General features: G+C 49.2%; 28 protein-coding genes across 28 annotated transcripts; 12 read left to right on the forward strand and 16 right to left on the reverse strand.

Moving 5' to 3' along the window:
- Positions 1–1382: 1382 nt before the first annotated feature.
- Positions 1383–2885, reverse strand: FSUBG_8582 (transcriptional coactivator HFI1 ADA1; the record flags this gene model as incomplete). The annotated part of the gene is made up of 3 exons (XM_036687004.1): positions 1383–2107; positions 2161–2598; positions 2654–2885. The coding sequence occupies 3 exons, from the start codon at positions 2883–2885 to the stop codon at positions 1383–1385; spliced, it is 1395 nt and encodes a 464-aa protein (XP_036535894.1).
- Positions 2886–3453: 568 nt separating this feature from the next.
- Positions 3454–6156, forward strand: FSUBG_8583 (spindle pole body component alp6; the record flags this gene model as incomplete). Its single annotated transcript, XM_036687005.1, has 2 exons — positions 3454–3590; positions 3654–6156. The coding sequence occupies 2 exons, from the start codon at positions 3454–3456 to the stop codon at positions 6154–6156; spliced, it is 2640 nt and encodes an 879-aa protein (XP_036535895.1).
- A 6349-nt stretch (positions 6157–12505) lies between these two features.
- Positions 12506–13939, forward strand: FSUBG_8584 (uncharacterized protein; the record flags this gene model as incomplete). The annotated part of the gene is made up of 1 exon (XM_036687006.1): positions 12506–13939. The coding sequence occupies one exon, from the start codon at positions 12506–12508 to the stop codon at positions 13937–13939; it is 1434 nt and encodes a 477-aa protein (XP_036535896.1).
- Positions 13940–14274: 335 nt separating this feature from the next.
- Positions 14275–16874, forward strand: FSUBG_8585 (dityrosine transporter; the record flags this gene model as incomplete). The annotated part of the gene is made up of 5 exons (XM_036687007.1): positions 14275–14369; positions 14517–14601; positions 14882–15298; positions 15393–15535; positions 15785–16874. 5 exons carry the CDS (start codon positions 14275–14277, stop codon positions 16872–16874), a joined length of 1830 nt encoding a protein of 609 aa, XP_036535897.1.
- Positions 16875–22361: 5487 nt separating this feature from the next.
- Positions 22362–24682, forward strand: FSUBG_8586 (uncharacterized protein; the record flags this gene model as incomplete). Its single annotated transcript, XM_036687008.1, has 2 exons — positions 22362–22789; positions 22837–24682. 2 exons carry the CDS (start codon positions 22362–22364, stop codon positions 24680–24682), a joined length of 2274 nt encoding a protein of 757 aa, XP_036535898.1.
- Positions 24683–26475: 1793 nt separating this feature from the next.
- On the reverse strand, positions 26476–27839 carry FSUBG_8587 (uncharacterized protein; the record flags this gene model as incomplete). Its single annotated transcript, XM_036687009.1, has 3 exons — positions 26476–27196; positions 27338–27553; positions 27754–27839. 3 exons carry the CDS (start codon positions 27837–27839, stop codon positions 26476–26478), a joined length of 1023 nt encoding a protein of 340 aa, XP_036535899.1.
- A 4244-nt stretch (positions 27840–32083) lies between these two features.
- FSUBG_8588 (phospholipase D) lies at positions 32084–37564 on the forward strand (the record flags this gene model as incomplete). Its single annotated transcript, XM_036687010.1, has 1 exon — positions 32084–37564. The coding sequence occupies one exon, from the start codon at positions 32084–32086 to the stop codon at positions 37562–37564; it is 5481 nt and encodes a 1826-aa protein (XP_036535900.1).
- Positions 37565–37790: 226 nt separating this feature from the next.
- On the reverse strand, positions 37791–38623 carry FSUBG_8589 (ubiquinone biosynthesis monooxygenase Coq7; the record flags this gene model as incomplete). Its single annotated transcript, XM_036687011.1, has 3 exons — positions 37791–37826; positions 37878–38393; positions 38444–38623. The coding sequence occupies 3 exons, from the start codon at positions 38621–38623 to the stop codon at positions 37791–37793; spliced, it is 732 nt and encodes a 243-aa protein (XP_036535901.1).
- A 428-nt stretch (positions 38624–39051) lies between these two features.
- Positions 39052–41080, forward strand: FSUBG_8590 (Pol II transcription elongation factor; the record flags this gene model as incomplete). The annotated part of the gene is made up of 4 exons (XM_036687013.1): positions 39052–39233; positions 39371–40092; positions 40142–40278; positions 40331–41080. The coding sequence occupies 4 exons, from the start codon at positions 39052–39054 to the stop codon at positions 41078–41080; spliced, it is 1791 nt and encodes a 596-aa protein (XP_036535902.1).
- A 443-nt stretch (positions 41081–41523) lies between these two features.
- Positions 41524–42912, reverse strand: FSUBG_8591 (glycerophosphoryl diester phosphodiesterase; the record flags this gene model as incomplete). The annotated part of the gene is made up of 5 exons (XM_036687014.1): positions 41524–42091; positions 42137–42181; positions 42355–42485; positions 42598–42791; positions 42852–42912. The coding sequence occupies 5 exons, from the start codon at positions 42910–42912 to the stop codon at positions 41524–41526; spliced, it is 999 nt and encodes a 332-aa protein (XP_036535903.1).
- Positions 42913–44041: 1129 nt separating this feature from the next.
- Positions 44042–46766, reverse strand: FSUBG_8592 (transcriptional activator acu-15; the record flags this gene model as incomplete). Its single annotated transcript, XM_036687015.1, has 2 exons — positions 44042–46233; positions 46286–46766. The coding sequence occupies 2 exons, from the start codon at positions 46764–46766 to the stop codon at positions 44042–44044; spliced, it is 2673 nt and encodes an 890-aa protein (XP_036535904.1).
- Positions 46767–51857: 5091 nt separating this feature from the next.
- Positions 51858–54073, reverse strand: FSUBG_8593 (SET domain protein; the record flags this gene model as incomplete). The annotated part of the gene is made up of 4 exons (XM_036687016.1): positions 51858–51968; positions 52406–53287; positions 53407–53643; positions 53696–54073. 4 exons carry the CDS (start codon positions 54071–54073, stop codon positions 51858–51860), a joined length of 1608 nt encoding a protein of 535 aa, XP_036535905.1.
- Positions 54074–54588: 515 nt separating this feature from the next.
- FSUBG_8594 (GTPase) lies at positions 54589–56050 on the forward strand (the record flags this gene model as incomplete). Its single annotated transcript, XM_036687017.1, has 3 exons — positions 54589–54634; positions 54950–55968; positions 56021–56050. 3 exons carry the CDS (start codon positions 54589–54591, stop codon positions 56048–56050), a joined length of 1095 nt encoding a protein of 364 aa, XP_036535906.1.
- A 374-nt stretch (positions 56051–56424) lies between these two features.
- FSUBG_8595 (f-box TPR repeat pof3) lies at positions 56425–58637 on the reverse strand (the record flags this gene model as incomplete). Its single annotated transcript, XM_036687018.1, has 5 exons — positions 56425–57270; positions 57322–57966; positions 58024–58146; positions 58216–58488; positions 58545–58637. The coding sequence occupies 5 exons, from the start codon at positions 58635–58637 to the stop codon at positions 56425–56427; spliced, it is 1980 nt and encodes a 659-aa protein (XP_036535907.1).
- Positions 58638–59993: 1356 nt separating this feature from the next.
- FSUBG_8596 (aminodeoxychorismate lyase) lies at positions 59994–60869 on the reverse strand (the record flags this gene model as incomplete). Its single annotated transcript, XM_036687019.1, has 2 exons — positions 59994–60105; positions 60163–60869. 2 exons carry the CDS (start codon positions 60867–60869, stop codon positions 59994–59996), a joined length of 819 nt encoding a protein of 272 aa, XP_036535908.1.
- Positions 60870–62079: 1210 nt separating this feature from the next.
- Positions 62080–64124, forward strand: FSUBG_8597 (mitochondrial import receptor subunit tom-70; the record flags this gene model as incomplete). The annotated part of the gene is made up of 3 exons (XM_036687020.1): positions 62080–62262; positions 62393–63821; positions 63874–64124. The coding sequence occupies 3 exons, from the start codon at positions 62080–62082 to the stop codon at positions 64122–64124; spliced, it is 1863 nt and encodes a 620-aa protein (XP_036535909.1).
- A 973-nt stretch (positions 64125–65097) lies between these two features.
- FSUBG_8598 (uncharacterized protein) lies at positions 65098–66194 on the reverse strand (the record flags this gene model as incomplete). Its single annotated transcript, XM_036687021.1, has 3 exons — positions 65098–65442; positions 65507–66043; positions 66120–66194. The coding sequence occupies 3 exons, from the start codon at positions 66192–66194 to the stop codon at positions 65098–65100; spliced, it is 957 nt and encodes a 318-aa protein (XP_036535910.1).
- Positions 66195–67697: 1503 nt separating this feature from the next.
- Positions 67698–68652, reverse strand: FSUBG_8599 (u3 small nucleolar ribonucleoprotein imp4; the record flags this gene model as incomplete). The annotated part of the gene is made up of 2 exons (XM_036687022.1): positions 67698–68588; positions 68647–68652. 2 exons carry the CDS (start codon positions 68650–68652, stop codon positions 67698–67700), a joined length of 897 nt encoding a protein of 298 aa, XP_036535911.1.
- Positions 68653–69297: 645 nt separating this feature from the next.
- Positions 69298–72600, forward strand: FSUBG_8600 (regulator-nonsense transcripts 1; the record flags this gene model as incomplete). Its single annotated transcript, XM_036687025.1, has 2 exons — positions 69298–69584; positions 69702–72600. The coding sequence occupies 2 exons, from the start codon at positions 69298–69300 to the stop codon at positions 72598–72600; spliced, it is 3186 nt and encodes a 1061-aa protein (XP_036535912.1).
- Positions 72601–74431: 1831 nt separating this feature from the next.
- FSUBG_8601 (alpha-mannosidase IC (MNSIC)) lies at positions 74432–77780 on the forward strand (the record flags this gene model as incomplete). Its single annotated transcript, XM_036687026.1, has 3 exons — positions 74432–76018; positions 76068–76222; positions 77072–77780. 3 exons carry the CDS (start codon positions 74432–74434, stop codon positions 77778–77780), a joined length of 2451 nt encoding a protein of 816 aa, XP_036535913.1.
- Positions 77781–78108: 328 nt separating this feature from the next.
- Positions 78109–79679, reverse strand: FSUBG_8602 (outer mitochondrial membrane porin; the record flags this gene model as incomplete). The annotated part of the gene is made up of 4 exons (XM_036687027.1): positions 78109–78258; positions 78322–79062; positions 79272–79394; positions 79635–79679. The coding sequence occupies 4 exons, from the start codon at positions 79677–79679 to the stop codon at positions 78109–78111; spliced, it is 1059 nt and encodes a 352-aa protein (XP_036535914.1).
- A 1369-nt stretch (positions 79680–81048) lies between these two features.
- FSUBG_8603 (asparagine synthetase) lies at positions 81049–83425 on the reverse strand (the record flags this gene model as incomplete). The annotated part of the gene is made up of 9 exons (XM_036687028.1): positions 81049–81097; positions 81169–81273; positions 81323–81606; positions 81661–82653; positions 82718–82866; positions 82923–82958; positions 83107–83132; positions 83191–83241; positions 83400–83425. 9 exons carry the CDS (start codon positions 83423–83425, stop codon positions 81049–81051), a joined length of 1719 nt encoding a protein of 572 aa, XP_036535915.1.
- Positions 83426–84858: 1433 nt separating this feature from the next.
- On the reverse strand, positions 84859–85491 carry FSUBG_8604 (SUMO-conjugating enzyme ubc9; the record flags this gene model as incomplete). The annotated part of the gene is made up of 3 exons (XM_036687029.1): positions 84859–85190; positions 85248–85408; positions 85457–85491. 3 exons carry the CDS (start codon positions 85489–85491, stop codon positions 84859–84861), a joined length of 528 nt encoding a protein of 175 aa, XP_036535916.1.
- An 833-nt stretch (positions 85492–86324) lies between these two features.
- On the forward strand, positions 86325–87831 carry FSUBG_8605 (peroxisomal biogenesis factor 19; the record flags this gene model as incomplete). The annotated part of the gene is made up of 4 exons (XM_036687030.1): positions 86325–86820; positions 86871–87070; positions 87129–87671; positions 87733–87831. The coding sequence occupies 4 exons, from the start codon at positions 86325–86327 to the stop codon at positions 87829–87831; spliced, it is 1338 nt and encodes a 445-aa protein (XP_036535917.1).
- A 210-nt stretch (positions 87832–88041) lies between these two features.
- On the reverse strand, positions 88042–88766 carry FSUBG_8606 (uncharacterized protein; the record flags this gene model as incomplete). The annotated part of the gene is made up of 2 exons (XM_036687031.1): positions 88042–88398; positions 88449–88766. The coding sequence occupies 2 exons, from the start codon at positions 88764–88766 to the stop codon at positions 88042–88044; spliced, it is 675 nt and encodes a 224-aa protein (XP_036535918.1).
- Positions 88767–89245: 479 nt separating this feature from the next.
- On the forward strand, positions 89246–91148 carry FSUBG_8607 (aarF domain protein; the record flags this gene model as incomplete). The annotated part of the gene is made up of 3 exons (XM_036687032.1): positions 89246–89559; positions 89615–89765; positions 89820–91148. The coding sequence occupies 3 exons, from the start codon at positions 89246–89248 to the stop codon at positions 91146–91148; spliced, it is 1794 nt and encodes a 597-aa protein (XP_036535919.1).
- Positions 91149–92664: 1516 nt separating this feature from the next.
- Positions 92665–96593, reverse strand: FSUBG_8608 (mediator of replication checkpoint 1; the record flags this gene model as incomplete). Its single annotated transcript, XM_036687033.1, has 2 exons — positions 92665–93649; positions 93697–96593. The coding sequence occupies 2 exons, from the start codon at positions 96591–96593 to the stop codon at positions 92665–92667; spliced, it is 3882 nt and encodes a 1293-aa protein (XP_036535920.1).
- Positions 96594–97175: 582 nt separating this feature from the next.
- FSUBG_8609 (myo-inositol-1-phosphate synthase) lies at positions 97176–98855 on the reverse strand (the record flags this gene model as incomplete). The annotated part of the gene is made up of 2 exons (XM_036687034.1): positions 97176–97485; positions 97540–98855. The coding sequence occupies 2 exons, from the start codon at positions 98853–98855 to the stop codon at positions 97176–97178; spliced, it is 1626 nt and encodes a 541-aa protein (XP_036535921.1).
- Positions 98856–104513: the final 5658 nt, after the last annotated feature.

Here is a 104513-nt window from a genome sequence, read left to right on the forward strand (position 1 = left end):
TTTCTTTTTTACTTTAAAAGCTTTATTTAAAGGCTTATATAATAAAATAAAATAATTAATTAAAATTCTAATTTTTCTATAAAGCTTATAATATATAGAAACAGTTTTTATAGATTTTTAACTATTTTATTCTTTATTTTATAATTATATTTCTATTTATTATCTCTTATCTTTCTATCCCACCTTTTGTACATGTCTCAGGGTTTTATGCCCAACTAAGCTTGCTTAGTTAGCCCCCCCCCCGGCTCGAGCCAACGGGTAGTCTAAGATTCTATAAATCTATATGACATTACACTAAGCTTACTTAATTTTACCTGAAGCCTTTTATTACCTACCTACCTAGAATAGAGGCCCTAGGTTTTATTATATCCCCTTAGGTGGGCAAGAGAGAATTGCATAGCAGGGATAACTACATGCTCAGAAGTTTCGTCGGGGAACGCTACACTTATTTGTTTGGTCCTTTGCAAACATCATGGGGCCAATTTATTAGTCAAAGAAGTTGGCTCTGCCAGTTCATTAGGGTGCATTTCCCGACAAAGCTCTCTCATTCCAATGAGCTCGGTAGCAAGGATTCCAACTAACATGTTACGACACTTATCTTTTTCGCCCTACGATTACTCACTGACATCATTCGATTTCAATCCCTTTGGCCAACCATAGGAAGGCCTCCAGCTACTATCCTAACCCAACACGACAAAACCAGTGGCCTTTACCATCATTGGTAGGTACTTAGCGGTTTATTCTTTACTCTCATCGAGCTACCTGGGTATCGTTTCTGTAAGGATAAAAGTACAAAAATCCCACCGCCTCCCCTACGTCCCCATTACTCCAATCCACGGCAAGTTTTCGTTGCCTCTTGATAGCATGCTGTATAGGGGTGACCTTCAGCACTACAGAGCAATAGAAATACATACAATATGAGCACCATGAATACGAGTCTCCCTCGACCGCAACCCAAATGAAGAAGCAAAAATGAGATCAGCCAAAAACCCCTGCGCCAAAAATAAAGCCGTCCGGTTATATGCATTCGTCTGAACCTTGATTCCGGCCTGTTGTACTGAATCACGACTCTCTCTTCGTCAAACGCCGGCTCCTTGCACGCCTTATTTGCCTTGCCCGTACTTTCTTATTATCATATTCCTTTCGCTCTTGGTTGTAACGCCAGCCTGCGCTTTTCACAGCCGCACGATGAGGCTTCGCTTTTATATATGCGAAACCGGCTAGATGAGTTGAATCCCTTTTGCTTCTGGTATCGATTTTGTTCACCCTGTTGCATGCAGATGAGCTGGACTCAACATGGATGTGACGTTTTGCGTTGTCCACTGTCCACCGTCCACCTCCACGTTAGTTAATTCGAGATTTTCAACTTCACGAAACAAGTCTCAGGACCCTGCTGCAAGGCACGAGTCCAATATGCCATCCAGCATATCAGCGTCCTGACTTTCCGCACCTTCCCACCATGCTTCCGTGTCTATATCCATGGCGTCAGGGTAACCATTCGCAAGCTCAAAAACATGTCCTCCGTTTGCCTCTGAATCATGTTTCGCGCCTGTGTAGGCTTCAGGTGGCTGATCATACACCCAGGTATAGTCATCCCAATTCTCCAGCTCCCCTTCCCGGTATCCATACATAACCTGTGTCATTAACACAGGGAACTGTGCCATGCCTGTGTCCGCCATCTCTAAGGAAAGGCGAAGATCAGACATCCCCAAGGGGCCTCTTTCGCTCGCAGCCCTAGATTCAATCGGCAAAAGCCCGCTCTTGTCTCTGGAGATTTCGCCTCGCATCGCAGCTTCTTCTTCGTATTCCAGCTGTCGCTTGTACTTGTGCGTTTGAATCCATGTCGTCCCGACACCAAACCCAGCACTACCTGATTCACCAGGTCCATTACTCCGCGTGCGGCTGAAGACCTGTGTAAGGACCTCCTTGATAAAAGTTTCCACAGCTACAGAGAGAAATTGGGGAGCATCCACTGTGTGCCCATTGACCAGTCCTGCCTCATAGCAAGAGGGTAGCATTCGGCCGGAGATCATATTAATATCAGGAAACTCGCCTGATTCGACCGCCAAAGGCTGAGCATACCGTTTTCGAATTTCTAAATCGAAATCTTGCACTTTGTTAAAGCTTGGCCACAAAAAAGCGTTTCGATAGAATACATACTCATGTTGTTTATGCCTCCTACCGTCGGGGTGGCATCTGTTACTGTAGAAAGTTTGCGACGTGTGTCTGCAAAGACGTTGGATATGCTCTCGTGAGGATCCCACTTGTTACTGGTCAGCAGTTGGATAGGAGGCAGCATGGAGACACTGACATCGTTCTGGACCAAATCTTTGATGCGCCTGCGATCTCGGGTTGGCAGTTGCATTACGTCTCCCTTCAATCTCCGCTCCGTGGCATCCCCGGACACTGGCTTGGTCCCTGTCGTCGCCGCAGGCTTATCGTTGGCGCTGACCCAGGGGGCCAGCCCTTGATCGGGCATCTCTCGAGTAACATTTCCGTATATGGCGGCAATGAGATTATTGTGTAGGTGTTCCTTGTCCCCTGGGCCTGCGAGAATAGGGTCTATTCGTTCAGAATATTCGGTCTGATTCAAGCGTCCTGAAGATGTGTGAGTAATTGCGCATGTGTATTTGATAGATGTCGTAGTATCTACCTATCAGGAACTCGGTCGTTGATTCTTTATATATTGCCCATTTTTCGTTGCCAATGGCAGCTTTGAGAACAGTATATAGCGGTTCGAGATCAATTCGGGCGGGAATGATCTGACTTGACTTTGCTATCTTTGGCGCACCAGAAATAGACCCAGCAAGTGTCTTGTTGGATAAAATCGGCGTCGAGAGGCTGACGGATGGACGGCTCAAAGCCGCGGGGTCGATGTCTGGCATCTTGATAGGAGTTGAATAAGCGACAGCGTCGCGTGCGACAAAATAGCGCGGCGCGGCGCGATAAAAAGACACATGAGTTGGATGAAACGAACGGGGGCTTTGATGCGATCACTATATGGCATTAAGCTGATGAAAAAGGCATGTTGCGTCGTGTAAGTTGATGAGCGACTCGTCTGCTGTTGACGTGAGGTTAAAGGTGAATGGATGGTTTCGAGTGTAGTTGGTTTTTTGCCGCGAGCACACCCAGCCCAGGGATACATCAGTGCATCGTTAAGGTTTTTTGTACTTGAATCGTCGCCTAATAGTCGAGGGTGTTCAGGTCCCCGCTACATTCAACCTCTAAAAGACACTAAGCAACTCGCCCTGTATCCCGCACTACCAACTTTGTCTGTCGCGCCTGTCGCGTCTGAGCTTCATGATCCCAATCACGCTGATATTGGACAAGTTACCCAGAATTTTCGCCCACGCAGAAGCTTCTTGATTGAATTCCTCCTAACCAAAGATTTTTTGCAATTGTATTGTTCACCAGCCACATACCTGCACTTGAGTGGCCCGCGACGATGCCGTCATGGCTCCCGATCGCATCACCAACGCTATCGACAGCCTGATAACCCACATCGTACCTAGTGATCCCAATGATCCTGAAGATGTTGCGCAAGAACGTCACGATACTTGCTTCGAAATTGTCAAATCTATATTAGACAGGTAAGTACCTTTTCTGAAAGGTACCCGAAAAAAATATGCCAAAACTCACTATTCGCGGTCTAGCCCAGTTTCCCCCGCCATTTCTTCTGATGTCAACCACGCCTCCGACCTTATAAAACGAAAGCTCATACAGAGCAATCCCTCCCAAGCTCTGCGCTTCTCGAATTTATATACCCGGTTGCTTTCACTTCCTGTGCTGGAACATAAATGGGCAATACTCTACCTCCTTTATCAGCTCGCTGATTCCCCAGACCCTAGCGAACCGCTTCCACTGAGCCCGGTGAAGCCTTCGGCGCCCAATTACCGTGACGCCATCAGTCGCGATGCTATCAAACGGCAAGGTCGGGAACGCACCAGTAGGGCCTCTCGATTTGAGGAGGAGCAATTCAAGGAGGCGTTTCAGTCAGAAGGACTCAAGAAAGTTACACAACAAGAGAGCAAGCCATCCAGCAAAGAGGGGGATCCACGTCCTGAGCCAGCAAAAAGAGATGTTTCACTGAAATCAACCTTGCTGGCAAATAATTATTCGGAAATAGAGCCTCCGGAGTCGGTCATCCTTAGAGATCTTCCCTTTACTCTCCAGGGACTATCATCAACCAATCTACCTTTCGCAAAATCAGATCTTATCAAATTACCGGCGACACTTCCTTTGCCAATCGTTTCCCTACTTCACACTTTGGCTGAGCCTTCGCTGCTGTATCGCGGCCTCGACGGGTTTTGCAAGACTCCTGCAAAAGGGCTTCTAGGCCAAAGCCTGAGAGCTGCTATCCACGGTGAGCTTAAGTCATACCTAAGTTTGATAGCAACTCTTGAGACTCAGATACGGAGAGCGCTTGCATCTCTTGACGAGGAGGCTCCAAGAGAAGGTATTGGAAGAACAGGTGTCACACTCAAAAGATGTGTAGTATGGACACGCGAAGCAACAATGGGTCTCAGGTTAATGAGCCTCATTGCTGAGGAATCTGAGAAGAACAGAGGGGGTCAGCTTGTTTCCCTAATTCATAGTTTCTCTTCTTCCCATGGAGATCCTGTGGTGGCCGCATTCGCAGAGAGACTATTAAGGAGTTTCACGCGACCATTTTACGACGTTTTACGGCACTGGATTTATGACGGTGAACTGTCCGATCCTTTCCAGGAATTTTTCGTTAGAGAGCAGGCTCCTGACAAAGACCAAGCGAAGGCTAAGGGCGCAGGCAATGTCTGGGAGGACAAGTTCGAGATCGCTACAGACATGATCCCCAGCATCATCACTCAGGACTTTGCCCACAAGGTCTTTCTAATCGGCAAGTCACTAAACTTCATTCGACATAGCTGCGGTGATGCCATGTGGGTTGAGAATTACTCTAAAGCTGCTTCCAAAGAGTTAAGGTATGGCGACACAGCTACCTTGGAAGCTTGGATCGATGAAGCTTACAAGACCACCATGAAGCGTCTCATTGACTTGATGGCCAACAAGTTTCACTTATTTAAACATCTTCAGGCGCTGAAGAACTACATCCTCCTAGGGCAGGGAGATTTTATTGCACTCCTGATGGAATCTCTGGCTGCCAACCTTGACCGTCCAGCTGGTGCACAGTACAGACATACTTTAACGGCGCAATTGGAACACGCTATTCGAGGATCAAATGCCCAGTATGATTCTCCCGAGGTTCTACGACGCCTGGATGCCCGCATGCTGCAACTATCTCATGGTGATATCGGATGGGATTGCTTTACCCTTGAATATAAGATCGATGCACCTGTCGATGTTGTCGTGACAGAGTGGGGGAATAGACAATACCTGAAAGTCTTCAATTTTCTCTGGCGTATCAAGCGAGTAGAATTTGCAGTACTCTCGACCTGGCGGAAGTGTATGACAGGTGCTCGTGGAGTTCTTCAGAACTCCGACCCTGCCGTCTCCCAAACGTGGAAGTCAACACGCGGTGTTCTGGCCGAGATGATTCACTTTGTGGGCCAGCTTCAATACTACATCTTGTTTGAGGTCATCGAATCCTCGTGGGGCGAACTACAAAAACGGATCCAGAAGGAGGACTGCACTTTGGATGACCTGATCAAGGCGCATACACGGTACCTCAACGACATCACTCATAAAGGTCTTCTCGGGGCAAAACGACGTGCGCACAGCTCTGACGAAGATGACCGCACGACATATATGATGCAGCTCGGCGAGATCTTGCGGTTCATGCTCAGCTACAGAGACTCCGTTGACGGACTTTACAGCTGGAGCGTGTCAGACTTTACGCAGCGTCAGGAAGCCGATGTCAGAAGTACCACACGACACAACGATGATCACGATGGCCTTGACACACCGATGACAGGTTCTGGTGGCGTGGCCTCCGAGTTTCCCGTTCTACAAGAGCGTCTTCGACATTTGGGTGCATCGTTCCGAACTCGTGTGCAGATCCTCCTTGGTGATCTTGCGTATCAGCCAGATGTGGATATGAGATTCCTTGGTGTTGCCATGAACTTCAACGACGTTTATCAGCCGACACGACGGAAGGCTAAGGTAGCTCCTGGAACTGCAACGACGGCGCGAAGTGCTTCTACAAACAGAGGCGAGAAGTGAAGGGGGCCAGTGTTGTCTGAGGATGGATCATGGAAATTGCAATGATCGTCATGCATGATGATATGGAAAGAATAATATATGTAGGTAGGAAAAGGGTTCAAAAGCGCGTTGTCTTGATGCACCTGTAGGACGACTCTTGTTCCCATATTCTTACTTCTCTTGTGAAACATGATCCGGCCGTGGTGACACTGACATTATTGCTCCTTACGTGGTCTATCATGACTTCCTCTATTTTATTACCCAGAGAAAGGACGTAGAGCCCAAATCAAAGACTGTACCTGTCCATTTTTGTCAAGTGTGATTGGAGTGATTCTCGGCCTGTACCTCATTACTTCTGAACTGATATAGCATGAATTGTCTTTTATGGAACCACTAACGTAAATGGCAGTGAATTCGTGATATCGCTTTGCCAAATATACCATCAACGGCTACCTAGATATTGATATATAACTCCGCCTTCACATTTCAGCGCTATACTGTTTGTCTGCTTTAGGCCATCTCATTTCATAAGGGAGTCGGATGCTTGTCCTTTCTTACAGTTACCGAACCATAAGCAGCCCTTACTTACCTACCTACCCTTTATCTAAAGCTGTTCTAGACGTGGCTTGTAAGCACATAACGATAAATAGACCTAGCAAATATGATAGGACGTTGTATAGAACAACTGGAAGGACAAAAGGTCTTCATGGCATCGGCAGAGCATTCGGGGTTACTGATCCTATGAGATAGCAGAATGGAGTTGCAAGGCCTTTGATGAGTGGTCAAAACGCTTCACTCTGAGGAACCCCAGAATCTATCACGACTTGGGGGCGCTTGTCAATGAGTAACGGGGATGGTCTCATCTCTTCTGCTCAAGTTGAAGTTCGCACATCTTCATCGTTTGTCTCATCATATATCATAGCTTCGACGGCCACCCAATAGCAAGGCATCAATTTATTGCAAGCCACGTTCGGGGAACAAGCCAATATTGCAAAGACTGGCAGGGCCATTAATAGGTATTTTGCCGACAGTCTAGGTGCCCAAGTTACGGTATGCAAGGGTTATCCGATACCTTAGTACTTACCTAAGTACCTTAGTAGACTCAAGGAGGACAGGTATATGCTGCTTCGATACCTAGGTAAGATCTCATGGCCAATGTTTATTCGACACGATTGGTAGGCGTCAACATCCAGACTGGCTTAATGTTGCAGCCTTCTCGACTATTTACAAGTCTCTATAATTAGTTACTTGTCCTTGCCCAAACGGCAACATGCATTGTGCGTACTTCACATTGCGAAATCGCTTTTCAAAATCCACTGGTCCTCCTCGCCATAAATTTCCACTAATCATACCTAGGTAGACGTATCGACATCTATGTTTCCCTCCCTGGCTGATCTCGCCCTGATCCGAAGGTAAATGGACTTCAGCCGGAAACCCAGGTACGTAGACTGCCGTCAACTATCACATCTAGGAAATCTTGGAAGATCCCGGTTACAGTTCACTTGTATACTACATACTCTGTACCACTTCTCACTTACACACGTTCCCTAACCCCAGCTTCCCCACCATGATATATCTTCCGGTGCCCCACCAACCTTTCCAGCCCAGTCTCAGCCAAGTACCTAGGAGTCAGTAAACATAACTACAGGCTGCAGGCATTACAAATGTACTAAATCGGGTCCGTACAGTATAAAGGCTGCTACTGATAATATAAGAGGCTAATTAGAGATTATACCTATCTTTTAAGATATTCTAATTTATTATAGGGGATCTTTAATCAGGTATTTTCTAATATACTATACTTGCTACTAGACTATAGATCCCTCCTATCAGAGGTACCGGTTCGTAGTGATCTACAATACGCGATATATTTGTAATGCCTGCAGCCTGTACTACCTGCTGACAAAAGATATGACAGGTACTAGTCATGGGTGGATATAGGTAAGGTACTAAGTATTACAACTCACCAATGCAGTTATCGGGTGCGTCGGAGCGCTGATGGATGGTTTCCTGTCGGGGCCATGTCACGTCCCTTTGACGCTGACATCCATTCTGGCCATAGAGGAGCCGACTCTATTTTACTCTGTATGTAGCAGTGAGGGAATCAGATATACATACATAAGAATAAAAGTTAAATTTCTCCCCAGTCACTTATACACACAAAACGGCGGGCTTTCACTCGCCTGGAGCCCGGGTATGGTTCAATGCCGACTCTGTCCATTACCCAGGGCCATGAACCTCTTGCTCTTGAGGTATTCTGGTATGTTGGCGATCCGCTGAGCCTTCCGTGTTCATCTTGGGTAAAGTCTAGGTACCTATAGCTTTCCTTAAGCTAAACCAGCTTTTCGGAAGGATAGGCCGGAGCAACAGACAGCTCACATTGCCTCGTCTCCCTCAACAAATTCTCCCACGGCTAAGCTGCCTGACATTGTGTTGAGCGCATATGCACATGTATGCGGCTTTTAGCCATCTACTTATCTGGGCACATAATTTGGAGTCGGTTGATTAATCAAAACAGTCGTGATTCCTGTGACCCCTTTTGACTCAAGGTGTGGTTATCTCCCTGGTTTGGCAGGTAGATTGACGCGTTGTTTGTTGCACGGACATTCCTCAATGCCCGTTATGTCATGAGACATCCAATGCTATCCTGGAATCCTGGATGTCAGAGACACTCAAGTGCTGTGATTGCAGGCAACTCAGGTTGTGGCACGTATCGTTACGCCTAGGCAACACCGTTCATTGAGCACATGTATTCGACGTGGCCAGGTCGGGTGTGTCTTGATACAGCGCCAGGGATGTGATTAAATGAACCAGTGTCAAGTTCTTATCAATGCGGCTTGACTGGATTCCGGGCCATTGACTCGAAGGCATCATTTCAAAAAAGTGTCATTTTGATTGTGGTCCATCCAGGGCACGGAGACCAAAGATTGGTTTGCTGTCAGTGCTGGATACTCTAAGAATCACAAATAACAACCAGGGGCAAAACCGCACGGTGCTAGCAATAAAATTCTCGCCTACCCCTTTGCTTGGGACGAGGCCGGCCTTATGGAATTATTGTACTGCCTAAGAAGCCGGGGCTGCCAGTCTGTTCGGGAACAGGCCTATGGCCCCCACAATCGATTCAGAATTGCACCAGAAGGAAAAAAGCTTCCATGGCATGCATTTTCCTCGCCTACGTTTCGCTATCTGTGGTCCAGAAACTTGGTGCTGGCGCTGGCTGGCTCATAATTAATCGTGGGATCATGAACATACCTATCTGGTACTTGTCTTCTCCTTCTGTGCAGGTTCTGAGATACAGATCGAGGCTTTGTTCATCAACTGACGACGACAACCTTTGGCGTTCTTTACACGTTGGCCTTCCGCCTTGTCTTTCCCCCTTTAGTACTTTATTAGGCGCATTTGTTGTTTTCTTTCTGTGCTAGGTGGCAGCATCACAGAACTGGGATACCTTTGTTCGGAGCGATCCTGGTAACAACACACTTGTTCAGTGGTTGAAGTCCTTCCAATGATATCGGCATGATGCAGGGCAGTCACTGGCGGAGCAGTCATTGGCTGTAAACCCGCAGAATCAGAGTCACAACTCCAATGCCTTTCCTTCTTTCATTCTTTCAGGTGGACTTAACTGGGTTGCTGGTCAGTGCTTGTATGTAGGTATCTATACCTCCCCCCCTTCGATAATGTGGCTCTTGAAGAAGGGGAGAGACCGTGCATGTTGCACCATCTCGCTACCTATGGTGCTTGTCACATCGAGACATTTTCGACGATACACACCAAGATTTCTGATGGGCGGAAGTGGTCTCCTCCCTAGGAGCCTACATAAGTAGGTTGATTTTGTTCGTCACGAGCAAACGCCAAAACAATGCAAGCCTTGAACGAAATGGGCCACGGGGGTTTCGGGGGTGAGGTAAGGTAACCGTTGGAGCCCAGTATACGGGTATCCAGGTCAGGGATGTTATTATACAGGTACATACATGGTGTGTGTCCTCTTCTCCGTTGGTGCCGTGCATGGATACCTGGTCAGGTAGAAACATGTACCTGCTTCCTTAGCACCAAAGCCAAGACATGGCACCCGTCCTGTTGGCTGTTCCCCAGGTTTTGTCGCTTTTGCCCTTGTTAAGGTGTTGACTTGTTATGTCGTCGTCTCACAGGCCGGCTCGCCCTGTCAATGCCGTTCGCTGATAACGTATTGACGGCCTCGGTATCGTGCAATGACAGTGACGCCCTTGTCTGCCCCGGCTTTGGTTGGGACCTGGTTTGGTATTCATTCAAATCAGGCTCAGGTTGGGTTGTGAGATGAGGTACCCGGACTGCGTTGATAATACGGTACGGTACCTCACTTATCTCATCTCATCTCATCCCATCCCATCCCATCCCGTGTCCCTATCGTTTTTCTCCGTTCCTAGCAATAACCCTCCCCTTTATAAACTGGCCGTCCGCCCTCTTCCCCGGATTGTTCTTTTCCTATCTAACCTACCTTAATCTCACCCGGGTAACCATTTGAAAAGCTTAACCAATCTTTCATTGCGTCACCTTTGACCGTGGCCGCTTTACCTACGCGCAAGATCTTTCAGTTGTTTTTCACTTGGGCCTAGAAAGTCCTGGTCTCATCCTACCTCACAACGACAACCATTAGCCGATATCCCAGCTCCTGAGATACTCCTTCCGAGGCGACCTCGAAACCTCAGGTCGGCGCTGAAAATTTGAGGAAGAACGAAGATAAAGAACATTGCTATCAGTGTACGCTCGAGCCTCAGGATACGATATCCGGACCTGACGTGTATCACAAAGTCATACTGGGGCTAGCTCCATCACATATCCACAGTTTACGCAAGCTGCTTTTTTCTATTCTTGTATGTACTGTATTCACCCACATCAATGGATCTTCTTCTAACAGCGCATTCACTCAGAAACCCGACTCTGTTTCTTGTCTTCTAAACCCAAAAAGAAAGATGCCTGGTCAACACTCGTCCTCAATCCAGGGTGCACCTCGCAACATGAGAGTCGTCACTTCGCAAGACCTCCTCTATACCAGTATCACTGCTACTCTTTCAACCAAAACCAACCGCCCGTCAACTCCAGTCCGTCATATCCAAGAGGATGACTATACCGTACCTGCTCCTCCCCCGCCTAGCCCTGTTAGCTTTAGGCCTGAACATTGGACCACGCCTGGCCGCCATTGAGCTACAAGTCTTCTAGCTGCCAGGGGAGACTTAAATGGCTCTGTCGAAGCCTCGCTACCGTGTACCCCGTTCATACTTAGAAATGGGCCAGGAAACTCTTTTTTTTTTTTTTTTTTTTTGCTTACGCTTCGGAGAATATTTCATTGCTTTGCTATTTGTTCTGCTGGCGTTATCGCGATATCATATTAGTGCGCTCCGGAGTCTTGGTACAAATCGAATAATCGGAGTACGAAGTGTTGTTTTTTATGCAAACCATGATGAGGACTGTGAATTCTGGACAGTGGCGCATTTGCTTGATCCAAGGAGGAAGTAACGCTTTATAGCTAGGTGCCGTTCTTCATGTCTCATTGAGAAGATTAATCATGTATAGCTCTCACTTGGTTCTTGTGAAGGATATTGTTAATGAGGCTGGAGAGCTAATGATTACTTCCGCTCTTGTACTATATGAACAAAGACGTTTATTTTGCCCTTGTACTCGGAGTACAGACACACTTCAATATTTATACCGTCTTTCGAGGCCATGGAGACATACGGGCGAAGGTTTAGGACGTTTCATTCCTATAGAAATGTCATCACGACTGTAGCAGCACCTCATAACTAGATCAGTGGTGCCTGAGGCGCTGATTCGTATCGACACCTCGGACAGGGCAAGATTTGACCAAGTTTAGGCAACGGGAGCTGAGATGTGAGCCTGTATACAACAGCACCGGCCTAGGTAGTACTAAGGTAGTACATAGGTACTCCATAGGGTTTAGTACCTTGAATAAATTAGTACACGTAGCAGCTAGAGGTCAATATCTCACATGCGGATACTACTATAGGCATCAGATGTCTATATGTAGTTTACCAAGAGAGGTCCGTGCACCACTTAACTTTATTCGCGGGTTTGTGGAACAGCTTTACGCGTGTGAGACGCGGCGAGCACGCCAGAACGCGTCTATATCTTCGCGTTCCCCTTGACGACGGAGCACATTCCATCTTTTTGTGGATGTGACTTCCACTTTCCAAGACACCACTTTTACTTTCCCAATCTTCGCAATTTTCTTCACTGCAACTTCCGTGATTGGGTATTCTCACTTGACGACCACGACTTCCTTTCTTGCAAAGCTCGTTGATATTTCGATTTTCTCATCTGCTCCTTCACTCAAAATCGCTTCCTCACGTGTTTCGACTCTCACAGAAACTTGAGGATGCCCCGACCGGCGAGGCGCAACCAAGCTGCACCTTCTGCTAGCCATTCCATCACCAACTTCACCCGTGTCTCGAAAACTTGTACCACAAACGATGCTGCCAAGAAAATTGTTGGCCAACCTGCATCTGCGGTAAACACTAGGAAACGAAAAGCGGCCACAGATGGAGAAGATACCCATCCGAGAACCAAGGCTCGGACTGCCTCGTTCGCACCCAGCAGTGACGATGAACTTGCCACGCCCATAAAGCCCGGATCAAGAAACCAGGAACTGGCTGCGAACCGGGTTGAGAAGAATGCAGCAAAAGGGAAACGAACTGCAAAGGCAACTCCCTCAAGGGCGAGAGCTGCCCACAAGCCCATAGGGACCACACCTCTTTCTGAGAGCAAGAGGCAAGGAAAGACAGTGCAAACCAAGCTCGACAACGTATTCAAAACGCTGCGCAAGCAGACAGTCGACAAGGATGCACTCCCTCTCCATCTTGCTGAGCTCGTTGACATACACCGGTCGTTTGTCAAGACAATTATGATCCAGTTTGCTCATAACGGGAACAATTCACCTATCGACATACGCACACTTGCGCCACACATTTCTCAGTCGTGGGGTAAACGCCAGGTCACTATCGAGGATATCCGACGATGCATCGCTATACAAACTTCGACAAAAACCAACACTCATTCACCATTCATGATTGCCGACTATGGCCGGGGAAAGATTTGCGTTGAGCGCTCTTCTATCGACATGGTACCGATCAATGAAGAGCGTTTGCTGAAGCAATTTGAGATCAATTTGAGAGCATTAGGCACCGAACGCTACGCCGATGAAATGGACATTGACCTTCCGTTGGGTAATCTCTCACTGAACGAGCTTCCCCAAGTGGAGATAAAGAACATGGACAACAGAACAACAGCGAACCCAATTCTCAATAAAGGACAGCGTGCGCTGTCAGAGCTTAAGAGTGGCATTGTGACGAAGCAGCATGAGAAGGCAGCAAGGCAAAACGCGGCATCCAACAGCCCCATCCTCAACCCAGATGGCACAAAGATGAGCCTGCTTGATCGGTTACGATTAAAACAATTAGCCAAAGCCAACGAACCCCTCCCCCCTTCCGGGCCCGAGCTTCAGCGACGTGCGGCCCTCAACCGCGTAGGTGATGTTGCCGCAACCATTTCAATGCTGAGCCTAGCCAATCCAATGTCTTTACCACGACAGGCATTTACGATGGCAGTTATACTCGAAAAGCTCAAAGACTCTCTCCGGGTTCCGGTATCCAAGGAGGAGGGGGCAGCTTGCGTGCGTTTGATTGCCAGCGAGGTCGCCCCGGAGTGGCTTCGTGTCGTTACAATCGGAGGCAGAGAAAACGTGGTTGTGCAGCGTAGCAGCCAACCCGTCGATAGAGTACTACAGAGTCGGGTACAGAAGTTGTTGGCCTAGGAAGAATGACGGAGGAACTGTGGGGCGCATGGTTGGATATGAGAATACCCCGGGAAGGCATGGCTTCCGGTGAGACTACTGGATAAGCATATACACAAGCATTGGGAGGAGTTGGCGTTCTAACATCTAATTCTAACAGAACTTGTATTACAACTTGATGTTTGCTTGTAGGCGCTGTAATAAGAAACAAGATCAAACAGAGATTTTACCCGCTGAGCCCATTGACCAGATTTTGTATCTACCTACTCCGTACCTATGTTGGAATTGTTTATTATTAGGCAATCTTCTCATACCGGAATGCCTGAACGGTACCCCCGATCAAAAACTGGACCACAATGACCCGTATCGGAAGCACCATTCCGACCCGGCAGACCGCACCCGAAGACCATGCCGATGTCCGGGTTATTCCCAAAACAACCCAAGATTCAGCGTAAGAAATTGCGCCGGAATGCATTCCGAATTCTTAAGCAGTCACTTACAAACGTCTACAGTCCTGGGGACTGTTCGTCCGTTTGGTCATGGATGACGATGTTCGGTAATGGGGCTGATCGTGAATAGATGCGATTTGATATTACAGACACATCAGCGACTATGTATGCATTAATGTGGTCGATCACTTGGAGTTCAAGAGTGATGAAGAAGCGGAGAGGGGATGGTCCCATGTATGGTACTGCTTTTGCTAGGATGTAATAATCGAGGACTCTTAGGGACGAAGTCTGCATGTTCCTCGTGTGGAGCTTTCGTGTGTTAATATGCCTTGTAGCTGCTGATCTTTTCATCTCCTTTGCTTTATTGCTTTGACTTTCTATACTCCTAGAAAATATTGAGTTGTTAGATCGTTTTTGTTTGAAGCGGGAATGTGAATCCACATTCTTTCCGGAAACCCAAATCAACATTTAGAGCCCACAGATTGCCATGCCGAAGACATTACATGATTCACAGGATGAAATCTCGTCATCTGCCACGAGCGAGGAACAATCTTCTCCACAGACTGCAGTCCGAGACCCAACCCAAGACACTATCAACCGCACAATATCACACGTATCTGGCCACGATGCGTTCGAACCGGCTGCCGCCATCACTGCGTCAGATGGCAATGTGCCTTACCGCGAGGCTGATGATGAGATCTTTGACAAAGTTTCCTCAAGACGCAAGGTTGCTATCGTGACCGTCCTGTCATTTGGGGCGTTCCTATCGCCAATATCGAGCACTTCAGTGTTAGCGGCGACACCAGAGGTCGCCAAGACTTTCAACAGCACGGGAAGCATTATAAATCTTAGTAATGCAGCGTATATGATTGTTATGGCGTTATCACCTTTATTTTGGGGGCCCATGAGCCAGGTTTATGGAAGGCGGAGTGTAAGTGCTTGCGGTGCTCTGCTTGGACCCAGTTCGTTTCCCAAGTTTTGATGGAGTGGCCTTAAGAGCAGGAAAAACACTGACATTTCCACAGGCAGCCCTGTCCTCTTCAACTATTTTCTTCTTACTCAGTCTGGCCACTGCATTGGCTCCTGACCTCACCTCGTTCATTGTCTTTCGGGCGGCTTCGGCATTTGGGGGAACAGCTTTCATTCTCATCGGCCCAGCATGTATTGGGTAAGTCGCCAGGTTTCTCGTTCTTCCACTTATAAACTGTCTCATGTCCTTGAAAGGACCCTGGGTCAAAGTTCATAGAGTGAACCATCCTATTGGTGACCGCGACAATAACCTAGACTTGCTCAGCATTCATACGCTGAGCAATCAACCTTTGGAGTCTGGTCGTTCACTCGAATGTCCAGCTCAAACTTCACGGAGCTTCGATAGCAGCGAGTACTCTTAAGAATCATTGACGCTGATCTGAAATAGTGACATATACCGTCCAATAAAGCGTGGTGCAGCGATGGGATGGTTTCTTACCGGCACACTTGTTGGCCCTGCATTTGGGCCATTTCTGGGTGGCATCGTTGTAGCGTATTCGTCGTGGAGGAATATATTTTGGCTTCAGACAGGACTGGCTGCTACCGGGGCACTCGGCGTGTACTTTGTTGTATGCGAAACAGCTCATCACCTCAAGATTAACGATCTGAAAAGCCTCTCAGGCAAGAAGAGGACACTGAAGGTTCTCGGCATGATCAGCCCGATGCGAGTCTTGCGACTATTTCGATTCTTCAATATTGCATTGGTGGCTTGTGGTAGTGCATCCTTAACCTGGAACATGTACAGCCTCCTAACACCGGTCCGTTACATTTTGAATCCCCGCTTCAAGCTCGACTCGCCGTTGCTGTCGGGTCTGTTTTACCTGGCACCCGGCTTCGGTTACCTGGTAGGGACTTTCGGAGGGGGGCACTGGGCGGACATGATGGCCAAACGATGGATTCAGAAACGTGGAGGTGTCCGTATACCGGAGGATCGACTTCGATCCACCCTGCCTTTCATGGGCGTAATCATGCCGGGAAGCATGCTGGTATATGGCTGGACTGTCGACAGGGAGGTTGGAGGTATTCCGGTGCCTGTTGTCGCCATGTTCGTACAGGGCGTGGCGCAATTGTTTTGCTTTCCCTCGTACAACACTTACTGTCTCGATGTCATGCCTGGCCATGGGGCAGAGGTGGCTGCAACCAACTTTTTCGCAAGATATCTGGTTGGATGCATCGCTTCAGCTGTGGTTCTACCAGCAGTCGAAGCTGTCGGCATTGGATGGTTTTCGACCATCTCAGCAGCGTATTTGATAGGCTCAGCTCTGGCGACCATGGCTACAGTTCGATGGGGGAAAGGCTGGCGAGAGAGAACTCAAGCAAGGCTAGAGGGTGCTAAGGAATATGAGAGCGAGGCCAAAGCCGACCATGATATGAATACAGATCGATCCAAAGGCGCTCAAATATTGGGGCCAGGCTTTGCGTTTGACAAGAGCGGTCCAGTACAGCAGAGCCGAAACATAGTAGGCCGTGAGACCTGATTCTTGCAAAGGAATGGGACTAGATAGGGACAACTTGCGGCGACATTATTGGTCAGATATAGGCGCAAGCTGTACTCAGAATAATGAGATTGAACGACCGGCATTTGGTAGAACTGAGAATTTAATAAGGGCATAGAAGTGAAGTAGTGAGGCTGTTTGGCATTTCCGTGAGCCTTTATTTTCCTACAAATAGGGCTGTCGCTTCAAATGAACTAATAGAAAATAAAGGACGATGAACATGCTGCACGCATCAATCACCAATTCCATGTCATAGATACAATCAATATATTATGATGTAATGTATCATGGGAGAAAGGTCAAAGTTTGTCGTTCACCCCAACCTTATTCAGATGGGAACCGAAGAACCTGGGGGCTGGCTAATAATACCCAGGCCAGCCTTACAATATTTTCCCCGTTGCTACTGTTACACTGCAGGGCCTTGATATTACCACTAACCATTACCCATTTGCTAAAGCATGTAACCAACCGATAACTGTATCAAGGCAAGCCATGTTGTTTGGTGGCATCCTCAAAGTGGGAAGGGTGCGGTGCACAGAAATGTATGTACATAATTACGGAGTGTAGCAGAAAGATAACGCAACCTTGACATTAGGCTTAGTGTTAGGCTTACCATAGGCTCATCATGTATCCGTATGTGCTCGTTGTTTTCTTTGACCTCAAGGTTACACGGTACTACCTTGGCCTCAACGTCTTGGCCTGTTAGCCCATAAGATATGATACGATACGATATGATACAATAGGGTTGAGGGGATGATACATCAACACCTTGCAAAACGCAAGAATACCTTTATTTCTTCATGTCGAGTTCCTACGTGCAACGCAACGCAGCATCGATCAGCTAGCTACCTTATACTACTCCGTACCTAGTATTGGCCTCTGTTGGGTGAGATTTTGAGGGATTCCGGCCCGCAAGTCAATCTCAACCCCAGTTGAGTTAAGCGGTTGAGATGAGAAATTCCTAGCTCAAGACGCCGAAATAAGATGATAACGATGCAGGGCTGGTCAATTGCCGCGTGGTGACTGGTCAACACCAGCCTTTCCGACTTGGCCTTACCGCGAGACCCGCCCCATTTGAAATGACCTTGCATAGCTTTGGAGATTGGATTCTCACAACAACTGCCTCTAGTATCAATTGGGGTTGGGGACTTTAGGAAATGACCACGACCCAAGTCAATCATCCTCAGGTAGCGATAAACTTGCTAGTGTAGTTAACTGCCAAGGAACAAATTGATCAGAAAATGGCGGGTCCTCTTTGATGTAAGTCAAACGCTCGCTTAAGAATACGAAGGCATCGGATCTCATAACAAGCATATTCATCAAGTTAATAAAGAATAATAAAGAAACATAGTGGATACGATAATGCATTATACCTACCCTTGCAACGACATCGGCACAACCTCAGGCGGGTCGCAGATTAATACGCACACCAAAGCTCTCTCACCATAGTAAGACGGAGCTGCTGACATAAATAAGCAGGTCACACTTAGCCGCCGACTCCACAACATATTTCTGTCAGCCTCTTTATGTGTGCGTATTATTTTACGACGCACCTGAACCTCAAGTAGGTGTACCTAGGTACTAGGTACCTAAGGTACCTTAGACTCCCCCCCCTCCCCACACCGTGATCAGTGGTACATAAGGTACTGTACAATCCCCAGTCAGCAAGCCCGCCCTGTGGCAGCATAATCGCCAGCAAGACGTTACGCGGACGAAACACGAGAACGGGGATATGATGTGAAGGGTCTCCGTCGTGGAGCATAAACCACAGTAATAATTACCACGTTGCGTAGTGCATCTCTAACAATAGAACATGCTGAGTCACGGGCGTTTCCGATGGTTCTGTTTATAAGGTACTAACTTATTCACAGTAAAAGGTAGGCATGTACACACAATAATGACAGACAAAAGAATACATCGTAGTGAACGATGAGCTAATTAGCAAGTCAGCGATTTGCAAAGTCTTGTTGTTACTCGGTAAGCAGAAAGAACCTGACTACCTACCTTACCTAGGCAAGGCGATGCATGCATCTGCAGAACTGGTCGCTCGCCCCTTGCACGCACTAAAACGCCCAGTTGGTGGCTTCGTGTCAGCAAGTGAGCAGCCCTTGGCAATCTATTGCTGCTGGCCTTGGTCCATCTGAGATAACATGTGCTGTTTATTATTGTCAACTTTCCTCGCCAGCCCCCTGTCGCTAAACTCCATTTGGAGGTGGCACCTGTGGCGTTGGTGACTTCTCGCGATGCAACCATGGCTAAAAGCTTGGCCAAGAAGACAGTTCAAACTTCAACGGTCATGGATCCTCTCCTCTACTGAATCGCAGAGCAGGTTGGTTGAGAACGAGTGAACTCGCCCGTTGCTCTACTGTAATTAGTTAGAATCAACTAGATATGCAAATTATTAGACCACGACAGACCAGATGGCTAATCGTGATATTCTGTAAAATCAAATTGGTACGATGGCTGACCCTGAAAAAGACCGCTGACAGTGGGGGTCAGGTTGCTATTCTCAGATTGTTGTTGACGTTGACATTGTCTTGGATGGGATCGGCATACAAGGCTTCGCAACCAACGTTACAGATTGAAGCAGTATGTATCAACCTCCAACAGTTTTACTTGATACAATTCTCCGTCATGAATGTCCACAGTCATAATAAACCATTTGACACCCGGGGAAAAGAAATAATTGGAGTAGACCCTAACGACGCGTGGCGGGAGGACCCTCGCCCATCATGTGTCCCTGTCCTGCGACTGGATGGAAGGGCGTGGCTGGGAGAGAGTCGGGGTTTGCGTAGATAAGATTCACCGACTCCTGTCTTCAGTCTGATTGTTCAGCAAGAGATTCTTAACCGACGACATCGATCTAACTATATCGCAAGAGAAGGATTGTTTCGACGGCTTGTTGTCAATTCAGAGCTAATTTACTACCGTATAATTGGAGTGTCGACTTTTTCGGAAAGGGTCGAAATGAGATGCCAACAAGCATAAAAGAGGAGGGTCGCTCTCGGCACTCATTTGCCAGTGAGACATGCCTCGAGCCTATTGACTTCCAGCCTGGTCTCCAGCTGGAGATCTCAGCAGAGGTAGGTACACACTGCTGACATCGCAGTGTGATAGGGACAGTTCCGAGTTCCATGCTAGCATGCTTGATGCATCTTCTAGGACACAAAGCAAGAGCCGCACCCGCGATGGGTTTGTCGTGATTGAAAGGCGCTTGAGTCCATAGTCTCGAATCAGACGCCGATCAGGAGTTGCAGGACGCGCAACCACCGCCAGAGGCAAGCATGGCAATGTTTGAGCTCAGAAGGTTCATGATTGACAAAGTGCGCCATAATCAGCCACGAGAGCCTCTCCCTTCTCTAACAATAGGGGCGGACTGGCCCTCGCTCGGAGACCCACGGGCCCATGTTCCATGGAGCCCCCAGTGCGCGTTCTAATCTTTCTGATTGGGATGGAAGCGACAAAACGTTGCTGGGATATGGCGCAATGACAGGGGATGCAAGGCTTGGGCCAAGCAAGGACTCAAGGCTTAGCTAGAAGCGATTGCCATTGCCATTGATTGTCCTCTCGTCGGTAGAGAATACAGAACGACTAGTGAAGCATCAGAAGCCCGTCTCTAGGACAGCGGCAGCGATGGCATTGTCGTGCCCACAACAGTAACGGCCCTGTTGATTGTTTACAACGTGGAGCTGCAACGGATTGGTTCCCAAAGCCATCGATAGTATCTCTATGTCAGATCAGCGGAGACTTGCCAAAATCCAAATTGCTCAGCCAATTGAGTATCAGATATGCCCCGAAGGCGTTTGATTTCGATCGTTGGTTGGATATTTGAAGGATATAGTGTTTCTCATTGGACATCGGTCTCCGCCCCCGGCAACACCGTCTGATAGAGCGTCAAGGGAAAAGGCATTGTCAAGGTCTTGATTCGGCAAAATCTAGGTACTCTTCGGTGCTGAAAGCGAGCTGAAGAAAGTTGCCAGTGAACCACTTATTGCCGTATCTGGAGCTTTTGGTATCCAGTCTCTAAAGCTTGAACGGAGTCATGTTCCAGTCTAAATTCTTCGATGTTCTTCAAATGCCTGACGTTGACCCAAGTTCCCTGGGCCCCTTGTCAGTAGCGAGACTTGGCTTTTTTTGGAAGTACGAGCTTCCCTGCAGGCCTGGTCTCGAAACTGAGGTGAAGATGAAGACACCTTACATGTATGTACTGTCCGCCATTCACTGTGCAACGTAAGTACCGTTTGTCCATCCCCGAATTTCCAACCTAGGGTCTCTGATATCAGTGGGTTAACCATTCTTCCTCTCTCTTTTGAGCACCGAGTCTCTCCCAGTGGCCTCTCCTTAGCTCTCAACACAGCCACTGAGAAACATCTATGTATTTGCGATCCGCCGAACGCTGCTTTGGATGGGTGCTCTTCACATCAGCTATAAACATCCTGTCTGCAGTCGTGCGTCCCGGATTCTCCGGCGCATAGGTGAGGTTCTTGACTGCCTAGGCGACGACAGCCACCACCAGATGCAAGTCTAAATTAGAGAGGCCTTCAGTCAAGAAGATGGGTGCGAAAAACACAGTACAGTACAGAATGCATCTACAGTTCGTATGAGATAGAAAGTGAATGTCACCTCCAGAAGACTGTTCCTGCTCCCTAAATGAGGTTCCATAGGTACTAAGCCATACCCCTTCCACTGTTCATCCTTCCCGGTCCCTTTAGCGGAGCCCCGTACCTAGCGGGCCCCATCCGTAGGTACATCCGAGCTGTACTGTGCAGTAGGTAGAGACCTGCCCTGAGTGCTTTCCTCCCTCGTCCCCCTATCGCCCTTTGCAAGGTCCTGGATAGCAACCCCTTGTCCCGTGTCCATAATCCCCTGCTCTCGCCTCTCCTCTCCTGGCCTGGTCTGGCTTCGCTTTTTTTTTTTCTCCCTCCTATCTCTTCTTGGTCAACGTCTTTTCTCTTATTCCCCCCTCCTTTCTTTTCCCCCTCGTCAACGCCTACGCTCATCGCTCGGCCTGTTCGTCACTCTCCTCGACGCCCTCTTCTTCTAATCGCAAATTCGACAAGCACCGATCCCGTGTTGCTTCAATCGTTTGCGTTGCGCCGTGCGATTGTGCTGTTCAGCCTCACCTCCTTTGATCTCACTGCCGTCGTCTCATGACGAGGTAGTCTTTTCGCCTGCTCATCCTCCGCCCTTTATCGGATAACATCTTTCGTCGACTTACCTTACAGGATATCTCGACGACTGCCAGTCGTTACTTTCACCTGCAACCTGTTGAAATAAACTCTTCGATGTCGGCCGGCTCCACTACAACTTTCGCTCCGCATACAAGTTAATTTTCGGCCTTGCCTGTCTCAAACCAGTAAATCTTACCATCACACGCATCCGCTGTACAAACTCTTGCGAATCGACAACCCCTCGGCCTAAGCGTGCCAGACTGTTCAGCCTAGTATGCAGCGGCGCCATTCAGTCACCATGGCCGCCCGCAACAACAATAATTCGCGAGGCCCATCGGGCAGGAAGATCGATCCTCTTCTCCCCTATTCCATCATTTCAGAAAAAACAAAGAAGCCCAGACTTCGTATGCGATCACTTCTGGGACCCTGCCATGCCAGAAGGGTGTTGACATGGCTTTTCGGCGTGGCTGTGCTCATCACCCTGATTTTTGTAAAATCCAGAAATTCTGGCTACAGCGTTGGAAAGATGAGCGGCACAAAGTCTCAGCAGCCCATTGCGACCGCCACCGTCTTGAACACACACGGCGAAACTGTTGTAATGCTCACCGGTGATATGGATGGTGATGGAAAGCTCGAAACCGTTCCTGAAAACGAATATGTCACTGCTGATGAAAAGAAAGAAGTTGCTGCGCAACTTGAGAAGATGCCTTGGTTGAGATTCCCTCAGTACGTCGAACAGTCTAGTTTAATGCTTTTACTAACTATCTATTCAGCCTCGACGGGTACTTCCACGGTCTTCGGACTATCGTCAGCAAAGCCAACCTCGTTCCCGAATATCCCAATATTACTGATAAGGCTCCGATGCCCTCTCCCACTATGAGCGATCATGTGCCTAAGCCTCAGAAGTACATTCCTTACGACCATGGCAGTGATGTCAAGACCTGCTATCTCGATTCCAAGAAAACGGTACCAGCTCCTGATCTGTATGCTTACAATGGTGTTCCTCAGCACATGCCGGATCCCGCCATCGGTTCGTACAAGCTCCTCGGACTCAGAGACGATATCTGTTTCGATCGTTTCAGTCGGTATGGACCTTACGGCCTGGGTTATAGCAGAGCCCAGGGCGGTCTAGATACTGGCTTAGACACCGAGGCGTCTGGTAACGAGCATGTCTGGGCAGCGACTGGGAAAATCAACTATATCGATGTCAACTGGGCAGATGCACAGGAAGACTGCTACAAGGCCAATAAGCATAGATTCAAGCAGGTCAACCCTGACACTCAGGAACTCTCGGAGACAAGCGACAAGAAGGGACGCATTGCTGTCGTCGTTCGAACATACACCGGCTTCAAGTGGACTGAACTAGCTGTGCTGAACTTCCGGGCGCTTATCAGTGAGCTTTCCCTGCGATCGGGCGGTGAATACCAGGTTCACTTCCTGATGCAGGTGCGAAATATTGATGAGCCCATCTGGTCTGATAAGTGGACTGTACAGCGTATCATCAATGACAACGTCCCTGCTGAGTTCCGAGGCCTAGTATCGCTCTGGAGTGAGCCTCAAATGAGACTCATGTACCCCGGACGATTTGGCGAGACGATCGAGAACCCCAGTGGTGCCGATATTCACGGCATCTACCGTAGCGCCCACTTCCCTCTCCAAGTTTTCGCAATGCAACACCCCGAGTATGAACACTACTGGAACTGGGAGATGGATATGCGATATCTGGGCAGCTACTACGAATTCTTTGACCGCCTAGGCAAGTGGGCTAAGGAGCAGCCTCGAACCCTTCTCTGGGAACGCAGCGCTCGCTACTATATTCCTCCCTACCATGGCACTTGGGAGAACTTTTCTCAAACTGTGCAACAAGACACTCTGGCCTCAGGTCGCGCTCCCATCTTCGGCCCGGTATCCTTTGAGGGCAAGGAACAGCTACGGCATGATGAGTGGGGTCAGTCGATGATGCCCCCTTCGTGCAGCTCTGATGCTCCCGATCGATCCAAATGTGGCGTTGGTGAAGAGGCTGATATTATCACTCTCAATCCACTGTTCGACACCGAGCAATCTGGCTGGGTCTTCTCGGATGATGCTACAGGCTACAAGGCTCCTCCTCCGCGACGATGCGCCATCATTACTGCATCGCGTCTCAGCCGTCGTCTGCTAATGTCCATGCATGAAGAGGTTTGGCGATACCATCATACCATGTTCTCCGAGATGTTCCCTCCAACCGTTGCGCTGCATCATGGTATGAAGGGAGTGTACGCCCCACACCCAATTTTCCTCGACCGAGCTTGGTACCCTTTTAGTGAAATTGATGCAGCCTTCAACGCTGGTCGTGATCATTCGACATCTGGTCCTGGCAGTCCTTTTGACCAACTCAACGAGCATAATCACAAGGGCACCAGTTGGTACTTTAACAGCGAGTTCGCTGGTCTGATGTGGCGCCGATGGTTGGGTTATGCCCAACTAGATGGCCGTGGCAAGCATGGAGGTCGTGCCAATGAGGGACGGGAGAGGGGTGGCAAGACAGAAGAGATGAACGAGAACAGCAGCGGCCGGTTATGTCTGCGTGGTATGCTGGTGCATCCCATCAAGTTTGAGCATCCTTCAGAGAAACCTTGAACCTAGGTACGCGAAACCAGGACCCTCTTCAACCTTGTCGCCGTCATGAGCAAGGCGACGCTACATGTCCTCACTCTACCAGCGCACACGACAGACATCACCACGCACATATGCATTTGCAGGAGCATCTGTACAAATATACCCACGACTACTGAATGGCAAGACATCCGATTCCTAGTAACACCATGACGATGAGGGACATGACGCGATTTCCATGCATCCATTTTATCCAGTTCCTTCCTTCGTCCGGCTTGCATTCCGTTTACGGACCCAGCGAACTTGTCCTAGAACTACCTAGACACTTTATTATTTGAACCTTATCATACCTTACTTATTTCTTCACTTCCAACGTTTGGGTATTCTATCGGCCAAGGGTTTCCAGAACGTCGTCCTAATTCATCCCCCCTCTCATCTTGGCTGGGAATCATTCGAGGTTGTCTGCATATTTCAAACCCAAAATTCACTGTTTTGAACTTGTCTGTTAATTCTCTGTTCTTTTTATTTATTTTACTTGCCACTCAATCAGTGTGGCATGTCGTTTCTGGGTACGAGGCATCCAGGACCAACTGCGGAAGGGTTCTCCGCGCATGCTAAGGGGCGTTCTGGACCGGGGGATTTTGGGAAGACAAATGTGAACATGGTGCGACTTGTATAGATTCAATCTAGTATTAGAGGTGGCAGTTTGGTGTGAAATTTCTAACTGTGTTTGAAACCAGCCTTTTGGTTTGATTGTTGATACTCGTAATATTGGCCAAACGTTGCTCAACGGGCGACATCCGAAGTAAACTTAGTTTATTCCAGTTTGGCTGGCAGTCGGTTCAGCGATAAAGCCGCATGTCTTACCATGGTTCAAGACTTTTTGAAAAAAAAACGAATTTGGGGTGCCTCATTTGCTGGTGCCCTCAAGTCAGCTTCGAGTAAATGTTACATGAATAGACTCGCTACAAATGCAGGGAAAATGTTCAAGATCAGGCGCCGAACCTTACTTATGAATTGTTTCGACATCATAAGGAAGACTGATGTGTGGCCAGTGAGTATTAGTGGTGAAAGGGAGGCTTCTCTTGTCCGAGTCCATTCGTGGTCATGATCTTGTTATTCAAGAATTGGTGATGGGATGTTTTCACGAATCATTCTAACACATAGATTCATCTCGAGGAACAGTATTCTCTTGGAATAAAGGAAGTGGAGAAGAAGAGTTATTCAGGGCATATTGTCTGTTCATAATTCGAAAGTCCCTACTATAAGCTAAGCCCTCATCCATTCAATTGAAGGCGCCTTCTTCCAACTAACCAGTCCCCATGTCCCAACTCAGAGTGACACCAAAATATCAATCTAAAAGAACTAAATGCCAGGTTCAGGCTGGCCGTCAATATAGTATAGAGCAATATGCGCTCGCCATTTCCTGCGTTTCTGGGGAATCACTTGCCCCGTCACTCACATTCCACTTCGTTCAACGACGAAGGGCTGATGAACGCTTCAGACCGCAGGCAAAGGCACATCACAACGGCTTGCTTAACCCAAAAGTACCATCTTTAAGAGGCAAAGACAAGAGAACACAGTTATCCTCGAGGTATCAAAATCCCCTGACGCCTTCAACACTCAAGACCCCTCCAACGCCATGACGCCCAAATGCAAGTTTCCGAGTTACGGAAAGACTGAATAAGTCAAGCGAGTGTCGCTGAGTATACGAGCGACATGGGTTGCTCGTCATCTCTGCTGCTGTCTCCCAAATCGTATACGAGGTTGTTGAGAATCAATAACCCTGTATAACACTGGGCTCTCCTCAAAATATCTTACTTCCTCAGAACGGCGTCATAAATGCTGACCACGGCGGTGACAGCAGTGCCAGTCAGGATACCCTTATAGCCGCCATAAATGGCGTTCTCGAGGCGCATTATAGACAGATCGTTCAGAAGACCGCCAAAATTAACGCCTTGCCCGTAAACAACGAATGAAACCAAGGCTTTGACGATGCTGAAAGTCAAGGGATCGACAACATAGTCCGCGTGGCTTGGGCGAGGGCGTCCGCGCGAAGGTGGGGGGCTTGTCGCGCTCAGGTTGAAGAAGTAACCAGCAAAAGAGGGGATGATGACGCTGGTCAGTATCCAAGTCAAGGCTGGAGACCAGAAGCTGGATGTCAAAAGAAGGAACATATCGGGAACATAGACAGGGTAGTCCGATGTACCGAGTGTGCTGATGGCGGGAATTGTGAACGCGTAAACATTGCTCAGAATTTCGCGGCGAACGTTCCAAAGCTCCCAGCCCGCGACACAGAATAGGATGCTGGTGACGGTACTGAGAGTGTCGCGAGTCGCATGACTGACCTCGGTGATTCCACTCTCCTCGTAAAGGGACGAGACGCGCTGGCGCACAATACTAGTGGAGCGATCAACAGCGAGAGCAACATCAGCGGGAGTGGCTGGAAGCGCAATGCGCGATGCGACCTCGGACAGAGCGCGACCAGGAGTCTCGATGAGTGCTGTCGATGGAGCTTGGGGGGAAGAGGCATCGTCGCTTCTATGGTTCAGAAAACATGATATTAGCTTAGTTACTGCAATCGCGACGCGCGACGCCTTATTTGCATCGTCGCGCGCGGCCAATTCAGAAGAAGCGCAAAACGCGCCTGAGGCTCTTGGATGACTGGAGGTCACTCACTCGGGGGTCACTTCTTCCACGGCCTTGGAAGGTCGTCTTCGGACTACCTTCAGGGCATCTTCACGGAACACTTCTTTCTTGATTGGAGATCCTTGGGCCTTAGAGCGACTGTTGAAGTAGCCAGCGAGCTCGGGGTTGGCGAGAAAGCGCGTCGAGTTCTCAGTGAGGAAGTTATCAAGAGCCACACCAAGGTCATCTTTCTTATAGCCGTCGATACTGCATATTCGTGTCAGCACAAGAGTGTTTCCTTGATCGCATGGAGGGGTCGTGATGGCAGAGTGGGCGCGTCGCGAAAGCGCTTGGACATGCTTGGGCGCAAAATAAGAACAAGGAAAGGTGATGCGGGCAATGTTGGAGAGCGGGTGGTGCGCGCGTAAATGTCACGTATATCGGTAGATCGGGAGAAGTCAACATACTCTGACAGGCCAACAGACTCGGCAAGATTCTCGAGTTCGCCCTTCTTCTTGGTCTTCAGCCAAGAGTTGTATCTATGGTTGGACATGTTGGTGGATAGGTTGAAAGCGAATGCGCATAAAGCGAATTTCAGCAATTGACAATGCCTTCGTTGCAAGTGGCAGTATAATATGTATACGGAGTGGGAGACTGGGCCACAGCCAGAAGAAGAAAATGAAGCTGGTGATGGTGATGAAGAACAGAGGTACAAGCTCGAATGTGTTGTTTGGGGGGGGTCCACGTTGGATGGGGGACGGCTGATGACTGATGGCTGATGGACTGGTGAAGAACGGAAGGGCCCGTGTCAACAATGAGCAGCGGGTCCGGTCCCTTGTTTATGTTTGTTTTTTTTTACTCCCATGTCTTCTCCTTCGATCTGATGGGCATGCCCCGCAGGAAAGGTGTGGATGGCTTTGCTGTGAGAGAAGCGCCCAATAAAAGGGCGGGAATCCGGAGCTTCCAGCTGGGAAACCTAACCAAAGCTAGCCAAAGGTATCAGTGCTATTGACGGTCCACTTTCTAATAACTAAAGTGTAACTCGGGCCGGGGCTCTCTTGCGCCAAAAATGACCTCATTATTCATCCCAGCCAAATATTCTGAAGCTTCGAGTAGGGAGCTCTCTATTCAGTCCAATCCGATGACAACATCTGCCACAATCGATATTATCAGCCATGTCAAATTTGGTTTTTTGGCAGATACCATTATAAAATACGTAGGTAGTCATGTAGGTATTAAACATAAGGTACTGGGTAGTTAGGTAGGTAGTAGTAGTCGACTACTGACAGCCAAGACACACTTATTCGTAGATCCATATATGCCCGGTAGTAGTAGTATGTAAATCCCTCCGCGCCCTAACAAAGAGCTTGGCTACCTAGGTAATAAATGCCAATGCCAGGACTGTTGAACGAAGTGGTGTAGTCCAATCAACACAACTCGGAACCGCATCTCAGCTCCAATCATGAGTTTAGCATAAACACTATAGGAACACTTCCATTGGGCATCATTTAGCTCACAGGTTTTTCTTGTCCTGTCTTAAACAGCCTGACCGGCACATGTCATCACTGATTTGAGTGTCAGCACTGAAGTTGCACCCCGTATCTTCTTTCTACTGCTCGATTGGACTTTAGCGTAGACTTTACCCCGTGTCGCTCGATCAGTTTGCTTATTACTCGCCTGACTATATGTAACCAATTCTAGGATGTGGCCCTTGAATAAAACCGCAAGTGTAGTAATGATTCTTCCTAAGAAATCAGTTGGCTAAGGCGTGATCTTGGCTTATTGCTAAAATGAGATGAATGAGTCAACCTCTGGCTGCAAAGGTATGACGATACGGCACCTGACGATATGAATGTCTTGCTAGGGATAAATAACTCTTATCGTTGATAGTGATGGCCTGACCCTTCTTTGAAGGCACTTTCATAGGAATTTCGAAAACTGCTGGTGTTATTCTTGGAGTTTCGTTAAACCGAATGCCTAACATGCTGGCCACGCTGGGGTTGATTATGTTTTTATAGCCGCATAATGATGGATCGCTATCGCCACATATCTCGTTAATGGCACCGTGAGGACCTTTTTTCGGTATTGAGTTGTTTGCCAGCTCTAATAAGATAGACCGAAGATACCTGCCGAAGTCTTATTTCCTGCAGCTGGCATAACAAAGGTGTTTCTACGGACATTATCCTGCGGTATTATCACTTTGTGCAGTTCTGTGCCTTGCGGATGAGGACCGACATCAGTCCTATAGCTGGATCTTTCCAGTCAGCCCATGAGGTCCATACCATCTATACGCTCACTCTGGCGGACTTCGATAATCTTTTCGTCGATCAGCGGCAAGGACATTATCGCTGGATTGACGTAATTTCTCATGTTTCGACGCACACTTGGGGATATGCTCGCGTCGAGAACATATTTTCTGACTAGCCTCGGAATTGTAGACCATCATGGGCCAAATCACTGGTGACTCTACGAGAAAACGTCTCCTCTGCTGGTGAAACCTTCATGCCCTTCACGATAAGGGAACCCAGTTGTCAAGACTCCGGGAAGTTATCGTGTTAACAGTAGCCCAACCACTGCAGGACCTACCTAATCGAGCTAGGATTCCTACCAGGCTTCGGATAATACTTAGATGACTGTAATCGAAAGTTTAACGTTTAGCAGACAGAGCAAGAAAACTAGTGAGCAAACTGCGGAACTTGTGTGAGCTATGGGACGCACCAGAGCAAGATAAAATAGAACGAACGAGCAATACTAAAAGACTCACCACGTTCATTTCAGAGCACAGTAGCTCCCCGGAGACTACTTATAAATGTATATATACGATACAGGATAGTTGTCCAAATTGGCAATATAAATAGTACCTAGACAATTGGGTCATTGCAAGTGGGGCATAACATATAGTGTAGGGTAACCTGAATGATATTGACGGAACGTGGAATGCTTCCAGTACAGGCCTGATGAGATGTCTGCAATATTGCTATTGAGGGCAGCAGGCAGGCAATGAGAGAAAGCGAAATGATTGGGGTTTTGACTTCGCGAAAAGAACCATGTGTTTTTCTTTTGTTCCTCTTGTGCGTTGGTTAAGGCGTTGGTCACTGCACCTCACACCTCGACTTACAGTATGAACGGCTATATTGATGATATTTGTCCAACATCTAAAGCCAGGACCGTAGCGTCATCCGTATCCGTAGACCTACATCAGTTAAAACAAGTGCGATTTGTTTTGTTGGCCAACTCTGGTTGCTCATGTTTCATGTAAGCAAAGACAGAAGACATTGTCTGTATCAATATTTACTATATGGCTAGTAGACTAAGATTACTGAGCCTGCATTGTTCAAATCATAGGTCCAACAGAGAACTTGGGATGGTATTGATCACAACGGGTAACAGTACCAGGGTAGCAGTTGTTATAACGATGATTTGACTGCGCAACAAGAGACCATAATGACTGGAGGATATGAATCCGGTTAAAGAGTACGAGGTATGATAGCCCCTATAAAAGTAATTAATGGAGAAGCACCGTGACAATCAACCACTAAGGTATGCTTAGTATTTCACGAGTCAATACATTGGTCTGTTTCCATGCGCATCTTCCTAGAGCGACGGGGACAAGAAGAACATGGCTCCCTCCTATACATACATTAATGGTTATGTCAACTTCCAGAGGTAATTCGATTAATTTCAATATTAATTTCCTCTGACCTAGGTCCAGTATGGGGCACCCAAAAGTCCGAAGAAGCGGCCCTCGGAACCATCACGATCAAGACATTGTTAAATGATTTATAGTGAGGCCATTAAATAATGACAAATCCCTTTCAAGTTGTACCTAGTTACAGAAAATTTATGTATGTATCAATCCAATGTTGATCGCCATTTCACCCTGAAACCCATCCATAGGTACTTAGGTACCTGTTTATACGAGGATCTTGTCGAGATGGCTAGATGGGGTACTAACATGAGCGGCCATGGATGGAAGCTACCTGCCAGACTAATAAGATCCTGAAACCAACCCGTCTAAACCCCGTCTAAACGCCCGCAGCGCCTCCTACCTTGACAACTTAGGACTAAGGTAGTATAAGTAGGCCTGGCAGGTAACTTGGGGGATTATCCAGGTGGGCTTCATCGCCCTTTCCGCACAGCAGGTGTAAATAAGGATGCTCTAATTGAAGCCTATACCGTTTCTAGTTTAAAGCTTACCGGCTAGACTCGAAATTCAGTGGAGCTCGATTCTTTCCTGCCCATCTCCAACGCGCAGAGCGAAACCTGGACAGATCTTCCATCCGCGACTGACTTGACAAGGGTTAGGTTGCTTGTCTCCCGAAATTTTGGTACGGAGTACATGTACCATAATTAATAAAAGACGTCAACTCCCTTTGATCCCCGATATTCGTTGTCCGACACAAGTCTCGTGACGGCGTCGATAACGCTGTACAGCAAGCCCTTTTCGACTACAGTACTAAAATCATCTCGCCTGTTCCACCATTCATCCATCTTCATCGACCGCTTGTTTAGTTCGTCACCACCCTTCGCCGCGCGACCAACAAACGTGCGTGCGACGCTTGAAGGCCCCCCTTTACGAACCACACACTTTGTGCTTGCTTGCGACCAGCAAACTACCGCATATAGATCGCTATTTCCAAGTTTGATTATTTTCTGTTCCTTCCAGCATGTTTTACGTGGCTGCAACAGTTGAACACATAATACCTTTATTCAGCTTGCTCGTTGTCCTTGCCAATTAGGTATTGTAGGATAGGTAGGACTAACACCAAACCTTCGAATCGAGAGCGACAACTCGTCATGACGCAACATCGACCAGACGGGGATGTCTCGCCCATGGACGTCAGTCCTCGTTCAGTTTCCCCAGAGAACCCGAATCTCCAACCAGCCCCCCCACCTGTTTCCAAATCAACAACCTCCGATACTCTCCTAGCTCCTGTCGGCCTCAAGATTACAACCTTGCCAAACCCTCCTGGGTCGACCAAAGAAACGAAGCCAGCTTCAAACGAATTGGCTTCCGGCCACGGCAAGGCGCCTTTATCGGCCATACCGAGATCCACCCCAGCTTCAACCAAGTCGCTCAAGGACCATGGGATCAGCGACCGAGACTTTGGCCTGGCCGTTGACGGTGATGGGCAAGACAATACTCAGGCGCCTTCGAGGCCGAGCATACAATTCACCCGCCCAGATGGCGTCGATACGCCTCCAACATTTATGCGAGGCAATTCATGGGAAGAGCCAGAAACCCCAGGCAAGTCTCGTGGTGCCTCGTTGATGTCCAAACTCAAGGCTCTCACCAACAATGGTGGCGTGTCGACACCAAAGCCATCTACTGTGGCTGGACCTTCAAGTCAAGGCAATCAATCAAACATCAACTCTCCGACGCGACCGAGCCGTGGAGTCCCTGGCACTTTGACAGAGGAGGACACTGACGCGGACGCCGATGCCGAGGAAACAGCCGATGAGGGCAGCCCTGGAGATGGCAAATCGAAGAAAAAGAAACAGAAGAGAAGGATGCGCCGCACAAAGAAGGCAACCACTTCTACACCCGGAACGCCTCGGCGCTTTGTGAGCGACATTGATGTGTTGGATAGCTTCGACCAGTTGGTTAAGCGCCGCGCAAGCATGCCCGATACAACTGTCCCCGATTATGGTGTCTCTGAAGGCGAAGGTCGAGACCGCTTGGGCATGGCTTTCCGTAGAGGAAACTCATGGATGACTTCTGCTGTACGACACCATGGCGAGGAAACTGATGAAGTCGAAAGCCCTGGAGCGGTCGGACGACGAACAGGTCACGTCCGCCGAATCACCGTTTTTGGTGGTGGAGGAGTTTCGGATGGTGATGCTATGACACCTCGACGTCCCTTCTTCACTTCTGAACGTGCGTCCACTTTTGGCGCTCAGAAGTGGAAGCAAGTCAAGAACACACTCAAACTCCTTCGACAGAAGAAAGAAGACCGTTTTGACTATTTTAAATCGGCTGAGCTGATGGCCGAATTAAGGGCTGGTGCTCCCGCCGTTCTTATGCTTGCCAGCATGATACAAAGAGATGAACACGGGAATAAGAGGATCCCGGTTCTTCTTGAGCAGCTCAAGCTTCGCATTACCGATAGCTCTCCCATGGAGGATGACGACAAGGACCGACACTGGCTATTCACTATAGAACTGGAATACGGAAGTGGACCGAGCAGAATGAGTTGGACCGTAACTCGGACGCTTAGAGATATCTACAATCTACATTTGCGTTACAAGTTTGCTATCAACAACGATAAGTACATGCCCGGACGCATGGACTTGGGTGGCCGGCCGAAGCAACCCAAATTTCCATACTCGGCCTTCCCTTATCTTCGCGGTGCTCGCAAGAAGGGAGAAGAAAGCGATGAAGACGATCAAGCCAGTATTCGCGGAGAAGAAGAGACAGCTGGTGAAGGTACAGCAACTGAAGCAGCAGGAGACGGCATTTTCAGTGACCCTGAGAATCCTGGTGGCCTCCCACGAAGGAAGTCTCGCAATTTCCTGGGTATGGGCCCGAGGCGCAGATCCACAGGCATTACCGATCCTGGGGATATGTCCAACCCAGAGGGTCCAGGAATGCCTGCTATGGACATGGCAACGCGGAGACAACGTTATGTTGAGAAGCAACGGCGTATTCTCGAAAAGTACCTGTCTGAGATGATCAGATGGCTCATGTTCAGAGCTGACAGCAACCGACTCTGCCGCTTTCTCGAACTCTCGGCCCTTGGCGTTCGCCTCGCCGCCGAAGGTAGTTACCACGGAAAGGAGTGTTACCTTCATATCCAACCATCGAAGGGTCTAGACTTTCGCCGTGCTCTGACACCAGCGAAGGTTATCTCTCGACACAGTCGGAAATGGTTCCTCGTACGACAGAGCTATATCGTCTGCGTAGAGTCCCCCGAAAACATGAACATTTTTGATGTGTATCTAGTGGATTCGAAATTCAGTATTTCCTCAAAGCGAAGTAAGGTCAAGGCTATTGGCTCCGCTGAGAAGAAGGCCGAGATCGATTTGACTGTCGAGGCACCCCCTGACAAACATCACACTATGACCCTTCGCTCATCAGAACGTAAGGTCCGCCTCTTCTCCCGCAACCAATCCGTGATGAAGCAGTTTGAGGACTCCATCAATCAGATGCTCAAGCAAACTCCTTGGTATCAGAACAAACGATTTGACAGCTTCGCTCCTGTGCGAAACCATGTATTTGCCCAATGGCTCGTCGACGGCCGCGACTATATGTGGAACGTTTCTCGAGCTATTAATATGGCTCGCGATGTCATTTACATTCACGATTGGTGGCTTAGCCCCGAGCTGTACATGCGTAGACCAGCAGCTATCAGCCAGAAATGGCGACTGGATAGACTGCTGCAGAAGAAAGCCAGAGAAGGTGTTAAAGTCTTTGTCATCGTATACCGAAACGTCGAAGCAGCCGTTCCGATAGATTCGGAGTATACTAAGTTTTCATTGTTGAACCTCCACCCTAACATCTTTGTACAACGATCCCCCAACCAATTCAAGAAGAACCAGTTCTTCTTCGCTCACCACGAGAAGATTTGCATCGTGGATCACGATGTAGCCTTTGTTGGAGGAATTGATCTGTGCTTTGGACGATGGGATTGTCCTCAGCATCCTATCGTCGACGACAAACCAACTGGATTTGAGATGTCCGAGACACCCAAGGATGCAGAGCATTGTCAGTTATTCCCCGGAAAGGACTATTCAAATCCTCGAGTGCAGGACTTCTTCAGACTCAACGAGCCGTATGAGGAGATGTACGATCGAAGCAAAGTACCTCGCATGCCTTGGCATGACGTTGCCATGCAAGTTGTGGGCCAGCCTGCAAGAGACTTGACGCGCCACTTCGTCCAACGTTGGAACTATCTTCGCCGAGGACGGAAGCCTACACGCCCGTTACCCTTCCTGCTTCCCCCGCCGGACGCTAACGTAGATGAGTTGAAGGAGCTTGGTCTAACAGGCACTTGCGAAGTCCAAATTCTTCGATCTGCCGCCGCTTGGTCTTTGGGGATTGAGCAGACTGAGCACAGTATTCAGAATGCATACATCAAAATGATCGAGGAGTCAGATCATTTTGTCTACATGGAAAACCAGTTTTTCATTACGAGCACCGAGGCTTATAACACCAGAATTGTGAATCGTATCGGCGACGCTCTTGTTGAACGAATCATACGGGCTCACGAGAATGACGAAGACTGGCGTTGCGTTATTGTTATTCCCCTCATGCCTGGATTTCAAAATACAGTCGATGAACAGGAGGGTACAAGTGTTCGCCTGATCTTGATGTGTCAGTACGCTAGTATTTGTAGAGGCGAACAGTCCATCTTTGGCAGGCTTCGAGCCGCTGGCATTGAGCCGGAAGACTACATCGCCTTCTACTCGCTTCGTCAGTGGGGAGTCATGAGTAACGATGTCCTTGTCACCGAGCAACTCTACATCCATGCTAAGACAATTATCGTTGACGACCGCGTGGCTCTTATCGGCTCCGCTAACATCAATGAGCGCTCAATGCTTGGTCTCCGTGACTCGGAGTGTGCTGCAATCGTTCGAGATACTGACATGATCAACTCGACAATGGCTGGAAGACCGTACCAAGTTGGCCGTTTTGCTCACACACTCCGACTTCGACTGATGCGGGAACATCTCGGCCTCGACGTTGACGAAATACTTGAGCAAGAGCGCCAGGCAGAGCTTGACCGTCAAGATTTCGAGAAAGAGATGGAGGATATTTATAATGAAGAGAATGGTGGTCCTGCCGATTCCTCAAAGCTTTCACCGAAACGCCCCGATCACCTACGCGTTCCAAGTATTAACCATGATCTAGATGCTGCTGTTGAGGTTGAAGACGACAGCAGCAGCAGTAGCAGCAGCGGCAGTGACAGTAACGCAGAAGTGGATAGTACTGTCATCAATCAAGCAGAGGATAAGGTGAAGCATGAGCTGGACGTGACCGGCTATGGGCCTGACCGTTGGAAGAGTGCCGAGAAATCTGGCCTTGATGCTGGCCGCGATTCTGTTATCATCAACGGTCGCGAAGTCCTTGTTAGCAATATCAGCAATGAAGGCAAGGGGACACTGCAATCACCCAAAGAAACACAACCACACAGTCCCCAACCCGATAATCGATATCTGGACCCAGGAACCCACAACGACAGCTTACCCCCTGTACCAGCTCTGAATCGTCGCACTACAGATCAACTTGGTCTGCCCCGTCCCGCACAGCTACCGTCTTTGCCGATAAGCGACGATACTGACATTGGCGGCCCTCCACTACATATCGATCCTGAAACGGGAAAACCGGTCAATGGTGTTTTCCATCCGATGGCCGCAGATATTCATCTAGCACACATTGATAAAGACTGTATGGTAGATCCAGTCAACCCCAACTTTATTGACGACATTTGGAACCGGGCTGCTCAAAACAACACGAAGCTCTATCGCCGAGTGTTCCGTTGTATGCCTGATTCCGAAGTGAGCACTTGGGCAGAATATCGAGAGTACACGACCTACGGCGAGAGGTTCCGGGCAAGCATGGAAGGTGGCCGATCAAGAGGTGAAGACTCGGAGTTTCCTCCATCCTCGAGACATCGTGGATCCACAGCGGGTGGTGCTGGTGTCAGTGCACCAGGACCAGAGGTGATGGCTAAGGCCGTTGAAACTGAAGCGGAGAAGACTATCGGAAGAATGGCCGAGAAGCTCCCTCTTGGCCACCATGAGGAGGATAGAATCAAAATCGTCATTCCCGACGAGAGTCAGCGTGATACTGATGAAAAACAAGCAATGAAAGACGGCGAGGCTATATCATCACGACCCACCACTGGGCTGGAGAATGAGAATGGGCCCGATGCACATCAACATACAGAGGCACCATCCCCAGTCTACTCGCCCGGAGACACCCCATTCCCTGCCTTCGATGGAGGCAGTAGTGGAAGATACCTTGACCCACAGACAGGTACCAAGGACAGAGAGAGGCGCACTACATTTTCGACGCTCGAGAAACCGTCCTCAAGAGATACCAATGCCCCTCCACCGGGGCAGTTTGGCTCAGTGAAACGCAGACGCCGTGCAACTACTAAGAATAGCCGACGCGGTTTTAGTATCGACGACATGCCATCACGGGGGCAGGCTGAAGAGCTTTTAAATATGGTCCAGGGCAATATCGTGCAGTTCCCTTATGATTGGCTCCTTACGGAAGAGCAGAACGGGAACTGGGGTTACCAAGTCGACGGCGTTGCCCCATTGGCAATTTAGTAAGTCCAGCTCTTCGAATGAACGGCAGAATACTAACAAAATGAAGCAACTAAACGTGCTCTTGATCCTGCTCTCTTCGGGATGGGTGTATTCTGACTCTTAACTCTGCAAAAGGCATGGCAAGGAATTTGATCAGGGGGGTTGCGCTTTATTCATATGAAGCATTCGACAAGCGCGCCCATCCTCTCTCACACGCGCATGCTTCTTTCTATCTCGTAGTTCTTATTCATACACGTTTGTCCATGGAGCCTCGTGTAGGCCTCTATTACAATTATAATACATCTGATTTGAGACTTCAAACTTTTTCGCTTACCCAGATAGCACCTCGGCAGCCTGCGCGGATGACGCCAGTGAGAAGCCAATGGGGTTCTGCCTTTTGTGCATCATGCGCTACAGCATGATCGAGATGCTCCAGTTCTTCGTCTCGTATCACTCTGAGGGTCTTGACAAGATCTGATAACTCCTCGCCGACTTCGTAGCCCTCGGCTTCCCATTGCGTAACCATTTCCAACAATGTCCGAATTTGTTCGTTGTAGTGGCCACCAATCTCTGTCTCGACAGCTTCTGTGCAAGCCATCGCAGCTTCGTAGCCGAGCATAGCAGTAGACCAGCCTAGGCCAGTAGCCATGACAGACCACAAAGGGTACAGAGCAGTAGGGCGAATGCGATGCTTGTGAATGAGGCCATTAAAGGTCTTAAAGTGGCCGTCTTCTTGATCATACATGTGCGCCATCAGCTTGCGCAGATGAGGCTTTGATCGGAGAAGGATGGGTGACTGGGCAGCATAAATGAGAACTGCAGCAAGTTCACCAGCTTGATTGACACGAAGCTACCAGTATATCAGTCACCAATCAAATAAACCCGTCTCGGAAGTCATACAGCTGAGTCGAGAAAATCACGTTGCTCCTGGGTGAGTGCTTTGAGTTTCTTGGGAGACCCAGACGTTGAGACTGAGGCTGGAGCCGTGGCGATGGTGCGAACACATGGCTTGTAAAGACGTGGTGTTGATCGCACTAGAAGAGAGCGCAGAGGCTTGGCAAGAGTTCTGGATATAGACATAATTGTTACACGGAGCTCTGGCCTACTTCTCAACCATCAATTGATGGCGGCGGACCCGAAAATCGAATGATGAGCCTGGACATTCTCGGTGAGCAGGCCGCTCACCGAGAGCGGACTAAAGCTTCCCCGGCATGACATAACTTTGACCAATGAGGTGTTGGGTGGAAACCACGAATTCAGAACAAGTGCTGAAGGAGAAGCTATTGTGCACTTCTGCTTTACGCACAATCCTCTTCTCTTCCATCCACTTTCGCCTCTTCCATCGCCCAACTCCCGCGCGCACGATTACGCATCTCGAGCCCTTTCCGTCGCCAAATTCTCACCCAATACACCTAAAACGCGTAGAACGCGGTTGCGCCTGGGCATACAATTGTTGTCTTTTCAAGCCATTGTGTTCTGTGTGATTACTGGCTCACCACAAGGTCGCCATGTCTGACGTTGACGACGAGCTTCTTGCTCTCGCAGGCGGGGATTCTGATGATGAAGCCTCTGGCAACGAGAGCAGGGGCGGATCGCCATCGCCGCCTCCAGCGAAACGAAGTGGTTCCAAGAAAGGGGCAGGAAAGAAGTCGCGACGAGGAAACGATGACTCCGAGGAGGAGGGCGAGGCGTGAGTGGTATTCCTTAAAGTGGTAGCATGATGATCTGGAGCTTGAATACTGTCCTGGCCCCCTAATCCGCATCCTGTTTACAGCTCCTCCAGATCACTGCGATATACTTACAGTATGCTGACCCATCGTGATTTAGGTCAGCGCCAGGGACGCCAAACTCTCTTGAGTCCGCTCCTATGGATGAATCTGACTCCGATGACGAACCATCCCGAGGTCGAGCAGCGGCTGCGGAGGACGACGATGATGCCTACCCAATTGATGGTCGATACAAGAGTCAGAAGGAAAAGGCAGAGATCATGGCCTTGCCAGAACTCGAACGCGAGCAGCTTATTGCTGAGCGTATGACGGACATAGAGCGTCAGCGACAGAACCGCCTGCTCCGTCAGATGGTGAGCAACATGGAGAATGAGGAGCGCAAGCAGGTCAAAAAGAAGCGCAGTGCTGGAACTGCGGAGCTGGAAGATGGCGATCGAAAGGCATCACGGCCGCGTACAGAGAGTAAGAGGGAGACCGCGATGGACTCTTTGCGCCAAGCCAAGGCAGAGAAAGCACGCCGACGGGAGGATCTCGAGAGACGAAAGGATAATTACTCTCCACGTAGACGCAACTCTGGGGCAGAGGATAGTGACGATGACTATAATCGCGGACGCTCCCCAACTCCCGATGCCGACGAAAATCGTGATCAACCGCCAGCTGAGTTACGCGATTATGAACGTGTTCGATTGGGGCGAAACGAGTTTGCTCAGGTCTGCTTCACTCCTGGATTCGAGCAGGCTATCACTGGATGTTATATACGTATTGCTCTTGGACCGCATCCTGAAAGTGGCATTGAGCAGTATCGCATGGCCGCCATCAAAGGTATGTAACCATTAGTACAGTACAACATGTGGACTAACATCTTTCATAGGCTTCACGACCAGTCGTCCATATGCTCTTCAGGGACCCAATGGCGCGTTCGTCACAGATCAGTATGTCAAGGCGGCGCATGGTAAGGCAATCAAGGAGTTTCCTTTCATCGCTGCCTCAAGCGGAAAGTTCACAGAGGTATGTTGAACTAGAACTACTTTCTTGGATTGATACTGAACTGGGGCCACAGAACGAGCTCAATCGATACAAGGTCACATGCCATAATGAGGGCGTGACACTCCCAAGCAAGGCTTACCTGATGGACAAAATTGATGAGATCAACGGCTTGATTAATCATTCATGGACCACAGAGGAAATCAAGGCTCGACTTGCTCGGATAAAAGAGCTGAAAAGGCGATTTGACCCCGCCGAGCGAGAACGCATGGCCCACTTACTTGAGGAAGCAAGACAACGTGGCGAGCACGACAAGGCCGAAGAGTTACAGGAGGAGCTCGACAATCTTGGTTCACAACGCTTAGCATTCAGGACGAGTCTGGGCGCCTCGAAGCACAACGAAGTACCCAAGGCCCAAACTGAGCAAGATCGACTGGCTGAGCGTAACAAAGAGAACCGGCGACTGAACGCGGAAGCTGTACGAAAGGCTCAGTTGAAGGAGAGAGCGAAGTCAAAGGAGATAGAGGCAGCCCTCAAACGTGGTGAAACCTACCAGGGTGATATGTCGAGACGACTTAGGACCAAAGCCAAGTTCGTTTATGACGCTAACGAGAAAGTGGAACAAAAGCCAGCGGCCAACGGCAGCGGGACCAACACTCCTGGGACTAGCACACCGAAGGCGGACGGCAAATGTCAACTACTACCTCATCTTGCAAAGCTGCAGGAGGAGAAACACAAGGAGAAGGGTATCCCTACTATACATAAGCCGTTGATGGACGACGATGTAATTGGGTCACTAGACCTGGATATTGACGTTGAAATTTGATGGGGAACATAAAGACAGGGGCGGAGCATCATGAGCAGCGTTTTGGTTGTCATTTTACACAGTGCGTTACGTCTAGAACCAAGAGACAGGGCAGGGCGGATTACATCCATATCTTAACACAAAGTTTACTTGAGCCCAAAGGGTCTGTGACCATGTAGACCTTGGTGGACAGTCGCCGTAGTTCTGGCGATTCAACGGTTGCTGTGTCATGGTTATTACGTCGGCATGTGGTGATGCTAGACCCCCAAGGGTAGTTCTGGTATGAATAACCGCATATATTGATTGTGAACACCCTAGGCCATCAAGGGGGGTGGGCAAATGTAAGCCTAGCGTAGCCCACAAAGCCAGCAAGTTGTCCAAGCTTTGTTGTTGTCTTCAAAGACAACCGTTACCTAGGCCACCAGTGGCATGATTTTCTGTTATCACTCGTCATATTTCGTCTACTATTTATCCAAGCTCTGGCGGTCTCGAAGGAAATCAAACTTGCCCTGCATCCTTCTGAGAACATGGTAGGCCATCATCAAGGTCTCCGTCAGGATAACGACGGCTACCATCTCTGCCTTTTTCCTTATCCTTTCAGTGAGAGCTAGCTTAGGTCTGGCGAGCTTGCCATCCATCTCGTTCTCGAACTTTTCGCAGATCTCGAGGTACAGACGAGGATTGTCAGTGATGACACCATCTATCAAGGCAGGCCTCTCGGTCTTTTCATTGCGGCGCCGTGGATGACACAGATTCTGACGGATACACCATTCCATATGGCGAGGTTCGTTGACTGTCCACGTCATAAGAAGCTTGTCAGTCTTTCGAAGTTCGCGTAAGAAGAGTCTTCCTGATGGACCGATGAGAGTCTTGTGGTTGAGATTGAAGCCGAGGTTGGGTACACGCAGAAAGTGGTGTGAATATAAGAGGGAGATGCTGATATGGGCCAATGGATAGGTTGGAAGTTGACTACGCGCAGCCTGTAGGAATGATGCCTGTTCAAGCATGTCAGCTGCGACATCATCAAGGCGTCTATGTGAAAGGAGTGTAGGAACTGTGCTAAGGGTGTCAGCTTACATTCCAGCATCCCAGAATAATACGTTGATTCCATGGCACAGGTGCCTGGACGCCGTCTAGATCCCTTGCAATTGCAGCCATCAACTCTGCCGGGTCATCATCCAGCTGGGGGGCCTGCATTAGCTTCCGTCTCATGACACATGCTTGAGCTTGAGCTGATGCAGCGGACCTTGATATCTAAAACCACCCAAATGTCTTGCATTTCCGGCTGAGCCAACCACTGAAGAAAGTCCTTGAGCCGCGGCATGGGTTCATGGGGCTCGGCTACTGTTCGTAGAGTGCTGAGATACTCCCACGAGCACTCTCCAATGCGAGCTTCGATGCCAAAGCAGCGTTTGAGGGATGCATCCTGCTCAAGTGTAAGCTGAGCCGAGCCGAGCCTAGTCGCGCCAAGTTGTGATGTAGATACTTAGCATGCAATGAATGTCATGGAGGAGAGCGAAGCTACTGCTCTAACTTACATGTGATATCACAGCAACACCATCGGCCGAGATATGAATATCGGTCTCTATCGCATGAGCACCAGCTTTGACTGCACCTCGGAAGGCGGCCATGGTGTTTTCGGGCCAATCAAGCTTCGCGCCGCGATGAGCAATTGCTTGTGGGAGTCGCCGAGAAGGATCTCGTGGTGACGGTCTGGCGGCAGCCCATGGCGCTGGTACGAGGTGAATTTAGCGGTGTTGCAACGGCTTCTATTCTCGTTGGCGTGTCTGACCTTGAGGAACTGGCCCTGGCTGGGCGCTGTTCTTGATTAAAGACTGTCGTTCCGCCTCCATTGTCGACGTTTGTGGAAACCGATAAAGCCAAGTTGAGGAGGATTTAGCAGCGCAATAGAGTCCCTGCCAATGGAATGGCTGAAATGACCAAACAGATCGACGAATACACAATTTCTTGTTTAGAAAAGTCAAGGTCATGGAATCGATTATGGAGACAACTCAACTCAAGACCAGGGCCCCCATGTGCTTTCGTTGGCCATGATCAATAGAGAATGGGGTGTCGTGACAGGCCGATTCACCTGGAGACGTCATCCCGCCCCTGAATTAGTAGGTACCTAAATAGCTACCTTACCTAGGTACCAAGGGACCTACTATTGTGCACGGCCACACTTGGCTTCGCTACCTAGCCTCACTTCCAATGTGATTCTTGATGTGATCTGAGGTGATCCAGGGAGGTCTGGAAGTCGAGATTGAGCCTGATAATAGACAAAGACTGAGAGCAGGGTCGACTATCTGAGTGCCTGGGCCATGCCATAGTACTTAGCACGAGATTATAGGACGCACGTCCGGGTCATGTCCCGAGGCACACCGACTACAGCCAATCCTGTGCCCATCCGGTTCAGATACCGGCAGCGCATGTCAGATCCGGTCCAATGCTCCCTTGTTGAGGCTTGAGCAGGCGCCGATTCTCTTTCCTGCAAGACCGGGCAGCCGGTAAAGCCAGATACGTGTGATGGGCAGCTGCCAGAAAAGCTCCCTTGCCGTTCAAAGCCAACGAATAAATCAACTGCCTATTCATATCACGTTTCTGAACTGCTGGACGAATGGGCTGGTTTGTCTGCGTTCTTTTCATTCATTTGCAAGTTACGAACTAACAACTAGATGATCTAGCATGCCGTATTGCGAGGCCAGTCCTTGAACTGCCCATCATCCTTGTTCCACGTCTCTAGTTCCTTTGTAGAGGATAAGAGACTTCAGAATACCAAGTGTCTGACAAATTTCTCCTCCCAGGTATAATAGTTAGCCAATAAAAGTAGATCGCTCAGTAGAAAAAACACTCAGTGACAGTTAATTCCCAGCCTGACTATTCATCACATCATTAAAATTCATGTCCCCAGTATTAACTCCGTTGTCAGACCCATGTTGAATCCAGAGATTTTCTCCTGTGGTATCTTTCTGTCCACCACCCTTATAAGATAGGAAACGTCTCCATATGGTCGGGCATCATATATCCTTCATGACCATGTTGTTGAGCCACCATGTGGTTGCGATAGTCAACGCTCTCCACGCTCAGTCCAAGTTCCGAGGGGCCGACCTCTTCACCCGAGCTAAGGCTCTCGTCACTCATGCTGAGAACGCTCTGAGGAGGCTGTGGGTTGTTACCAAACTCGGCGATGCTGAAACCGCCGAGGTCCCAATTGTCCGGGGGCCAATCACCACAATTGCTGACAGCAATTGCGCTCTCGTTCACAAGTCCCTGTCCACCATAGATAGCATCGTATACATTATTCATTCCACCATCCAATGACCCAAGTAATGTCTCCCACTCAGTCGTTGAAACCCCGTTCACCTTAGCGGCAGCAACCGAAGAGCTCTCCATCATGTGGTGGACCTGGTTTGTAGGGCCAGAATGGGAGTGTGCACGTGTCTGCTGCGGCGACGTTGGTTGTGGTGACTGTGATGAGTGGGCAAAGGGCATGAAGTCGAGATTGCGGGACAGGGGGGGAGTCTTGCGCTCTGGGTTGGGGGACATCGACATGCGATGTCCTCGCTGGAGCACGGGAACCTCGGCCTGAAGATTGTCAAATGATTGACGGCCCCGAGCACGGTAAAACTCAGGTCGCTGTTCGGCAACGCAGGGCATCGTCATGCGACGCATCCTCTCCTGGTGATCAATTAAGTTGCTCTCGCTGGCTGCAGCGGCTGGGAGCTGACCGAGGGGGTAGGCTGCCCTGCCTTTCTTCTTGGATTTGGTAACCATGCCTCTTGGTGGCGACCCTCGGCTGGAGACGGGCGCGGGTGGCATCGACACCTCACGTGAAGTGTGCATTGGCGAGACAGCGGATTCGTCAACTTTGACCAGCATGCTAGCCACACGCTTAAAGCCCAGCGAACCAGAGCCCTCAGTCTTATCCAGGATATGAATCACGGCATTTACCAATCGTTCGTCATCGCGCATGAGCTTGCTGTCTTGCTTGAGATCAATTGAGTGGTAGAGCAGCGCCATACCACAAACAACCAGCAGATCCGTCTTGTTCAAGCAAAATGAGAAGGTCATCCCGCGTTCTTCAAGCAGCTGAACAATCTGAACGATGTGCTTGCTCGACGCTCCGATTGACATTAGGGCCGAGGCTGCCTTAGAACCCAAACTGGAGCCTACTGCCGGACGATAGATAAGTGTTCGAATGTAGTAGTAGGCCAGTGCCAGCAATGGTGAGCGGCTACCAGTCACATCTGTGGATGGCTTATCTTGGACGAAGTTCAGTCGCAGATGGGTAGGCAGCTGGTCATACCAAGCATCAAGCTCACTCTCAAGAGCAGCCATCTGTTGAAGCGAAATCTCGTAGGAGCTTGAGGCGGGGTAGTTCTTCTCTAGCACCTTGGCGAGGATGCGAGTTGCACGGAACAAGGCTAGTGCACTCGAAAGGCGAGTATATTCACCAGGAAGTGTAGGCTGGAAGCCCTTTTCAGTAACATACTCATCATCAGTATCGCATGGATACTCGGTCTGGATGTCCTCTTCTTTGAGAAGCTTGGGAAGGCCAAGAGTAGCCGCAGAAAAGCAATCGAGGGTGTAAATGGTCCAGAAGACCTTCTTTCGTGTCTCAATGGTGAGAGCACCGAAGGAGAATCTCTTCTGACTCTGGTGCAGGCCCAGGCGATGAGAGAGGCCAACAGCGATGCCCTTATAGTGCTGTAATCGCTTGTAGTCTGCACGCATGGTGCAGTAAAGAAGGGCGAGAGACAGGCACTGCAAGGTGTTCATAGTATCCTCCATGAGAACAGCATCCAGGGAGGTTTGCCATTGCTGCTCACATGCAGCAAGCTGGGGAAGGTCAGGGTTCTCTGATGACAGACCCGCGATGCTGAAGACGAGGTAGAGTTGCGCGAGCTTGTAGTTGCCTTTGATCTTCTCGGGATCGGCGACGAACTCCTCGTAGATATGGAGGAATGTGGGCTTGTGGAGGATGGGGAACAGAGGAGCCCACTCTTGGAAGTAAACATTGACACAGCGGTCAGAGAAGAGACGAGGAGGAAGGGTAAAAGATTGCTCCGGTGATCTGGGACCAAGGGGCTTGCAGCCTTGGATATGCAAGAACGCCTCTGGGTTGAAGTCGGTGCTAGGTTTGCCTGTTTCTTGAATTTTTCGCTTGAAAGACTCTGCCGAGGGTGTCAGTTGCGTTGACTCATAGGAAAGGATGGAGACAAGTACCAATAAATGTTCTGCCGCTAGACGCGCCCATAAAATAAGAGTCGGAATTCTCGACTCCAAGTAATAGAGGTGCAGCTTGTACGCGGAAAGTATCTTCTTTTGTGGCCAGGGCTTCATTTCGAGACTCTGGTGCAGCCGGGCTGCTCGCCGGCTTTGAAGGACTGGATCGGTTGCCATGGATTTTCGAGAGCATATCTATCTTCTCGTCCTTCTCATCTAACAAGTCCTTAAGCTCTCGAACTTCGCTTTCTAATTGTCGCACGCGCTCCTCCAAAGATTCGGTGTAGCCACGAGGGAATGCGCGGCGGCTAAGCTTGTCGCTTGTCCGGCATTCAAAGCCGACGTTGGCACATTGAGAACATGTTGGCCTTATTCCATCACATCGAATTTTTTTGCTCCTGCAACGATCACAGGCCTGTGCAATCCGACTCTGAGAGCTGGTGCCCACCTTGATCACCTTCATGGGAAGAATTCCGGGCATCTTGGCGGTAGTTGTTCTGTGTAGGTAGGTGAAGGGTTTGGGTCGTGTTAAGTTGATGGCACCTTGGTGGAACAAGCGGCTAAATTGCCGAAGTGAGGAGACTGGTCAGTGATGTGGGTGCCAGGGTTGCTCGTCTATTGCAGTGTTCCTTATATACGATATGTCTTGTGTCCTTGAAACGGTCAAATTCCGAAATGTCGAATGGTGATAGCCGAGGTCTTGTCGAGTGATTTTAGCACCGGGACTAGGTAGGTGAGTACAGGCGTATTGTGATTTAGTGACTTGGTTGGTGGGGTTTAAAGACGCGGTAATGTGAAGTAGGCGGGTATAGTAGGTAAGGTAGGTAGGCTTTTGCTATTGGGTATCTTGAAGAAGAACGATGAGGTAGGACTGATATGAATATATATACGAGTCCAGGTGACCGGAATGGAGATAGAAAATAATGGTAAAGATGCAAACGTGAAAGTGGGAAAGATGAGAGGATTCAGATTCTTCAGGGTGGGAAAGAGCAAGATTTAGTAGAAAACGAGGAAACGGGAATGGGCCCGGTCGTTGACTCTTTGAGGTGTGGAGAAAGAAGTGGAAATCCTGGGGGAGGCCCAGGGACAGTGGAGAGGCCAGTCAGTGCCATGCTTGTTCTCGATTGACCTGGTCGACCTTCACGCAACCTAGGCAATGAACGAACTTGAGAATGTACCATGAGAAATCTGGGGATGGGGGCGTGCTCTTGGCATCCTTGATCCCAATGTCAACGCCGATGCCAGGCCCGGTCCATGGGCCTGGGCAGGCGAGGATCATGGCGATGGATACAGTGCACGACTTTATGATACCACTTCACTTTTCAGGGACAGGGAGGGAATGGTTGCCATCGAGTCTGCCGTGCTGCAAAGGTGTATATGCCCGAGAATCAGATGGTAAGGTGATATCCTCTGCACAGCAAATCCAAATGAAGCCCTACCTGTTACAGTGCGAGAGCATGAGCGGTTCCCACTGGGGAAAATACGTTGACTCGATTCAACTCGCTCACCTCACCACTCTGGCAAAGCTCCTTCACACCCTTCCAAAAACGACATTCAAGAGGTACCGAGATATGCTATGCGCTAACGAGTTAAGCTGAGAGGTACATGGAGTACATACAGCCGCAGCGTCCATTTAGCACCATTTGTGTGTGAGTGAGATGCTGGGCTTGGGGGTGTGCATGATGACATCCAATCCGTTTTAGTAAGGGCGTGTAGAAGAAAACGTGGGCTTGTGCATTGATACTACAAATGAAGAAATATCGATACAACTCAACTCGACTCAGCTCGATTCATTAGCAAGATTGCCCCTTCCCACATACCAGAAGACTTGAGAGTCAAAAGTGTTAAGAGATCAAGAGACTTTTCCTTTGCTAGAGTTGGTTGTTAATGGTTATAAAAACTTAGAACACAAGGACAAGCAATAGAGGCGATATGAAGAAGAATCGGAAAGGCAAACAGATTAATGCCAGACTCCTCATCTAAGACTAAAACTTACTATGTGTGATTCACTAGTACTCAAATATTGAGTTGCAATATGTTGCATTTATTTTGTTCTGCAAGTGTCGGCGGTAATCTGAGTCTGATATATGCATTCTCACACGAGCTCCCAACACAGAAGCTGCCAGGGCTTTACGTACCTTGCCAAGAAGAAGAAAAAAGCTTCTTCCATAAGGGCATCTTCCTCTGACTACGTCTCGTGCTTTATATATGGTCCCGTTTACCACTTATGCCCTGTTCAGTGACTATTAACATGCCGACGACCCTAGCTCTTATCAACTGCCAAGGGGTATACAATCTTTGACCTTGAGTTCCTCAGCACGAGGAGACGAGTATTTTAAAAGTGTAAAGATCAATAAACCTCCACGAAGAAAGGTACCTACCTGTGACCTAGATATGAAATTGAACACTGGATACAGATGTCGTTTTCAGCTCCAGGTATTCTTCGCTCAGCCACTGGTGACCCTTGGCTTGGGGTAAGAAAATGGCACCACTCGCAAAACTCTAGAACACTCCGACATGTTCATAACAGCCCATGGCATCACACCCACCCGGCACTGGCCGCTTCTTATCCAATTACCGAGTTGTAGTTGCTATGGTCTGGGTCCTTTACCCCAGATTAATCGGTATTTTGTTGAATCTCTGTCTGTGATGAATATAGTGAGAGCACTTTGTAGCACCACCTGTATCTTCAGTTTCAGTAACCATATTCTATCCATCTCTTCTGACACCTTTGGCCTACAGACTGTGGCTCCGACGGAACATGATCAACTCCCCCAAGTCACTTCCTGGAGTATCGACATCCCTTTCGATCACCGAGTTTTTCTTCACCTCCTCGCAACCTCCTTTGGTAACAAAGCCTGTAGTAGTTCTCTGATACGCGTGGCTTACAGGCCAACGCTTCCCCTTTGTGATGCCGCCGAGCCACGAGGTTGATATTAGTGCTGGCACATAGCGCTCACTAGCTTGGTTGAGTTGACAATCTTTGAAAATAGGTCCAAGCCAACTGGCTGCTGGCATACGGAGCCGCAGAAGCAGAGCGGCTCCCGTTTCGACTAGTAAGCAGGCACTTAGCCACCCCATGCACCCGTATCACGTCTCCGGTCTCTAGACATCCCACGAGACAGATCGTGGACAAGGTGATACCATAACGGCATATGTTTACCATGATCGTGGATGGACCCTTCAGTTCACCCAAGATCCACGATAACCCCAGATTTGATCGTGAGATGGACTGATCATGATGCTGTATGTGCTGGCAGGATAATATGCCCGGGCATCCCAGCATTAATTCCTCCCGGGAACTCTGGGGTAACTGATGTGAACCGGGCGAGAGATGTGGCTGGCCATTAGCCACTTTAGCTCACACGTTTTCTCAACGCTCCTGACTCAGCATAGAGACACGCACACGCAGATCCAGCCATTCTGGCCCATAACTGTAGATATTAGAACCATACAACAGCGGCACAGGTAAGAGAACACAAAGTAAGGTTGGGAGGCTAAGAAATTGAAAGCTCCGCAAAGCTGGGGCTATCACACCAAGAAATTACGGTATACGGCACACTCACCGCGGTGGAAGCCTCTGGTGTAACTCTGCGTTAGGTGAAGAGGAGATCATCGGTTGGCTTGCGGGTTGCTCACACGAGCTAGGTCGAACCTCATTAACGAACGTCTTTGCCCACCCCCGACCCGCCCTATTGCCATGCGCCCCGAGCTTCCAGTTGATCTCGAAGCACAACCATCAGCAGGCCACGTCTTTGGTTTACATGTCAAACACTGTCAGCCCTGAGATCGCTTCTCTATCAGGCTTAGCTTCAAGCCTCATGCCCTGGGGGAACCGCAAAAGACCCACTTCGGAGCCGCAGTCGTTGACCAGGGACTTGGGTTGTCGCAGATCACTCAGTGAGTGACACTCACTGATCCGCAGCTAAACTGTAGCGTAGTCTACCCTGCTACTAGTCATAGCCAAAACGGACCTGTTGAACTCGGGGTATGAAACCAACAACGAACTTGTTGGAAGGCAAGCTTCATTTCTCAACAGCGCCTAACTATCTCGAGCTATAATTAAATACAATTATGGACGGGGACTTCTAGATGAAATGTTCTTTTTGGAGATCCTTGATAGGGGCCGATGCCATTCATCTCGAAACCCAAGCACGAATAGACGCCCGGCCGAATTGTCTATGGTTTCGTGGTGCAGGCATCGCGAATCCTACCACTACAGATATGTTAGCAGGGGGATTTTTCATTAGAAACTCAAACATTTCTTACCTACCGAGACGATGCTCACAACTTGCCATCACCACTTCTATCTTCAACCCAACTGGTCACATGGATGATTGCTCGGTACGGCCGGCTCAGTAATCTTGTACAGCATACTACGTAACTAGATAGACAAAGAATTTCGAACTACCTACTCGACCAAAGGTTCGCACCGCAACACGTGTATGCTTATGATTATCCTCAGCTCGCCGATTTTGTGGTTTCTTCGATTCAGCCCACATCTATCTGGGGAACTATGAGCTTGCTGACGGGATGAAGACGTTCCCGAGTCCCATTTTCATTCGTTATGCAGTCAGAAAATAAGGGGCTTGTATAGTAATTTGTGCAACTTGTCGGGGGAGTATACTGCATACTCTGTACCTACCTATGCGATGATTTTGTATAGAATTTCGGTCACATGGCGTGTCTTTAGTGTAGACAGAGGTGTCTGATTAATACACGACTCTGTCGTGGCATCATTTTCTCCGCGTTTCTCCACGAGAACCGCCCGGGAGGTAGATCATGTTCAACGGGGATCTGAACCTGGCGAACATCTGGGGGAACCGAAAGGATGTGCATTTCTCTGTTAGGATAAACAATCTCGATAAGCCTTGTTCTTGACCTGCACAATAAAGCAGAGGGACGCATTTTTCCTTCAGCAATCTCGGCGGCGCATGAATTGAACGGCTTCTATGTTGCGTTAAAGTCTCCAGAACGTTTATGGCCCGTCTGTTTCTACGAAGCAGTGCAATGAAAGAGGGCTCTGGTTGATCTGGCATCACTGGCTATTCAGGGGTTTATTGTCCTCTCAAAGTATGGCACAACTGTTTCTCTGTTACTACGCAGGGCAGACCCCCTGAACAAAAGCATTACAGATGCTTTCGCGAATCCTAGAGATAGTGGGCTAGGGAAGTAGCAGGAGGAAACCATTCTCAGTACTGTTCCAATTGATTCAACCCGCAATGGACTTTTGCAAACGGAATTTGCCCGAATCTCAGTTGATGCCATCTCGAGGTTTTGTTAGTCCAAAAGTTGAAAGAGGCTGCATGGCATTCTACGGAGGTGCATGCATACTAGTTATCAGAGACTTGCCCGCTGCCTAATCTACAGGACTCTTGTAAGAGATAGAGCAATACGATAGATAGGTGAACAGAAAGCCGAGAGTTCTCTCAAGTGACGCGAATGCTAATGTGATGATTTCGCAATAGCTTCGTCACGCCGGGTGCCATTCATGCTAAGGTACAGAGAGAGAAAAGCAAGGTGGTGAAGCAATGCTATTGCTGGCTACCCCACAACCCCAGAAGGTCAATGCTCAACAATAGCCGATGTAAGGTGTGCTTCGGTCAACTGAAATCCTCTTCTTCATTGGTCGCTGGTTGAAACGCTTGCCTGTCTTGGGAAACTTCCATCGATCCGAGATATGCTACCACGTGGTCGTCCGCAAAAAGTTGGGTCCTCTGTACCGTCCCGATGACGCAACTCGTTAGTCAAACGTTTACTCATTTTGGATCGTACAAGCAGACGTATCGAAGAAGTGTAAAGAAAGCTCGGTGTGTGACCGAGCACCTCCTGCTAGGTTTCGGGACATACAGGCTAGTACATAAGCCAAGAATGCGGAGAACGTTGCCTGACATTCCAGGACCTGGGGGAGTTTCCGGGGAATCTGGGGAAGTGTTTGCTTCAAGTGCTGCTTGGCCAGGACCGCAAACATGAAACATGGGAATTCGAAAAATAACATAACTATGTATATGGAAAGCTGTGGCAAGTCATAGTCTCCTGAACCACTCGGCTGTCGACTCAACAGCATCATCGGTCATGGATGGATGTGCTGAAATGAAAAAGAAATACGGTAGTACATACCTGTTCATCCAAAGCTATGGCAGCGCTTTCAAGGACACTGGCTTCGATTTCTCTGAGCTTTTGAGCCAGTTGGAGGCGGCCATCTCTGATCTGTCCGGCCCGGCGCAATGGCTCAAGTTCATCATGGGAAATCTCGGAAGAGAGCTGCATGACATGGTCGGTTACGACTTCGTGCAAGACCGAAACAGCTCGAAGCCTAAAGATCTGACAGAGGGGGTGGTCCTTGATGAGATCTTCAAAATCATTCGCTCGAGCCGTGGCATCTTCTTCCTGCCAGAAAAGCCTTAGCTCCCGGTCTCCGTTTGTTCCTTGGAGGACCCTGAACTCAAGACCATCCTCCTCATTCAGACACATCAAGTAGGCGAAGGGACATTGCCAGCTTATTTCCCCATCTGATCGAGATAGCTTAAGAGTTGGCGATCCTCGAAAAATGTGGAGTTTCGCTTTTGCTAATGGATCATCGGCCAAAGACTCCAAAGGTAGACTCAGTTCCTCTACATTGGACTCGGGATCAATAAACCCATAGCTGAAAATCATTTCTGCAGGCGACTTTTCTCCGTAGGATATATTCACTTCGTCTCCAATAGATATTTCCATACCAGGCCGATAGAGTAAGACAATGTTGTCTTCATCGTCTTCGTCATAGTAGGCAGTTTGGGAGTGCGAATGATTGGCCATGTCAAGGACAGGAACCATCGCGTGCCCAGACTTCGGTAGTTCCAGACACCGAGATCTGTACCACGCGTCAACTAATACCCAATCGCTAATAGTCACCGCTTCTGCCCCCCAAAAGAACGAGTTCCAAAACGGAAGAGCTGATGATCTTTCGATGAGTTCATCAAACTCCTTGTTCAGAGCTGATAGCTTAGCGTCCAGTGCAGCCTACAGTGCAGTTAGAATCCTTTTGTGCCGTTGCGGGGAAATCGCTCTTCCAGCAAAGAAGCCTGCGGCTCCGCAGCCCTCGGGTCTGGTTATGCTCGCGTGTTTGTGGGAACACATACCTCTAGCGAAGTGCCCTGGAGCAGAGCTCGCTCAAGTTCCGACCACATTGTTGGGACTGGGATATCACGAGGCAGAAACTTCAGGTACTCGGTCCATGGCGTTGGCACAATGTCTCTCGGGCTCGAATTATCTCGGCTGGAGAGAACTAGATGTGCCAAGAGATACATCATAATATCTGCTCGGGTCGACTTTGATGAGGAACAGTCAGCGGTTGTTAGTGCACGCTCCCAGCGGGCCTAGGGCTATTGCTATATCGGAGAACAGATGTCTTCTGGTCTAGCGACATACCTGATGTCCTGCAGATTCCAGCAGTTGACGAAAGTTTTGGTCGACCTTGGCATACTCTTCGATGGAAGCGGTTGAAAGGATCAAATCATGAGGAACCTGTAGTATCTTTTTTAGGCGGTTGTTGGCATGACCATGAGTCTCTACCCTAGCTCTCTCGCCCTTTTCTCCATCTGAATTGCAAACTTGGCCCTCTTTCTCTGGTCTGTCCTCTGCTCCTTCACGTCCCCAAGTTTCTGCACTTGCTGTCAAGTTGTTGGTGGCCACTAAGCCAATTCCCTTTCCATCCGTCTCTTGCAATCTGGCGTTGGTAAATTCCACATCATTCAAGCGTGCCCAGGTTGGGAAAATGTCGATTGGTAGGGTTGATTTTGAAACCATGGTCCGAAAAAGTGAGCCCGGGATAAGTTTAGGTGAGAAAAGGCAAAGGCTCTCAGGCTTTTTGAACAAGAGAATGTTGGTTGAGTTACTACGCTTGCCACAACCTAAGCCTGAGACAAATGGAAAAGGTTCATACAGACATTCAATACCCGGGCTATTACCACCGACCACAGAAACTAGACCCACTTCAGCCTCTTTTGGCCGAGAACTAATTTTGCGCCGAGAAGACTTCATACGATGAAACTGGAGTCACGTACACTCATTTCCTTCGTATTATATCTACGGTAGAGTACTTTCCGCCCTTTTGGTAACATACCTAAACAAGGATCAACCGGCACATCAGTGTTCTGCCGTTATTTGGTCAGAGACAAGTTCCACATCCGTAGATATTGTCTTGAACTCCAACCACGAAAGCAAACCCCGGTCTTTTTGTTTGTATCAGCGTTGAATCTGGCGACTTGACCCTCAGTCAAGCCTCTCTCAAGTCCTTGGACTGGGCAAAACTCTTCTTCGCTATGCCTCGCGATCCACTCATCGGCCTCGTGGGAAAGCCCTCGGCTGGTAAGAGCTCTACGCTCAACAGCTTAACTGATGCTACGTCTAAAGTTGGTTGGTAGAAAGACCCTGGCCAAAGCTGTTAGAACTTGGCGCTGATCGGAAATGAAACAGGCAATTTCCCGTATGCTTCACCCTTGTCTTATACTTTCTGTCGCTCTCCATCTTGGAGCCTATAACCCTGAAAGCTCGTGGCTGTTGCGAGAGCTGACCTTTCTAGGTTCACCACAATTGACCCCCAGCGCGCAATCGGTTATCTCCAAATCGAGTGTGCCTGTGCCCGATATAACGTGTCAGACAGATGCAAACCCAATTATGGAGCTTGCGTTGAGGGCCGTCGTTCTGTACCTATTGAGCTTCTTGACGTTGCTGGTCTCGTCCCCGGTGCTCATGAGGGCCGAGGCCTGGGGAACAAGTTTCTCGATGACTTACGACATGCTGATGCTCTAATTCATGTTGTCGATGCTTCGGGTACTGTCGATGCCGAAGGAAAGGAGACAAGAGGCTATGATCCTTCCGTGGACATTGCTTGGCTACGAAGCGAAATCATAGCTTGGGTTCTCGGCAATCTCATGCAACGATGGGGATCTATCCGAAGAAGGCATCAGGCTATCAAGGCTACTGCTACAGAAACACTGCAAGCACAGTTCTCCGGTTACGGTGCGACATCGACTATCGTGAACCGTGCTCTTGATCGCTGCGGCATCAAGGAACCCTTAGAGGATTGGTCCAACGAGACCGTAGAGCTGGTCGTCAATGCCTTCATTGATGAGAAGTTTCCTACGGTCATCGCACTCAACAAAATCGATCACCCAGACGCTGATAAAAACATCTCCAAAATCGCCAAGCAACAGGACCCTAATACCATTGTGTTATGTTCAGCCATCTCAGAAATTTTCTTGCGAAAGATGGCCAAACAAGGCTATATCAAGTATGTCGAAGGCAGCGAATTTATTGACACCAAGGAGGATCTTATAGAGCAAGGCGACCCGACCGGCGGCGGCCTCAAAGATCTCGATGAGAAAAATCGTAATCGAATCGAGAATCTCAAGGACATGGTACTTTACCGCTTTGGATCTACCGGCGTCGTTCAAGTCCTTTCCAAGGCCGCTGAGCTCCTTGGTCTCGTGCCCGTTTTCCCCGTCCGGAATACTTCCACCTTCAGTTCTGGTGCATCGGACTCCAAGTTTGTTTTCCGCGATTGTGTTCTTGTCAAGAAAGGCAGCACGGTTGGTGATGTGGCTCGCAAAGTGATGGGAGATGCACCTATCGCCTTTGTCGAGGGGGCTGGAAATATCCGAGTATCCGAAGACGACTTTGTCGCCGTGGGCAAGAATGATGTAGGCCGTGATCCTCTATTTTTACAACTTGATGCTAACGGAGCACATTCAGGTTCTATCATTCAAGGTCGGCAGAGCCTGAACTACAAATATCGTCGGTTGAGATATTCTAGCTATCATTGCTGTCTTCAGAATGCATATTTGTACGGCAGGCGTTGGGATTATTGTTCTTAGATCGGGGTATGAAACGTCCGTATAGAAGTCTTTGGGCTTATATCGAAGGAAGAAACGATATGCTCGATATAACGCATTCGGAAGAGAATTGATTGACAGCATGTGATTAGACTTGTCTCATGTTATCTGGTATGCAATACTGTGATCTTGAGGGGCCGACAGCCAAGAATCGCAAGCCTGCGATGTATGGTCTTCGCCTCCACATAAAGCCCGCGAGTGTGTCTCATATGGCAAATACAAAGTTATATTCTGAATGCAATGCCTTAATGGGGGCAATTGGGACTAACCATCTATCTTCAGTGGCCATTCCCTCGGCCTGTCACCCCATATAAGCTCCACCCCGTGCATGTCTGCCACTTTACGAAGTTTGTCTCCCCATTCCCCATGAATTGTTTTCTGGTAAATCCGTTGTATGTGGGTAACCCTGAGTATCGCTTCGATCATAATGCACAACTCGCGAGCCTCATAATGCGACGAGTTGATTTCAAGAGTCTCGAGGTTAGGGAAACTGGCTAGAAAATTCGGCAGATACATCTCGTCGATGGTCTTGGGATATGAGCGGAATCGGAATTCTGAAAGCCCGATAGACCTAATAGCCGGCTCTCCGCGTAACCAGGCATGATCTTGGATGTGTTTGGTACTGCCAGATCCTTCAGGAATGCCTTGAGGATCGAGGGGGAAGGCAAGATCGAGAGTATGGAGCTTGTGCAAAGTGAGAGTATCACGAAGCACATTTTGCAGTTTTAATGGCGGTACCATTGCTCGCCGGAGACGTAATGACCGAAGATCTGAATACTGGCAATTCTTGTCATACCCATCGGTGGCCAGCATCTCGGGCTCTCGATTGAGTAACTCGGACAACATGATCAAGCCAAGGGGCCCCTCATCATCAGGTCTCCATCGAAAATCAAAATCAATGTATTGCAGTGTACGGCCTCCACGTAGCGAGGTTAGTTGCTGGATTGTTTGCGCAGTGTTCAGGTCAGAATCGTTGGGCCCATGTACTGTGATTGCCTTGAGTTGTGGCCAAAATTCATCCACTTTAGCATGTGCGGGAAGCTCCCCAGAAAGTTGAACGTCTTTCAGATATAGTTGCTGCATGCGTGGCGTCTTTGAGGCCAGATGCCACTACACTCGGTCAGTTAGGCGTTCAATTTTTCAGAGAATAGAATCACTCACCATACGCAGCCTGAAAGGACTTGGCCTTCGAGGCTCTTCAAGTCGCATATATTGAAGATTAGGTAAGTGTGGAAAGATGGCCTCGTTTGACGAGTCAATCTGGGGTAAGCCGTCAATGTGTAGAGTTTGCAAGCTCTCACGGGCATGTTGTAAGAGTGATACCATGATATGAGGCTTCATGATGATTATGTCTTGCAGAATGATATGGTTCAGCTTTTTAAGTATACCATTTGCTTGCGGTATACTTAGGTCTTCTTCGGTAGAACCTCTCAATTCAAGATGCTCCAGGTTCTTTGACCCTTGTAAGAGGGCAACTAATTTGTGCTGGGTGAGTCTGAAGCGAGATATGTCCTCGACAATGATCTGGCGGACGTCGTTTCCAGAGAAAGAAATCATTTTCTTGAGTGACTTCACGCCAGGTGGCCGGTCATGGGCAAGTTTCTCTCTGAAGAACAAGGTACGCCACAACCGCTCATTGCCATGACTAGTAAGGTACTGCCTCCATTCCCTGGAGACACCAGTACATCGGACGAGAGACCCGAAATCGAGGTAGTGGAAGATACGCTGAACGATCTCCTGCGGGTTTCTTAAAGGGTCTTTGCGATAGAACCGTATGTGCAAGGGTTGTCTTGCGGCTCGGAGTTTCTGTCATCCATTCAGTAATGAATCCATTCACAGTTGCATAAATAAACAGCTCCGTACCTGAAACTTAGGCGATTCAGCAAGACGGTGTTTATTTCCGACTTCGATGCCAGCAGTGTAAAGTTTCCATGCGAATTCATATTTCTTTTGGAGGCGCGATATTTTGCCCAACCGTAAATACCCCTGAACAAGTAAGTATACTGTTGAAATGTGTTTGTTGGGGGGGGGGGGGGGGGGGGGGGGGGTTCAAACATCTGGAAGCCGTGGTGCAAGTTCTAGGATCCATTCGGCGTCCTTTTGAGCTCTCTCAAGCTCCTTCATCTCTTCAAATGTTGCGGCACGGTAGTCAAGGGCTTGTATGTGTAGCTTATTATCGCATTTGCTAAACGTCTTGCGCACCGTGCAGGCACAGGTATACATGGCCTCGTGGAAGATGGAGCCGCCCTCAGAAGCAACCTTTTCGAAGTTTTTACAGCTACATCGTGGCCGTTTCTCTCGTCGAGTACAGACGCAGAGTTGCATTGCCTTGGTGCGAATAGTCAGTAAGTGAGCAGGCAGGCTGTGCACTATTGGTTTCGTACTTTGGTGAATTGCTTAAGAGCGGGTTTGTATTGCTTGGCGCCATACAGTTGGCGGCCTTCGGCAATAGCTGACTCTTGAGTTCCGGAGGCCATTGCCACTCGCGCTCAATAGTGTTCTGGTATGTGGCTGATAGATGGTGATGTTTCAGCAGATTGCCTCATTTCAACGATAGTAGTATGGCCTGGTTCCCTTATTAGCGTTGACACAAGAGCTTAGGCAACACATTTATATGTGAATCGATTGCTTCCCAAGTGGCGAAATCGGGTTGAAAGACCGCCCAGAGAACCGTCTTGACATTCTATCTGCGATTTCGCGAATGAAGCTTTGAGTTTGTCTCACCTGTGCAGTTGTTCAGGATCGCCAAGGGACTGGCGCTTGTGTTACCCCAAAACGACAAGTGAGGCAGCAAAGGGCAACTGTGCTTAACATAAACGTCCCTGATGCTGTAGCTTCAGGTTATATCGAAACCACCGTCGGAAATATGTTACTTCCGTTACTCTGGCGTCGTTTCCTAGGCTGCGTGGAGGGTAGGTGATTGTATTGTAGGTTGAAGCTTTCCCCAGGCGACGCGTTTCCCTACCTTAGTAGGTCGGGTTTCACTTTCACTTCGAGCTACCCTATACCACGAAACTTTTGTCAGGCTTTTTGACAGTCGGGGGTTCAGCGGCTGAAACTCTACCTTATATAGAACAATAAGGAACCAAATTGCCCTATACCGGATCGATATAAGTTAATAGTAACATATTGGTTGGAAGAAAGAACCGCAGAAATCTCATTGCCATGATCTAGTGTAAGTAGTTAACCTCACTCATGTTTGGAGCCACTCAATGGGGATTGTTTTCAACATAGGGACATATCCAGCCCTGGGTTGGTAATAATGCAGCAAGTCTAGATTAAATCCAATGGTCAATACCGGCAGCAGGAGAATCGTAATTTCCTGCCTTTCTGAGGAGCCGAAAGCTAACTGTGTTACCCTTCCACACTCCATAAATTCTCCTGATCAGGTAAAAACGGGCATATGATATGAACCAGCAGTACACACCAGCAGTGCATGCAAATAGAAGAACTCGAGGGACCGATAAGTTAAACAAAAATGATAGTGGCCCGTTCGTGTGAGCAGATGATAGTACTGATGAAATAAAGGTCGAGTATATGCTTGATTTCCAGTGGCACGCAGCACGCTTAGTTTACGTATCATCCAGAGTCGAATGCAGAGAGCTGTAAATCTGATGATCAACTAGGTAGACAGATGGAGTGCATAAAATGTACAGGTACACCAATGTATACCGCCCCAACAGTCTGCGGCTTAAGGCATTGCAACACAATGTGGACAACTCACGCTCACAACTGTATCCATACCCAACTTGCCACCAGACGAGCGTATACGAAGCCGTGCTGCACGGTGACTATCAATGGGGATCCCATTACATTGCCCCGACAATCTCGAATCAAAGGAGCCGAATAGTGGCCGGAATGAATCCCCTGACACCGTTGCTAATCCAACATTCTTCGCCATTGATCAAAGATTTGGAATCGATAACTTGCTCAGAAGCGAGTCCTCTGGCCTTATATCAGTATCGAGACCCTTATTATTCATTAATTGACAGGGGGTCATACCGTTCTAATGCCCAACGTCTTGAGGTTCCATCTTGGCCGCCATTCCCTTCCTCCCAACTGAACTGGGCTGCAACAGGTGGTGTAACCCAACGACCGGCCCTCCAGAAATAGGGCGTAGTAAATGTCCCTTCCATCACAGAACCATCGTCGTGGCTTACGATCAAGACCTCTATGGGATCTGAATAACTAATGCCAGCACGCTGTCGGGCCGCGTCGTACATGGCCCTCTTTGTAGTTTTAAAATGAGTATACTCGGACCTCGTCGTTGAAACCTGATCCAAGAGAACCGTATAGGCAGAACCCTTCTGTGGTTCGCTTTCCAGCGAAGGACGAAATGGGTCTGGAAGCCGAGTTGGTAAGAGGTTATATATGGGAACCTCGGGTGTGCTGGAGTGCTCGATTCTGATGGCGCCTTGATGAGACACGACTATTTTAAGTTTCAAAGGTGTTGGATGAGATGGTCCTACAGCGTTTGCGATGAGCTGAGCCAGACATGACAGTCCATCGTCACCGGATAGTTGATCTGCTGTGGACTTCCACCCCCAATGTGTCGCTGCCTTGAGGAGCCGATCGCGGTGAAAGTCAAGCATGTACAGAGGGGAGTTGTTCTCAAAGTTCCAGCCCTCGCCAGCGCATCCCCGACTTTTCAGCTGTGCAAGTTTAGCGTCGTACCTCATAGAGGTGAAAATGGAGAAGTCATCGGACATTTTTCTCAGTGCATGTTTTGGAGTTAGTTGATATGACACTTAAGTTTTGAAAGAAAGTTGTCCTGGGTTGCATGGTCAAAGTTGTAACATTAGACCTAGAGACGAGGAAGTAGGGCAGAATTAGTAATGTGGAATCCGTGTTGAACAGAAACAACACAGCAGCGCAGATGTTTCTGGTGACTATCAACATCACACCATCTCCATAGATGAGATGCCGAATTGATTGCCTCTAGATGCAGAAGCCGCTCTCTTCAGGGCCGAGCTGGGGAGTTAGTTAGGCACAAGGCTTTGCCAACGTACCAGAGCCAATCACGATATGGATGTTGCATATCCCTAATTTTGGTAAGAGACTGTTTTGACAAGACTAGCAATCAAGAGCCACGCGTTACTCATTGATCCATGCCTACTTAAGCATGCACATGTATATTAATCCCCCGTATTCCTATCGTGAAAGGACTTTCAAGATCGATCTCATGTAGGAGAGTGCCGAATCATGAAAGAATCCCCGCAGCATGTCACCTCATAATTCGCAGAAATCGGCAGACCCCCAACCATCAAAATCATGACAGGGGTCATGGGGAGAACAGAGAACGGAACCATTGGGTCAGTCTGTTAACCGCCAGGGGTCATAAACACATCCGACTTCTATATCATGAATCTCAAGTTGTTATACCTGCTGAAGTATTAAGGTAGTAAGGTAGCGTGTAGTTCACGCCAAAGGATACCTTAGTAGGTACTAAGGTAAGACAAGAAGTGCCCAGCTGAGTCTATACCTAGGTAGGTAAGCAAGGTAGGTAGGTACCTACCTACCTGTCGAGACCATCCCGCCGCCGTCGAAGTGCCTCAGGCATGAGGGTAGAAGGACGTCACCAAACACATAGCGTCACTGGGAACCTAAGGTCTGGGCATCCATATCCAAATTCACTACCTAAAGCTGGTGCTGATCGGAAAAACTTTCAGTGGATCCGGCCCGCGAACCTCCACTGTTCGCGCCAAATTTCAAACAGAGCCGTCAGCTTTTTCTGCGCGTGCCCAGCCCAGCCCGCCGAAGCTACCAACTGTGATCTGGTTCTGGTTCTGTGATACTGCTCCGGTCCGCGCCCATACATCATCGGCTTCCCGACTCCCTTCAGTCCCGCATCGACGGCTTCACTTCTTTTCTCGCCCCCCCCGCTACGCCGATCCCCTTCAATAACACACAGACTTCGCAATGTCGGGTCCAATTCCATCAACGGCTCCAGGCCAGCCAACCTACGTACCTGTCGACTCTTCCTCTGGCCTCTGGGAGCGGTTAACACATTGGGCCTCTGAGAACAAGACTGTCGTCTACACCATTGCAGGTGTTGGTATTGCTGTGACAGGTGCCGGTGTTATTTACTACCTCAATGACAACGTATGTGCTATTGCCACTGTCTCCGTTTTGATGATGCCGGATATTTTTGCGGGCACCTTGCGGCTCTGTATCGGATATCACTGCACTAATAATAAACAAACATTGACTAACTTCCAATTCGAAACTGCAGAGCGGCAAAGACACAACGCCAAAGTTGAGTAAGAAGGAGAGGAGAAAGCGAAAGGAAGCCGATCGCAAAGCTGATAAGGAAGCTCCCTCAAGTGGCCCCTCTCAACCCAAGCCTGCTTCTGCCGAGAGCGAGCCCGAGCTGCCCGAGGTCGATGAAGAAACTGTCTCTGGCCTCACCCAAGAACAGCGTGAAGAGTATGCCGCCAAGCTGAAGCAGGCTGGCAACAAGGCCTATGGCGATAAGTCATACAACAAGGCTATCGACCTCTACTCTAAAGCCATTCTCTGCAAGGCCGACCCTGTCTTCTATTCCAACCGGGCAGCCTGCCACAGCGCCATGAGCGAATGGGACCAGGTCATTGAGGACACCACTGCCGCTATCAACATGGATCCCGAGTACGTGAAGGCCATCAACCGCCGTGCTACTGCCTACGAGCACCAGAAGAAGTACTCCGAGGCCCTCCTCGATTTCACGGCCTCATGTATCATTGACAACTTCAAGAGTGAGTCTACGGCCCAGGCTGTCGAGAGACTTCTCAAGACTTTCGCCGAGCAAAAGGCCAAGGAGATGATGGCTTCCCGACCACCTAAGCTTCCCAGCCCCATCTTTGTCGGCAACTACCTCCAAAGCTTCCGCCCTAAGCCTCGCCCCGAAGGCCTTGAGGACTCGGAAGAATTAGACCCTGATACTGGTAAGGGACAAGTGCAGATTGGACTCCAAGCTTTGGAGAAGAAGACTGGCGATGGCTATGAAGAGGCTCGCCAGGCTTTCGAGAAGGCTCTGGAGCTCGGCGATCTGGGTGAGCACGAAGCGCTTGCTTATAACATGAGGGGTACATTCCGGACCTTACTAGGCAATCATGCCGAAGCAACACAGGACTTCGACAAGAGCATCGAGCTCGACCCCACCATGACACAGAGCTATATCAAGCGTGCCAGCATCAGCCTGGAGCTGGGTGAGCCTGACAAGGCCGAGGCTGAGTTTGCCAAGGCTCTCGAGCAGGATAAGAACGACCCCGATGTCTACTACCACCGCGCTCAGGCCCATTTCATCAAAGGAGACCTTGCCGATGCTCAGAAAGATTACCAGAAATCGATCGACCTTGACAAGGACTTTATCTTCTCCCATATTCAACTCGGTGTCACCCAGTACAAGATGGGCTCAATCGCTTCGTCCATGGCTACTTTCCGACGATGCATTAAGAATTTCCCCAAGGTACCTGACGTCTACAACTACTATGGAGAATTGCTCCTCGACCAGGGTAACTTCTCTGAAGCTGTCGAGAAGTTCGACACGGCTATGGAGATGGAAAAGCAGACCAAGCCCATGTCAATGAACGTTTTGCCCTTGATTAACAAGGCTCTGGCCCTGTTCCAGTGGAAGCAAGACTTCAAGGAAGCTGAGGCCCTTTGCCAGAAGGCCCTTATTAGTAAGTATTCTCCTACACAATGCAGCCAAATATTATCCTAACAACAACCTAGTCGACCCGGAGTGCGATATCGCCGTCGCTACCATGGCTCAACTCCTCCTTCAACAGAACAACGTGCCTGCTGCTCTTACGTATTTCGAGCGCGCGGCTGAGCTCGCTCGAACCGAGGGTGAGATCGTCAACGCCTTGTCATATGCCGAGGCAACCAGAACACAAGTTCAAGTCACAGAGAAGTACCCAAAGTTGGCAGCTAAGTTGGCAGGTGGTGCTGGACCCGGTGGCCTTCGTATGGGTCCCCAATAAATGTTGTACGACAAATAAACACAATCAATGAATGGCCGAGGCGTGTAAAGTGTACGAATTAGGAGCAGACGAGAAAAAGGATGGCGTTGATTTAGGGTGGAGCGCGGGACATAACCACACTCTGTCCACCGAGGGAGCTTACCCAGCTGCTTCCTCACCAGCAAGTGAGGTCCAATGCTCTGCAGTTGGGAACTATAATGCACACAGTTGAACCCAATTGTACCTGTATATAATAAGTGCTTCTCTTATGCTTCTCTTACGCATATCGGGAATTTTTGAGGGTGGACGCAGGGCAGGTACTCAGGCAGGCTTGGACATCGTTGCACCGGTGCATTGGAAGAAGAAAATGAGTCGTATTTTTTTCGTCACGCCTGTCCGATGACTTGTTTGTGAATCTGGTACTCAAAACCACTATGAAGACCGATATGATTGAACAGCCTACAAAGGCATGTCATTAATACCATGGAATCTCTACTCCAATAGCCTCAAGCACTCCATGACGTTTTCTGGATCGTGTTTCAACATACATATATACATACAATAATGGCTATACTCCTCTCATCTGTCTGCCTCTCCTCTTGTAATTGGATGGACCAGTAATCGTACAAGAGAAGCAAAAAAGATAGAACGCCAGCAGACAGAAACAAAGCAAAAATACCATCTGAGGATTAAAGCTCACATGAATCCGGGTTTCTCATTAATAGTCAGAGTGAGCTCCACCCTCTCCTCCCTGACCCCAACAACAAGGCCCCTAACGCTTCAGTGCTAAAGGGAAGAAGAATGATTAAATACGGGAGACGGTATACAGATTAAAGACGTGTCGTATCCTCTGGTCTTGTGGGTAAAAACGTAAAAACGGGGAACACAAATGCGTCGTCGAGATATCTATGAAAGGAAAAACAAGAAACAAAACAAGCAGAGCATCAGCATCATAACAGCGGCAATGGAGTCTGGATGATCCGCGTTTCGTCTTCTAGTTGTTTTTGGCCACAGAAACACCAACACCGACGCCCACAGCAATAGCGATGATGATGAGCAGGACGACGAGGGCACACCACCACTTGAGCTTGCGACGGTTGGCGGCATGCTTCTTGGCCACCTCGACTTGCTCGTTGCCCTTCTCCATGTGATCGACGGTGTTGATCGCATTAGTTTCAGCTGCCTGGATGACCGGCTCCTGCTGCTCGACAATGGTAGCGAGCTCCTGGTAGAGGATGGCAAGCTCGGAAAGAGTCTGCTCAATGCGCTGAAGTTCACTGTGGCGAGCGCGAACATTACCGAGCACGGAACTTGCATGCCCGGTACGGTTTGTTCGTAGCTGAGTTTCTTATTAGCCATGATGCCCGTGACAGTAGCTGGTCGGCGCTGAGGGGATAACTTACAGCAGTCTGGAACACACCCTCGTTGCCCCAGTCGGCGCTGGCGGCTTCTTGAACCTCTTGCTCGGAAGCATCGGGGTTGACGATACGGTACTGACGGGCAATCTGATCGCGATAGCGCTGCTGGTAATCCCGCTCGATGCTCTGGTACTTGTCGAGCTCTGACTTAAAGAAGGTCTTGAGGGATTGCAGCTGGGTGTTCTTTGTGGTACGGGAGCTGTCATTGGTCTTTGCGAGATCGCGCTCGAGTCCCTTGATGCCGTCCTTGATAGCGGTGTTTCGGATCTGGGTCTGAGAAACATACTGCTCGAGGTCATGGTTGGCGGACCCGTCGGTACTGCTGAGGGTGCGTTGGTGGAGCTGGCCGATGTAGTCGACGTCGTTGGTCAGACCCTTGATTTCATCGCGGAGTTTCTGCACACGGTTCAGGAATTCTTGCTGAGAAAGACTTGAGCTAGTAGCTGTAGCCTGTTGCGAATAATCCTGCATTTCATATTGGTCATTACCATGGGCTGGCGCGTCTTGCGCATAAGGATTGGCCTGTGAATTGAAGAGTTCGGGTCAGCATGATTGTGGTCAGTTCATGAGGGACAGGGGACAGCAAGGCTGCGCGTACCTGACCATAACCATAGGAGTTATCCTGAGCCGAGCCCTGCTGGTAAGGATTCTGATTGTACTGATCGTAGGACATGGTGATCAATTATAGTCGAACAAGGAAGTAATGGCGGGGGATGGATGGTGATGATGAGAGGAGCAAAAAGCACTAATAAACGGCTGGTGGTGGTGGTGAGAAATGATGAGATGAAGCTACTCGACCGAGCTTTAATTTGGCTTGGCCTTAAGATCAACGTGGATTGGACAATATGGGCCGGGGCCGAGCGCCAGAACTTAGTGGCGCCTGTGGACTTTTGCAGTTTTGGTGGATTTGAGCACGGGTCCTTCAGTGGACGGGTACGAACGTGACGTAGGTGCCCCGGCAGGTTTTTGGGTCTAGAAAAGCTTGATCTTTTCTGGTTGAACAGGCTCGAGAGAAATGAGCAAACAGAAAACAGCCTCGCTTATTGAGATCGCCAACTTGATCAATGCTGATGTGGCAACTAGACGTTAATATCTGGCGGAATGAATCATTCAAGTTCAGGTTTCAATTGCTGACCGAGAGGGAATTCATTCAGCTTATGTATGAAGGTCCTAAAACTGAACCCCCCGGCAGTATCGGATCTACCTAGAATCGTTAGATGCCTGCGTATGCAAGTGGCGGGTGTTCATTCGAACCAAACACGGAAAAGAAACAATGGGTAAGTTTCCAGAAATACACAAACCCAGCTCAAGGGTCTGGTCTTTTGGGTGTCTCGTCTTGTTGGTGACCCTCTCTCTGCCATCCAGCCATTACTACTCGTCAGCTATTGAGGCTATGGTTATGTGCAAACTGCGAATGCGAATCCCCAACTGCCCACTGAGGCTGAGCATTGATCTCCCTTGTCCGCCGGACCTAATATTCGGGGGAGAGGACTAGGCTATAATGAACCAGGCGAGGCCACTCAACATGTCGTTATTAAGCAATTTTATACCCTTTACAACTCACAAGGGACGATTAATTTTATGGAAAATTGCCAGTGTTCTGTTCCGGATCTTTCCTTATGGTCAAGAAATGGTGACTGAATTGTTAAAGGCTATTGACAGCGCCAGGGCACTGGCTTGGTTCTAAATAGGTAGGTAGTTTTGACGATAGATAGCCGACATGACTCCACTTGAAACTGCTGCGGGACAATAAACAGAACTGTTTCGCTTCATGGGGATTTCGCCTCCACAAGACCCAGCTTGACTTTATCTGCCTGGGGTCTTTTTCGTCACCTTTCGCACCTCAGTGCTGATGCTGGTCACCATAAACCAATAAACATCTGCCACTGTTAGTAGCCGAAGTCAGTTCTTCCAACACTACAGTCGCCATCTTCCCAAGACCACCGCCTCATAATTTTGCATCGAAAAACTCCAAAAACGCCAATATCTTATCACGTGTTTTATGCGATCGTTTGTTGTCCCTGGTCACGATATATTTCAACTCAACAAGTTACCCGGACCGTAGTGCAGAGGCTGCCTAGGCCTTGTGATACGAAGCTGTTTCAATTCGATCGGGCAAGAGGTGACCATGGTATCTCCGATAGGATCGAATGCTTATGGGACGTGTGTGACATTCTCATAAATAGTTCTTCTTCTTGGCGGTTCGTGTGTATTGCGTGAGGTGCCATTCGACGTCGCCATCCTTGTTGTCAAGCGTGCCGTTCCGAATCTCGAATACCCTCATTGTCATCCGTGGCCCGACTTCAGCCAGCTCAACGCTGTCGTATCCTGTCCGCACGAAAACATGATGCCTAACTTCAATGCTGTCCTCGATGTTCTTGAATGTGACGACTCGGTTGCCGACCTTGTTTTTGCTCGTGATGGCTTCCCTGGGAGGAAAGACATGTTTCAGTACTTTCACTACACGCTCACCTAAGCGACTCGTAAAGCCATCGAATATGAGGTGAGGATACGATTCGCTCACTGTTCCTCGAACGCTTCCAGGAATATCGTGGCGTAAAACGACGTTGTGAAGAGAGAATGAGACTGTTGGACCGTGCGGAAAATGCGACAATGTCAAAGCAGTTGGGGTGCCTCGGTGTTCGTGGAGAAGGACGACGTCGGAGAGGCCAGCTGACTGAGCGGAGCGTACTAGATCGGGCAGGATGAGGTTTCCGCGATTGAGGCGCACGGCAGTGGGAAGTAGAAGTCTGATCTCCTTGGCGAATGCTGCTAATCTAGCCGAGGGATCTCGTGAAGTCGTCACAAGAACACGAGGATCGACAATGCCTGAAAGCTGAGCGTACTCGTCGTCCAGGTCGAGCTGCTCGTTGGTGGTGAGATCAGGTCGCGATTCGTCATACTGGTAGTCTTTGCGAAGTGACTTGTCGTTGGCAATTGAAGGATCCAAAGGCTTGCCAGAAGCCAAAGAAGATCTCAATTTGGCTCGTTTCTCGCTGATCTCAGCGTCCCGCAGAAGAAGGGCACGTCGATAGAGGTAATCGCGCCTTTGGCGTGCTTGTTTGCGCTACGCCAATAGAGTTAATATTCATAGAAAGAACATAGATAGTCCTATCAGAACTTACAATCATTGTTTTGGCGTCTGCCCGCTTTTACAATGTGATGCTTGAGCTTTTGCAACACGCATAAAATTTCTAAGTTAGATATCTTAGGCACGCTACCCCCAAGAAGTCAGTAGCAAGAAAAAGTTCCTTATCGAGGCGGACATCCATTGATAACGAAAACCGACCATCACGTGGGCGCAAAATGTCCCACCAACTGCACTTAGCAAAGAGGGTCCAGCTGTTCGTTCACCTGGATATAATTGTTCAACAAAAGGCATAATTTCTTGCCGCTAAACTCTGTGACGTGCGCTCTGTGACAATCCTTACTACTCGCCAAACCCGCCTGACTTCGAGTATATACCTCGCCGCCTGGCCATTCTTTGTACCGGCGCATTCGTTCCCGCGATGATGTGAGCCTTACCAGCGACTTGCAACTTCCAAACACTTTTACTATCCGATCCGAGCCACCCTGGGCCTCCCATACGGACACTTCCCGGAAGAATAAAAGCTCTAGGTAAGTCGCGCTCGCTGTCGAGGAACGTATTGGACCTTGCCATCGCCCACTGCGTCACAGCTACCCTTACTTTGCCCTGACGCGGGGCATTCAGCTGCTGATAAGTCTTTGTGCAGAAAAACTCTACGAGCCACCAACAACTTAAACAAAACACCAACATGGAGGGCGCCTTCACCCATGTTGGGAATCATTTGATATCCGACTCCGCTGCTGCCATCAAAGCTGGAGCCGATGACCTTTCCACGATCGACCCTGACGAGAGCTTACTCTATGGCAAATATGAAGATCGTAATGGCCGCCGCCGAGCCGATGATGATGATAACCAGACCGAGGTTTTTGAAGAAGACGACAATGATAGTCTCAACAGTGTCCCGATCGACGGACTGACGGGACTCAAACTAAAAGGCCAGGATGAAGAGAAAGAACTCCCAGCCCATGCCTGCGCGTAGGTTTTATCTATTGCCTTGATATTTGGATCTGGCTGACATGGTTTTAGTTATTGCGGTATTCACTCCCCAGGATGTGTTGTCAAATGTCTTACCTGCAATAAATGGTTTTGTAGTGCGAGAGGCAACGGCACCTCGACCCACATTGTGAATCATCTTGTTCGAGCTCGCCATAAAGAGGTTCAACTCCACCCTGAGTCTACGCTGGGTGATACTGTACTCGAATGCTATAACTGCGGAACCAAAAATGCTTTTCTCCTGGGCTTTATTCCAGCAAAGTCCGATACTGTTGTCGTCCTCCTCTGCCGCCAGCCTTGCGCCGCCAATACCTCCAACAAGGACATGAACTGGGATACATCACGATGGCAACCCCTCATTGAAGAACGAGCTTTTCTGCCTTGGCTTGTCGCGACCCCCTCCGACTCCGAACAGCTCCGAGCCCGCCACCTTACGCCCAATATGATTGCCAAATTGGAGGAGATGTGGAAGATCGAGCCTAAGGCGACAGTGGTTGATCTTGAGAAGGCAGCTAGTATTGATGACGACCCTCAACCTGTCTTGCTAAACTATGACGATCCTTATCACTACCAAAACATTTTTGGACCTCTGGTCAAAATGGAATCCGACTACGACAAGAAACTAAAGGAAGCGCAATCAGAAGATGGGCTCCTCGTGCGCTGGGACTACGGTTTGAACAATAAGCATCTGGTCAGCTTCAACCTCCACAAAATCGAATCCGGAGATGTTAAACTTGCTGTTGGTGATGAAATGCGCCTGCGTTACAAGGGCGAGCTGCGATCTCCTTGGGAAGGGGTCGGTTATGTCATCAAGATCCCGAATAACCAGTCTGATGAGGTCACCCTAGAGTTGCGCAAGACTGGAAACGAAAAACTTGTGCCCACTGACTTATCTCACAACTTCTCAGCAGACTACGTTTGGAAAGCTACTTCCTACGACCGCATGCAGTTGGCAATGAAGACATTTGCTGTCGATGATATGAGTGTGTCTGGTTACATTTTCCACACATTGCTTGGCCATGAGGTCCAGCTACAGGTCATGAAGACAAACCTGCCTAAGAAGTGGTCTGCCCCTGGTCTCCCTGATCTCAATCCAAGTCAAGTTGGTGCCATCAAGGCAGTTCTTCAAAAGCCTCTGAGCTTGATTCAAGGTCCTCCTGGAACTGGCAAGACTGTCACGTCGGCTACCATCATTTACCACTTAGCCAAGATGAGCGGAAACCAGGTCCTTGTATGTGCGCCTTCCAACGTCGCCGTCGATCAACTCTGCGAGCGTGTTCACCGTACAGGACTCAAGGTTGTTCGTCTCACAGCCAAATCTCGCGAAGATGTCGAATCATCTGTCAGTTTCTTAGCTCTTCATGAGCAGGTGCGCATGTCAGAGCACAACAGCGAGCTTGTCAAACTTTCCCAGCTGAAGAACGAGCTTGGCGAGCTGTCTAGCCAGGATGAGAAGAAGTACAAACAGCTTACCAAGATCGCTGAGCGAGACATCCTCAACAACGCTGACGTCGTCTGCTGCACATGTGTGGGAGCTGGCGACCCTCGTCTTTCGAAGATGAAGTTCCGAAATGTTCTGATTGATGAATCGACTCAGTCGGCGGAGCCTGAGTGCATGATCCCTCTTGTTCTTGGATGTAAGCAGGTCGTCCTCGTTGGTGATCACAAGCAACTTGGCCCTGTTATTATGAACAAGAAGGCGGCCAAGGCTGGCCTTAACCAGTCGCTTTTCGAGCGCTTGGTCAACCTGAAATTGTCGCCTATCCGGCTCAACATTCAATACCGAATGCACCCTTGCCTGTCCGAGTTCCCTTCCAACATGTTCTATGATGGTAGTTTGCAGAACGGTGTCACTCATGAGAATCGCCTTCGAAAGGACGTCGACTTCCCTTGGCCCGTCGCAGAGATGCCCATGATGTTCTGGTCTAACCTGGGCCACGAGGAGATTTCTGCCTCTGGAACTTCATACCTCAACCGCACGGAAGCATCTAATGTTGAGAAGGCGGTCACTCGATTCTTTAAGGCCGGCGTTAAGCCCGCTGACATTGGCGTTATCACTCCATATGAAGGCCAGCGAAGCTACATAGTGACTACTATGCAGAATTCAGGAACCTACAAGAAGGAATACTATAAGGAAGTCGAGGTCGCATCGGTTGATGCGTTCCAAGGCCGTGAGAAGGATTTTATTGTTCTATCCTGTGTTCGATCCAACGACAATCAAGGCATTGGGTTTTTGTCTGACCCTCGTCGTTTGAACGTGGCCTTGACTCGAGCCAAGTATGGCCTCGTCATTCTGGGCAACCCCAAGGTCCTGTCCAAACACGAGCTTTGGCACAATCTTCTTGTCCACTTCAAGGATCGCAAATGCTTCGTCGAAGGTCCGTTGACCAATCTGCAGGCATGCTTGCTCCAGTTCAGCCGGCCCAAGGTCAGCTATCGTCAAAAGAATCAGCAACCCCAGTTCGGAGCCGGCAGCTATTCCAATGGAGGGCGCTTCAACCCACCTCCATCTGGCCGAGACTTTGATGCAGGCTCCATGGTCTCCTACATCCCCGACGATGTGTCTTCCGTTCATGGCTCTGCATTTGGAGGTGCCTCTCTTAGCAGCGCATTCCCCCCCATGTTCTCGAGCTTCACTCCTGATCAATGGCCTGGACTTCCAGGGGTCACTGCCCCAGGCCGAGGCGGGAAGAGCCGCGGACGTGCTACGGAAAGCATTGCAGGGGAGAGTGTGGCCAACTCCGAATATACGGATGCATCTTCTAGTGTCATCGGAGGTAAAGGGGTTGGTCAGGGCGGTGTTAGTCTTGGAGCGGGGCTCCACGACGCTGTCACAGGCATGCGGCCTGTCTCCTATAGCCAAAGTGATCGGCTCAAACAGTATGTTGAGAGCAATGGACGCATGGTTCCGGGCAATGGGTATGGACGACGCTTTGACGATGACGAGAAGAGTGTCAGCACGGCATTTCATAGTCAGATTGGAGGAGGCTACGACTGAAGGACAGCATGAGCACTACGGGTAGATGATTCCAATTTTGCATCCCGAGGTCTCTGCTGCACGACTTGTCAGCACCGCCGGATCATTGAGCGTGGAGGGCGGTTCACATTGTTGTCTTCCTGTGAAGTCTTCCCAGCAAGGCTGACACCTCAAAGACCTGCCCATTTCTGTGGAGACCGTGCCGTGCCCGTTTCATGGGTGACGCTCGGCTAGATAGGCCAGGCCAAAGACACAGGATTTGCATTGCCAGAGGCTCAACCTACGGCGGCCTTTACAAGGTCGCAGTAGGCCCGGCAGGTGCAGATTGCTTGATCTCGAGAGAGCAGTGCAATAGTGGAAGGGTCAAGGGACGTACGTGGTGATTAGAAGTGTTATTGAGAAGTGGGCAGCAAGGAAAGACTACCATCAGATATCGTCATACAAGATGAGATGTTGGAAGAAACGCCATGTATATCGTACTGGCAAACCCCTACATCGAAGAACTCGTGGACCACTCACTTGTTTGGTGTTTTGGCACGCACCCTACGTTGAAATTCTGAGTTGGCCTTGGTCAGTCTTTACCAGATAACTAGATAACAAACTTGAGCCGTTCTTTTGATCTTCAACATCCCATGCAGGAATAAGTGTCTTCAATATGGGGGGTGAGTTCTTGTGAGGCAAGGAATGGCTCATGGAATGTGAAAAAAAGCATCCCATGGGCTTTCTGAACAAGGTGACATATTCCAGGTTGACACTCCACTGTGGCTTCAATCAGAAACCTACTGTGCGCAAAATACCTAAGGTATGCCAATATCATATGTGGACATTGGAAGTTGCTTTCTTCTGGACCATTGCTCTTCTAAAGAGGAGAGCCATAGAAAAATCAGATGTGTGAGACAGTTCAGCCATCCAATACCTAGTACTCTATGTACAGGGGAAACAGATTGGGTCACGGCCCAGGGGCTTGTGATTTACGTTAATGTCTGTAGTATCCGGACCTGCTTGTCAAGTGTGAACGGCTGTGGTGGGGGACAAACCATTGGGGCCTGGACTTTTACACCAAATCCCGATATCTACCTGGGTACAAGGGTACTTATGAGATCGCACTCCTGCCCCCAGTCCCGTCCCGTCGGGGCAGGCAGGCTTTGTCGTAGATTGTTGTCAACGGGCAGACACGGCAGGGCGTCTAAGGTATGGATGGACCTTGAATTCAATTGAGAATTGCTACATACGGTAGCGATTGTGAGCACGATAAGGCTATAGTTGGAGAATTTTTCAGGATTTGTTGTATGTACCTACCTATGTAGTATGTGTCTCATTAAGGACCTTACCTACAAGCTATAAACAGCTAACGCAAGCCTCCCCCCTTATAGGCGCATATGTAACCCCCCCTCCTCCCTTGGAATTGGCGGACTTGGCTTCCACTAACAGCTGGAAGACCAGTGCCACTCCCTTACTCTTCTTGTCTCTCTATCGAGCCTCCACGCTTGCGCCGCACATCTATTTAGTGAGATACAAGACATTCCCTACCCAAGGTAGGTACTTTACCTAAGGCAGCTCAAGGTCGGTTGGAACTGTGGTTGATTACTACTACTTAGGTCGATAGGTGACATGACATATTTCTCATGCAAATTACCTACCTTACCTTGACTCTTCCTTCTTTCCTTCTCCCTCCCTAACGTTCGCTACGCGGTGCTTCCATTGCTCGCTTTCTACTTCATGCTTAGTTCGCCCTTCACGTCGCTCCTTTGGTCCAATTATTCTTCACCTATCTGTCTGCCTTTAAACAGTTGAGATAACTACATCATTTCGACATCTAATCGTTTCACCCCGTAATGCACATATCATAACCATGTTAGCCACATTTCAGGGACGACCAGGTCGTCGCTATGTTAGCCTCTTTCTCTTCATCGCTATCACATGGTTCCTGATCCATAACTTTCGCCCCTACGAGCGCTATCGTACTGTGAGAATTGGCACATACAACTATCTTCCGAGTAGCTACGACTGGAGCAAGCAACAGATCTTCCACCCAGTTGAGGATATCAAGAGCCCACCGAACGGCACGTTTAAACTACTGCCACGAGTCCAGAAAGAGCGCACCGAAGACTATAAAGAAGACAGCGAAACCACGGCTAGGAAAGCAGCCATCAAGCAAGCATTTACCAAGAGCTGGGAAGCTTACAAGAAGCATGCGTGGGGCTGGGATGAGCTCGCACCCGTCACCCTCCGTGGAAAGACGACATTTTCTGGTTGGGCTGCCCAAATCGTCGATGCCCTCGATACTTTGTGGATTCTTGATATGAAGGATGAATTCAGGGAAGCGGTCAATGTTGTCGCCATGATCGATTGGTCGCGGACTGGCGACGACTACCTCAATCTGTTCGAGGTGGCTATCCGTCATCTCGGCGGCCTCCTCTCCGCCTACGAGCTCTCTGACGAAGCTGTCCTGCTCGGCAAGGCCATTGAGCTAGGCGAAATGCTTTACGCGGCGTTTGATACTCCCAATCGATTGCCATCCCACTGGCTCTATTTCAAGGCTGCCAAGAGTGGCTCCCAGCAGGCGGACGCCTCCATGTCTGGTGCTGCTGGAGGCTCAATGTGCCTCGAGTTTACCCGACTGTCCCAGATCACTGGCAACCCCAAGTACTACGATGCTACTGAGCGCATTAAGCAGTTCTTCTACCGCAACCAGGACAAGACCAAAATTCCTGGCTTGTGGCCCCATGTTATGAACTACCGCGATGAGAAAGTTGACGAAGCTCGCTTTACCCTCGGCGCTGGTGCAGATTCGCTCTACGAATATCTGCCCAAGATGCATGCTTTGTTGGGTGGCCTGGATTCTGAATATGTCGAAATGACCACCAAGGCACTTGATACCGCTGTCAAGCATATTCTATATAAGCCTCGTAACCCTGAGGACTTGGATATCCTGATGTCTGGCAATGTTTTGGTGGGCGAAGAGGGTAGTAAGCCTGAGCTAACCGCTGAGATGCAGCATTTGACATGCTTTGTCGGTGGTACGTATGCTCTGGCTGGCAAACTCCTTTCTCGGAGCGACTTTGTTGATCTCGGCTCTCGTCTCACCGCTGGCTGTGTCTGGGCATACGATGCGTTCCCCACCAATATTATGCCCGAAATCGCTCAGCTTGAAGCTTGTGAGTCCATCACCAGCAAGTGCCGCTGGAGTGACAAGCCTGTCGAGAAGAAGGATAAGCTCCCCGAGGGTTTCATTCGAGTTAGAAACTCGGAATACCGCCTGCGCCCCGAGGCCATCGAGAGCGTGTTTTACATGTGGCGCATCACAGGCGACGATGTCTGGCGTACTGCTGCTTGGCGCATGTGGGAGGGCATCGTCAAGCAGACCGAGACCCAAGAAGCTTTTGCTACAATTAGTGACGTTAACAGGAAGGGTAGCGACAAGCGTGATAACATGGAGGTAGGTCGCGCTCGCTCTCAAATCATTGGCCAACACTAACTTTCACTAGACATTCTGGATGTCAGAAACAATCAAGTACTTCTATCTCACATTTGATGATCCCAGCGTTATCAACTTGGATGAGTGGGTGCTCAACACTGAGGCTCATCCCTTGAGGCGCCCCAAGGGTGAGGAAGTTGAGGCTCCCAAGAAAAAGACAACGTGGTGGAAATTTGGCCATTGATCTACAGGCTTTCTTGATCGGGTACAGCTATGGGCTAATGGTGTTTTAATGGGCTACCTTAGTGTAACAAGTGTCTGGTTTGTTTTTATTGGTATACGAAATACTTGCAGCAATGACCTTTTCTTCTTCCAACATTAGTTCCTACCTACGTTTCCTTAAAGCAAGTCTACGTCAAGGCTATGCCGAATTGCCTTATGATATTGGGAGAGCAGTGTGCGTAGGTTTCCCATCGCATCAAAGTTGAAACATGTGCTGCTGAAATGAAATATATAAAGTCAACGTCGATTGAGAAGCACTCTATCCTGCAGCATCTTGATGTCACCATTGAGCTATGAACACGCTCAAAGGCACCCCCAGGTTACTATCAATCATCCCGCTACGCGCATCACCCCGCCTGACGCATGCTATTTACCTCCAGAGATTACATCATCGAAAATAAGAACGTTAGTACCTAGGAACGCCTCCCACTCACTTACGCGAATCTTCTGCAACACTTCTAAGGAGCTCCTCTAATTTCTCCTCTACCCTTCCTACCTCGTTATTCTCTTTCCTCGGCCGTAATGCGGCATGCCGTTGCGTCCCTCGTCCCTCTGTAGCCTACGCCCCGCGCCAATTCTTTCAACATGTAGCAATAAACTGCTCCGGTGTCGGACATCAAACATCGTCGCAATTGGGTTGCGAGCTCAGCATCGAAGAGGGCGGCATGATGAGGTCGCGCATAAGAATCACTACGAGAGGCTTAATATAAGGCACGATGCAACACCTGCTGAAATTAAAAAGTATTGCCCCTACCTGTGACGCTTGTGGAGCGCGGAAAGCTGACAGTCCAGGTCTTTCTATTCTCTTTCAAAAACCCACCATCCCGATGCAAATCCATCTGATCCAACCGCATCTTCGACGTTCTCCCTGATCTCCGAATCATATACTGTTCTGTCTGACAAGGCTCGTCGAGCAGCCTACGATCGCGATGTCCTTCGTTTGCACCACCACCCACCACAAACTCACTCCCATCGTGGCTCTTACCACTCTCATCAGCCTGGCGGTCGCGCACCGTCAGGTTTGAGTCGCAGGAGAGGCACTTTTCGCGGTCCGCCGCCCAGCTTTTACCGCAGCGGAGGCTGGGGAGAACAGGCAGATAAGCGGCGCAAGGCTCATGAAGAGAGTACAGGCGGTGGAAACACATCGGCACATGAACAAGGCGGATCGCATAGTCGCCAGAGGAGCCCATGGGGTGATCCTTTTAGTCACGAGTCTACCCATGGGGGAATGGGACCTGGAGATGACCCTTTTGGACATCAGAATGATGTTCCTCACTTTGACAAGGCGGGGCATACACGAACACATCGAAGAGAGGACCAACGGCGCAAAGATAGGAGGCAAAGGAGCGCAATGGGCGACGATGACATTGGCTTTGAGGCTCAGACAACCACCACAGGCCATTTTATCATAATATCGGGCATCCTCGCCACTGCGATATTGGCGCCTCTTATATATATTCAGTTCATGAGCATTGGGCAGCGCAAAAAGAACAAGACCTGAGTAGGGATACACACAGACAGGAAGACTGGGCGTTTTTCCCGAAGAATAAGCGTCATTATGAGGCTTTGCGTTCCTCATCCCTAGATTTTAAACGGTCTCATTACTTCAAAACACTTCATAGATGGAATCTATTCCTTGGCTATACGAGAAACAACTTGCCATGGTATCATCTTCGAGATTTTTTATTTAACATAATCTACATCCCCGGAGACCACCGCAATGCAAGCCTGAAAGGTACGAGGAGCTGCTGAGGGGAGAACAGCTCTGGAGCGGATCTTTTTAACGAAGGCTCTCTGCTATCGGGATATTCGATGCTTCTGAGAGAAATTTAGCCCTCGAAGGTGAAGCTAGCACCAAGCTTGTGGGTAGCCTGGTCGAGCTTCTGGGTGTCGAAAGAGCCGCCAAGACCCAGGGTGACGCCCTCTCGGAGGAGGACGTTGTAGGCAAGGGCAGCAATACCACGGTCGTTGATCTTGACCTATGTTTTGGAGTCCGAGTCAGTCACGCATTTCCACAGCACCCCGAATTTGGTTGTACGAACCTTGGTGAAGGAGACCGGGTCGATGCGGTACTTGCTGGCAACCTCAAGGCCGACAGCGTTGCCGGTCTTTGAGTTCCAGGTAGCCTTGGCACCAGCCTCGACCTGTGAGTTGACCTTGTGGTAGTAAGAGGCAGCGAAGACGCTGAGGTTATCAGAAGCGGTGATGGCAGCGCTGTACTGGGGAGCAGCGTAGCCAACAGCAGCGCTGTAGGCGGTCAGAGCAGCCTTGTTAGCATCATAGCCAGCGGAGGCACCAGCCAGGAAACCCTCGTGGCCGACAACGGCGTCGACGTTGGCAACAGGGCCCTTGAGGAGATCGAAGAAGGCACGGCCGTGGAAACCGGGTTGCTTAAAATGGAGGTTGAACTTGGCTCCCTTAGCGGCGGTAGCAGGGAGGAAGTTGAAGAGACCCTCAAGCTTGAGGCCCTTGGCGAGGGAGTCGGCGACCTCGATCTTGGTGTCGAGAGCATTGGCGGTGTTCCAGGTCTGGGTAAGGGTCAGGCCTGTGCGGGAATAGAATATTAGCAGCTGAGCATAGCCAGGTTGGAGAAACGTCGCAAATCCGACCGGGCAGCCTGAGTTATGCCCGAGGATTCGCGAGACGCTGAGAGAGGGGGGATTCTGTTTGCGGCGGAGTTTGGGTTTGGGTGGTGGAGACAGAGATGGTGAAAGCGAAGAAGGTGTTGAAGAAAAAGATGATGATGTCGTACCGGTGGGCTTGTCGGTGTATTTTCCCTCAATCTGAAGACTAAAGTCAGTAACCCGAAGGCAGAGAAAAAATCCATCCCAAAAGCAAGGCCGTTTTCTCGTTTCGATAAGAGCTCGTTTGTGATGAAGATGTGAATCGAGTTGGTCAACAGCACCAAAAGCCGCGGTTGACCGAACACTAGCTTCCGAACCCCCGAGGAACAACGGCTTGCCATTGAGTTTGCGGAAGTGGGAATGCTTACAGCAGCAGAGGTAGCCTTCTCGTGGCTCGACTTGCCGGTAACCTTGAAAGCAACACCATTGGGGGCGGTGTCCTTGAACTCGAAGGTCGTGGCAGAGAGATGGTAGAAATCCTTGTTGAGGAGCTATAAACGGCGCAAGAGTTAGCAGAGCTCATCAACGTCAAGAATTTGTAGTAACATCTGGTCATGCAGAGCAGATCGATGCAATGGGAGGTCTGGCGGCTGATGCTCCAATTCACTCCATGATATAAGTTCCGAAAGAGCGAAAAATGAACAGCTCAATTCTCAATATTGTCAAAGCCCAAGGAATCAAAACAACGAAATGAGAGATGTCGAGACGACGGAGGGGAGACAGGAGCATACATCGTTGGCCGGCTTGGCAATGTCGGAGAAGGCAGGGACAGACATAGTTGCGGTGGATGGTATCGGAAGATATAAGTCTCAAAGGAAAGTTGTGATGAAAGTGAAGTTGGAATTTCGACAGAGATGTGAGAGAAACGAACGGGGTAGGTAGGAGAGTGGGAGGGAGATGATGGAGCCTAGGTACCTTACCTAGCAGAAAATACTTGGGATCCAAGACTCACACAGGGCCGATCTCCTACACAGGGTTTTCTTGTTGGGGAACCCCGCTGGAAGCAGCTCGGGCTCAGCCCACAGCTAGGGAAGCTCTTGTGTGCTAGGCTCTGAAAACGCCCTGTGCGGCGCATAGCAAGGAATTTGCACATGGGTAGCCCAAGTCGGCTGATGTCGGGACTGTGTCACATTGTCACTTGGCCGGGTGATAAAAAGGCAGCCTTTAGCTGGAGATCATGTAATTAATTTAAGCAATATCCCCCAGAGCCAGGGCCCACGTGGAGGGGTAATGAACGATGGCAACGAAGCGAGAAGCGAGAAGCGAGTTGGTCAAGAGGAGGGAGAGAAAGTCAATTGGATGATAGGCCACATCCATTTCCCGAGTGACAGACCAGACAGACCATCCATGATCGCAGCCTCAAATCCCTCCACGACCTAGGTTGGTAGTTATTGCCTGATCCTCCCGATTTCAGGCTTCATTACAGATGCCATTGGGTGCAATCATCTCGATGCCCAACAAGTCCTTCATCGTCATGTCCATCCATGGATATCCCTTATTCAGTTTGCATGTTGTCAACGCATGAACAGCTCAGAGACTAACAACTAACAACTCATGTGACTCCATCACTGACTGACCACTACTAGCAGCTGAAACAACACCTCAGACCCAGTTTGGTAAAATGCAAGGAGGTTGAGGTACTTCCTGAGGTATACCAAAGAAGTTAAAGAAGTTGTCTGATAAACCCGTAAATTGAAGGCCGAACTCGACGTGTCCATGTCCGGCTTCATTCTCATCTATTGGTCCGTTGGCCACACCCTCTTTCCAACCATTTCACGTCAGGACCCTTCATGCATAGACAAATTAGGACGACACATTGCACCTGCTGCCAGTTTCAAACTGCTGTGAAACCGACCATTCACCGACGCTTGAACTACCTACGCAAACGATGCGATCCCTTGTTTCTAGAACTTTTGTCTTTTATTTTCTTTCCCAAGTCCCTATCTTTCCGTACCTTTTCCCATCATCATTCCGAGGTTTGTTGGTAAGCAAGATCCAAGACGCCTTTTCTCTTCTTCCAGGAGAACAACACCCAAGACATACACTTCATACTCCTTTAGGTCAGACATCTCTTGTATGGTAGTGTAAGTTACAATGAGGCAAGCAAGCTTGCTGTGCTTGATGTTTGCTCGATTCGCTATATCATTAAGCCGCGTTATCATATTTGGCGTTGTGAGTGGAAATGGCTCTGCAACTAGACATTAGCAAGCGTGTTTCCTTTCGGGCCACCGACCATCCAGCTCTGGGGTTAGAGAATTTACGTACCGGCCACTGGGGTCAGTCTGCTTGGACCAAGTGGGAGTCCAGCGCATGACGGTCGACGCGCAGTGAGGGGGGAAGTGCTCATCAAACATGCATCGATACCAGTAACTATTCATTGTTAGTCTCATCCAACTGCACGAAACCGGTATCAACATACGCCTCCTTGGTATCGGGGACATCGTTACCCCACTCAGGCTTGGGGTTCTTCATCATCTCGTCTGTCACCTGCTTCTCGGCATTGTCCTTGAGAGCATCGATCCAACCGTAGCCGACACCATCAGAGAACTGTTCCTTCTGTCGCCAGAGGATGTTATCAGGGAGATAGGGCTGTTCGTCAGGCTCGTCCGAGGTGTCGAAAGCCTTGCGAATGATGTACTTCTCAAGTCTGTCCTTGGTGATCATCTTCTCTTGAGGATCGATGTTCATCGATGTTTCAAGGAACTATTATCACTCTTAGTTTCTGGGGAACAACTAATGCAATAGAGCTGAACTTACCTCCTTATCGAGGAAGGGAACACGAGCTTCAAGGCCCCAAGCAGAAGTGGACTTGTTAGCTCGCAGGCAATCAGCCAAGTGCAGGTTCTTAACACGGCGAACTGTCTCCTCGTGGAAAGCCTCCTTATCAGGGGCAGCGTGGAAATACAGGTAGCCACCGAAGATCTCGTCACTTCCCTCTCCACTCAGAACCATCTTGATACCCATAGCCTTGATCTTTCGTGACAAGAGATACATGGGGGTGGAGGCTCGGATGGTAGTGACATCGTAGGTCTCAAGGTGAAAGATAACATCTGAAAGAGCGTTGAGGCCATCCTCGATGGTGAAGGTCATGACGTGATGCTTGGTACCAAGGAACTTGGCGACCTCAAGTGCGGCCTTGTTGTCCGGAGAACCAGGCAATCCGATGGAGAAGGAGTTGAGCTGGGGGAGGTATGTCAGAGTATCGAGGTGATCGTCATCGTCAACGCCAACGAGGCCCTCACCAGTGTCAGGGTTTTCGACAGGGAGAACGTTGCCGTTAGCCTCCAGGGCCTGTTTTCTAAGTCTGGTCACCTCACGCTGAGCGATAGATGCTGTCAGACTCGAGTCAAGGCCACCAGAAAGGAGAACTCCGAAGGGGACTTCAGCCATCAGTCGCTTTCGGACAGCTTTCTCGAGAGCATGTCGGAGAACCTTGTAATCGACGGGGTTGCTGGGAACCTTCTTAGGGTCCCACCAAGAAGGGTTAAAGTAGCGAGTCGTCTCGCCAGTCTTGGAGTCGTAAACGTGGCCGGGGGGGAAGGCAACGATCTTGTCACAAACGCTATGCAAGCACTTAAGCTCGGAGGCGAAGTATACAGTTCCGGGTTCCTTGGAGGACCAGCCCTGGTAGAAGGTGGTGATACCAATAGGGTCGCGGGCCGCAATTGTACGATCTTGCTTCTTGTCGTAGAGGACAAAAGAGAACATGCCATCGAGGTGGTTTGGGCAATCGGTATCAAACTCGGTGTACTGCAGGAAATCCATTGTGAGCCTGTTATTCTTCCTTAAGCTATCTGTGAATTAGTCCTCTTACCAAGGGAATGATAACTTCGCAATCAGATGTGGTCTTGAAGTGGTATTGCTCCTTGAGGTTCTTTCGAATGTGACGATGGTTGTAGATCTCACCGTTGACAGCAAGGATGATGCTGTCGTCCGCGTTGGTCAGGGGCTGGGCTCCAGACTCTGGAGGAATAACCGTTAGCTAAAGCTGGCGTCTAGATGCAAGACTTTTGACTCACCAACACCGACAATGCTGAGACGCTCATGGCAGAGAACTAAACAAGAGGGTCAGAACCAGAAGCTTTTGTGCTTTGAGAGTCAATTGGGCTTACTAGTATGGTTGGCAATCACGCTTCCACCTGAACATTCTACTTTAGTACTTGCGACCGCGAGAGCTGCTGCATTGGTGTTGATTTTACTTACTCCAGTCGGGGCCACGGTGACGGATTCTGCATAATTCAGGTTAATTTGAAGGGCTGTGCCTTGGTCGACCAGTGTGATACATACTGCTTTGCAAGCTTCAAGGCCGTGGGCTTGAACTTTTCCACGTCAGGATGACTGCAGGGACGCAAAATGTTAGTGATGCCATGATTCTCCTTTTCCTCCTCCGACCGCGGGGTGATTTCAATTGCAATCCCAATTAATGGCGGGGTCCTCATGCCCCTCCAAACCACCAAAACGGATCCATGTTCAATTTCGCAAGGAAGGGAGCGTACCGATGACAGGCGAAGATACCACACATGTTAGCGGTTGCTGGGAAATGCGCGCGTTATGTGTGTATCACGAAGGGGAGTGCTTGAAGAAGGATGGTAGGAGGAAGAGAAAGGGCGAGGCAAGATTAATATTTAGCAATACCTAGTTCGGGCGAGAGAAAAAAGAGGAGTCATAAGAAACTCCACACTCCTTCCGCCGGCACAGAACAGGCGATAAGTACTAAGATACCTACCCTCCATGGGTACCAGAACAGATAGTACCAAGACATCAAAGCCGCAAGGGTTATTAGCGGTTAACGGCCGTGGCCGATACAAATCATATGGAAGTCTTCAACTTGTTAAGGTTATCCACCAACTGCTCCGCTGCGGACGCGGATGAGCATCTCCCCACTACCATAGTGACCAGCCTGCCAGCATGAGTGAAGCTGCCGGGCCAATTCATTTGTGCTGTGAGGATCTTGACAGCTCAACTCGTTTACTTCAACTGAGATCAAGTCTCCATCTTCCTCGCTTGTAAGTGGACGGAAGAATATGTCCACTGATAGATAACGGCTTTGCGCTTCTCCGGCACAATCATGTCAAGCCAAGCCAGGCCAAAATATTTTTGAGGTGTGAGTAAATCTCCCGGCCGATTTCGGCTTGTAATTCAGCAGACTTAATTGGCAGCAGGAAGTAGTTCATCCCCGTTCCCGGCCCAGTTTACATAATCTGAATAAACTTTGACTTATGTTAGTACTTGATAAGGGGAACATGCACAGCTTACATGCGGCTCTTGATTGTCACGTCACAAGACCAAAGTTAACAGGCTCTGATGAAGTTAATATTAGAAACTACCTTACCTTATGAATATGTCACTGATGATGAAGATCAACGTATATACATCAGGACACACGAAATCCTTTATTCAAAAGAAGAAACTGCTCTCCAAAACATACATAAGGCAGCCCCATCACCTACATTACTCTAGCTTTCACATATCAACTCCCCATCAAACCTTTCCGACGACAGCTTCACACGCGAGACAACACGACGTAACCGAGTGGGTCGGGCATATCCCGACAACGCAGCCGCAAGTGATTCACTCGCCGGTGAAGACCCAAGAAATACGGATCGACAAGGGTGGTGGCTCTTCGACAGTCCCGAGACAAATGGTTTCTTTACGAAAAGAAGACTTTAGCGAATTTCAAAAAAGCGCACTATCGTAGCGAACAGCCTACTCGTTCCCCAGTATAAAAAGGATTTTGATGACGTTGCGCTAGAACCTATCTCCTGCTGTATTGTCAAGCTCTTCTTATCATACTATGATATATAGCATGCTTCCGTAATGCGTAGAGTCTACTCCATAGACTCTGAGTAACTTTCCGCCTTGGTATTTCCCTATAAACGCCGTAGCCTGAGGTGCCTTACAAAGAAAATTTTGGTCTAAAAGGTCTCTTCTTTCTCAACGCCTCCGAACGTTTCATTAAGGTGTGGGGTTCTCGCGAACCGTACGGCGAACTCGCTTCTCGTACTCGGCACGATCTCTCTTGAAGAGATTGTATGCCTCTGCTTGGGCAGGTGACTCGGGGTTGGGGTCGTTGAGAAGGTCCTGGATACCGAGAAGTATTTGTTTGACGGTAATCGCAGGCTTCCAGGCCTCCTCTTCGTTGAGAATGGACAGGCAGACAGTTCCTGAAGGGTACACATTGGGGTGGAACAGCGGGGGGACAAATTTGCCTATGTTTATATTAGCAAGGCGGCCTTCACACATCGTGGTCGAGAGGGCATTACACTTGGGAGGCTTTGTAGGGTACTCTATGTTGAACAAGTATTAGCGCCGTCCAATCAATATCGTGTGGTGTAGGAACTTACCATCAGGGAAAGCAATGGTCAGCTTGAAGAGTCCGCCAGACCAAATTGTGTTGTCTTTGCCAGGGATTCCGCATTCCCAATTTTTGACATCGAGTACACCTTCTTTAGTACGCTGTGGCTTGGCATAGAACCCGAAAGGATGGTCTCGTCGCCACTGCTTCCTATTGAGATTTCAGTCAAGTCCGTGGACTGTGCATTACAAATCTCACCTCTCCTCTTGTAATCGGTTCTGGCAAAGCGCCATGATCCCGTCGTTCAACGATGGCTACCAGAGGTGGGACGAGGGTGGCAAGGTTTGCAGGCGAAAGAATATGAGAAGAAAGGATTGTCGAGAATCGCGTGAGATCGGAAAGCTGGGTGCGACGCGAGTTGCGGCAGAAGAAACAGTGACTGGCCTTGCACAGCTCCAACGGCTAAGCTTTCGGGTTGCTGGGTGATGAAAATGCTTCAGAGTGAAAATATATATCTGACACGAAAAGAAACAAATCGAAAGTCAGCTCGAAGGCGGGACCTATCGTTTGCGCAATCGTGCCCGAGGTACGATTCACGAAACGACGTCTTGTTGATGATTCGATGCACAGGCCAGAACCTGTTGTCGTTGGTTGAAAAGACGCCAGTTGGGGGGGCATGGATAAACCCCGCTAAGTGGTCACCTAAATACCCAGGGCCTCACGCCTAGTCCGGGGGTTGATCGCGCTGTTGCGGCTTGTTGACCTTCTGAATCCTTTAGGTACCTTGGTGAGGGGCACTTGTTAATCAAATGGAAGGCAACCCGCTTGAGGTGCGAACCTGCTAGCGCCGCATCATAGGTCACCTCGGCTCAGTCATTAAGTTAAGCTGGAAGCGGGTGGGCATCGATCCCTTAGATTGCCCACGTACTCCGTACCAAGGTATAAAATTATTTACGGCTTGGTCCCTACATCACCAAACTTCCCTCTATTGACCTTCTGCCATCGTTGTCCTTTTTTATAAGGCATTGCCTGAACGTGGCTGACTTTCATCATTAATCTCACTTCATCCGCTTCCTTTGGCAGAAGTGGGGGCGATCGAGTACCGGGAAACGAGGCAGATATCATCATGGGCGTGGACAAAGACACAGAAGTTGCCCTGAAGGAGGAGGTCACGGAGGGGCTCAAAGAGGTTCCTAAAGAGGGCGTGAAAGATGAGGTGAAAGAGGACAAAAAGGATGAAAATGAGGATAACACAGACCTCAAGACTGAGGCTGAGACTGATGCTGATGCTGCTACCTCATCTCATACTCTCATGCCTGATGCTCCAACCACTCATACTCCAGCCTCTAGTCTAGCGATCCCCTCTTTAGATTCAAAGCCTCAAAATGCTGCTTCACACGAGGTTTCTGCTGGAGAGACCGCTCCTGATGATGCTAATCCTCAAGACTTATCGCCCAAAGCTGCCCCGCAACAGCCCGTCCCCCAAGAAGCAGTCGCCACAACAGAAGCTGTAGCAGAGAAGACTGACGCTTTGCCAACCCCAGCCTCAAAGGCCCCGATAACTGTTGATGAAATGGACGAGGTTCCAGACCCGGACGAGGACGACTTGGATGATTTAGATGGTCCGTGAGAAGGCATGGAGCTGCGAAGAAACCCGGCTGACTGTTCTTAGATATGCTGGAAGAGTTCTCTGCCGTCAAGCTAGATCAAACCAAGCCTCTTGGAGCTGCTGCTGCTTCCATTAAACCAGAAGCTCCCAATGGCTCTGCTTCCGGCAAACAACCTGAAGTTGAGGATGCGTTCTCAGAAGACGAATTTGCTAGGCAGCTCCAGGCTGGTATGGCCGACCTACTAGGCGAACTTGAGCAGTCTGTGCGTTTTATTTCATCTAGCAAAACAAACGAGAACATGATTGCTGATACGATTACAGCCTGACATGCAAGCACAGTTTGAGGATATCTTCAAGCACATCGCTGCGGCAGAAGGTGCTGGTGATGCGCCACCTCCAAACACTTCCAAAGGGCCTTCTTCTCAAGCACCACCCGAGGATGCATCGTTCCAAGATACTATCAAGCGAACTATGGAGCGCATGCAAGCTTCGGGGGACCAAGCTACAGCTGCTGCTGCCTCGGGATCCGCTGATGACTTCATGTCTGAGATGCTCAAGCAGTTGTCTTCGGGCGACCTTGGTGATCTGGGAGGCGACGGGAGCGAGGAAGAATTCTCTAAAATGCTTATGGGCATGATGGAGCAGCTCACTAACAAGGAAATTCTATATGAGCCCATGAAGGAACTCGACGAGAAATTCCCTGAATGGCTTATCAAGAATCGTGACTCGACACCTAAGGATGACTTGAAGCGCTACGAGGAGCAACAGTCCATTGTACGAGAGATAGTGGCCAAGTTCGAAGAGAAGACGTACTCGGATTCCAATGCGGCGGACCGTGAATTCATTGTGGATAAGATGCAAAAGGTATGAGTCATCTGCCTGTTATTCTCACTGGTGAAGTCTATATCACTGACAAGTTGTCTAGATGCAAGCAGCAGGATCGCCCCCTTCCGATCTAGTTGGAGACATGCAGTCGGCACAAGATGCCCTCAATCCAGGAGATGAAGCCTGCAACCCTCAGTAGATAGAGAACTTGGTTATTGACCCCAAGCCATCTATATATACCCTTTCTCAAAATGATATGCGTGCACATCTGACGATATCCACTGGCCAATTCCTGAACGCCATGCCCCTTCCTGGGTGATCCGATTAACCCCAACGCCAAACGAGCAAGCTAGCAAAGTTTCTGAATAGAAAAATAGCAAGAGTAAAAGGAAAGAACGAAGAAAGAACATTATTGCATCTCAATGTCTCCAGAAGTATCCATCTGGTCCTGGGGTCGGGGCGGCTTATTCTGTTTGAATTGTTCTTGCGCTATGAGCTCGGCGAAGACATCATCATAGTCTTCGTCTGATAGTGGAGGCGAGGGTGGCCGTTGTGAAGAAGCCATCTGCTGTTGCTGTTCCTCATAGGATGCAAGCATCGCTTCGAGCTGCTCTTCCTCATCCATCATCGTTTCATCCTCGTCTTGCTCCGGAATGGAAGGTTTCTCTTGGTAAAAAGTCATGGCGTCCTCGATATCCGCCTCAGTAGTGTCAGGAGCGTCATGAGACAGCTGTCCTCGGTCGGCAAGATAATTTGTCTTTAGAAACTGGGATTAAATCAGCGCCATTCATAATGTATGAAGAGATCTCTCATTACCTGTCCCTCTATGTCTCTACGTTGCCAGGCCTTGTCTTCACGGCTCTGTCGCACATTCTGGAAGAAGATCTTCCGTCTTCCTTCGTGTAGCTCATCCCGCTTCTTGTTCACTGGGTTTGGCCGAGTGGGACGCGAAGAAAATTTGAACTTTGGGGGCTTGATAGGAGAAGATTGAATTTGACGCTGCGGACACACGTTTCTGTCAATTGGTGACAGTGGCGATGATGCGCGCACAGGTGAAGAAGAGAGGGGCGATGAGACAGCAGGGCGATGGTCCCAAGAACCGGAGAAAATGGGTGCGGGAGAAAAAGACATCATATTTCTGACTGTGAAGTTTTGGCGATCTGTATGAATTGAAAAGGACCCATACGATCGATGTAAATGTTGGAGGGAGCTCAACTTAAGATGGACTTTCGAGATGCGTGCTCGTGTAAAGAGGTGGGTGACCTTAAACGCGTTACGGTCGCGGTCGCGCAGTCACATGACGTAGCTAGTGCCCCTCTTGAAAATACTGCTAGGCTAGGTAAATCGCCCCCGAATATCGCACCCGGCCCAAGCCGAGCGCTCGATGGACGGAGGTTTGTCGGAATCGGCACACCCAAGCAAAAAAACTGTCGACTTGATTTTGGTTGACGACATGATCTTGATCTACCTAACTAAGCCTACCTACCTTAAGCCTGGCCTCTGCGGTGTCAACCTGTTTCTGTTACTTTCCTGCTAGCTTTTCTTCCCTAAGAATGAACAATCCTATTTTACTACATATCATTTTTCCTTCTTAAAAGTCCATCGGCAGTCAGATGAACGCCTTATCCGTTTCGGCCTTTGCGAACCGCATCGCCACTCGATCATGGACCTGTTCGACTTGTAGAAGTCAGTTGGTCCGAAGTAAGCCCCTTCGAGATTTCAGCGTAAGGGGGTTCGCATCGCGGAGAGGCTCGAGGAAAGGCAATGGTCACAAGTCCGGCCCTAAACGACCGCTGTTATATGCCTCGGCTGGTGTTGGTACTGTAGGCGCGACCGCGCTTGCATTCACCGACGACATCAAGAGTAGTTATGAGGCGGCAGAGCGTACAGGAAGAGTCGCGGTTGCGCTCGCTGTGTGTATCAACGAGTATGTGGTTACTCGTCCTTGGGTGTAGGCGGTCCGAAACTAACACAATGAGCAGCTACCGAACAACATTGAACGCCAGAGAAACGACAGCGGACCATGATGCACAGGAGAGTATGCTCAAGGCATGCCACAAACGATGCGCTGAACGGACCCTCGTTGTGTTGGAAAAGAATGGCGGCATCTTTATCAAACTCGGCCAGCATCTGGTATGACCTCCACCAACTTCGGGGCTCGAGCGATCGGACTAATCACCACGCCAGAGCGCCATGAATTATCTTTTACCATCCGAATGGACAAACACGTTCATTCCCCTGCAGGACAAGTGCCCTGTATCTTCACTTGAGTCGATCGAGGATATGTTTCGCAAAGATACAGGAGAAGAGCTTTGGGACTATTTCTCTGATTTCGCCCCTGAGCCAATTGGCGCTGCCTCTCTTGCTCAGGTACATCTGGCATCCATCAAGGGGTCAAATCAGAAGGTAGCGGTCAAGGTTCAACATCCTGAGCTTGAAGCATGGGCACCCCTGGATCTGGCGCTTACCCGGTACACATTTTCGACCCTGAAAAGATTCTTTCCCGAATATGATCTTGAGTGGCTCTCTTCTGAGATGGATGTTTCTCTTCCTAAAGAACTTGATTTCCAAGAAGAGGCCAACAATGCCCGACGTATGAAAGAGCACTTCGCCAAGATTTCACAGTTACCCCTGATTATCCCCGAAGTCATCTGGGCTAAGAAGCGAATTATTGTTATGGCTTGCGAAGCGGGAAGCAGACTCGACGATCTGGAGTATTTGGATAAGAACGGAATTGACCGAGATGAAGTATCTGCCACATTAGCGCGTATCTTTAACGAAATGATCTTCGGTGATGGTGCGCCCCTGCACTGCGATCCTCACGGTGGCAATATTGCAATCCGTAAGAACAATGCCCGCCGGGGCCTTGGACGAGGTCCTAACTTTGACGTGATTTTATATGATCATGGTCTTTACCGCGACATCGAGCTCCCCTTGCGAAGATCATACGCCAAAATGTGGCTTGCGGTTATTGATGGCGATATGGATCGAATGAAGAAATATGCACATGAGGTTGCCGGTATAGAGGACAAGGATTTCCCACTCTTTGCTTCAGCAATCACCGGTCGAGACTACAGTATTGTGAGCAAGTCTGGATCTATCCTCGAGACTCGAACAGCGGATGAGCAAAAGACAATGAGCGGTGCTCTGCAGGAGGGTCTCATCGTCGACCTCGTGCAGCTTCTTAGCCGCGTACCTCGTATCATCCTTCTAATTCTCAAGACAAATGATCTTACCCGAAGCCTGGACGAGAACCTCCAGACCCGGCAGGGTCCCATCCGTTCGTTTATGATCCTCGCACGATATTGCACCAGGACCGTATTCCACGAGAAGCTTGAAGAGATCGGTCAAAACGGATCATTCCTCTGGCCGCTCAATGCTGTGCGGGTGTTTGTTGCATGGGTTGGTTTCATGCGCGTGGAGATCAAGTTAGAGGCCTTTGAACTTTGGCTATCAACCAAGAGAATGTTGGGCCTAGGCAGTTTAGAGTATTCAGGCGCGGCGTTACAAAAGTGAAAGATGACAACGAATCAGAAGATGTATCGATATAGAGTATATATATATATACCTTGCTGGCATGACACAGAGCATATAGAAGCCAGTCACAGAAGGTCCATGATGCAACGTATTCATATCAAGTAATAACACAATTGCATTTCAAATGTACAATTATGCCCGTAGCCAGTTTCGGTTACTTACCTCTGTTCTGCTTTCACAACTCATCGACATGTTAGCTCCTTTAAAACATCCCAATTTTCAAGTTGAATTGGGAAGCTATCATAGAATGCGGTTGCTTCAGAGGCAGTTCTCGCTTCGTCATCAACGGTAGGAGAGTCTAATCTCAAGGCTACTGGCATGATTCATTATCTTTCTGCTAGGATAGCCCGTTGCTTCCTCTTTGTTTTCCACATACCTTGGTATTCTGCACTACAGGACTTCTCTCCGTAATCTCTGTACACATTGAGTCTAAGAGAAAGGTAACGGGCTAGGATCTATGCCTATACTTTCTTCTCACGAAAGCACGAATCTCCATGTGATGACATGCTGAAACGTCGGGTATTGGTCTCCCTATTGATCCGTCAAGTACATGGCATATGTGGAATTGAGGCACAAGCCGGATTCTTCATCGATGCTCCTCACAAATAGATTCAGATGCTTCTTCAAAAGATTCATTGACTTCATTTCTATTCTTTGCATAAGATGATGTTTTCAAATCGCAATGTCCAGGCTTATACAGTCGTCGTTAACCCTGTGGTTCTGCCAGATCAACTACTGGATGGGGCGCCTCCTACGACACAACTGAAGCTGCAAAAATGGTGGTTCCGCCCGGGATCGAACCGGGGACCTTCTCGGTGTTAACGAGATGCCATAACCAACTAGACCACGGAACCTATCCTCTTGTGAGTAGGGCGATGCATAGGCGGCCCATTGCACCGGTTCGAAGATGACCCAGGGACGACGATAGCAGCAGTAGGTAGGGTTGAAGTAATCACTATGAAGCGTGGGTTAGTAATACAGACAGACAGAAATGGGTATATCCGAATACCGGAGGCTTCCTTTATAATTGGGTAGTGCCGTGGGAGTCAGTTATGGCATCTCGCTCACTGAGACGGCCCCGGTTCGGTCCTAGGCAAAACTACCATTCTATCAGCTTCAGTCGCCTGTGTCTTGTGTTATAGATATACAGAATGGTGGCCTCCTTTCTCCCTTTGCAGAAAATGGCGTTGTAGAAGCAGTTACCCAGGAACCTGAGTCATACATAAGCCCGTGGTAGTATGTGGCCACATTACAATCACCAAAGTACCTCTAGAGGCGATGTTTTGTTCAGATAACCATAAATCAGACAACTAAATGCGGATGGCAGTCCAGCGATGCATAGGCTTAACAAATTAAATGCTATATATAACACCTTAGGTGTAGTATCGCTATGATATCGTGTCTTGTCCGTCCCAACTCCGCGCCATCCCATGTTAATCTTTCAAACCTTTCGTACATGAACCGAATAAAACGATGAATTCCTCTCTACGCCGGCTTATTCAAACGAACCCTTACCCAATAAATTACCCACGACTCCGACTCTCTTCTCTGCCCCCTTAATCTTTCTTTCTTCTCTCTTTCGCTCATTCTGCTCTAGCTTTGCTCGTCTCTCGCTGTCACGAGCAAAAGCGTGTACACCGCTCTTCTTGCCGGCTCCCTTCTTGATCTTGGCCTCCTCGCCAAATCCGCTCGCTGGTGCTGGTGAACCAGAGCTTGTTGTAGAGACTGTGCCAGATACAAATGAGTTTGTAGTAGCACGGCGAAGCAGAGCGGGGACTTTGAATGACGAGTTTGATGCTGTTGCAAAGGCAAGGCGGCCCGTGCTAATGTTCGAGGAACCATTGCGTTTTAAACTGATGCGGTCAACGACAGCAACACGGCCACGACGGGGGTTGGAGGTATCATTCTCCTTATCGCTGCGAGGTTCTGTGGCAGTATTTTCTTCGCCTTCGCTGTCTGAGCCGACATCAGTTGCAGGGATAACTGAACCATGGGGTTCTTCCAACAGATCGGACAAAGTTTCGCGAACTTCACCGATGTTGGAGGGCTTCTTGCCATCCTTGGTCCTACGCAGATAGCTAGGGACCCTGTTACCGGTAGGGCCAAGAACCTTCTGAGGTTGGCTATCAGGAACAGTCTGAGCCTCGCTGCTTTCATCCTGAGACTGGGACTGTGAGGACTCAACAATCTCCTCTGGTGCATCCAAAAAGTCCATTTCATCATCACTGCCACGATCCTCGATCGTTCGTAAGAAGGCCTGATTTCCGGGGTTCTCGGCTATCTTCTTGACACGCTCGTCGGAAAATAGAGCTTTCTGCATTTTAGCAAACTGCCGACGCTTCATTCGACGACGAGCCTCGCCATCATCGTCTGAATCGTCAAGGTCGTAGCCTGCACCTCGTTTACGGCGAAGCATGCCAGTCGTGATGTCCTTGAAAAGCTTCTCCACCTGCTTCTCATCTTCTGCCTGTTCTCGGGCGCTATGGAATGTCAGTCTTGTTGTAAATGATTCGGATGTAGTACCTACGCATATAAAGCAGCGAGTTTGGCTCCGTCAATGTCGTTACTAGCAGTGTCGTCTATAATGTCTTTGAGTGAAGCGGCAGACTCATTGTCACTGTCCTCGCCATCCGCACCACCCAGTCCAGCATATTCATCTTCGGATTCTTCAGCTTGTTCCTGAACCATCTCTTTTGCCTTGCTGTTCTTGTGGTCAAACTCGGGTTGGAGACGTTTCTTATGTTCGTTCTTGGCACCCTCCAGCAACGCTTCAAAAACATTATCAGTCTTCTCTGCAGATACTGGCTCTGGTGTTTCCTGAATGCGTTGAGATGTCTCTATTCTGCGGCGAAGGCGGCCACGGCGGACCAGTGGTGAAGCTTGGGTCGGGTCGTCGTGGTCGACCAACATAGTCTCTGTAGTCGAAACTGGTGCCTCGACAAATCTGTTCTTCAAGGGTGTTTGGTCTTGGAGCCCACCATCCTGAGTGAAATCAATCATTTCTGAAATTTGAGTGCTCTCTTCCCGAAGCAAGCTGTCCAGGCCGCGCATCTGAGACTGAGAAAGGTCGAGGGCGATATCTTGAGTATTCTTTTGGCTGTCATTCTTTTGACTGTCTACGATCATGTCCTTCATGGGCTCATCCATGGTCGCAGAGAAGTTGGAATCGGGAAAATGATCGAAATCGGGCATCAGAGATTGGGTAGGGCCGTCTGCAGAATTCATTTGGCTGTCGTCCATGGTACCAGCGAAAATCTGCGTGAGCCCGAGACCAGCCGGCCCCTGTACCGGCAAACCAGGGATAAAGTTCTTCTTTGCTGAACGGAGGACTGATCTAGGTGCAGTTGGAGATTGGGTGTTTGGGACTGTTGGTGACATTTGGACAATAGTTTTTGGTCTCGGTGTCATTTCGACTGTGTCCTCCTCCTCCTCCTCGTCGGAGAGAACAATAGGCTTTCGCAGTCGTCGATGTCTCGTAGCAGGGAACTCTTCTGTATCGTCTTGAACACCTTGACTGGCGATAAGAGTTGCATCGTCATTCTCATCAGCAGAGGCCTCAGACTCTCCATCTTGAGCCTCGGCTTCGACCATGTTATTGCCATCTGTTTGCTCCTCGTCACTGAGTTCCTCCTCGTCCTCAGATCCGGATAACTCGACAACTGATCCTTCTCCGTCAGCTTCGTTTCCTGATGCCTGATACTCGTCGTCCTCGCTGTCATCCCAGGCCAAGGGGTCAACTTCGCCATTCTCCTTCGCTTCCTTCTTGGCGGCTGCTTTCTCTTTTTGCATGATCATCTGTGCCTCCACTCTTGCCCTAGCGACAATGTCCTCAGCGTCTTGCATTTGACGCTCACGCTCTTCTGCGGTCTGAATAACGACACCTTGAGCCTTTAGCAGATCAACTCTGCGGTCACGCTCTACCTTAGCTTGTTGCCGAGCCTTCTGATATAGATAGGCCTGGAGTTCTCCTGCTGTCATGGCGTGGTTTTCGTTCTTTCGCCTCGTCTCCTCGCCGGGAGATTTTAGTTGGGCAAGGGCGCGTAATGCCTGAACGGAATTGTGTTCTTGTGCTTTCTTTGTCGGCGCCATGTCGAATACAGCTAGAATCTTGTCCTTAGTGGTGGTCGTAATCTCCAACTCGTCATCCGAGTCTACCATTGTCACGTTGGCCCTCATAGGTGGGAGCTTGACTCGAAATTGACGCCTCGGGTTTTGAATGGGCTGTTCCTGGTCGGTTCGAGTCTCCACGGCCTTTCCCTTTCCCTTATCTGGTTTGAGCCTGGTTGTCTCAGCCAGGCTGTCTATAGTTGGCAAGCCGAATTCATCGTCGCCAGCAGCAGTTTCTAGACCTGTAACGGCGGTGGCAGTCTCTTTAGAAACTGGCGGGGAACTTGGTGGCGTATCGACACCCTGCATCTCAACATCGCTGTGTGGTGTTGGGACCCTGCTCGAGCTGGCAACATCCGGTTCTGGTTCACCTGCTGGGCGAAAGTTGAAACGCTCAAATAAACTGTTCTTGGTGATCTTCTTTCGTGTCTTGGCTTCATGTGCCAACTGCATATTTCTCGACATTCTCTGGGTTTCTCTCTTCATCTCCTCGATAGCCTTCTTGCTGGCTTTACGAACACTGGGTCGCTCGGCCTGTGTTAGTCGTCGGCCGCCTTCATCGTCGGTAATACTGGAATTATCGTCATCCGAGACCAGCTCTTCCATCTCCTGGACGACTTTCTGTTGCTTTGCCCGTTTTTCAGCCTCTACTGCTTCTTTGGCGGCATCTTCGTCACGCCTCTTTTGTCTGCGGCGCTCCAGCATTGCTTTGAAGCGATCGGATTTGAGGGTAGGCATGTCAACCTCTGAATCAGAGCCATTATGCAGAGATCGGGTTGGCGAAGGGCGAAGGGGTGATGATACGAAAAGTGTTGGGCTGGAAGCACGAGGGGTGCGTTTCGAGGCTGGCGATGAAGGTGCCTTGCGAACTAATCTTCGGCGTGCAACAGGAGCATCATCCTCTTGCGATTCAACATCGGGCATGCTAATATTGTCTGCCTTCTCCACTTCACCAGCCGCCTTCTCCCCTGGCTCGTGAGTCTCGTCTATGCAGTCCCCAGTGGTATCTTTTCGCAAAGAAGACGAATTCCCGGACTCTTTTTGTTGCCATGTTCGTTGCATCCTAGCCGCCAGCTTGCCTCGTGGCCTAACTATGTCATTATCCGATTCATCGGACGCTTCTTGATGAGGTGTGGTCTGTGTTGGTAGGTCGAGGTGAATTTTTGAGTTGTTGCCTGCGTATTGGTTTGATGATGATGTGTCGTCGTCACTACTCTCAAGAGCTGCAAGCTGCGCTTTGAATCTGGACTGTGGTGAAAGTGGTTCGGGAGTTCCACCCTCTGACAAGTGGGAGGAAGCTCGTGGGGGGGTATCCATTGTGATACTGATGGTAGTTATGATGTAGATAGAAATTGATCAGCGAAACGATGAAAATAACGAACAAGTTAACATCTAGTCCTCTGGAGTGAATAATTTGTTGACATAAGAGTGGATGTTGATCTGTGAGAGACTGAGGATGATACAAACTCCCAAGTCTAAGTGGTAGTGGGGAACTTAACGCGACGCGCGGGCCATGGAAATGCGTTGGCGTGGAGAGACGCGTTGGTACGCATCAATCACGCGTAAAGTTTACCAGCCACAGTAAAATTCAATTAACACCCCTCACTCAGCCTCTCAGGTCCGTCCATATATATATATGGGTGGCGAGCGCCAGTCATGAATACAACATCGCGGATGCTGCAAATGTCACATATATATATCATGTTTTCGTACGGAGTATATGATGAGGAGAATGGCACAATTAAATTTAGTTGGCTATGCGGCTAATTGATCTCTCCTCCGTTTTTTATAGAATTTTCGGTTTTCAAATACCAATATGAGCATCCGGTAAAGACTGTCCTACAAATATCCCTCCTCTAAATTCATCAATGCTAAGAGCACGAAACATATACGTTATGACTAGAAGAGCTTGTGCTCAAGAGTCATGTCAGATTCCGGCTCGAGGCCAACGCAAGCGCGGAAGATGTTGGTCAGAGCAGCGCGCTGCTTAGCCAGTGCGTTGACAACGGGGGTGCCAGGAGGGGTGAGGGGAGCCTTCAGCATGTAGCTAAGGACGCTCAGGACGCTGTGGAAGCTCTTGTATTCGGTAGTAGCAGTACCATCAGAAGATACAGCCTTCCACTGGATGCGAGACATCATCTCGGCAATGATGACCAAGTCAATGATCAAAGGAGATGCCAGAAGGGAGTCCTCGCAGATGTTGAAGAGCCTGAAAATGGTCAGTCGTAGTCTATTGTATTCGGAACCTTTCACATCAACTTACGAAATGGTCTGGTGGCCGCCCATGAAAATCTCGGCGTAGTATTCGTCAAGAGCACGCTTGTTGTCGGCAACAGCGGGCATATACTTGATCACAACGCAGTGGTCAGGGTGCTCGCCCTTCTTGTACAGAACGTGGTTAGCCTCGACCATGTCATCAACGACGTTGGACTTGGAAATTTCTTTGGAGCGGAACTGCTTTTGGGAGCTCAAGTTCTTGCCATCGTTGTTGCCAAGATGGTTGTAGCTGGCAATGGATGTCAATTTAATACCAGCATTGATGAGGAAATCAACCAGGGCGGATTTCATCTTGGTCTGACCAGACTTGAAATCATCACCACCAATGAAGGCGTTGTGCTTCTCAGCAAGCTCAATGGCGCCGGGGACAAAGGTGTTCTGTGGGGAGCCGTTGATGAAAGGGGCGTTCTCAAGAATACAGGCAACGGCAAAGACGGTTGAGGGGGAGACCTCCTCGTGGCCCTGCTCAATGGCCTTGAGAAGGTTATCTGCAGTGTCGTTAACGCCCTCAATCAGATCCGCATATCGCTCAGTATTAGCAGTCCACATGATGATGACCTTGTCAAGGCCGTTCTTGGCCTTAAAGTCACGAATGTCCTGGCGGATCTTTTCAACGTGAGCCCAGCAAGCCTTGGAGCCCTCGAGAACGTTATCAGCACGGTCCTCTTGATTGGCAGCAATGAAGTCTGGGTAGTAGATGGAGGGAAGGGGAACCATCTCAGCCATCTCCTTCTTGACCTGGGCCTTGAGGGTAGGCTCGAGGACCTGAGCGCGGTCCATGGCCTGAGCCAGGTTCATCTTGCTAATGTCCCAGCCGCCAATGACAAGGTCGTTGGGGTGAACCATAGGGAGGATGTTATGGAAGGGAATGTTGACCTCCTGATGGGTCTCGACATCATGGCCGAGCTTGAGGGTAGAGCCCATGACAACAGAGCCGTAGTAGTTGGACTCGCGAGGACCCTCCTTGGTATCCCAGGCGAGCTGGCGGCGATTGGCGAGGATGCCAGCGGTGACGGTAGTGCCGTTGTTGCCTCCGAGGCCAACCAACATCATGCCGACCTTGGGGATCTTACGGTCGACCTTGAAGTCGTAGAGAGTCTCATTTGGAGTGGCAACATACTTGCCATTAGCATCAACGTCAACCTTGGTAGTGCGGTAGGTGTATCGGGAACGAATTTCCGCATCAGTGTAGGTGACGTTGGGGGAGTTGACGGTGAAGAGGTCCTGAGTAGCTGAGGAACCTCGGCCGTTGTAGACCGCCCCGTTCGAGGAGCCCGTGCCTACTTCCGCGTGAGGAGCCATGATGAGAAAAGGTGGCTTTACGTGGAAATTTGCGAATTGATTGAGATTGGACGGGTTCTGTTTGAAATGTGACCTTTACTGTTCAAAGGTCGAGTCCGCTGAGCCTCCGGAATCGGCTGAGCAGCGGGCTCCTGCGAACGGGTGGTGCGTCCTTTTGTAAGGTTAGCATTTATCATCGTCTTTCTTGGATTCCATTAGATGACTTACGAGTTAAGGAGATTGGAAAACGTCTTGACGACTGTAGTGACCAAGGGTCAAGGCCTTGGTCTTTATGATAAGATTATTTGGAGGGGGATTGTTGATGGCGGGGTAGCGGGGTAGATAGATGTCAGGAGAGTGAGATGTTGAGAGTAAATAAGTGTTTTAAAGAGTTTGGATATGTAGTTTAGCTGATTGTGAGTTGACGAAGTTTGTTGGTGAAGGAAAAGAGGGAGAAACGGAGTGTCGTTCGGGGATGGGGAGGGTTCAAATATGGCAGACTCCGGGAGACGTACCTTACTGTACTGCCACTTTTCCCTCGCTTGGCTGTCGTGGACGTTCGGGCGGTGAGGTTTACAAGGAGCCAATAGTGGAGTAACGATATTCTAGCGGCTGGGGACGCGGAGAGCTCGGAACAGCGTGTGTATTGTTGATATTGAGCTACTGTGAGCTACTGTATGTTTTCCATGCATGTCTGTGGACACCTGATGCTAGCACATATCCATTGAATTCCTAGAACCGAGAAAGAGGTATGGATAGTGTCTCCATCCTCCAGATTTTCCCACATTTCTCCCACGATTTTCACCCATGGAGTTGGGGTTCAGTTGGCGGAGACAGTTCAAATAAGAACTTATGAGTGCACGGTTGATCCCAACTTATCAAGGGTTTTCTTTCCTTTCCCTCTGGTCACTGTGAATTTACGGAGTGAGCATGTTGTACTAACTAGTTGTTGATGTTTGTTGGATATGCTTGGTTCATTAACGAAAGCACTTTCGCAAACAACTGCCCATGCATGCTCGTGCAGCTTAACCCTCCCTGCCTTGTAACCCTCCCTCTCCCGCCCGAACCATTGGCTCGAGCCCCTGACGTTGTGCATCTCTCTCAGCATTCGACAACTTGACTTGTTGGCCTTTTTTAACCCGTGCGGGACAAAAGCGGTGGGCCTGTCTCTAAGCATAATAAATTGTCTCATCCGATGCTGTCGACATCGTCCAACTTGATTGGCTCTACCCGGCACCTTCGGTGATCATACAGGTCTGTCCTGATGTTTGTTGGTTTTTCGGCAGCAAGTCAAAAGCACAGGGTCAAGCTTGAACGGGTAAAAGGTCTTGTGTATTACAGGCTTATTAGCCGTCGATGACTTGTTGTTATGACTATCAACGAGTATCTTTGGTGTCGCGATAAGCGTTTCTAGATAGTACTGAAATCGATAAATATTCCAAAACTCTCTAAACACAAGACTGTTGACGTCTCTTTTGCGGACCGTGAGACCTATTTGGCAAGCAGCTTTCGAGATCGACTCTGATTAATCAAATATCATCCTCAGGGTAAAAATAAGCAGGAGACATAGGGATTTTTGAAAGATGATTTCCGATTGCTAGTACCATGTTGCGTGCATTCTTATCACAACGTGGACTTGCAACTAGGTAGGTATGTAGGTATCCAGAGTCTTTGAAACAATTGGCTTACAATCTTGACCAACCGACGAGGATCATCTTACTGTCACTCGTTATCTCCCGCCGCTGCCTGTCGTTGATCAACCTCGATCAACCCACGTTAGCCCGGCGCCACGATGCCCGGAGCTTTCAGCGACTAGAGGAATGAAGGTACGGGATATTATCATGGCATGGCATAGCTCTCTCAGAAGGGCCGCAGTCTTCTTAAATGGTATATATTCAGGCAATTGTTCTCATATTAACTAGTTGGGAAGTAGCTCCATTCACATGTGTAGCGAGGAAGTGCAGCAGAAAGATGCAATGCCGAGCCGAATACCCACATGGCTTCTGGATGGTGTTGAGATCGTCAGAGGACCCTGGCCTCTATAATGTCGTCCCTCACCGTATAATGCGGGAGAGGCTGGTACATTCGGGTCAAATCGCCTTGTGGGAATATCAGGAGACGACGTGAAGAAAGAGTAGGAGTCAGATACTCCAGGCATTCGACGTGACACTCGAGGACAGACAGCCAGACTTCTTCAACATCAGGCCCCATGACCATAGTAGCTACCCACTGACTGTAGCGCATTCCTAACTCTGGCTTCTCATGTCTGCGACCCGAAGGAAGGAAAGTATAGCTTTCTCCGTCCCTAGGCTGTCGTCCCAGCCTTGATTTCGAAATGAATAGTACAAGTAAAGTTTCCGTCTATGTGTTGGCCATATGCCACAACATTTGCAGACTCGATTCAACTTCAGGGTCCAGAAATCGTTGCCATAGTTGATGACTTGTCTGCTTTGACAGATCCATGTGCCCGAGACTGGTCACGATTGCCGATCGACGATCACGCCTCAGAGACGACACCAGTCTCAGCCATGTCATATAATGCCAAATGATTGCCGTTGGAGAGCCCTGAATGACGTGCCAAAGCCAACCTTATGGGCAGACGGGCCAGGGGTAACTCTCGAGCTCATGACTAGCTAGTCCAAGCTAAAGTATCCTGAACTTGAAGCCAATAAATGTTTGATAAGGAACTGGTAAGTTGACTTCAGAGGCTCGTGTCGACATGGCGCATTACATTTGAAGGTCCCTGACAGACTGAATTTTTTTTTATACAATGTCACCGTTTACGAAGCCCATATTGGTAGATGAAATCAATTGACCGAGAGGTATTCATGTTACTGGATAACCCCCCCACGCCTTTGATAAGGTTGATAGTGAAGTATTCATCATAACAAGGCGTCTTCCATCTTGATCGATCAACAGGGGCAGCTCAAACCCGCAAGCATGTTAAACGAGGGCCAATATCCGTCAACGATCTTGGCGGCAGTTTTGCAATTCTTTTAGTCCAACGACACTGTAAGTTTCAAATTGTGGCGCCCCAGCTAACGATCTATTGAAAATTAGGCCCATGCATGGCTGTCGGATTGATTACAGTCCGTGGTCATGGTCTATTAATGTTGGAGCGGGTTCTTGATCTCCCGATCAGAGACCTGAGACAGTGGATCATCGCTTGTAGCCTGGTGTCTCTTCTGGAAATACCTTAGTCATAAGAAGAATTGTATAGTAGATCCTACCCGGAGCACGCAGGTAGTCAAGACCTTACAAAGCAAACGGGTGCACTTGCATTGAACCGTCATCTGCATCAGCAGTGCCATTTAAACCACGAGATAGAACCTGCTGCATTTGGTGTATGGTGTGAAGATCAACCACGATTCACCCACGGCTTACCCACCGAACGAGTGCAGGTCAACCCTCCAGTCACATTGGACGAGCCAATAGAGTGGCCGTATTGATTCTATCCAATACTTGCAAGTCACACCCATAATCCAGCTGTGTTGAACACGAACTAGACGCGATAACTAGACCATATTTACGGAGTACTCCATATAAGCATGTCTTATACTCACTTCGTAAAAACTTGGCGAGGAGTGTAGCCATGCAGTAGCAATGCCGTCAGAGAACACAAATGATTTGCAGAGACGGATAATTGCGTAGCAGTGGTCATATTGCTAGAGTTGGATTCACGATAGCGACAGGCGGAGCTCTCACACCACACCGCGAGTAATAAAAGAAACATTAAATGAGGCAGATCCCCTTTCGGTGGACGTCTGTCTCAAACGAGACTAGCTTGCTAAACAAGCCCCTTCATTGGACAGAGCTGCCTGCAAGGTACCCGAGTTGTCGACGGTTTTTAGTGGATCTTGTTGACCTTATCCATGGGCAACAGTGGATATGGCATCAATGACCGATTAAAGAGAACTTTCTGTGGCGTTCATCCCATGACTGATTCGGCTGAGGCCGGGCTCAGTCTGGCTCGTTTCTTTGGTTCTTCGCTTTCGATTGCTGCGTTGTTCATTTCAATGAGCTCATGAGGACATCAGACTGCTGGCCACTGAGCTTGACGCATGCAGGAGACTTACGTGACGCAAACGAAGGAATAAGATGGATGCAATCATTGTTGATGTCAAGGAGCCAATTGCGGGCTAACATCTACAACAGGGACTCTTCCGCTTTAGATTATCATCCTCCAGACTCATCTCATGCATACAAACAAGCGGCGGATGATCCTAACCGAACAAAGACTTGTTGCCCTTGTTTCCCCATTTTCACAGAGAGGCATGCAACATTGATTGATTGACAAGCGAGACAGCAAACCCTTTTTTGAGAGATCCATAGATTTGGACTTCATTGGTGTTCCTGCCAGTCTTTCTTCCTACCCTCCCTCCCTCCAAAGCGATAATTGAATTCATTTTCCGTGATGCATGTCTCATCGCCCTTTGGCCCCCTCTTAGGAGTAGGGTGGACGCTGTCTTAGGCCCAGAAGCTCCAAGGAAGCATTTAAACTCCGTAGTTCCGGAGAGTTTACTGGAATGTCGTCTACCGTGTTACTGGAGTCAACGGAGTCCCCAATGATCTAGCCAAGACAATACGAGAAGAAAGTTTGTTCAAGTTGAAGTAGTAACGGAGGATCCGTCCGTACCTACATTAGGTATCCGTACCAAGCCACTTGTCAACATCAAGAGTGCTGGCTGCACTTGGGTAACAATTGACAAGCAACCTACTTAAACGAACAATTGTATGGAATAGAGTCAAAAAGGTCATCGCTCTCGTTGTCTTCAGCACAAAACACAAAGCTCCGTAGTGCCCGTGTTGCAAATTCCACACCGCACACACCGCAAACCCGTCAGTTTGCGAACCGTCCTTCACCAACCAGGGGGGCCTAAAAGGACAGGAGACAGGGTGTCTCGGCGAGCGTAAGTTATTGACTTGTTAATGAACCAGGGCACCAGCACCAACACCAACACCAACGCCAACCAGGGCCGGGCTCCAGGATAAGCCTGCATCTCAAAGGCCTTTAGTTTGGTCAAGGGTCTCCTTTAGCATCAACCCGCCCACTCTCCCTCCACATTCGAGACACCATATGCATCGTCCCTTTCTTGAAAGTCGACAGCTGATCCTCTTTCTATCCTTTCACGTCACAGGTGTTTTAGTGTCGTGTTTCGATTCTCGAATCTGATTCTCTTCCACTGCCATCGAATCTCAATCTACTCTCTGACTTTAGCTTTTCATTACACGATCAACCGAGAAGTGGCTCATCCTCTCCATTTCTATCACATCTTGAGCAACTATTTGGACACCAATCTACTTCCTACTCAACTCAGTCAGACGAGATAAAAAATATTGCGATCATCCTTCTCCACGATTTTGCCACTAGGAAAGAAAGAAACCCCCTCTTCGGACAGTACGACGGTCTTTATGCGATCAACAAGTGCAATCGCACCCATATTTGGCATCCTCAATCTACTTAACCAACCCCAGGGACACCGATCGCAGAACGGGCCTGGGGTACGAATGTAACAGGTCTCACATAAAGCACCACCAGTGAAACCACCGCGACAAGGCACACGATTATCTCTCATACGTCATTTTGTCGAAGGCGCTTTCAGGCATTTGAAGAGAAACCACGGCGACGACTCAATTACATTTAAAGGCGGCACATAATAAACTCAACTCCGTCCCCCC

The sequence above is a fragment of the Fusarium subglutinans genome (assembly GCF_013396075.1).
Source record: "Fusarium subglutinans strain NRRL 66333 chromosome Unknown NRRL66333_c0000119, whole genome shotgun sequence".
NCBI classification, from domain to species: domain Eukaryota; kingdom Fungi; phylum Ascomycota; class Sordariomycetes; order Hypocreales; family Nectriaceae; genus Fusarium; species Fusarium subglutinans.